A 139,664-nucleotide genomic window follows, 5' to 3' on the forward strand; every position below is an offset into this window, starting at 1 on the left:
CTGATTTTATGAAATAATAGTAAAAACCACAACGGTGGGGGAAAATAATGGATAAGTAGTATACAGATTGGATGATTTCCTATTGTTCACGTACAACCACTTAGAATTTGAACTGGATTTAGATGGAAAACAATATGTAAAACAAAGTTTAAATGCAACTTTAAACAAAAAATTACTTTCACAATCACTCACTCTCAGTGTCCACTCAGTTAGCTCTAAAGATATAACAGAGTGGACACTGATTGACAGGGTGGACATTAATCTAAAATCAGCCAGTGCGCCTTGTCTGAGCAAAAACAAGCTACAATGTAAAGAATTGCATGGTCTTTTTACAGCAGTTTTAAAAATATGATTGTTCCACTAACTTTTTTCATATTTACCTTAACATCAAATTTGATAAAAATATATATATATGATATGATGCCATTTTCCAACTTTCATTTAAAGGGAAAGTAGTCAAAAATAACAGGGACATTGAGGCACAAGCTAAAAAAAAATATTATAATTGTTCATATTATGATGAGGAAAAAATGGTGATGTGTGGAAGTTCAAAATGCTGTACATTTCAATATGCTTTGAATTCAAATAATGTTATGTATGACTAAAAGAGGTTTAAAATTGATTTTGTTCAACATTTAATGCAATAAGATCATGACATTTACTAGGCAAAAGACATCAAGGTGTAGAATGACCCTTATAATACATTTTTGTGAATATTATTAACGTTTTAATTGTTTAACCGTGTTTTTGTGTTTCGTGTGTGTGTGTGTGTGTGTGTGTGTGTGTGTGTGTGTGTGTGTGTGTGTGTGTGTGTGTGTGTGTGTGTGTAAATGAAATGTTCATTTCAGGTCTGTAACCACCATAGACATTGAGAGGGGAAAAACCTGTTGTTGTTTTTTGTTTTGTTTTTTTGCGAGAGGTGTTATTTCTGTTGCACAATGTGCATATTTTAAAATAAAATAATTTGCAAATAACAGAAATAACACCTCTCGCAAAAAACAAAACAAAAAACAACAACAACAACAACAACAACATGGATGTCTTAACTATAATAAATGCAAATGTAATAAATTAAATGTAATAAATCCTATTCTATTAAAGCTGCACTGTGTAATTTTTCCATCCATTAGAGGGTGCCTATTCAAAACAAAGGTGTAGTTTGATGACGGCAAGTTTGAGAAGAATCGGGATAGGACTGATGTTCATGGATGCGATTATTGACGTTACTGTAGTATGTTGCAGAGCAGGACAGCGTGTTGTGGAGCTGAGCAAGGTAGCTGGAGCGATTGTGACAAAAAAAACACCGCCCGCAAGCACCGGGACTTTTATTATGATGGGACGGGACACTGTCGCGAACACTATTTCCACTTTTCTGGTCATGAGTATGAGGTAACGCAGCTCTGTTTATCATATTAGATACATTTAAGTATGTTTAAAATTATGTTATGACGTTACTCTGTGCGTTTGCTCAGCGGCAGCTGTGACACTTGTTCATACTGCTAAGAGAAAAGCGTTTCTTCGGAAACCAGGGTAACACAGATATGATGCAATTGACAGGCGACTCCCTCAGGCTATGCTCAGACATCCCGGCTCCTTCATTAAAATAGCAATTGTCTCACAATTTACAAATAGTTGGAAACATTTGGGATAATGTAAGAACTTGAACAAAATATATAACACTGGCCTAGTAGTTTTTTGATATTTTACTACAAAAATACTGCATAGTGGACCTTTAAATGTAAATATGTAGGCCTATATATCCCTGCTTTCTTCATAATGGGAAATCTACTAACTAGATGATGGTTTAGTAATATTGGTTGCTTGACACATTTTAGTTCTTACAGCAGCCATTAGTATCCACATGCACCTGCTGACATCACCTTATACACAGGACACATTGTGCTTCTCCAACACCGTATTAATATTTCTGTGCCAGCGTGGAGGAGACATGGAGCTGAGGTCCCATACTTCCACCCCCAGAGGTGTAGCAGCTGTTAACCTGGCCTTGAGAAATGTCTCATGAAAAGACAGCTGTCTGGGGGAAAGTGAGCTTTCCGCTTTCAACATACTTTGATGCGACACAAATGAATAAGAGCCTTTGTATACATAAGATGCAATGGTTTGCTTAAAATGGCTGCAAAGTAAGAATAATATTTGGAACAATTAGCTTAATTTAATATCTCATTTCCAAGGTGATAAAATATAGTAGGCCTAGCTAAACAAAATTACAGCTGCACTATAGGACACAAGCTACACTATACAAATAAAAAATCCATTCAAATTTCAAAATGACCTCTTTTATTTGTACAATTTCTGTATATATGTCTGTATTGGTAGTATATAGGCTAAATGCTGATAATAATAATAATAATAATAATAATAATAATAATAATAATAATAATAATAATAATAATAATAATAGATATGGTCATTTTGAAATGGAAAAGAATATGGGAAATAATGGAATTACTCAATAACCAATGAAAAATACTACCTTTTTGCGTGGGTGTGTGTAATGTTGGACCTAAAGCGGCCAACTGTAAAAAAAAAAAAAAAAAAAAAAAAGAAAGAAAAGAAATTGCACACGTGTAGTACTAAACCTGACCTACAGCGTTGTCTGCGATTTATCACCTTCTCGACGGAAGTGATGCAAGACGCACTGACGTGGCCGGAAACCCGCCATCTTGAGGGAGGAAACGCCTCGAAGTTGAGGAAACTTGAACTGTGAGTTTTTAAATTAAAATAATGCATTTAACTATTTAATGAAAACTTGAATTAGTGTATTATCATTTTTACCACCTTGAAAACAAATGCTAAATAATCTAATGCGATCCTTTACTCTTGAAAAAAATGGATTAGTGGGAGATTTTCGGAGTTACACTGAATTTAAGCCGGTCAGATGCGAGTGTCTGTGACAAAGGAAACAACAATCTGTTGACTCAAGCCGAGTTGTCTTCTTTAAAAGCTAATATTGTATCGATGATTTAATACACCAACTCGCTCTAACTTAACATTATTATTAAAATTATATATGAGTATTGCAGGGTCTTTTTTTAGTCAACCACAAAAACTAGTTTAATCGACTTATATTATTAGAGAGACGTGAGGTCATATTACTAAAACGTCAGTTAAACTGAAATCGGTATGCTTATTAAATTTACAATACTCAGTTGGGATGATTCTGTAAAACAACAAAATGTGTCCAAGCTTTTGTGTTACATTAGCCTCATTATAGAAATTATTTGATTTTATATTCAGTCGTGATAGCTTCTTACAGGATTTCCTGGTTTATTTAAAGAGTCAGTTGTCGTGGATATGTTGGAAAATCAGTCTGTAATTATGTGGACATTGAGTTACAAAGATTAAAGTTTAGCCTCTTTGTTCATACCTGTAAAGTGTATAGGTGCATAAATTACTATTTTAAATATTTTAATGCACTTTTTGTCCTGTTTAGTTTCAGTGGAGTGAAAAAGGCATCTCTCAAACATGGGCAACATATTTGCAAACCTCTTTAAAGTCTTCGGCAAGAAAGAGATGAGGATTCTTATGGTGGGTCTCGATGCTGCAGGAAAGACAACGATTCTGTACAAGCTGAAGCTGGGAGAAATTGTTACCACCATTCCAACAATCGGTAGATGACCAAGATCTAGTTTCCCATTAACAGTGTCTGATAAAGAGAATATATAAATATATCCATGTATGTGTATAAATGGTATAATTGATTTGATTACTCTGTGTTCAAGGCTTTAATGTTGAGACTGTGGAGTACAAGAATATAAGTTTCACAGTTTGGGACGTCGGTGGTCAAGATAAGATTCGACCATTATGGCGTCATTATTTCCAAAACACACAAGGTAAGACCATAACACTATAGTATTGTGTTAGAGTTGGTCCAGTTTAAGGAATAATATTCTTTGTTCTGCTGAGCACAAAAGAAGATATTCTAAAGAATGTAACCAAATGGGGGATGCGCGATACAATTTTTTCTGAACCGTTCCGATCCCAAAAATTCTGTGTATAGGCAGATACTGATAACAATCCGATACCAGCGCAGTTTTGTTTAAAAATTCATTATTGAATTTCTATACCTCAGTGTGTTGAACTGATATAGTAGTATTTGTCGTAGTTAGTGTAAAGAGTGATTTTGTGTGTTCAGCACAATCTACTAAATACAGACAACTCAAATAAAAAAAATATATAAATCCCTATCTATGACAAAAATACTAATATAAAAGATGGTGGATAATTCGACAAAAATCCTGAGTGCACATTAATTGTGTGTATGATAAGATGTTTTTAAAGTCTTTTCCTCTCAACAAGACTGCATTTGTTAAAAAAAAACTATAATATTGTTCAATATTATTAAAATGTAAAATAACTGTTTTCTATTAGAATATATTTAAAAATATTATCATTGTAAAATATCATAATAATTGTATATTATTTATAATTATATAAAGTAATTATCATTAAAGCCAGACTATATATATAATTTTATCATATAGTGACCTTTAACCACTTCAGCTCTGCAGCACATTTTGCATTTTTTTGAGAATTAGGAATATCTGAATTTAAAAGAGCGCCCTACCCACATGCATTAGAGTAAATTGATAAAAATGGTCTCATTTTACAGAAAAAACTCTATATTTTAACACAGTGGTGGAATATTGCATATATTATATTGTATCTATTCACAATCTTATGATAAACATAGATTAAAAAAATTGATTTATTTTTAATAACTTTGTTATTTAAAAATCTATAATTTTGTATTATTTTGGGATCCAAGCTGGTCGTTTCGGTGGGGTCGAATTCAGACCGTATTATTTTCTTCTATGTAATATAAATGCAGAAGTTATTGGGTTATTAAGAAAGCTGAGGTTCTAATCTTTCAAATGATACCATATATGTCTAGTTTTGTGGTGCGCGAGTTATAGATTTTTTAAAAAGATTATGATGATGCAATTTTGGACCCACCGGTGGGTCCAACAAGGTGGGCAGAGCTGAAGTGGTTAATTTGGAGCAAGGGAAACTGGGGGAGTGACTTTATTGCATCAGAGATGTGTCACTTTACTCACAGCTGATTGATTCAAATTCATTTTGAGATATCTTATCCTGAGCATAACTTGCTCTGGTGCAGGTTAGCTGTGTAGCTTCATTTACTATGATGATGAACCAGTAGCGGGCTGTGCATTTCACACTTTGGCCTTCAGTGGTATCCTATTTCAATGAATTCACCTCTTAATAAAATCATCATGACGCCCCGGCAGTAGAAACCATCAATATTTTACAGAAACGCAGCATAACAGGGCGTTGTGTCTCTCATGAAGCGAGAAAGAATTCCATTATTAAATCATAAAACCCAATTAACACAATTCAACAAGTCTCCTTTCACTCCGACCATGGAAACCCCAGCAATTACAATTTTCCCAGGGGTTTGAAATGAAGGCAAATGTGCATTTTTTTTAATGCAAATTCTACAGGAAAGAAAAACAACAACAAATTTATTGCAGGTGAGGTTCAATGATAATACAAAGTGTTTTTCATTAAAAATTAACCACAAAAATCTTGATTTTAACATTTTAATCTTGAAAATGTTGAAAATAATATAATAAAAACGAAAATAATAATACAATTTGATCATAAATTTACAAGAAAAAAAATCAATCACATCCATCACAGAACTGTACGCTATAAAAAATGTAAATGAAATGCATTATAGCCTATTCATTAAATAGACTACTGATTATTTGTACAAAAAACAGGCCAATGTGCAGCTGTCAGTTTTGGTTTGTATTGTCTTATATTTTGTGGTAATGACTGACTTCTTTTGCAGCAACTTGCCAATGATTAAATGTAATCGATATTCAATATAATGTAAATAATTAAAAAGTAGTTTGTTTATATAAAATTAGCATATTATGCGAGAATAACGCAAATGATTCGAGATAAATGAGCGTCTTTAGCAAATGATCATGGCTATCAGTATAATCATGCTATTGGTAAAATGTGCTGGAAATGTGCAGAAAGTACTGAAATAATTTCACCAATTTGTCAAAAACCAACAAATACAATTAGCAGCACTTTGTTTGCATAAACATTAAAATAATAAGATAAAATTGAAGCTGCGAGCAGCGATGACGGGCCCAAGAACACCGTGTCAAAAACACCCAAAAAGATAATTAAACTTTGACACTTTGCCATAGCAACAGTATATAAAATATCAGGAATCCATTCTTATGTCTATATCTGTCATGTTTTCACATTATACTGATGAAGTTTGAAGTAAATCGGGTGAAAGTAAGACAGTGATTCAAAACATTTTCAAAAAGTGACACACATCCTGCTGCCAGTTGGTGGCGCTATAAGTTGGAATATCGGCATGTGGATGTCTTCAAGCCAGGACTCTTGTCAAACGTGAAGTTTGAGGCAGATCGGATATTTGTATGCCTGAGTTACAATAACTTCCTGTGTCATGGCGAAACATGGATCAACATTTGTGAGGCCGCCAAGGACACACCCTTCGGGGAAAACTCAAGATCTTCCCAATTTAACGCCACAAAGGCCTTTCGATTAGACTGTGCAAATATGATCTTTAGGAAGAGTTTGTTAAAGTACAACATCTGGCAATGGCAAAAACTGCACCAATTTACCAAAGAAAATTCAAAATATCTCACTTCCTGTTGGTTTTTCAGATTTGGCGGCAAAAGTCTTTTTTGTAGGTGTTGGGCTGTTGAATGCGTCTACCGAATTTTTCCTACTCATACATGAAAAATAGTGCGAATGACGCTTAATTTAAATTTTGTAGGTGGCGCTATCGAACCATTTTGCCACACCCAATTCTGAAACCCATATCAGAAGTATATTTTCACCACTTCTGATGCATGTGCAAAGTTTCATGAGTTTTCATGCGTGTTTAGGCCCTCAAAAATGTAATTCATTTGGGAGAAGAAGAATGATTCTTGACTTCATGCTGACTGACTTTGGCACTGACCGGGTCAATCGCCTAGGAGGAGTATTTCAAATTCCAGAGCATGCGTTTTCTGAACAACCCATAATAGCTCACTTCCTGTTGGGCTGACGCATAACTTAGAGCATGAAAGTTGTTTGGCCCGATGAGATCTATATGTGTACCGAGATTCATACATCTACGTGCAAGTGTGTTTCATATATGGACCAAGTTTTCAGACCTCAATTAAGGGGGCGCTGTCGAGCCCCCCTGCCACGTCCGGGTGCCAGCTTTGGTCCGGCCCTGATGGCCGCAGATTCTGATGTGTGTGCAAAGTTTAAAGAGTTTTCGAGCATAAGGGCCCAGAAAGTGCCCTAATAGTCGAAAAAACAAAATTGTCCTTAGAAGAAAAATAGGGCTCTGCGCTATCTTCAGGGCTTGGGCCCTAAAAATTACTGATTTTAAACACACAAAAATATTGGTTGGGTGACTTACAACATAACTACAAGCATGTATTACATGTATAAAGTTTTGTCAGAAAAAAGTTTTACAAAATGCTAAACCTCACATTCCAGTCTTCGTTATTATGAAAACCATGAATCAAATTATAATAAGAGGTATTTTATCTGCTCTAGGGGTGACCCCGAATAGTCAAAGATTCAATGCATCAATATGCAGAGCCAGATTAGAGCACCATCTCGCGGTCGAATCTTCACGGGTGTAATGAACCAAGGATCATACCATTTTGCCTATATGTGACGCTGAGCGTCGGGTGTTCGGCCCCTTTAAGGTGGTCGCACACCAGACACGAAGCTCAGCGCCACGTCTTTAAAATTCAAACAAATTGTTTTCAATGAGTGTAAGCCGCGAAGCGGCTGCATTCAGCGCCTGTCAGCGGTGACTCAGGAAGTTGTTCAAAATCCTGCTGTGCCACAGAGTCCCATTTCAAGGTTTTATATTAAATTTATATTATATTTCCCTCAAATCGTCAATGTTTATACTGATTTCACTCTGTGCTAAGATTAGGGCTGAAACGATTCATCGAGTAACTCGAGTTAATCGAATCAAAAAAATCATCTAGGCAAAATCATCTGCCTCGATGCTTCGCTTAGTCCATTTAACTACACACAGATATTGCAGAAAGACATTTTTTGTGTAAGGACTCGGAGTATAAGCGGATTGCGGTTATATCCGCGGTTCAGGTGCGTAAACATCCCAAAAATTGCAGGTGGATGAGAGAAATCGTTAATATGTTGATTTTAATAAAGACGTGGAACTCTCATATCACGCTAAAACGCAATGAATGCGTGTCGTTCTTTAACTTTCATTTTCAGCTCATGTCGAGATCAAAGACCGCAATGTGAGAGAGAGAGAGCGAGAGGGCATCAGCACTGGTAATATTATTTAGTAAAACTGTTTTTAAATGAAGACAACTGTGTGTTGAGCTTCAGGATGCGGCACTGAACATTTAAGTTTCATTTGCGGCAGTACTCGCGTCAGTGAGGAGATACGAGCAACTCCAAACACATGAACGCGATGGAGTTTGCAGCTTTGCACATGGATCACCGTCATTGGGATGTGTGTGAAATCTTTATTGAGACTTTATATATCCTACTTGATAATATCTTCGAAATGCACCATTAGATGTTCTCAATACTAGGCGCAACAAACATCAGAACAAGCTGTAATGTGCGCGTGTTTGTGATGAGCAGCGCTTGTGCTTTCAGAGCTCAGAGCTGCGTGCTTTCATTGATTTGTGTAATTTAATCACACTTTAATCATATTTATAGCTACTAACTTAAAACAAGCTCTGTTACAATGATGAATGATTAGCTCAAAAGATCAGCATGTGTGATGTATTTTAACTGAATTAAACATATCTTGCGTTTGATCACGTTCTAGCGGTTATTCCTCCGTGTGATGTATAGGTTGTCGACCCTGGTTTATGCAAATGTAATTTTGCCAAATACGTTTTTTTGTTTTGTTTAGCAACCTACTTCAGTGTAGCTAATATGTGATGATAGCATCCCGCTTAACACAGAGGATTTGAAGTTGTGACTACCGGGTGCAGGTGGATGGTTTGCTTCTAACAGCTGATTCGGTGATGATAGAGCTGATCCGCACATCTCTTGTTCCAAGTTAACCTGTCCAATATGTTTTGCTTCAGTAAAGGAGTAAATAAGACAGTTAATGCTTATGTCATGCCTGAGCTGAAGCTGAAACATGAAAGTTAAGTTGCACAACATAAATACAATGTTTAGTTATTTATAGAATATTTATAGAATATTAACATATTTATATTATATAGAATTTATAGAATATTTATATTGACATTATTGTTATTTATATTACTACTATTTAGATTTATTGGTTGTAGGTTTAGTTTTAGATTGAACTATGTTTACCTTTTAAAGTAATTTGAAATAGATTTTTATTTAATATAATATGGCAATTGTATGCATTAAAATTTAGTTTCACAGTTATTAATGTATGCAATTTCAGCAATAAAACTTAATTTTTCTAAAAAGAAAACAAATTAGATGTTAATTTTAAGATACCCGTCTTATTGTCTCTTATTGCTCTTTAATAAAGAAAAAGTAATTATCCGATTAATCTATCGATTAAGTGTTAGATTAATCGATTACAAAAAGAATCGATAGCTGCAGCCCTAGCTAAGATACACCCATCGTGCAGCTCTTCTGTCAGAAATCAATTTAAAATTGAGCTCACACATGATGTGCACATTCAGTGTGAGATACCCAAGACGCTGAGCTTCGCGTCCAGTGTGTGACCCTCTTTAGGCATAATTGGCTTAAGAACGGGTATGTAAACGCTCTAAGTATTCTTTTCTCTCTAGGCAGTTTTTTTTTAGGTTTATTTATCAAAATGTTCTTTTATATATTTGTGTGATGTTCTGTATTTCGGTCGCGGCTTTAAAATGTTATGAGAAAACGTTTTACGAATGTTTATCCACCACATTACCTTTTAATAAAGCTAAATAAGAAAGCCATTGTCAGTTTGTCTGTCAGTTGGCAGGCAGTTTTGGACTGTTTATTAAAAGTTGTTGCTTGTGCAGTGTGTAAAGGAAAATAAAAAATAGTTTTACCCTCCTGCTGACTAGTGTATTGCCCCTCCCAACCCATTCACACACATATAGACGATTCGATTATCCGTCGATCATAGAGAGATTAGAAAATTCTGATTCGAATGTGTAAATCCTTAGTCGGGACATCCCTAATCTGCTAAATTAACAGTTCTACACAGACTACCTTATTATCGAAAGGTTGAAATTAATAACGCAAAATATGGTCCGCTTTTTGCATTGTTCTGAACATAAGTGGCAGATGGGATGAAAAATGTAAATCCACTGTCTAAGTGGCACTTATGCTACAGTAGAAATTGATCTTTACTACTTTTTATTTAAAAAAAAAAAAACTACTTTATTAGGCATCACTATGGAATGATATTTCAGCCAATATTTAAATGGGATTGCATGAATATTCCTTTTTTTAATACAAAAATGGCCAAATTCCCCATTGTCCATCATTTGAGGGCGTGGCCTTCTTTCTAACTATATCAATAAACCCCGCCCTCAATACATGATTGACAGTTGACTGTGTTAGGCATCAGAAATGGAAGTGCAAAAAGAGGATTGGGATTCCATTTGAATTTTGCAAGGGTTGTGGCAGGACGTGGAGGAAGTGAAATAGCAAATGGGTGAATTTTTATTGTATTTTTTCATTTGAAATTTGGTTGAAATGTTACATGCACTGAAAGGAAATCCCAATGCAATTGCAAATCACGCATTTGTGTTTCCATAACATCTCAACCTGTGCGTGCACAGATCGAAAATGCAAATACTTTTGAATATTGTCCGGATTATCATTCCATTCATTAATATGGATGCTGTTTTAATGATAATTAAAAAATGAACTGTAATACTAACCGTCTCTTTCTGTCCCTCACCATTGATCCATTGATTCTGATCTTCTTCTTTTTTTCAGGTCTGATCTTTGTTGTTGACAGCAATGACAGGGAGCGTGTGAATGAAGCACGAGAAGAGCTGATGAGAATGCTGGCGGAAGATGAGCTCAGGGAAGCAGTCCTGCTAGTATTTGCCAACAAACAGGTGCTAACAACTCTCAAGTGATTGCATGCAGTTCTTTCCAATTGCATGTTTTTACATAACTGACAATGTATTTGACCGACAGGATCTACCGAATGCCATGAACGCTGCGGAAATCACGGACAAGCTGGGGCTGCATTCGCTCCGGCACAGGAACTGGTACATTCAGGCCACGTGCGCCACAAGCGGCGATGGCCTCTATGAAGGACTCGATTGGTTGTCCAACCAACTGAAAAACCACAAATAACGACCTCACTGTACTGCTCTTTCTTAGTTTGATATTCTCAACACTCGCTTTACTCTTGTTTTTAAACCAACGGTGCTGGAAGCTGCGCTCATTTCAAAGCTAACGCGGAAGAATACGGCGGGAAAAAGTGTTGCTCACTTTAATGTAAATAGTTTTTTGTTGTGAGGCAGCTTTTTGAGCACCATTATGCAAAATATATTTGGCCCTTCATTATTATTTTTTTCCATTCTTTTTTATTTGAGTCATTGAAAAGAGTTTTAAGAACTTTAGTCCTGTGAACTCTTGTCAGGTCTCATTTGAATCTTATGTATTATTTTATTGTGCTTATAAAACTCTCTTTTAGATGTACTGTAAACAAAGCTGTTTTGTTTGTCTTGAACTGAGTACAGGGAATCAAACATTACGGACACTACCTGCACATAATACGGTTCAATTTTGAGAAGGAGAAACCAAAAACGATTACACTGTCTTCTCAGCCAAGGCTGACGTGGCCTCTAGCTTTACTGTCATCATGAGGAGTGATGCCTTTAAATATCAAGTCAGCTACACAAAGATTCTCATATGAACATTTTTCTTTTTTAATCAGGTTCCCAATACACAACATATGTTTTTTGAGTACGTGGGAGAAAATGTGTTACGGCTCAGGTTAACAAAGGTTTGAAAATGTTCAGGCTCGTAACAGTTATGATCATTTTTAAGGGGTTTGGAGGTTGTTCCATGAAAGTAATACGACAATATATATTTTAAAAAGAATGTCCTTCAAAAATAGGCTTAATTTTCTTTATGCAAAATATTACATTTATTTATTTTTTAGAGGTGAAATGTGACTTGGTCTTCTTTTCTTTCTTTTTTTTTTTGATTCACCTGGTAACAAACTGAAACAATTTAATTAAACTTCATAATTTTTGGACTCTGTTTAAGTGTTACTTTCAACTTCGTTGGGTGTTATGAACTCAATATCTAACCAGCACAAGGAATAAACACCACCGACCTCATCTAAGCACATGATAACTTAATATCTAACACAGTAGTGCATTTTTTATAGATTTAAGACATAAAACGGCTATAAGAATGTTAATATCAATGATATAATTTTGAGCTTTCGGTTTTGCATGTAGAAGTCATTTTCTCCCAGATTTGCCCTGGTGCCTTTACAGCCCTTGGAGACACTTGTTTGAGATGAACAATTCATGTCCACTCAAATGGTCACTGTTAATGCGATGTTATAAATGATGGGTTAAAAGCCAGTTTATCTTTTATTCTCTCTCTATCTCTCTCCCAATTAACCTCTGATTTGGTAGACACTGATTACTTGGGGTGGAAACTATGTGAAGCTCTTAGCAAAATGTTGTATAGTGTGACTTAACCTATGTCTTTTTTTATTGTTTTTCATTTTGACAAAAATGCACTGTAATTAAAGATATTAGTATAACTGGACTTTTACTGGTGTGCTCTTGTTATTCTGCTCTGAAATAATTCTTGACTGCCATGGCATCAGTAATTTATTGAACATGGTAGCTCATAACAAAAAAAAATGTATGTACACAAATTTTGCTGATTCACGTGGTGGTGGTTGAACATCAGAATTTTCATCAGGGACAATATGTAATTTTTTTGGAATGAAAATATCCCAAAACCACTAGAATAGTGTTATATATTTACTTACATTATCCAAAATAAGAAAATAGGCAGTTTCAGAAATAAGCAGTTTTTAATCAGATTTGGTTTGAATGGTTTGAATCAATGGCATCATACCTGCACTACCTTCAATTTGCACTTTAATATATGTTTTATTATGTTTTATAACTTTATATCTCTGTTTTATAACTGAGATATTTATTAAAGACAGAAAACTAATTATTGTACAATTATACAGCATTTTCTGTCATACAATATGCTTTAAAATGGGGACAAAGAACTACTGTCAAATAAAAATAAAGAAAATAAGAACAAAACTTATATACAATCTTATGTATAACTTAAATACAAGCAGCACACAAATAAATACTATTGAGCAAAGATAGGTTACTAATAAAATAAACAAAGCTTTTCAGGTAGGTCTAACATTAGTTCTTAGGTAGAGAAATTGAATAAAGTAATCAAATGTAAAATAACTACAACTGTTTAAATTAAAGATGAATCCTTATTAAACTTACAAAAGCTATTCAATCAAGAGCAGTGAGTGATGCCATTATCTTTTGTTTGACATTAAACTGACAGCAGTAAAAGCTACTGCCCCTTTAAGAGCTAATGTAAGAATATGCATCGTTGTTCTCGACTGTATAAAGTTAACTTAAGGCATATACAGACTGTCTGCTTGGATAATCATCAAGATGGACATGTTGACATACTTTTTGTGTGAGTTTGTCCATTCAAGCACAAGACTTGAAAGAGAACTATATATTTGCGCGCTGTGAGTTCTCATTTGCTTCTTCTGGCTCTACACACGAGTGATGACGGAGAAAATGACTGGTCATATTCGGACATACGGTAGCACTCGCATGCATTGAACAAAGTTTACAAAGAGAGACCGTTTTGCCCGTTTTTCTTTTATTATCGCTGTTGTTGTAGTATCACTGAGAAGCCACATGTGTATCCATAGACAGAAATATACATAAAGCATTATTTTCAAGTTACAACCTATATTAAAGATGCGTCAGATGCGAGATGAATGGCATGACATGGCATCCCTGCTCAGGTCAGATGGCACCCAGTTGGGAAACACAATTTTCAACACACTCAAATGTGTCTAAAATGATAAAATAGTGCAGTGTTATGCCCCATACATGCAGACTGCATTACAAAGATTTGTTGAGTCTTTGGGTCGCTTTTAGGAGCTCAGTAAATTCAAGCGTGGTACCATGATAGATTGCCACCTATGCATTAAGTCCATTTGTAAAATTTCCTCACTACTAAATATTCTACGGCCAACTGTTAGTGGTATTTTAACAAAGTGGAAGCAATTGGGAACAACAGCAACTCTGCTGTTCAGCGCATGTTGAGGCACACAGTGCACAGAAGCCGGCAATGTCAGTGCACTCTAAAAAAAAATTGGTGCTATTTGGCACTAAAAGTGGTTCTATCTTGGCCATCTATCATAGGGGAACCACTTTTGGTGCAAAATAGCACCATATCTTTAAAGGTGCTCTATAGCACCTTTATCAAATGGTGCTATGTAGAACCCATAAGAGGTGGGTTCTGAATTTCCGAGCCCGGAGTCCTCTCCGGACAGCACGCCAAATACGCATAATCTTTACTCAATTTAATTGATGTAAGTGTGAACTTGTGAAATAGCACCGAGTGTGGCTAAAGACCTTCAAACTTTGTGTGGCCTTCAGATTAGTTCAAGAACAGTGCGTAGAGAACTTCATAGAATGGGTTTCCATGGCTGAGCGCTGCATCCAAGCCTTACATCACCAAGTTCAATGCAAGGAATAAGATGCAGTGGTGTAAAGCACACCGCCACTGGACTCTAAAGCAGTGGAGACGTGTTCTCTGCAGTGACAAATCACACTTCTCTGTCTGGCAATCCGATGGAGGAGTCTGGGTTTGGTGGTTGCAGGAGACTGCACTTGTATGACTGCATTGTGTAAAGTTGTGTAAAGTGCATTGGATTGTGTCTGCACTGTGTAACGTTTGGTGGAGGGGGGATTATGATGTGGGATTGTTTTTCAGGGGTTAGTTTCAGTGAAATGAACATTTGGGACAATTTCATGCTCCCAACTTTGTGGGAGCAGTTTGGGGATGGCCCCTTCCTGTTCCAACATGACTGCACATCAGTGCACAAAGCAAGGTCCATAAAGACATGGATGAGCGAGTTCATAACGGTGGACAATTTAATGACATCATTACTACCTTTTTGGGCATTGAAAGTGATAATTACATTGCTGTCTATGGAGGAGGCAGATAGCTCTCAGATTTCAAAAATATTTTAAATTCTGTTCCAAAGATGAAAAAAGGTCTTATGGGTTTGGAACGACATGAGGGTGAGTAATTAATGACAGAACTTTCATTTTTGGGTGAACTAACCCTTTAATAGAGAGAGAGAGGCACTCCACAGAGGCCTTGGGTGGTTCTTTGCCTCCAAGTCATGCATTCAAATTGGTTAATGCACAGCTAGCCATGGATTATCACTTATTTATTGCATGCTCCCATATTCATACAACAAAATATCCTGGGGCCCTTGAAGGTTTTGTTAAACTGCCAACTAAATATTGGTGCAGAAATAATCAACCTCAAACCTGTTTCGACTAAATGTCACAAATGTTGATGTTAAGACGAAACGACAATTAAAGGTGCACTATGTAGTATTTTTGCAGTAAAATATCCAAAAACCACTATGCCAGTGTTATATATTTTGTTCAGTTGAGTACTTACAATATCCCAAATGTTTCCAACAATTTGTAAATTGTGGGAAAATTGTTATTTTAACTAAGGACCGGGACGTTTCAGCATTATAGCGTTTTGAGGAAGTCGCCTGTCAATTGCGTCATATCTCCGCTACCCTCGGTTTCGGGTTTTATTTGGCAGGAGCGCTTTACTCTTAGCAGTGTGAACAAGTGAACGCATGGAGTAACGTCATAACATCATTTTCAACACACTTAAATGTATCTAATATGATAAACAAAGCTGCATTACCTCATAATCATAACCGGAATCTGTGCAGGCGCACGGCGACTATGTCCCGTCCCGTCATAATAAAAGTTCCGGTGTTCGCGAGGCGGGTATTTGTTTAACAATCGCTCCAGCGGCCTTGCTCAGCTCCACAACAACTCGGTCCTGCTCTGCTTTACACTACAGTAACGTTAATAACCGCATGCATGAACGTGATTTCTGCCCGAGTCTTTTTCTCCACCGGCTGTGAGGTGAAGATCACGTCCCAAGATGCTGCGCTCAAACTTTGCGTCATCAAACTACGCATTTGTTTTGAATAGGCGCCCTAAAGTGGACGGAAAGTTGCATACTAGTGCACCTTTAAGAAAAGTAAAGTCATTTATCAAATGTGTTGAAACCATCCATGAACAAGAGAAAAAATTAAGGGGGGGGAGGGTGTCATCTTACCCTATAAATTTATAATTTATATACTACAGAGGGTTAAATTAACATCAAACCTTTTTAGAGTAATTAGCAGTTATTTCAGCCTTAAAAATCTCTGGTGAACCACGAGCCGTTCAGTGGATGGGAGGGTAGAGATCTGCAGTAAGTGTGCCTGGTGTGAAGGTGTTCTCTTGTGGGCCGGTGTGTCGCTGTCATCAATTCTCCACTGAAACGCCCTCCAGTTCTCCAAACACCTCCCTCGCCTTCTCAGCAGAAGCACTTTAATAAGTGACAAATAGGATCGGCCGGGCCTACGAGGTCAGCAGCCTGGAATCAGGCGCCGGGGCGCTCAGCCCAATGAGGGGGAGGGAAAGCAATCTAGAACAACGTTCCTTTGGCCCGATTAGGCTGCCATGGATAATGCAGCCAAGCCAGTAATGCATGGCAGGGAACGCATGATGGTGGGAAAAGGAGGGGTGCTGCTCTCCTCCGCTCCCTTTCGCTGGCTCTCTTACAGGGTGGCTTTTGTTCAGCCCACTCCTGCTGCTCCAGCGGCTTGGGGTTTGTGTGTGGCGCTCTGGCCATCCCTGGGCCTGGATTTTTGCACTTGTCTTTTGTCTACGCTTTGCTCTTTTCTCGCATGGCCCCAGGTGCCAGCCAGCAGAATGCCGCCTTTCACAGCAACTCAATGCAAATGCAAACACTCCGCTCTATTATAGCGACAGGAGTACATTCCAACAGCCAGGAAGCAGCACTCAAAATAAGAACAAAATAGATTGAGAAAACAATATCTGGAGGATGTGTTGAGAGCATATGTGTTGAGGGCAGGTGCATTGACGATCCGACCAAGCTAAGTACATAACAATGTGTTGGAAAAAGTTTATTTCACCAGACATGTACAAGAATATCTACATGCCTGCTATAATCGCTGGCGATCATGTCATATTAAGTGACAGTTTTCTCTTTACGCGTCAAAGGCTAAAACGTGTCCCGATAACATTTCAGTTCAAAATTCAAAGGAAAAAAAGAAATTATATTATGCATAAAGATAATTAAACCATTTTTGCATTGTGTGATATTATTTTCATGACAAATAAGTTGATTTTACTCCAAAATTCTAAATGTAATAGAATGCAGCAATCAGAATGACAAAAAATTTTTTTTAAATAAGAATTAGTACAAATTCAAATACAGCTGGGGGGGATTTAGTTTTTTTTATAGACAAGCTTCATTTTCTTCATTTTCAGAAATCCTTATTAGTGTGCTGCATATAAATCTGCGCTCCCTGAGCTGCCATGTCTTGTGGCCTAAGTTGTCCAGAGTTTGACAAAGGGACCAATCAGATCCATTTTCAGGGTAAAGAGGTGTGGATAAAGGGGCAATAGTGGGGCTCAGGGGCATCAGTCGTCTGAGCTGCTATCGTGGCGCCGCCGGTAGCTTTGTGATTGGGTCCCTCGACCAGCACGGTGGCCATCAGAGGACGAGTCCGTGTCGTGCCGCCGGCGGCGGTGCTCACGAGGGGGGGTCAGTGTCCTGCGCTCGGCCTTTGCCCCCCCTCCTGAATGGCTGTCACGGGCTCCGGCTCCACTCTGACTGCTCCTTGATGGATTAGGACCATGGTGGTCCCGGGAATCTTTTCTCGGCCTGGGGAACACAAAACACACCTAGATAATCATTTATTCTTGGCGAGCATGGGAAGTTTGGTTCTGTTTGAGGGGAGAACCAGAATTCATGGACTATGCATGACAAAAAAAGCAGACATGGACAATGAGGAATACACTCTCCTTGTCTACTGTCAAAATGTAAACTAATATGTCAAATGTATTTATTTATTTACACTTAAAATGTATTTATTTAAAAAAAAAATGTTACTTTTTACAATACAAAAATTGCTTTACATGAGTGCACTATATACATGTCTAATAAATTGGCCAGTATATAAACAGTAGATATACAGTCTACACTCCTATGCAGTGCTATTACCAAAGTGACATTTCACAGGAAAAAGATAAAAATAAAAATATGTGCACACCCTTTTATAATTGGATATGTGGCTGTATTCAAAATTAACTAATCATCAAGTTCATGTGAAATAGTTCATGCCTGTCTTCACCTGACATTGCTCTGATTAATAAATAAATTCTCCAAATAAATCTTAGCTGTTTTAATATTTGTCTGACATCTTGATGGCATGCTGCTATAAGACATTATGAAGCATCAATATTTAAAAGTTTTGCTCTGATTAGGGCTACAAAAAAAGAAAAGAAAAAAATATATTAGGCATATAAGATATACCTGTCAAAACCACTTGGAAATTGTACTATGGTTTGATGAGACCATGATTTGACTTTGGCCAAAATTGTAATGGGTATGTTTGGCGTAAAAACAATACAGCACATCAGGAAAAGAACAGCATACCCATGGAGAAGCATGACAGTGACAGCATCATGCTTTGGGGCTGCTTTCCTTCAGCTGGATTTGGGGCTTTAGGTAATCATGAACGCCTTCAAGCAGTGGTTTAAGGCCCCGATATACTTCAAGCGAAATTGAAGAATGAACTGGTGTGACTAAATCAGGCCCAAATGAAGTTCGTTTTGTGCTCGTTTCTCTTGCAATAGTGAACTTTCTGGAAAAATGTACTCTGGCAGGTAAACGCATTCAAACTAACATTGGTCGATAGCAAATACATAATAGATAGGTGAGGCTCCGCCCTCTTTGATGTAGAAATCTTCTCTTGTTAATTAATTTTGCTTAGTCCTTTGAGGTCAGATGTTTAATACTGTTAAGCTACTTGCTTTTAAACAATCTATTAAATAAAGTGCTATATAAATGCTTTAACTGGAGTACTATATTGTAGAGCTCATGCAAACATATCTAAATCGCTATGATCTGATGCTTTCTAAACTACAGTTCTCATCACTGTCATTTTGGTTCTGTTTATTTTGTTTTTGAAATGAAAGCATGCAGCACATACAGCCAAAAGTATTGGGACACCCCTCCAAATTACTGTATTCAGGTGTCCCAATCACTTCCTCCATGGCCACAAGGGAATAAAATCAAGCACATGGGCATGCAGACTGCATTACAAACATTTGTGAAAGAACAGGTCCCTCTCAGGGGCTCAGTTAATTCAAATGTGGTGCCTTGGTCGGCCACATAAAAATCACAGAGTGCCAACACAGAGCCAACTGTCAGCGCATGCTGAGGCGCATAGTGAGCAGAAGTCGCCAACTTTTTGCAGAGTCAATAGCTATAGACCTCTAAACTTTAAGTGGCCTTAAGGTTAGCTCAAAAACGTAGAGTGCTTCATGGAATGGGTTTCCATGGCCGAACAGCTGCATCCAAGCCTTACATCACCACGTGCAATGCAAAACATCGGATTCAGTGGTGTAAAGAAAGCCACTTGACTCTAGAGCAGTGGAGACGTGTTCTCTGCAGTGACGAATCACGCTTCTCTGTCTGGCAATCCGATGGACAAGTCTGGGTTTGGTGGTTGCCAGGAGAACAATACCTGCCAGACTGCATTGTGTCAAATGTCAAGTTTGGTGGAGGAGGGATTATGGTGTGGGCTTGTTTTTCAGGGGTAGGGCTTGGCCACTTAGTTTCAGTGAAAGGAACACAATGCTTCAGCATAAGACATTTTGGACAATTACATGTTCCCAACTTTGTGGGAACAGTTTGGGGATAACCCCTTGTTTCTGGGAGCCTGGCTAGTGCTCCCCAGGCTGTCCTATACCCTACAGATTAAAAATACCCTACTGTCATTAAAGTTCATGTGCATGTAAAGGCAGACATCCCATAACTTTTGGCAATATAGTGTATTTTCATATTCATCTAAACTTCGCTCTCAGCAGTATGGGTGGTGTCAGGATGTTCGCTAACAATATTCTGCTGGTCACATATTTCAAACTTCTGTTTTTGTGAAGAGCAAAAAAGAACTTTGCCTTGAGTATATTGGGGCTTTTAAAGTATTTGAGTAAATTTGATTAGTTACTTTAGTGTACTTTTGTATTTTGACTTAGTATCAAATAAATGAGCAACTTTTACTCTCTACAGGACTACATTTTTGAGACAGTATATGTATTCTTTACTCCAATAGATTTCTAATGAGTATTACATTTTGAATTATACCTAACTCTTTTTGCAGCAGATTACTTTACACAAATGCGAGTTCATTAGCAGGTAGTTGCTGAATCATAGGTAAGATGAGGACATGACTGCAGCCGGTGATGAGGCTGAAACCAGCACATCCAGTGCAAGCCATCTTTGATGATTTAATTTTACTTAACATTATATTGAAGATAACTTAAAGGATATTGGTAAACTATGCCCTTTTTGAGCACTTAAACTAAAAATCTGAGACGTGAGTGCTTGTAGACGTTTAAGAGGCTGTTGTGTCAGCCTTGATTTATTGCAGTCTGGAATGATTTAATGCGATCTGGAATGTTTTTGAGTGGGAAAATATTCCCAAGTAAAGATGTGCCAAGCTGATGACTCCTAATCAAACAGACTTGGTGATGTGATAAAAGGGTGCTTCAACTAGGTATTAATAATCAGAGGTGTGAACACAGTTAGTTATTACAAGTTTTTATATTATTTGGTTTATCTAAAATGTATCATTTTGGTTTTTAGTGGCATTGCAATAGGTTATATTGTTTACATTAAAAGTGCAAAAGTACTGATGGGATTATGTCAATGCTGTTTACAGAGGGGTTTGTAGACTTTTTATATCCACTGTATCCATAGAGCTGTGCGATAATACAGTTTACATTTTGTGATGATATTAGGCATACATAAGTGATAATCCACTGGATTAAAATATTTTAATTCATGATATGGAGGCAAAGAACGCCTCTGCGGAGTGCATTCAAAGTGTTTAATGCACAGCTACCCGTGGATTACTCAGCTTATGGTCATTTGCCAGCTTGGACAACTTAAAGCTGTTTTTGATGTTTGTAGTGCAATATTGGACTGGAAGGGTAAAAATGGCAGTTATTTTCATCAGTTTTGACTCACTAGATGTAGCATTCTGCCCGCTTTAAATCAGACACAGAGATATACTAGTAAGATTACCTTTATTTGAATAATTAATTGCAGCATTTATTTTAATTATTATCAAGTGAGAGATAGAGAAAACGAAAGAGAGAGATGCGTGTGTCTGTGTAGCATCTCTCTCTACTAACATTGAAGCTGTGAGTTTAATTAATTCAAAACCAGTGATGTTATCCTCTCATTGCTGAGAAATATCCTGTAGCGATTCAGTAGCAAAGATATTTTATCAATAAAATCCATGGGTCAACATTGATAAGTTTCTGTGCTCGTGAATGTTTCTGCAATTTGTGCAATTTTTTCACATTTTTTTTGTGTGCGAGTGATGTAGGCCTATGTGTGTGTGCGAGCTTCAATAAAAACTGACTGACTTGGAACTACCTGTGCATTAAACTATTTTAATACACACCTTCCAGCCAGTCAGAATAGAGTATTTAGACAGATCATGGTATAAATCGCTTTACATGACTATAGTGTATTCATGCATGAATGTAAAGTAGGATGTTATATATATACACAACTTTTGCTGGGGGATGTTATAGTTTAAATTTTAACACTAACAATCAAGCAGTTGAGACTTGCTATAAGTAGAAAATACCTGTAGCCTCTATAAAAGAAATCCTGTAGCTGTTTGTCTTTTTTGGCGAATAATTTTATAAGATAAATTCCTTAAAGTTTAGCATTTTGTCCAATTTTCAAAATACTAAAAAATACATTCCTCATACTTTGAGGGTTTATCAAACTTGTTGGGTCATTAAAAACAAATATCCCTTCCAGACATCACTTTTGGCCTCTAATGTATGAGCTGAACAATTATGCATGTTACTAAACACTGCTTATAGTTGTCTTCATCATATCCAGTGATCGATTCTGGAAGTCTGGGCAACATATTTCGAACCTGGGAGACTTTGTAATGTCATTGCCAATTTCATGTTTATTAATGTTTCTTCATGTAATGAGGGATTCCCAAACTGATTGAACTTTTGAATTTTAAGTTAATATTTAAATAATTAAATAAAATGTGCGTGTTCACGGTTCTCTGATTAATCTTATTCTTGGACACATTGCCATGCAGGTAAATAAATCAAATATTCTATATTTGATAAATAATTCTTTGCCAACAAAGAATGGAATATATTCTCTCTCTCTCTCTTTAATATCAATATGGTACACAATAATCCCATTCAAATTTGTGATCAACCTGTTAGGTCAAAAGTAATCTAATCAAAAGGTTTTTGATTAGAGCCATGTTTGATAATTTTCTTCAACCCAAACAAATATGTACCACTGTCTTCAAAAAGACTATAATTTTACAAGAATAAGAGGACACTAGTTAAAATATGTGATGAACTAAACCAATTAAATTGTGTTACAACGCCCTCTTGTGAACAAACTCCGCTATATCTCACAAATAAACATTATCTAGGTTCACAAACGATAAAATCATATATAACAAAAAGCAGTAATGGTATTTATTGTTCATTGACACAATGGAAAAACTATAGACAATTTACCTTTTACTGTATATTTCAGAGTCAGAATCGGAAGAATCCCTTCTGCTTTTGTGTTTCATCTTTTCTTTTTTCTTCTTTTTCTCCTTCTTACTCTTCTTTTCCTTTTTACTCTTCTTTTTGCTGTCAGATCTGTAATTAATAATATTGTCAACGTAGACATTGTAACCTTTGTCAGTAGTATCTGTTTTTGCACTCATAATTTCTCATGTTTTTTCGACTCATTTTTAAAATTCATTCAAACGTAATTTTTGGCCATAAAATATGTTAAATGTATTCTAGATTTTATACCACACAAACACGAAACACAAGAGACTTGGCAAAACGAAGAGATTCCAATCATATTTGAAGCAATTCAAACCCATCATGGCAAACATCGTGTCTGAAATGTCTCAGCTGCAGGAAATACATGATCTATCGTCTTGAATATATCAATAAAATGTTCTTATCGGATTAATAACAATAACATCAAAAATTATAAACAAATAAAAAAAATTACAAACACAGAACTAGCCTATTGATCCACGAATGTTGCAATTACTATAACTGGCAACATTACGAATCTGATGCGGCAGACAAACTGTGCGCACGTCACAAAATGATTCCGATTGAAAGTCAACACATGCGATCGGATGTTAAATAACGTATCATGTAAACTGTCCACCAAATCTCTCAATTGGAATGATTTTGATCGTAAATACATAAAAAGTGTGCATGTAAACGGGGCTAATGTAGCAGTATTGTTCAGAACTTATGGGCTGCAGACTTGTCTTCAGGCTTGTAATCGCCTAAAACATAGCCTAACCTTATAGCCTACATGTCCTGAATAGCTAAGGGAGGATTTCATGCACTTAACTTAGTCAAGTCTTTTAGAAAATAATTTCAAGATGACATTGGCTGCTGTGCATTTACAGTATGCAAGTGAATGTCTTGCTATTAATGATCATGTGAAGATTTTGCAGCGGTGCTGTGAATACATTGTAGAGGGAAAAACTGATATGTGATAGTATTGCATTGTTACAGATCGCTTGATATCTATTGATTGTGTGTATGTGTCTAACTAAGCTTACCATGCTGTTGCTGGCTGGAGTATCCTTTGTAATTGGGCCGTGTGTGTGTTTAAGATGCGGATTGTGGTTATATCCACTGATCAGGTGGGCCAAGTAATAAAAATAACATTCCAATTAATGCAGGTGGATGAGAGATCAATCATCATGTTTGTTTAAAATACATTTTGCGAGCCCTGTGAGCGAATCATTCTGGTTGCCATTTTTCCACATTGGAAGTTTTCAAAACAATTTCCCACGTATACTGGGGAGTCGAAGTTCATTATAATATGCAAAACTGGTATCCAAACATAGCAGTTGGCGTTTACTTCCAAGTCTTCAATGTGGCACGGCACACCCATAAAAAAAAAGACCGTTCCAAGAGCTAGACTCAAAACTAGGGTAGAAAATGGATATGTTTTTGAATGTAAAAACCACGCAAATGTCATATGTGTCCCCTCAGACAACAATATAATTTTTTTAAATCCAATTCATGACCCCTTTAAGTCTTTAAACCATAAAATGGATCACACTTTTCCCCATGTAAATCATATATACCTTTTATCTCCTTTGTCATGTCTGTTGGCCTCCTCTGGCGTCTTATCGGTTTCTTGTGGTCTGTCAGCTTTGTGATGCTGGCAAAAAAAAAAATATTCAAGATCAGTAATGATTACAGTGTTTGTAATATGATTATTGAGAGAGAGTAGGGCTGTCCCGATTCCTCAATTATTGAGCGCTTAATTCTAAAAATCCTTGATTGATTCCAATTTACCAGTGTCAAGAACAGACAGAATACTGGAAGTGGTGCATTTGTTTACTTTAATTGAATCAATTATTATTGCCTTATTGTTATTATACAGTAAATATATTTTAAGTTATTTTCAAGGCTATTGTTAACTTAGGACCATTTTTAGAACCACAAAAAAATCTGATTTAATCGATTTATCAAAATAATCAAACGACTGATTACTAAAATAATCATTAGAGACAGCACTACTTTAAGCCATGCACATTCTTAAAATCAAAATTGGCATTAAAAGGAATGAACTATGTCTACATACCGTGAAAACCGGCAAACCCATTTTTACAGCTTCTTTTTCTTGCTTGGAAAGCAACATTCCTCTTGGCCCAGCCCTGATGATGAATAACAGCAGCATTTCAGTATCTTTTATACTCTATTTATGAAAAAAATTATATGAAAATAGAGCTAGGTTTTTTTTTTAGATTACAGCGGTTTCATAGACTGAAACAGAAAAGTTGTGTTTTGTCTAACATTTCAATACACACTTCAAAAACGTATGCATTTCTATCCAGGGGAGTGTTCAAGAAAGAAAGGTAAGCTTCCAATCACATATACCCTGCACTCTCAGTTCATTAATGCAAACCTTGCTTACTCGAGGTATGCAGGTTCCAAAACCATGGGTCTGAAGTTTAGTTAACCCATTGTGACCACACAAAGACATTCTCAACAGAGCAGAAAACGGATGCTAAGAAGTGTTCCATACTTCTTTTGTTTCATGGCAATTCCCTTTCGAGGGAATGAGATGCTGCGTCAGCTGATGATGTTATAGGAATACGCTTTCATGAAACCCAGTGTCTAAGGTACTTATACAAACACACCATACAATGGCTGACGCAGTGCGATGACATCACACGGTTCGGCCCAGAGTTTAAGAAGGGCGTCTGAGAACACATCATCAGCTTCTTTGTCTTCAGGAAGCCACTTGTTTGAGTGCTATGCAAGATAGCCTTGTGTGAAGAAAAGACAGAAGACAAGCAGAATAATGGTGAGCAGACAATTCAAGTGCTGTCCCTCCGTTCCTCCATATCTTAACTCCTGGTGATGGTCACAAGTTGTTTGTTGAGCCCCACAGATCCAGCTCTGTGTTTGCTGAGGCAGTGCACAGGCTACAATCGTGAGAATCTCAGACGGGGCTAGTAGAGGAGCGTGAGGGCGTTCCCCTCACCTTTCCTGCTGTCTACAATGTCTTTGCAGAAGCAGAAGCCCACTCAGTGGTTTATTCTGCAGAAAGTGAGGACTCATTGCTCATCCATGATTCTAATATAACACGTGGAATCAGTAGAAAAGGATATGTCTACATGTTCAAAATTTTAAACGTAACTTTTCTTGACAAAATAAACAACAAACGAAAGTAAAGCATCAGCCCCTCATGGATGGCTGCTGCATAAATTTAAACAAAACAGTAACGTGCACAAACGTTCACGGGAGCAAGGGCAGTGCCGTTCGCGTTCCGGGAAGGGGGAGGCCCCCTCGGTTGAAATCGTGTTCGCGGGGGCACTGAGGTGTGATCGAAAAGGGCACTTTTTTACTTTCAAACGGACAGGGGCTCAAGTCAAAAACTGACATCAAAAACAGTATATAGAATTACACTTCAAATTTGAATTAAAGTAGAAGTAGAATTTAAATTCAAGAAAAATACAAAGAAATTCATATACATGTCCATCTTGCCATAGCAGCTTCCTCTGCACCTGTTGAGAGAATCTTTAGTGTTGCAGGAAAGATCTTCAGAGCAGAACGGTGCAGACTCAATGATAAAACATTTTAGGAGCTATTGAGAATTAGATGCATCAGTGTTGCTCAGTGAGTTTTGCTCACATTTATAACAACTATGTGTTATTTTATTACTTTGAATGATTATGTGCACGCACAATCTGCACGCTTGAAATGCAAGCTTCTGTCTGTGTGTGCATTACAATGCAGTATGCATTAGTTTATAATGCCGATTAACTTACATTTACAATAAGCTGTTTAAAACATGAATTCACCCGATCAATATTGAGCATCCAGATGGTATAATCAAAGTCCTCTCAGAGTAAGCATTTATTTGTCTGTCATTTATCTGTTTGGAAACGGAGAGTAAAAATGGACTTAGCCTGTTGCTCCCTGACCAGCGATTAGTCGACATCAAGCTTAAAGCATCATGGCAGAGCATTGTTTGTTCAACCCCTTCTTGAGACCGGTGTGGCGTTCCCACGGCTCTCAGCCCCACACTGCTTGCCACAATCTAATAGATCTGTTTCCTGCCTGATGCAGCAAACCACTGGTGAAACTTATGACTTGAGCCACAGCCAGACTGAATTTAAGCTAGTTAAGAGTGCGGGACATCATTTAGATTAACCATATCTGCGGCGTCAAAGATGTGCAGCTCTGGAAATCCTTGCTTTTCTCCCAGACCTGCACACTGAGGTCCAATCGGCTTCGAGTTATTCGAATGTAGAGGGGTTGTGCGAGCAGGGTTATGGATGGATGCCTCAGGTGGAAAGAAATTAAGCGAATTACCTTTCCTCGGAGACATCTTCATCACTCAAGGCTCCCATTTTGCCCTCTAAACAATGTCAGATGTTTTATAGGGAAAACAGGGAGCGACTGGGCAGATGGTGGAGCTCTACACACTATGTCAGTACAGCAAGCTTAACAGGCAAATCTGCTCAAAGACTCTGAACTATGTATGGACACATATCTAGCTCTCAGCCCGCTCTCTTGGCTGGTCCATGGCTGCTATAGTGGCATAAGTTACTTAGAACACAGAATGTCCTTAGAATGTATTTTTAACAGGAAAAGAGAAGTTTAGATCAAGCAAACTTGTCACAAAAGCCTGTAAACATACAGAACTAGTTTTACCTGGAGCTTCCGAGCCCAGAGACCCTGTCCACGTCCCGTTCTTCCCCTTCGCCTTCCCTCCTGCACACATCTGCAAGATCCTGCCAGCGATAACAGCAGGAGAAATATGCATCAGACAATGCAACATGAAATGCTCCAAATTAACTGAAATTTCCATGTTTGGATGTTTACAAATGCAAACCTCTTTGGTAAGACCAGTTGGTTGTCTCTTGATTGTTTTATGACCCCTAAAACAGACAAAGACCTTAAGACTTATTCTCATTTTATTTTACACACCACTGATCAATCAAGTACACTTACAGTGCTGCCAACATGGCCTCGTGCTCAGCCTCCCGTACAGCTGCCATCTCCTCCTCTTTAGACAGAGCTGTGCCACCCTTCTTATCTTTGGCATACCATGTCAAATCCTTCCCTTTCTGCCACCGTCCAACCGGTGCCATGAGGGAATTCCCTAGAGGAAAAAAAAAAACATAAGACCTGATCATGCTTTTGTTTGGAGAATACATATTTATTATGAATTACAAATTTTGCCCAAATGAACTGGAATTTACTGCTTGATAAGTACTAATGAACAATCAAAATCCAAGTAATATTCAAGCTAATAAGCAACTAGTTAACAGTGACAATTAGTCCCCAAACTAAAGTGTTACCCAAGACCTTAATCTCACACAACATGTGCAAATGTGCAAGTCATATTTAACCCCCAAAACAAGAGAAAAAGAAATAGAACCCCCAAGAAATTATATTTAGCTTAAAGAAAGTGATTATCTAATCATTAAGATTATCATGACAATTTAGCATATTTCCCCTGAGAATTATCATTATCATATAAAGCACAAAATAACATTCTTAGCACTGTAATTTTGAGAATATTATATCAAATAAATAAAGATTGTTAAATTATTGTTAGAAATATTAAATGTACTTTCACTTGATTCAATTGGTTGTACCGCATTTAACTTATGGCCATTGTAATAAAAGAAAATAATGAGAATTACATTTATTTACATATTATAATAAGCATTTATTGGAAAATGTGCCTAATTATCATGAAAATAATAGCACAATACTAAAATTCTGTATGGTCCTATAAATAGCTTAATTTTCTTTATGCAATATAGGCTACATAAACTATTTTGTTTGGTGTGGAGCTTCCAGATAATACACCAATGTTCTTATCAGTTATTGACAGTATTTAATTTAATGAGTTGAATACAGAAGGCGTTCTGCCTGAAGCTATTTTGCTTTATAAAGTTTTACATATGGATATTTTTCTTCCAAAACCCCATCGATTTGCTTCAGAAGGCCTTTATTAACTTACTGCGTGGGGTTAACTTCTTTTATCAACTTTTGAGCTGTGTTGAGTACGTTTATTATGGATGGCTATACTTTTTGGGGCTTTGGGCTCCCAAGCTTGGATTAGCCAGGTCATTTCTATTTTAAATATAATTCAGATTGTGTTCATCAGAAAGAAGAAAGTCATATACACATAGGATGGCTTGAGGGCAAGTAAATATGGGGTAATTTAGATATTTGGGTGAACTATCCCTTTAAGTGCTTATTACATTTGTGAAAGGGTATAGCTCCTTTAAATGACATGATGGAACTCCAGGATCTATGCCAAAATTATATTGCCCTTCTGACTGATAGAGAAAAAATAAGCAAGCAACTGTATACGTTAAATTAAAGTTCCTTTGCTAAAACTGCTTGGTACGTCAAATGCGTACATAATACATCAAATTATGAATCCTACTATGATGAAGATAGCTTTCTTTAAAAGGTCTGTGTAGGCCTCACTGACGTCTACGCGTGCGCTTTAGTATGATTCCTGAAGGATGCCGGATGCAAGTTTCCAAGCAACGGCCGCATGACCATATTAATATTAAGAAGCCACGCCTTTGCCATAGTAGGATTTATAAACCGACGCGCTGCGTGCACGGTTATAGTGACTCTTGAGACTCTGGGTCCTTTAACTAGAAAGTTTAACACGTCTACTACTACACCAACAAAAGCCACAACTGTGCCCGATACATAAAAAATTAATTAACAGGCGGTGTAATGAGAGATCATACCAAGGAAAAAGGTAGGAATCTATTTACATTACAAATACTAAGGACTTTAATCAAAAAAAGAAGAAAACATATTGCAACGTGTACCCAGAGGGCAATCTGTCATGGGCAAACCAAGCTGACATTGTGGATGAGCAATATATTTACAGAAAAGCTACCCAAATAATTTAACTGTTACTCATAACAAGTTTGCTTAAATGTCCTCGCAAGTTTTTAGCTATCTGAACAGGATAGCATGCCTGTAAACTACAAAATGTCCTCACAACCCAGCTCTGGTAATTAACACATTACCGTATTAGTTAATTCAAGCGTGTATTGTACAAAATAAATAATGCTTCTCTGAATATAATGCTATATTACGGGAAATTCACATATAGAGCACTCAATAATAGTGCTGACTGAGTTAGCCACGGCTAGAGCTGCTAGCTCGACACTCACCCAGATAGTTCTCTCTGTGTTTATCCACTTTCACTTCATCCCAGTTGAACTGATCCTGACCCCCTCTCACCCCTCCAGATCTCGATGAGCCAAACATGACTTCTGCTCATCCAGGCACACTTTCAGTCTCCTAAAGGGACTGAGATGCTTTACACATGTGTAGTAGAAGAATCAGGCCTTGGGTTTCCTCAACATCCGGGAAACCGCTTGTCTTTACACAGTAACAAGTTCAGCACGAAGAGCTCTTTTAACAACCGCAATCATTATCTTGTCGACCAAGTCCTATTCGAAACGACTCGAGAAAAACGATTCCTTACAGAAAAAGCGCTTTCGGTGTTGCTGTGTAAGATTATGTGATGTCAACATCATCTGCAGTTTGGCGCGGTTCACGGGAACGCGCATGTTCTAAAGATCTGCGAGAACTCTGACGTCATCAGGTCTCAGTAATGGCTCTCATGCGAAAACCAGTCACTTGAGCGAGAAAGGGAGAGATTAAGCGGAGGGAGACAGACATTCTCCCTATTTTTGATCACTTGTTTCCCAATGTATGTGAGGTTTATCTCCAGACTTTTTTCAGGTGAGTTGAAACGAGCTACAGCTTTAAATCACATATGATGGTTGCCAATTCCATCATCCTTCTTCTCTTAAGTGTTGCACTAGTTTAGTTGTGAAGTGCCATTATGCTGTTTACTTTTCATAAGGCTTAATTTTATTGTATGCTTTCTAACGCTAGTTATCACGTTCGGAATGTTTTAAAGTGAACCTGCTGCTTTATGCTTTAGTCATATGTATGTAATACATGTGTAATGCATTATGCAAGCATGCAAATAATAATACAGTGTTGTGCATATGCCTGGATAGATTTATTTATAGTCAAATATGTATTGTATCTCTGTGAAGATGTGGAAGCTATAGTGTGGTACAAATACCATTTTTGGAACGTAATTTAAAAAAGACTAATAAAGCCATATTATCAGCCTTTGAGGAAAAGCTACATTGAAAAACTCGAATTAGATGTTAATTAATGTTAATTAGAGAATGAAATCTTGTTTCCTTCAATTGAGGCAAGAGTTTGATCTCTATTAAGGAAGTATCTGATTTTTCAGTCAGCATTTCTAACAGCCAAGAGGAAAAAGCAGGAAAAAAGGAGGAAGAAGACAGAAGTGTTTGAGGAATCTTGATCTTTTTAGTGCTCAGTCTGAAATCATTCCGCAATTGTCAACAAACAAAGGCAATGAAAAAAGACTAAACTCATTGCTTCTCATTTCTTAAATTATGCATCCTTGTTTACTTTCCTCGCTTCCTGGATCCTCTCAATGTTAGGAAACGACGGGGGGTAGTTTTTCTATTTAAAGAAATTAAATACCTAAAGGATTAAAAGGGATATAATGGAATAATGAAGAAATAAGAACTGTAAGAAAATGATAGGTCTAATTATAGCCTGTATAGTTGTGAAGTAATCTAGCTCTTTGCAAATATTTAATTTACTAGTTTGCACATTCCCTCTTGTTAGTATGTCGAATATGTCAAAAGTGTAAAAACGTTTCTTGTCTCGTCACATTTGATTATGAATGACAATTTAAATGTCTGCATATTTTCAATTCAAAATGGTGAAATTACATTTAAAAAGTTAAGTAGTTTGCATCACTATGTGTGGGTCATTAAAGGTTACTTCAGAGAAATGGCTTTGTATCAGTAGAAACCCGGGAGTGTATCCCAACCTCCCCCCCAAAAATACATTTTCTGACTTTTCTCAGGCTTGAAGGCACCAAATTCAAAAATAATTTCACATTTTTACTACATAAATGACCCAGTTTAAAAACAAATTCATCTTCCCAGCGCTGAAGTACCCCTTTAAACATATCCATCATAAAACAGTTGTCAAATATTAAATGTTTAGCTACTTATATCTTACCATGAATGCAATCTTTCAATGTAAAAAAACTAAAAAAAACTAAAAGCATTGTGTTTGAATTTACACTCATCTTCAGTGAACATTAAGCCTTGCCCCCTTTGATCTGATTGGTCATTCTTTTAACAGTAGCACTGTTAGACCGCTGAGGCAGATTAGCCTAAAAATCTATGCTTTTAAACTGTTCTGCCATCCTAACAATAAACAGAACGGTGCAATATGGTCATTTCCAATTGTTGGGGGGACTTGTCCCCCTCAATACCTATGGTGGTTACAGCCATGAAGTATTCTTGATCACTTCAAAATGTCATCAGCTACACCCAAAGGATCTGTTTGGTGATTTAAGAAATTCATACTGAATATTAGTAAAGCAAGAAATATGTGAATTGCACTGTTGAAATATTTAAACGACATGGGTAAAAACATAATTTAAAATTATTGTGAACCGAAGAGGGAAGAAAATGTATACGTGCATCAGGTTTTTCGACATCAAGCGACAAGCGATCTTTGTGTGTCTTGAATAATCCTCACCCCTCGTTTTTGTCAGTGCAGTTAGAGAATCGTTTAAAGTGGCTGTTTCCATCATTGATTTCTGGGTCACTGGATGGAGAAGCAAGAAAACAAGGAAGCATCAATTTGAGTATTGACTGAGAAGAACCCGGTCGTCTTGTGACCTTGAATACTTAGACAAGAGGAGAGAATCTCTTATCTCTGACTGACTAGTAAAGATGATACAGCATAATTTTTAAAGTACTATAAAAGGTCATAAGAAAACACACTGTCTTTAAAGGAATAGTTCATCCTTAAATTAAAACTGTCATCATTTACATAATTTAAAACTGTATGTGTTTCTTTCTTTTGCTGAACACAAAAGAAGATTTAAAGGTATACACCACTGTTTTTATAAATAGTGCTTATTCAACATCTTACCTACATTTAGATATGTGGGCAAATACATGTTTGTCTCAGTGCATGCATAGTTTTAGTTTGGCAGGGTCGCTGCTAGTTTAGCTTAGCATAATGAATGGAATCCTATGTTGCCAGCTAGCATGTCCTGAGTAAAAGTGATCCAAAAAAAAAAAGAAATTATAATATCGATGCACATTAAGACTGGGCGATTTCCTAGGCATATATTACCTTGGTACTATATTATGGGAAAGCACATGTGAAGCACTGCTACTTATGCGCAGAGATATCACGTAACACATGAAATCCCACAACGTCCGTCAACATACCGGCTTGCCTCCTCTAGTTTAACCACATGTTGAATTCAACCCGTTTAGTGTGAACACCCGAAACTAAAATAAATAACGATGTTATTGTTATCTATGAAAGCAGCTGTTGAGCGATCACAACCTCCTCCTCCTGTCGTTCTATTTCCAAAGAACACAGGCATCGCTCCTCTTCTGAAAACTCATAGAGGTATGGTTCTGGATCGTGATTGTCTAAGAAGTAACCCTCTTTGTCTCTCACAAAATAATCCATGTTCTTCGCCATTCATGTACTGTGAAAAAATAGCCAGCTACTATTCACACTGGTATGTTGAAAGACGTTGTGGGATTTCAATGCATGCACTGAGACAAAATTGCATTTTTCCACATATCTAAATGTAGGAAAAATGTGGAATAAGCTCTATTTCTATAAACGGTGGAGTATCCCTTTTAAAAAATAGTCAATGGGGACCATCAACTGTTTGGTTTCCGACATTCTTTAAATTATCTTCTTTTGTGTTCGGCAGAAGAAAGAAACTCATACATGTTTTGAATTTGAACAAGTTTAGGGAGAGTAAATGACTTAAATGATTAACTGTTTCTTAAGCACCACCCAAAACTAGTCTCATGGCAAGGGGTTGCACCTTATGACTTTCATTTAGAATGTGGATGTCACACGTGGAGCTCATTTATTTGAAGTCTGTCTGTGTTCAATTAGACATCAGTTTATAATGGAGAGGTTAAAACCAATGGTGTGCAAGACACTGAATTTAAGGGGACAGTTGCACATATGCTGGAGCAAAGAGTTTTTTCCCCCAGTTTGTCAGTAGATGTGTCCTGTTTTATGATTGTCAAGTGTTTTTAGTGATTACAGTGGTTTTGCAGCTTAATCTAGTCTAAGGTTGTAGTCAATTATGCAGCGATGTTGGTAGTTGCACATTCATTGTTCACGGATTTATTGGTTCCTATTTAATTAATTACTTGTGAAAATGTGATATTTTGTTTTATTATAGGAGATTTTATTCCAGTAGTGCAAGAGAGACATTTTTGTACTGATTGCACACTTTTTAGGAAATCTGAAGGCTTGCATCTTTTTTTAGAGAGACACAAAAAGGTGAATGAGTTAGTGTAAGAACTCGATTGAATTCACTGTACATGTATTATAAACGTCTTGGCTCTGATTTTGACACTGAAGAGAAGCCGTTAGGACTTTCAAGCCCATTACCTTCAAGTGCCATCTGTCACTCACAGCTGTGTTTGCTCTGAGACGTCACTTCAGCCTGAATAAGACTTAAAGGTCCTGTTCTTCGCAATCCCATCTTTCAAACCTTAGTTCGTGTGTAATGTTGCTGTTTGAGCATAAATATTACCTGTAAAATTATAAAGCTCAAAGTTCAATGCCAAGCGAGATATTTTATTTAACAGAAGTTCCCTTTCAAAGCCTACAGCGAACGGCCGGTTTGGACTACACCTCTGCACTTCCTGCAGGAATGACATCACTAGAACAGTTAGTTGACTAACCCTCCGCCCACAAGAATACACAAAAAGGGGGCGTGGTCTTGTTGCTCTCCCACATGGAGAAGAGCGCAAATTGAGCGCATGCATCTCCCCGTTATGGTAAGAGGCGTGACCTTTCCGGGCATCATGCGCTAAGCTGCTGTCGAATCACAACACGGGAAGTGCTGGCCCAATCAGAACTCGTTACATATTTCTGAAGGAGGGACTTCATAGAACAAGGAAATAATCAGGCCGTTTTTAGGACAGAGAAAACAGCGGTTGTGTCAATTGTGTGAAAAATAATGTTTTTTTACACGCGAAACATGAACTCATGTTATATTGCACACTGTAAACACAATCAAAGCTTCAACAACACATGAAAAACGGGACCTTTAAGGCTATTTTAAAATCAAATGTGCCACTGTAGGATTTTGCATATTACTTTGGCTGCCCTGCATTGTGATGCTGTTTATAGGGATATGCAGTGTTGGACAAAGTACACATATCATGTTTTAAAGGGTTAGTTCACCCAAAAAATGAAAATACAGTCATTAATTCCTCACCCTCATGTCATTCCAAACCTGTAAGACCTTCGTCCATCTTCGGCACAGAAATTAAGATATTTTTGATGAACTCCGAGAGCTCTCTGAGGTGGAAGCTCTCTGAAGGGAAACTCCGAGACCCCTTCATATACAGCTATTTAGTTAACACTTTCAAGGCGCAGAAAGGTAGTAAAGACATTGTTAAAATAGTCCGTGTGACTCCAGTGGTTCAACCTTAATGTTATGAACGACGAGTAATTTTTTTGCGCAAAAAAAACAAACAAAAATAACAACTTTATTAAAAAATAGCTTCTTGTCAGTGCCAGTCTACGTTGTTTACCTTGTAAATACAGTGCGAGGCTTCTGAGTTCTTTAGCAGAACAGCGGCTTACCATTGGCCAAAGCTGTTCACGTGAGCACCACGACGCATGTGTGTGATGCTGACACAGGAGCCCGCCAATGGTGAGCTGCCGTTCTGCCTTTGAACTCGAAAGTGCTGCATTGTATTTACAATGTAAACTGCGTAGGAGACTGGCACAGACAAAGAAATTGTTGAATAAAGTCATTATTTTTATTTGTTCTTTGCGCACAAAAAGTATTCTCTTCGTTCATAACATTAAGGTTGAACCACTGGAGTCAGATTGACTATTGAAAATGGTAATTATATTGCTGTCTAGTCTCATTAAGATTTTAATGAGAACAACCATTGAGAAAAAATGGGCCTTATTCACTAATAATTGATGGAATCCGCCTAATTCACAACACGTGCATGCACACATGAATTGTTTCTTAACCTCGTTCTGATGTAATTAATTTAGCTTATTGTAAATGAGCAACTGCATGCCCAAGGTTAGTCATTTCACATAAAACATGCCTGTACCATCTCTAGGGACAACAGCCATTCATCATCACTCAGTAAACATGACACTCAAATGTAGGGGTGTGCACGAATATTCGAATAGTCGAATATTCGATCTGTAATTAACATTCGAAAACTAAAAATACTATTCGAATTTTATTTTGTTAATTGGCTGGCAGTAAATGCAGTTGTAGCAGATATCAAGTGGTACCCTCAGAACAGAAGGACAGCCAAACATGGATGAGATGAAGGATGTACATTTATTTCCTTTAAATAAAAACTAGGTTGGAGCAAAATTAGAAAACACACACACACTAGAAGGCCTACTGTCTCACTCCGCACTTCCCCGTCTGCATTCACAGTCAGACTGAGCGCGAACGCATAAAGAGGAAGCGATAACGCATCCTAAGGTGCGCCACTAATTAAGGCCCCACCTACAACAATTGGTAGGAACTCCCGACTGGAACCATTGAAAATTAAACATAAATAACAATGAAAGGGTAACATTAAGTTGTGATGAAGTTAAAACATTTACAAAAATATTTCTTTCAACACAAATAAGGTAAGGTAAAATAAAATAATAAAAGTAGGATGACATAAAATAAAAAGTCACAAGCAACTGGCTACACAGTGCATCCATGAGAAATCCCTCTAAATCTCGCAGTTATATCTCAAGCCACTGGGTGGCGTTGTGGAGCAGGTTAATAAGTTAAGTTCATTTGATCACGATGTCGTCATCTGCCTCGCAATGTTTGGAATTACTTCGATGAAAATTGAAAATGCTGTTACAAATGGAGTTACTTTTGATGAAATCAATTACTGAAACTGAGTTATAATAATATCACCACCACAAACGAGAATCACATGACATCCAAACACCAGTGGAATCAGCGATCACTGCTCAGGAGTGCAGGTAAGCTCATCTGTAGCTACCCCGAGTGAGAGTGAGATAACTTAGGATAGCAAAATGATCTCGAGACAAATGCTTCCTTTAAAGTTGTTTGAGGGTTTATGAACAGAAAACACAGTTCTTCACTCAAACTTCACTTAACCGTTATCTTTGTCTCCGCAACGCCTGTCAGTGGCGCATTTTCTCACCCGAGAATAATATCATAATCCAATAATATTATAGTTTATCTCTACATGAAAATGTGAAACAATACAAAGTAAACACATCAGCCATATCAAACACACACACACAGGTCGGTAGGCTATAGCCTATTGACGTGTGTGTGTGTGTGTGTGTGTATACGTCACGCTAACTGACGCGCTCTGCGCTCGTGCTCCTTGAGCTTATAATGCGTTTGTTCTTTAGGCATTTTTTTACACACTGTTTAATGTTTTAAAAACCTTAAGATATAACGTAAGCGTGTTGTGTACATTGCCTAATCATAAGCTTGTTCAGAAATGGTGACGACATGTTTAGAGAAAAAAAGAAAGAAACATCTCACTCATTTTCTCAAAATACCTAATTTAAATAAACGAATATTCGAATATTCGATTTTTATGAGCCCAAATATTCGAATACAATATTTTGGGAAAATGCCCATCCCTACTCAAATGATGTTCTTGTCTGAAAGATTCTCAAAAGTGTGCCATCTTCAAAATTAGTTCAAACACAGTACAGTATTACACAATACCCTTTTCTACAGACACACAATAAATATAGCCTGTTTATAATATTTCCTCTTAACATGATTATTAGGCCACCCAGAGTATAAACTTTTGCATGCATGTGGTTTCTGTTGTTCCTACATTTTTTTTTGTAAATGTATAATAAATTATGTACAAAATTTATTGGTGAATCATAATTTGTTTGTGAAAATGTATTTCACACACAAATACAGGTACATGTCTACCCAATGATAATGAACAAATAATAGTCAATAGGATAAATAGGAAATATGTTGATGCTGTTGTTTTGTTTTGTCAGCTCAGTGCGAGCAAGCAGATGTGTTTTTTAGTGCTGAGTCAGTCTGGCGTAATGTTTATGATACCATTGCAACTTGTGAAAAGAAGGCTGGGTTGTTTGGCTGGAAGTTTGGCTTCCAGTGAGCTGATTGGAGAGGGATCTTATCAGAAAGTACACACACCCACATTCAGATCATATTGAGTATTGTGTATGTTTCTTTTACACATTTGAGCAAGGTAAGCAATACAAACACAGAGCTTGAATTGTGATGTAAATTGACTTATTGGTACTTATTAATGCATTAAATATTGTTTTAATGCCCTGTACCTTAGCCTTAAGAGAACAGTTTAATGGAAATTACATAATTGGCATTGTCATTAACATGTCAGTTGCTTTAATGCTTTTCTGTAGAAAAAAATAAGTTGGATTGAAATTTTTTGTGGTTGGGTCCTATTTGCTGATTTGGTTTCTGGCATAGTTTTGGTTTGAATATTGGGGGAAGCGTTTTTGTGGGGTCAGGGCATATGCTCCCTCATGAGATTTTTATTGTTTGTTAATTTTTGCTAAATGGTCTTTTGTGGTATCATCCACACATTCAAATTTGGAGGCATAACTGCAATAAAGTAATAAGTTAGTTAACAATTACTTGTGTAAGCCCACCCAAATTGTCCAATGGAGAAATGTATCTTTATCTGACTCTATTTTATTATGACCTCAAATTTAGGTTAGAATGCCAATTGGTTATTTGGTTGTTTATATTTAATAGTTTAACTACACATTTAATTATTCTGTTCAACCCTTTGTTGAAATTATACCCGTTCATAATCTACAAGAGATTTCAGAGTAATACTAATTCCAAAGTAAGTCAGAATAAATCAAAAGTAACAATTTATTAACAGTCAGTTTAATATATATTGGCAATTACATAATCAATTCAAAGATAATCCATACATAACATCAAATAATCTGAAGTACAAAATAAAGTATGGATACCTGACTAATGAAAATGACATAACGCTGAGTGTCTGGAGACACTGAATGTTACGGGCTGACCCATATAAAGATTCGGCCCCCACCTCTTTGTAGCATTTCTTTAAATACCCAGACCAAGATGCAAAACTCTTTCAAATGTAAACATGAGTTCACAATGGGAATTTGCATTAATCAAGTCCTATAGAATAGACTTGTATTGACGACAGTAGGTAGAGAACATTTGGCCAGAGGCATGGCCATCACACATTGAGCAAAATATCTCTAAACTCTTAAAACATTTATTATCTTTTGGTTAACTTCTGTGGGGATGAGATCTTTGTACCAATCACACTGAGACATTTCAAACGATATCAAATGCATATAATACTGTATTGTGAGGATTGGCATTGAATCAAATAGATTTTGGGTGTATTTCCAGTGATCTCAGCATGAGAGGAAGTAGGAAATTGGGGAAGAGGGGGTCAATAGAGAACGATGTAGATTAGGATGATACTGAGGTGAGACTTGCGTCTCGAATGGTGCGTGAGAGACAGTTCAGATGTTAATTTCCTTTGATTTCTCAGAGAGTCCTCGTTCTTCAATTAGACATTCTGGCATTTGCTAGTTTTTTCCAGTCTTACACTTGTTTGCATATTATATATTTTATATTATTTAAGCACATAAAATCTTTTCAGTTTGACAGAATTTTTGGTAACACTTTACAATAAATCTTCATTAGTTAAAATGAACTAATACTTACAGTAATAATTAATCTTAGTTAATGTTAATTTCAACATTTACTAATACATTAAAATCAAAAGTTATATTTGTTAACATTAATGAATACACTACTGTGAACTAACATTCAAATCCAGCTGTTCATTGTTTGTTCAACATTAACAAAGAATATTGAAACAAATGTATTACTCATTGTAAGTTCATGTTGGTCATTATCTACTGTTAACAAATGAGACCTTATTGTAAAGTGTTAAATCAGTCTAACTTCACTTAACAGTTTAAATATTAAAATGAATTTCCTACTCCTTAACAGTTTTTTTAGGTTCTTAAAGGTGTAGTTCACCAAAAAATAACAATTCTGTCATAATTTACTGACATTCAAGTTGTTCCAAACCTGTAGTTTCTTTCTTTCTGTTGAACACAAAAGAAGATCATTTGAAGAATATGGAGAACCAGACAGTTGACAGTAGACATTAACTTTCATAGTACTTTTATTCAATGCTATCATCAACTGTCTGGATAGTTAACTTTTGTGTTCAACAGAACAAAGAAACTCATACAGGTTTTTGGGTGTTCAAACTATCCCTTTAAATTACTTGAAATGATCTCTTAGAATATATGTAGGCCAGGTTTTTCCTGTCAGGCATCAATAGAGCAGAACAGATTTTACACTTTAAAAAATAGCCACCTGGCTGCAATTTAGAAACTATAGCCACACCATGCCATTCTAATATAAATTTGTAAATATTCCTTAATAGATTATCTATTATAATGTCTAGTTAGTCAAAAGTTACCACAAGAAATACAATAAAACATGGTAAATTCTACTAAGGATGTTCATGAAAAGTTGAAAAAACAGTGAATCTCAAATAGTGAAAAATTCCTTTCTTGAATTTTGATCTGGGCGCGCACCCGTTTGTGTTTGTGTGTGCGCGTACATGTGCGTGTGTGCGCAGTTCATGCTTATATCCACCGATCGGGCGGGCCAAGTAATATAAAAATAATATTCCAATCAATCGCAGGTGGATGAGAGATAAATCATTGTGTTTGTTTGATAAAGACGTTTACGAGCCCTGTGATAATCATTTTAATTGCCGCTTTCAAAATAATCCCTCCCTCATGTGAACTGAACTGACAGGGGAGCAGAAGCTCATTAAACATGCAAATCGTATCCAGTCCTAGCCGTCTGCGTTTACTTCTAAAGGTTTTAACATACTCCGCAAGAACAGAGAAAAAAGTTATCGCTCCCAGGGCTTCGAGAACAAAATGACGTCATTTTGTTCTCGCAGCCCTGGTTTGGGAGTTCTCGTAGCTTGTTCAAGACACATCGCCTGAGCAGAACTTTTTTCTTGCGGGTGTCCGAGAACTATTGTGTGATTGGTCATACATTTAAAGTGGGCAGGGTTAATGCGGAGAAATGCGAATGAATGTAAACACCACATGAACATGACACCGAGCATGCTGGTGCCACCTATGCAAAATGAAATAAACTGGGCTTCAGTCATATTGTGCTGATAATTGGTCAGTTCAGCTCAGACGGGAGCTTGGGCTACATTCACACTGTCAGTCCAAACCTGATTTTTGTGCATATCTGATTGAAATCCAATCAGATTTAGCACGTGTGAACGGCAAAAAAAAATTACATGAAATGAAATGTCATGTTAATAAGACTCCATGTTGTTGCTGTTGTTGTTTTTGCAAGCAAACATTTCTGAAAATGAAAGCACCACGGGACACAAATCAGTTTGAACAGTGGCTGTTCTCAGTGTGAACAGTCAATTTAAAATCGGATACAAAAATAATCAAATTTGAAATTACAGCGTGAATGTATACATGTATACCTATAGGCTAAAATAATTGACTATCGCAACTGTTCAGATCCATGTGATCAGATCCAGATTTGTGTTTGACATGTGAAGTCACATAAACCATGTGAAATCCAATCAGAGTAGTCAGACCTAAACAGATTTCCAGAAATGCAATTTGAATAGGATTTCAAACCACATATGAATGTAGCTCAAAAAAAGCTATTTTAAAAAATTGCATTTCATGTGAATTTTTTGCTGTTCACACTTTTTAAAATCGAATAGGATTTCAATCAGATATGCACAAAAAATGGATTTGCAGTGGCAGTCTTAACAAGGCTTTAGGTGCTTATAAAAGCTAAGAATGTGCACCTCTTTCTACATGTTTCCATTAATCATGGCATAAATATTGTTGGGGGTTGTATTTGCTAGTTTTGATTAATGGGGAGGGGTCCCTCTGGAAACTACGCCCCTGGGTACCAATACAGGTTCTGTAATTTTCCACAGTCGTTGTAATTAAAAAGTCCTTGGTGGATTGGCTCATCTGAACACTCAGAGCAAACAAGGTGTTGTGCTCCAGTCCTGTTGGAACATGTTGAGACAGGAACAGGATTTTAACATGAAGTCACTACTGGTCAAAAGTGTTTTTATTTTTTATTATTTTTAAAGAAGTTTTTTAAAGAAGTTTCTAATCCTAATCAAGGCTGCATTTGTTTGATAATATTATGAAATATTATTACAATTTAATATATATAATACATTTTGTTTAATAATATTTAATAATATTATCAAACAAATGCAGCCTTGATGAGGATTAGAAACTTCTTTCAAAAACTTCTTTCAAAAAAAAAAAAAACACACAAAAAAAACTTTTGACCAGTAGTGACTTCATGTTAAAATCCTGTTTCCTGTCTCAACAGGTTCAACGACAGTGGAACTGTGTGTGTATGTATATATATATATATATATATATATATATATATATATATATATATATATATATATATATATATATATATATATATATATATATATATATATATATATATATATATATATATATATATATATAAAAGCTGGGAGAAAAAAAATTATATATATATATATATATATAATTTTTTTTTTTTTTTTTTTTTTTTTTTGCATGATCCTTCATAAATCATTCTAATAAGATAATTTTATGCTCAAAAACATTTATGATCATTGTTGAAAGCAGTTTTTGCTGCTTAATATTGTCTGATTTGATTTCACGGTCTTAATTTAAAGGTAAAAATGTAATATTATCTATAAATAGCTGGATTTGGCAAGAAATCTTTGTAAATGTGAGTCTTAAATGGAAAAGTAAATGGAAAGTTTCTCCCTTTTGTAGACCTTTGTATTTGTACAGGACATTACCAAGAGCTAGTTTTGTAAAGATTTACACTGCTTCATCCTTGTACGAAAGGGACCTTGTATTTGAATAATTTGAATTTAATTTGAAAGTTATGTTTTCTGAAAGCCTCTTTCTTTCTCTCCCTGTCTGGTGTGTTTGCAGCGATGGCTGGACCAAGGCCTGTGGTGATGAGTGGACCCTCCGGGGCCGGAAAAAGCACTCTGCTAAAGAAACTGCTCAAGGAGTTTGAAGGTGTATTTGGCTTCAGCGTTTCCCGTAAGTCACGTACAGTATGTGACATCTAAAAAAAATGCTGAACCAGTAATTCTTTTGTGGAAACTTTTAACTGGGGAAAAAAAGTTTTAAAATTAAGGTTTGTCTTTTGCCAGATACGACACGAAGTCCCCGTCCAGGAGAGGAGAACGGCAAAGGTTAGGCTTTTGATCTTAAGTAGTACAGGGAACAATGTTTTTCTGAAAATGTCTTTTGCATTATCCTTATTGGACAACCCAGCAAGCATAAAAATTTTTCACAACAAGTCTTGTTATTATAAAACATAACTATTCATTACCGTATTTTCCGCACTATAAGGCGCACTTAAAAGCCTTTAATTTTTTTCAAAAACCGACAGTGCGCCTTATAATCCGGAGCGCCTTATATATGGATCAAGGCGCTCTGTCAAAATGTTTCAGTATGAAAAACCAATAAAAACGCGCGTCCGCGTCTCTACAGTCACTATTTTGAATGAAGCCAACAGCACTACTACGGGGCATGAACATCAATGAATTTCGAGGCGGTCCTTCTTGGTGCTTTCGTTTTATGAAAAGACGTAATCTCTCCATATGCAAACGTACTACCGTCTCGCAGCAACTGCCAAAAGATTACCAAGGCTGGGAGATATTGTTAATATGCACATCAACGTTTGAACAACGTTACCATGGGAGTGAATGGAGTTGTCAGAACGCTAAATAAAATTTGACTTAAGCAATATTCGCATGGGATTAGTATCTGGGATTTCTGTGATTTAGAAATTTCTCCCCCACATCTGAGTTTTGCGTGGCAGTGGCACATTCGCACGTGATAAGCAAACCCTGTAATTTTACTCGATTTTACTGACTTCTCCCGGATATGATGTCAGGACTTGTAAATGTTTTTTCGTTATAGCTGTATGAAATCATAAACAGTCGTATCGATATCGTTTTGATAGTTTTATAGTAATACAAATTATTTCTTTCAGTTAGAGAACACGCTACAATTAAAAACTGAACTGAGCACAGACCAGCAGCAGGAGTCAGATTTCATTCATATACGGCGGAAGATTGAGTTTCAAAGCTAAATGTAAAAGCGCCCATTTAAGCGAGCTTGTCATTGTACTGTTCTATTGTTATGTTTTTCATTAAGAATAGTATTGATGTTAATCTTAAACACACCATTCAAGCAATTTGCTCCCAAATTGGTACTCATTCAAAAGTGAAAGTATAATCCGTGCGGGAATTCATAACGGTGCACATAATGAATGCAGCCTCCATTCTTCGTGAAAGATAATTGATAGAAATGCGCACAGGAAAAAAACCTTGCAAAAATGATATACGATCCGCCCAATCCTGGCCAAATCACAGAGATGCCAATTCGCACGGGACTAATATTATCACAGGACTCGTGTTCGGCGAAATATGGTAGGTAATTTGCGGGGGAATTTTATTTTTACAAATTACAGACATGGCCGATTTGCACGGGATTAAGATCACAGACAACCTCTGCAATTATTACAAATCACCAGAGGTCTCTAGATAATACTAATTCCGTGCGAATAGTTAGTTTGTCTGACTGTTTTGTTGACATTCCCTTTAGCACATCTAGTGGATGCATAACGCAAACCCAGTCCAACGTTTGACTGCAGTAGTTTCTAGGCTATTCTATGCGCCTTATAATCCGGTGCGCCCTATATATGAAAACAGTTTTAAAATGGGCCATTCATTGAAGGTGCGCCTTATAATCGGGTGCGCCTTATAGTGCCGAAAATACGGTACATAGTTATTTCAAATCAAATCTTAAAGTCGGATTGAACGGAAGTCTTTTCTTATCTATTGTGCCATATGTCCGAGTGAAGCAGCTTCTAGAACAAGAACAAATTTAGGGCTGGACTTGATTTTTTCCGTGGAGAATTGATTGGATGGTTGGGGTTTGCTGTTGGTAGATCTCGTGTGAGTGGCAGGTTGTCCTGTCCTCATGCCAGTAAACACATCATCAGACAAGAGAAGCGATGTCACTGCAACTGATTTTGAGGGCAAGTTATTTTGATTATGATTTGAGATAATATATACAGTGTGGAAAATAAGTATTTAAACACCCTGCAATTTTGCAAGTTCTCCCACTTCGAAATCATGGAGGGGTCTGAAATTGCTGTAGGTGCATGTCCACTGTGAGAGACATAATATTAAAAAAAATCCAAAAATCACAATGTATGATTTTTTAACTATTTATTTGTATGATACAGCTGCAAATAAGTATTTGAACACCTGAGAAAATCAATGTTAATATTTGGTTCAGTAGCCTTTGTTAAAGAGGTCAAACGTTTTCTGTAGTTTTTCACCAGGTTTGCACATGCTGCAGGAGGGATTTTGGCTCCTCCACACAGATCTTCTCTAAATCAGTCGAGTTTCTGGCCTGTTGCTGAGAATCACGGCGTTTGAGCTCCCTCCAAAGATTCTCTATTGGGTTTAGGTCTATAGACTGGCAAGGCCACACCAACCTTGATATGCTTCTTACAGAGCCACTCCTTGGTTATCCTGGCTGTGTGCTTTGGGTCATTGTCATGTTGGAAGACCCAGCCTCAACCCATCTTCAATGCTCTAACTGAGGGAAGGAGGTTGTTCCCCAAAATCTTGCAATACATGGCCCCGGTCATCCTCTCCTTAATACAGTGCAGTCGCCCTGTCCCATGTGCAGAAAAACACCCCCAAAGCTTGATGCTACCACCCCAATGCTTCACAGTAGGGATAGTGTTCTTGGGATGGTACTCATCATTCTTCTTCCTCCAAACACGTTTAGTGGAATTATGACCAAAAAGTTATATTTTGGTCTCATCTGACCACATGACTTTCTCCCATGTCTTCTCTGGATCATCCAAATAGTCATTGGCAAACTTAAGATGGGCCTGGACATGTGCTGGTTTAAGCAGGGGAAACTTCCGTGCAATGCATGATTTTAAACAATGACGTCTTGGTGTATTACCAACAGTAACCCTGGAATTTTCTAATGATTGCTCCAACAGTGGACCTTTTTTCACCAAGCTGCTTGGCAATTTCCCCGTAGCCCTTTCCAGCCTTGTGGAGGTGTACAATTTTGTCTCTAGTGTCTTTGGACTAGGGGTGTGCACGAATATTCGAATAGTCAAATATTCGATCTGTAATTAACATTCGTAAACTAAAAATACTATTCAATTTTTTATTGCGTTGATTTGCTGGCTGTAAATACATTGAATCCATGAGAAATCCCTCTAAATCTTGCAGTTATAACTAAATCCACTGGGTGGCGCTGTGGAGCAGGTTAATAAGTTGAGTGTATTTGATCACAATGTCGTCGTCTGCCTCGCAATATTTGGAATTACTTGAAAATGATTTTACAAAATTAGTTACTTTTGATTAAATCAATTACTGATTGGGGGGGGGGGGGGGGAGATGCTGTTTCATGCATACTGAGCTTTTTACACTGTTAAAGACTTGGATTCCCATCCTAAACATAGACAAAGTTTCAAAAACTAATGTTGGACGTTTGATGGAGTATTTCTGTGTTAAAAATACTCCTTCCGGTTTCTCACAAGTTTCGGAGAGTTTTTTTCGAGTATGGGTTGGCTTGACGTTGATAGAGCGGAAGGTCCTTGTATGGGCCGTACGGGCTCTTCTCCCTGTAGGGTGCGCGCGCGCGTGACTAGAGCGAGAGAGGAAATGCACGCCCATAAACACTTGCTCAGGTGCAGATCCACTCGTCCGTGAACACTTATGTCGTTATAGTCCGCGCCGCGCTCCACTTTATTCCTATGGGTGACATCAAGCGACTTCAGCACAGCATTCCGGGAAGGCAGCGCTGCATTTGAACCGATTTGAACGCAGAAATGACGGGAAGCTTCACAACATCGCTTCAGTCGCGTCGCAAAGTGGATTTCCACGGTCACTTTATAAGTGTTTCTTTCCGCTCGCACTCCTTGAGCTTATAATGCTTTTGTTCTTTAGGCATTTTTTACACACTGTTTTTTAAAAACCTTAAGATATAACACAAGCGTGTTGTGTACATTGCCTCATCATAAGCTTGTTCAGAAATGGTGACAACATGTTGAAAAAAAAAAAAGAAACCTCTCATTTTCTCAAAATACCTAATTTTAATAAACGAATATTCGAATATTCGATTGTTATGAGTCCAATTATTTGAATACAATATTTTGGGAAAATACCCATCCCTACTTTGGACAGCTCTTTGGTCTTGGCCATGTTAATAGTTGTATTCTTACTGATTATATAGGGTGGACAGGTGTCTTTATGCAGCTAACAACCTCAAACAAGTGCATCTAATTTAGGATAATAAATGGAGTGGAGGTGGACATTTTAAAGGCAGACTAACAGGTCTTTGAGGGTCAGAATCCTAGCTGATAGACAGGTGTTCAAATACCTTTTTGTATCATACAAATAAATAGTTAAAAAAATCATATATTGTGATTTCTAGATATATATATATTTTTTTTAAGATTATGTATCTCAAACAGTGGACATGCACCTACGATGACAATTTCAGACCCCTCCACTATTTCCAAGTGGGAGAACTTAGAATAGAATAGATCTATATTTATATATCTAAGGAGAACACTTATTTTCTTCCCTGTAAATGTTTGGTGTGAAAATTTGATGCAATTAACATTTTAATTTGAATAAATGCCAGTTAATATATCTGTTCAGTCTGGCACAAACAGTCACATGGTGTTAATGCATCAGTATTCAGTTTATTTTGTGTGTGTGTCTGTCTGTGTCTGTGATGGGTAGGTTTAGGTTATAGGGATAATTTTAGGGATAGAATATACAGTTTGTACTGTAAGGCAGATGCCAGGAAGTCTGGCCTGAGAAACAAAGGACTTTCCTAAGAATTAACATTCGAATACTATCCCATAAGACCATACCGATACCCTCACACTCTGCATTTCACCCTCTGTACTTGTCTTTTCTACCCCTCCATGGAAACCCATACAAAAACCTATATAACATTAAGTGTATGTGAAACTATATGTGTTTAGTATTATTTGAAATGTATCAGTGTGTCTAGTAAAATGGTCTCATTCTCCGATCCATAATACAAACTTCCAAGAAATTCTATAAGTTGAGAAAATATTGTATGACATTACCTCCCATAGATCTATAATTCAGGATGCCTCCTGTATGTAAATACGTGCCCTCTTTCACAGATGTTGAGAACACATTCAAGCACAAATTCTGATTGACCATTTGTGACCCCCTGTATAAGGGGCCAAAATCTAATTATAATTACAGTAACCACCATTTGGTGAGCTTATTGAATTATCTGGGTATTTAAGGAAAGAGGACATAGAGCTCCAGGAATTCTGTAGACAGATTTCCAGCACGATTGCTGTGTGTATTTGTATCCTTGTTACCGCAAATCTGCGTCCAGGATTTAAGTAGATACTAGATCTCTGATTGTATGGTGCTTAGAGCTCATCTGACGAGATTCTAGATTTCTGAATAAATTGCTCGACTCTAAGTTGTTATACAGTCGCGTTTACTATAGGGGACTAGATATGATACTGGTTATAACTTCTGGTTATTGTTACTGTAACTGTAACTTCTTTCTTTTTCTTTCGGCTGTTCCCTTCAGGGGTTGCCATAGCGAATCATCTGCCTCCATCTAGTTCTATCCTCTGTGTCCTCTAAAGTCAACTGTAACTAAGTTGTTATATAATTGATTGTAGGAGCAAGGCTCCAGAGTGCCACCAAATGGTTGCTACCAAAATTTAAAAGTGTGCAACAGTAAATTTGGGCGTGTTCATTCAATCGATCACTCCAATTACATGCATGAAATATAGAATGCTATATTTGCTGACGTGATAAATAAGATATGTTTAACCAATACTGTCACATTTTTTATTTGTTAAATATAGCAAACTACACAAGCCAAGCTGTACCCGTTCGCTATCAGTATCATTCAATAACTGGTTCATTATATTAACTTCACAAACAACATGTACCAGTTCATTTAATTCATTCATGAACTAGATCTCCTGTTCAGACTCAAAAGTATCTTGGTCAGTAAAGGGCATATTTGTTTACTGAATTGAACAAATCACATGCTCCGTCACTCTCATACTCAAAACGCTATTGGCTGGAGATTTTGTCATTCTTTGAGTATTTATTAGTAATACAGTGGAAATTAGCATGTTGATTTACAGTGTGCACCCCTAAATGTTCTGGTTGTGCCCCTAAAATTTTCAGTTGGGGGCCACTGTGCACCCACCTAGTGAAAACGTTGGGAACTTTTGGGTAAAAGTTGGGTAAAAACATGGGTACTTTTTAACTATAGTCAGCATGAGGCAACATTCTTAAATTTAGCTGGAATCGTTTCAGGAGCCTCCATGTGGCCATGATGAGCTTTAATCTAGGAAGTGTGTTATTATAAGTATGATTGATTGATACAGTGATGAGCCAAACAAACGGGGCAGCAGCTGTACATAATCTACATATATGAAACCCTCAAATATAAGCTTTGCAGATTTGTGTTGTCGGTTGCATGTTGTTTTCAGTTGGTATTCTGGTTGATTAAAGAATAATTGCAATATATATTGGAATATCAGTTTTCAAAGTCAGTCGAAACTGTCAATGAGTGATACATCTTCTGAAAAATTCTTCTTTTTCCTCCCAGATTATCATTACGTTACCAGGGAAGTTATGCAGGCGAGCATAGCAAATGGTGAATTTATTGAAAATGCTGAATTTTCAGGGAACCTATATGGAACAAGGTACACCCCTCTTTGGAAGGTCTTGTTTGTATGTAAAGGGACATCTTTGTTTTGAAACCACTGATAAGTGTTTGTTCTTATTAAATGGTCTATAACTTGATAATGGTCTATTAGCTTGCCCTAATATTTAAACTTTAGAAAAATGGTTTACAGTTTAGAATAATAGTCATTAGTTAACTACATTAGATAATATGACCTAATAGTGAACTGCTCTTATAAAGCATTTATTCAACTTTGTTAATGTTAATTTCAACATTTAACACATTATTAAAATCTTGTTAACATTAGTTAATGCACTGTGAACTAACATGAACAAATCATGAACAGCTGTGTTTTTATTAACTAACATTAACATAGATGAACAAATACGGTAACAAATCATGGTTAGTTCATGTTAGTTAATACATTAACTAATGTTAACTAATGACCATTATTCTAAAGTGTTACCAAAAAATGTATTCAGGAATATTTTGGAATTATAACTAATCTCACCTTTCCCTCTTCACAGTAAAGCAGCTGTTCAGGCTGTTCAGGCCAAAAATTTGATTTGCATTTTGGACATTGACATGCAGGGAGTGAAGAACATCAAGAGGACCGATCTCAAGCCCATCTACGTGTCCATTCAGGCTCCGTCAATTGATGTCCTGGTAAGAAATACCAGTTTAATTGGGACATCTAAGTAGCTTTTACAAGCATGCCTTGGAAAAAAACATTAGTGTTGTGCATCTTCTTGAGACAAAACAATTGCAGTGACATACACTATACTGATAAAAGTTTCCGAACACCTGTCTGTTGGAGCACTCATGTTGGAACAGGAAAGGACCATTCCCAAACTGTTCCTACGTAGTTGGGAGCATGAAATTGCCACAAATGTCTTAGTATGCTGAAGCATTAAGAGTTAATTTCGCTGAAACTAAGGGGCCTAGCCCAACCCCTGAAAAACAATCCCAGACCATAATCCCTCCTCCACCAAAGTTACATTGGATTGCCAGACAGAGAAGCGTGATTTGTCACTCCAGAGAACACATCTCCACTGCTCTTGAATTCAGTAGCGCCGTGATTTAAACTACTGCATCTGATGCTTTGCATTGCATTTGGTGATGTAAGGCTTGGATGCAGCTTCTCGACCATGGTAACCCATTCCATGATGCTCTCTACGCACTGTTCTTGAGCTAATCTAAAAAGGCAACACGAAGTTTGGAGGTCTGTAGCTATTGACAGAAAGTTGGCGACTTCTGCACACTGTGCGCCTCAGCATGTGCTGACCCTGCGCTGTGATCTACCACTTCATGTCGGAGTTCCTGTTGTTCCCAAATGCTTCCACTTTGTTATAATACCAGTAACAGTTGACAGTAGAATATTTATTAGAGAAAATTTCATGAATGGACTTATTGCACAGGTGGCAACCTATCAGTGCACCACGCATGAATTCACTGAGCTCCTGAGAGCGACCCATTCTTTCACAAATGTTTGTAAAAGCAGCCTGCATGCCTAGGTGCTTGATTTTATACACATGTGACAATGGAAGTGATTGGAACACCTGAATTCAATTATTTGGAGGGTGTCTTAATACTTTTAGCAATATAGTGTATTTTAAGATATGTCGGTGCAATTTGCTCTAAGTTAAAACAGCTCAAACATGCATTTTAGGCCCTGTCCACACAGAGATGCGTTTAGCTGTATACGTATACATTTTGTACCGTATCAGCGTTTTGTCCACATGGATCCGGCGTTTTAGAAGCATGAATCCAATATTTTCTGAAACCGGGTCCCAGAGTGGATATATCTGAAAACAACAATCTTGCGTTTTCATGTGTACAGCCAATCCGTATATTTTATGGGTATATGTAGGTTTAGGGTTGGTGTAGCAAATGTATTTATTGTTATTTTATCGTGAGATTAAACACTACCACTACTATAGAGGGTATGCACCGACATCACTTTCCTGCCGGAACACGCCCCTCTCAGCCGGGGCTGGGTGGCAGAAGAGCTGCTGCGAGACTGGAGATAATAGTGGAAAACGCGAGTAAAAACAAACTGTTGTCAGATTGAACTAAAGGTTGGACTTGATATAGTGTTCCTTACAACTTACCAAAGATCCAGTGATCCATGGATATTGACATGAAGCAAGAAGTGTTTTTTTCCTGACATTTATGAGTCTGATTTCGATAACGTTACATAAATTTGTATCCCTGTCAGTCATCACAATTTATAGATTGAATCCTGAATGTATATGGATCAGTGTATTAAAGAATGTATGTGACCGCTTGTAGATGGAAAACAAATTTTTATTAAAATTCTGAACCTATTATAGACCTGAACATAAAAAATAACACGCAAACAGATCTCCCTTTATAATCACTAAAAGCTGTCACCCATTCAATAAACGCAATCTCACAAAGTTCTGCAGTGAAGCTGGTATACAGCTGGTATACTCTTATTTCACAATGTCTGCACCTACAGAGTGTTAACTGAACTCAGCGTCTTGACAAACACTCGAGCGGTGAGTAGATTCCAAATTCAACACCTGTGATTGGCCAACTGCATTGTAGAAATCTACAAACACGTCTGTGATTGGCTACATTACTCATCGAAGCGAAGACACGTTGGAAATATAATCATTTGACGAGTGCAAATACAGATACACACTGGATTCTTGCTAGCTCCTTTGCGCTAATAATGTGCTATTATTACGAATTCTTACAGAGGATTACGAGTTATGGCAGTTATGGGCAGCTTTTCACTCTTAAAGCAGAAGCAGCATCAGGTGGCTGTGGTTTGAGTGAGAAAATTACACGCTATTATCAAGTCTGTCTCAAGTCCGGAACAGCAATGTCCATGGGGTCCGTGGACAAGCCTCCCCCTACCCCTCCTCTGGCGCCGGGCCGGGTTTTGTGTGTTTTCGCTGCATTTCCACTGTAAACCAATGCTGCCTCTCAGTCTTTTTGCCTCTCAGCGGGGTGTAATCGCAGTCGCTCCACCTGACGGTGACGTCATGTGCATTCCCTCTATACCCCTTCTAGCCACAACTCTTCTTCTCCGTTATTAGTGTATTACTGTGGCAGAATTACAGTGCCACACACTGGCCTGGCATGTATACTACATCGTTTTTAGTCAGTTTCAGTGATCTCGTGTGTACGCAGATATTTCTTGAAACGAGGAAGGAAAAAAAAGATCGGATTGGGAAAGCTCTGGCTTCGTGTGGACGGAGCCTTAGTCTGGGACTAGCTTTTGCCTTGTCTGTGAAACAGGGGTAAATGATCGCTCTCTCTTTACATGTCTTCACCTTTTAATCTTAAATGTATAACTGTATTTATTTATTTATTTATTTATTTATTTATAGGAAAAACGATTAAGGGATAGAAGAACTGAATCTGAGGAAAGTTTACAAAAGCGTTTAGATGCAGCCAAAGTAGATGTGGAAATAAGTAAGTATCCATTTCTATACTACATTTTTTTATACAATGCGGCAATTTTTTCTCATCTAGAAATAGCATGCTAACCGTTATATATCCATATTTTAGGCAAAGAGCCTGGATTATTTGATGTCGTCATAATCAATGATGATCTTGACACAGCATATGGGAAATTAAAAGATGCTCTTCTCGAGGTAAATGTTTCAGTCTAAATGTAGTGGTATGACATTTCCACAAATATTTCACAGTATTAATGCTCATTGCTAATAACAATGTGAATAATATAATTTTTAGTAGACACTTGGCTGATCGACACACAGAGACATTATATAGACACAGTTATATACAATTCTTTAACTTTTATTTTGGATTTCTTTAAAACTCTCAGATGAACAAAATCCAATTAAGCAATAATATAGTTTAGAAAAAATATTTATTATCATCGAAAGCACATTTGAAAGTTTTTTTATAGATTTTCTTTTTTAAATCCCCATAGTACTTTCTAGGATTGCCCAACATACCAGCTCCAGTCGGTACTAAAAAAGAAATTGACGTTACCAGCATTTCTGTACTGGGTATATTCGATGCACGCTGACAGACACTGCTTTCAAACGCTCTTCAGCGTGTCTGTTTGAGCATTCCCTGAGCCTCAAAGGTTTCTATTTACAGCATGTATACAATCCCAATCATATGTTGAGTGCATGAGCTCAATAGCCAATCAGAGGCTCTAGTCAGTAAGTTTGTCAGAATCCACTCAATACCGTAGAAGAACCTGTCGAATTAAGTTTTCGCAAAAGTACAAAATTCTAGCGCTTTAAAGATTGAGAGCCTTAATTCTGCTTTCTGTTCATTACACATTATCTGCAATGTTTCTGGATTGACAGCCGTATTGAAATGCATGATTTAATTGGAAACAGCAAAGATTAACAGTGATAACCAATGGATGAGACAAAATTGAACAACATTTTTCTAGCACTTGATTTAACAGTTTTTGCTCTGGTGCTGAAATTTGTACCGAGAAACAGGTAACCATGACAGAAACCATGACATCCCCAGTACTTTTTAAAAATTATTATTATTTTACAAATAGTTTTTTTTTCTGCCTGTGCATTGTATAAATACAAAATATGAAATGTATGTATATAATACCTTAACTTTAGCAGCTGTGCACTCTGATGTGCTGTGCACTTTGTTGTGTTGAGGTTCTGGTTACACTTTATTTTAAAGGGATAGTTCACTCAAATTAAAATTACCCCATCATTTACTCACCCTCAAGCCATCCTAGGTGTATAATGACATTCTTCTTTCAGATGAATATAATCATAGTTTTATTTATTTTTTAAATGTCCTGGCTAATCCAAGCTTTATAATGGCAGTGAATGGCAGCCCAAAACCTGAAGCCTAAAAAAGTGCATCCATTATAAAAGTAATTCACACAGCCCTGGGGGGTTAATAAAGGCCTTCTGAAGCGAAACAATGGGTTTTTGTATGAAGAAATTGCCATTATAACCCCCCAAAGCTGTATGGATTCCTTTTATAATAGATAGATGCACTTTTTTTGGATTAAAATTATTTTGGGCTGCCATTTACTGCCATTATAAAGCCTGGAAGAGCCAGGTCATTTTTTAATATTACTCTGATTGTATTCGTCTGAAAGAATGTCATGTACACCTAGGCTTGAGGGTGAGTAAAATGATGGGGTAATTTTCATTTTTGGTGGACTATCCCTTTAAGGTTATGTGATTTACGCAGAGAAGTACTTACTATAGAGTTATGGTTTGGTTTGGTTTAGGGTTAGTTACTTGTAATTATGCTCAGTTTACTGTTATTACTGTACATGTAGTAAAGTGTAACTATGTCACTTTAAATTAAAGTGTTACAGAGGTTTTTGCTGCCCTCCCACAAAAAAACCCTAACCATAATGAGACTGGGGAATTCTGGCTTAAGTGACAGTTAAATGAGTGGGGAATTTAGATATTTTTGAGCATAATTAAATGTATAATAATGATGAAAATCTGATTCCTTTACTTAGAATTCACCTGTATTTAAAATCATAGTGTACCTCAAAATCATCATACCATTACATCCTTATTCATTTTAAAATCCCTCTAGTCTCTTGCTTCATCTCTGTAATGCCTAGTTTTATCTTTGGCGTCTCATGTGAAAATATTTCGCATGATACTTGCACATGATTTTTATTTTATTTTTCATCATAACAGGAAATCCAAAAGGTCAGAGACACCAACAACTCCTAGATGAGAACACACTTGCCAACAACAGCGACCTCTCTATTCACTTCCAGCTTCCATGTATTCAAGTCTGAACATTCCACCCAGGGAAGAATTTATGAAGTTTGGTCAATACTCCAACAAAGCTGAATGTAAAATATATTAAGGTACAAAGTCTACAGACTAATATATTCCATGATCAGTTTATTTTCTTTTGACCATGTATGTTACTTCATTCCCAGGCTAAAGCTAAAATCATGTAAGATTCAACCAAGAAACACTCTAAACTCTCAAGGCCTTGTCTTTAAAACTGTCTGTTTTTATTTTTTATAAAGATGGAAGACTGCTATATCTTGGCAATGTTGATTGCTTTATCTATTTGGTATCCGTGTGTCTAACTGGCATGTTCACTAATTTAGTTTTTCAATGCTGATTTTTTTATATCTTGCAGATTTTGTCTTAGTTGCTGCTGTATACACATTAGATAAGCAGCTTTCCATTTGTGATATTTAAACATTCTTGCTATTACCTGTACATATAGGCAGTGCGCTACACGATAGCATCTGAACGTCTGACATGGTAAAAGTCGAGCAAAGCTTTTTTTCCTTAACTAATTAATAAATAATGGTAATGGATGTTTCCCATATGCTGGTGTCTTGAATTGCGTGACCATGTTTCACGTGCATATTTCTTATATTAAAGTTAAATATTGTCCTGTTTTTAACAATATGTGATATTTGTTTTCTGAAGTGTTTAAAGGCAATACAGGTGTTGTTTCAGACTTGGTGTAAGTCAGCTCAAACACAGCCACAAATCCTGTAGCAGTGAGTTTATTTGGAAGCCAAAGTAAAGCATCATTTTAAAGTCGATTTGTTTACACCCTTATGTTTATTAGGAATTGAAACATTTATTTATAAAGTGAGTTCACATGATTACCTTGATAAATATTTCCTTCCCATATGTCAAATATGAGCTATGTGGTTCCAGTTTACCTGATATTTGATCAAATAATAGATTGAAATATAAAATGCAGCCTTTTTTGTTATTGTACACAAGTAGAAAAGAGTTTGGCATTGTCTAAAAGTTTATATTTGTTTCTCCCACTGTGCAACTTACTGTCCATCGAGTGTAAAAACAATGCAATATAATTTAAATTATGATGCATACACACATTAAGTTTATCAAAATGGAACAAAGGTTTTCTTAAAACGGCACAATTTGAAAGAATCTGTGGAAACCAAATTACCAGAAACCAGCTGTTTTTATAATGTAGAACAATCCTGTGAAATTTTGTTTGGTTGTGAAATGTCTCTAGGGTTAAGGAGAACATATTTTTGCCTAGTAATTTCAAAAGGTGCTATTTGGTTGGGTTTCAATTGTATTTATAGACAATAAGATCCAAGGCACTTCTTCTCTAGGGTATCTTACAAAACTGCAGAACCTATTGCAGACTTATTTTATTCCCTGGTGCATCTTAAACATTTAGTTGAAAGAGACATGTCAAACATTTGTGTTGTATATGAAATCTGAGAAATGCATTTAATGTCACAAATGTATAAAACCAAATGTCACTTTGTTTCTTTTTTATTCTAAAACTGTACATGTACCATGCAGGTGTAATAAAACCACACTATTACAGTGAAGTATATGACTGATTAGTTGTCAATAGAAATTTAAATTGTGATTATCATTCACATTACATGAACAGTTTCACCTTGAATGCCATATATTTCACTTTAAATTACAGTTCACATTGTACTTGATAGTTAAGAAAGTGAATGGACATCTTTATTTTGGTCTGTGTCTTTAGAATTATAATTCATTGTGTTCATTTCTTTGAGTCAGATATCGCAGTCTTAGAGAGTGGCAAACCATTTGTTTTTATTCCAGGAAATTCTTTCTTTTAATGAAATATTAAAGGTCTCAGTTGAACAAATACAAATTCTAGTGCTTAAATGTATTCAAATATTTTTGACAGCACATAAGCAGGATTCCACAAGCTTAAGATTGTGAAAAACAAGGGTATAATACAAAAGTGCAAAATGTAACATAAAACATTTTGAAATGATGCAAATGTGAAGCTGAACTCAAAAAAAGCAAGTTAGCAGGCTAGAATGACCATCAGCAACACTGAGATGACAACACCACAAACAACTTACACAATAAACCGTGAACTGAGGGACCTTTTGAAGCAGGCTGTTATACATTGTGACTAATTGCTCATGATCTCAAAACACAAGCAGTTTAAAAAAAGTTTCACTCCCAAACAATGCTATGTGCCTTCTCAAGTTCACAGGCTAACATGAGATTTATAACAGGTGTCCTCCTTAATTTAAAAATGATAATAAATTAGACTGTAAAATCAGTTACAAGAGTGGAGTTGAGTGATATGTTGCTGGTTGTGAATATCAGAGCACTGCTACACCACCATCACAGCGGCTTGTGATCATGTTACCAATCTCCGTCCATGTGTCCAGGTGGGGGTCATAGATTTCGACCGAGTCAACAGTAACTGGTGCTGAAAAGTCCCGGCTAGTGGTCCGACCACCCACCGCGTATAACAAACCATTAACGGCCGCAACCGTGACCCCAGCGCGGGGGACGGCCATCGGCGCCACCTCCACCCACTTCTCCTATAAGAACAAAACCATATACAGCATTAAAAAGAGGAGACAAAACATTTGCATTAAGGGTCAACTTGATATCATGTGGACAAGAATTTATGGAATCCTAACCTCCTCTAGGCAATACTTTTCCACAGTGTCCAGTGATCCCAGGGCCTCATTCCAGCCTCCTACAGCATAGATGCAGTTATTGAGACTAGCTACACCCACGTACGCCCGTCGGGTCACCATGACAGGCAGGGCGCTCCAGCGGCGAGAGATTGGGTCGTAAGCCTCAGCCGAGCGCAGCTCAGTTCCCTCATCACTGATGCCACCAATCACATAGATGAAGCCTGGAACATTCACACACAATACTGAAGACAAGGGCCTAAATACTCTTTCCATTCTTCCACAGTGCGTTTTACCACTTCCGATTGCATCGTCCTGAAGTCACTGGGGTTTTGGTTTAATGCCTGAAATAAGGTCTGTGGTGAACACAAGCGCAAGATATGTTCAGTTTTTATTCTACAATATAAAATACGGTACATCAGTGGTCCTAGACCTGTCCTAGAGGACCACCAGCCCTGCACATTGTGTATGTCTCCCTATATCTGACACACCCATTTTAGGTCTTGCAGTCTCAATTAATGAGCTCATGAGTTGAATCAGTTGTGATGGATGAGGGAGACATACAAAATGTGCAGGGGTGGTGGTACTCCAGGACAGGTTTGAGAACCACTGAAATACATCATACCTGCTTGTGACTTTTTTAAAGATTATACTTGTCTCTTACTCTTGCAGACTATTCTAATTCAAACTTTCAAGGAAACAATTTTTTAAATAAAGACTGAGAGAGTTGTTGGATACTTGGATACACGTGATGGTGACGCTGAAGTCATGTGACTGGTATCTTTTATAGCTTACATTAAGCTTATGCTGATTGTATATAGGCTACGAAATTAATAAAAGTTGTGTTACTTTGTGAAGATTATCATGAATAAAATGTTTAAGAATCATAAACTTTTGTTGGTCGCAGAGCTTATTTTATTGTCTGGTTATCACCAGACCAAGCTCAATTTAAGATTGAATATTGGTCAGAGGAGTCTGTTCTGTATTCTCTACTGCACAAGAGGCATGATCAATGACCATTATTCAAATTACTCTGTATGCAATCGGATAATCCTTCAACCAATCCGACCATAAAAGGCATGATGAACAAGCATAATTCACATGACTCTGTACGCAATAGGATAGTCATTCAACCAATCAGACCACAAGATGCGTGATCAACGGGCAACCCATCGCTTCTTTATCCGTCATCATCTTAAACCCGCCAATAGCACACCAGGTGGATAAGCCAGGCGGTGATTGGTTCCCGCAAAAGTGTAACAGAAGCAGTAGAAATGAATGTACAGGTTTCCAGACTGAGTTGCAGGGCGAAATCAAATCGCCGGCAGATAAGGCTGGGTTTACCCAGTCTACTTATTTTCTGCAATAATTCAGAAGTATAGACAAAATCCTATTGGGTCTTGTCGAGGAAACCAGGCTGATACAAACTTCCTACAAATATATGTAATCACTGCAGCGCTTATTAGTCATGTCCAGTGGGTGAATGAATCTTTCTTTTCCAGCCATTCTTTTTAGTGGATTGAATGAACATTCGTGGCTCGAGTAAAAATGTATGTCACAATTCAAAACAAAATTCTGTCATCATTTGATTTCTCACCTCAAACTCTGAAACTACTGGTTATCCAATGTGCAGTGTTTCTGTAACTGTCCATGTGAAATGTGAAATGTAGGCACGCGTTTGGGTGTCTGTTGTTAAAGGGATAGTTCATATACATTTATAAACTGTAATCTCTAGCTTTCAGTAACGTCCTTTCGCGTGTTCACGAGAGAGTCGAGTTCCGGCGTATGACGTAACGCTGGGCAACACACACAAGCTCTTCCCACTTTTCTCTTTAAACTTCTTGTTTTAAACTTCTAATTTGTGACCAGTGTTTGCGCTTCTGCGTTCATCAATATGTCGGGTCGGGTCAGAGGTCACTCTTCTGCCAGAACTAAACTCGTGTACGGCCATTACCAGAAGCCAGTTATTATAGTTTATAGATATAAATATGGATTTTTTATTTATTTTTTACAAAAATGCTTCGCTTCAGAAGGCCTTTACCTTGAAGCCTTATGGATTACTTTTATAATGGATGGATGCACTTTCTTGGGCTTCAAAAAACAAGGTACCATTCACTCCCATTGTAGACTTAGAAGAGCCAGGATATTTTTAAATATAACTGATTGTGTTCATCAGAAAGAAAAAAGTTATATACACCCAGGATAGCTTGCGGGTGAGTAAATATGGGACAATTTTCATTTTTAAGTGAACTAACCCTTTAAGTGTCTAGCCATAACATTCTAACAGCATCTTTTCACAAGTTTGGCGCCACAATCCGCAAAAGTTGTGCTAACCCTGGTGTGGAGAGCAGTGATTCAAAAGTATTTCTGATGAAAGAAGAGGTATAATGTTAGCCTAGAAATCTAGACGGACCCTAGCGGCAGCAAATCTAATCTGCCCGCAAGTGTCGTCTAGCAACTCTCAATACCCTTCTGAGCTGTATTCCTCTTGTCGGGCCAATCACATCATGTATAGAGTCGGCGGGCGGGGCCATAATGACGACGGCCGAGTTGCGTTTGCGTGCTTCTAGTAAACACAGAAGCTGGCGAACGGCGGTCTTTCGAATCAGCTTTGACGCCGACTATGGAAGACTTGGAGTTAAGCTTTTCTCTGAGAAAAGAACGGCACTGAAGTCATTCTTAAAAAGGAAAGATGTGTTCGGAGTTTTGGCGACCGGATACTGCAAATGTTTAATCTATCAACAAGCTCTGCTTCACCTTCATTGCTCTGGTTGGTTGTGTACCGTATCCTATTGCGTGAAGAGGCACAAAGACAACCGTTTGAAAAACAACCGTTTATCCCGCCTCTCGGATTGAGCCCTGTCAATGGTGAGTTTCCAGACCAAACATCTTGATGTGGGTCTGGCTTGTTCAGGCTAGTATAAGGTTGTATAAAGTAAAGAATCATGCACAATTAGTCCAGGTTAATGTATTATAAAAGTTAATAGGGTCTAGTTTCATTTTATGTTGAATTTAATGCTACACTATTTAAAATAAATTATGAAAAAAAGTGGATGGTCAAGCATACCAATATATTAGACCTTTAAAAGTCATTTATTGCTCATCCATGAGGACATACCTTGCAGCTCACAGCAGCCAAAATAATATCGAGGAACAGCCAAGCTCCCAATAACCTCCCATTTATTTTCTGCTGGGTCATATCGTTCCATGGTCTTCCCAATTTCCGAGCCAATCCAGCCCCCTGAAACAATAAACAACATTTACATGTATGCATTTGGCAGACACTTTTATCCAAAGTGACTTATATTGCCCCCAAAGTGTTCATTTTATCAGTTCATGCATTGCCAGGAAACCCATGACCTTGGCGTTGCAAGAGCTATGCTGAACTACAGGAATGTTGCTAGACCCGTTCTTGCAATCAATCACATGGCGTTATAGTGCAACTGAACAAAACCCTGAAAAGAGCAGCAGACTCACAGTGGGAGTGAAGTCGCCCTGCCAGAAAGCCTCTAAATTTGCATACCAAGTGCATAAAGAGCTCCATGACAGGAACAAACTCCAACCCCACAGCGTGGATAGGTCAAAGACGCCACTGCCGCCCACTGCTTCGTCACTGGGTCATACCGCTCCGTACAGTCGAAGATCATGGAATCTTTTTCTCCTGTGAAATACAAGATGGATGTATGTTTATCTAAAATGTATATCCTAAATGCTATTTTAGTACATTTTTCTAAGTGGTTGCGAGAGTGTTCTGGATGGATGCTAGAGTGCTGGCTTAATAGCCAAGTAGCATAAGCCCATATTCTCATATTCTCATTTCTAAAATTAGATCTCATTTTCAGTGTAAAGGCAAATAATGATAACTATTATGAGAATAGTGAAATCCACACCACATTTATAATGATAACAGAAAAAAGGAATTATATAATTGGAATCATTTTCTAAAAGATTTTCTTCCAGATGATGAATGATAAAATCACTGACAGTCAATCAGAATCCACCTCACATAAAAACGTTTTAAGTGGTAGACTACATAATTGCAGCACATGCTTATAATAAATACACAGAATGTTATTATTGGTGGATGCTAATATAGTTTTTGTTATAGTTATTGTTTTTGGTGTGAACAGACCTTAAGTTTACAGTATTTTTTCTATATCTGTTTTCTCAAGTATAAGTTATAAAAAATATAATAATATTGATGTTTGAAATTTTAGTAGAGATACTGACGCTTTTTGTTTTAAATTATACACACTATATAGACAAAAGTATTGGGGCACACCTCTTAATTATTGAAGTACCATTTACAAACATTTGTGGGTGAAAATGGGTCATTCTGAACAGCTCAGTGAATTCAAGTGTGGGACTGTGATAGGATGCCACCTTTGCAATAAGTCTGTTTGTGAAATTTCATCCCTGCTAGATATTCCATGATCAGATGAAAGTGGTATTATTGGAAAGTGGAAGCGTTTAGAAACAGCAGCGATTCAGCCACGAAGGGGTGTACTCTTATAAAGTAACAGAGCGGGGTCACCAAGTGCGGAGGTGCAAAAAGTGACCAACTTTAGGTCCAATTTCATTTTATGTTAAATTCAACATAAAATGTACTACTGATTCCATAGCTGAAGAGTTCCAAACTTCTACTGGCATTAATATCAGAAAATATAAAAACTGTGTAGCAGGAGCTTCATGGAAGGGGTTTCCATGACCGAGCAGCTGCATGCAAGCCTCACATCTCCAAGTACAATGCCAAGTATGCCGCTACTGGACCCTGGATCATTGCAAACCTGTTCTGTGGGGTGACGAATTGCTTCTCTGTTTGGCAGTCTGATGGGCGAGTCTGGGTTTGGCTGATGCCAGGAGAACGTTACCTGCCTGACTGCCTGCCTCCAGCTGTTAAATTGGTAGAGGAGGGATAATTGTATGGGGCTGTTTTTCAGGAGTTGGGTTTAGGACCCTTAATTCCAGTGAAGAAAAATCTTAAAGGGTTAGTTCACCAAAAAAAATGTATTCTGTCATTAATTACTCACACTCTTGTTTAAGCCCCCAAAGGACTTGTATTCATTTTCAGAACACAAATGAAGATATTTCTGAGGAAATCTGAGAGCTCTCTGACCCCTCAATAGACCGCAATGTAATTACCATTTTCAAGGCCCAGAAAGGAAGTAAAACATCATTAAAATAGTCTATGTGACTCCAGTGGTTCAACCTTAATGTTATAAAGCAATGAGAAGCACTATTTACAACATAAACTGTGTCGGAGACTGGCACAGATGAAGAAATTATTGAATGAAGTCGTTATTTTTCTTTGTTTTTTGCACACAAAAAGTATTATCATCATTTCATAACAGTAAGGGTGAAGAACTTCAGTCAGATGGAATTTTTTAACAATGTTTTTATAACCTCTCTTGGGCTTGAAAGTGGTAATTACATTGCTGTCTATGGAGGGGTCAGAGAGCTCTCGGATTTCATGAAAAATATCTTTGTTTGTGTTCTGAAGATGAACAAAAGTCTCACAGGCTTAGAATAAGATAAGAGTGTGTAATTAATGACAGAATTTTCATTTTGGGGTGAACTTACCCTTTAATGCTTCAGCAAAACAAGACATGTTGGACAATGCTATGCTTCCAACTTTGTGGGAAGAGGGAACAGTTTGGGGAAGGTTGTTTTCTATTCCAGCATGACTGCGCTCCAGTGTACAAAGCAAGGTCCATAAAGACATGGCTGGATGAGTTTGGGTTGAAAGAACTTGACTGGCCCACAAAGAGCCCAGACTTCAACCCCATCCAACAACTTTGGCATGAACTGGAACAGAGATTGCGAGCCAGGCCTTCTCGTCCAACATTCGTGCCTGGCCTCACAAATGCTCTACAAGATGAATGTGCAAAAAAAAAAAAAAAAATCCCACAGGAACAATCCAAAAACTTATGGAAAACCTTTCCAGAAGAGTGGAAGCTGTTATAGCTGCAATGGAGGGATGCTATTTTAATGATGTATTTGTAGTGCGATGTCATTACAGTCCCTGGGTGTCTTAACACTTTTGTCAACAGTGTATTTCATAGTGGGTGCAGTCAAGAAGCAATTATTGCATAGACCTTAATATTGATATTTAGCAACACAATAAAAAATTCACACAAAATAAACCCACACACTTACCCCCAACTACATATATCATGCCTTCCAGTACAGCCACCCCGAGTCCACTGCGGGCCTGATGCAGGGAAGATACGGTGGTCCAGTACTGACTGAATGAATCAAAGCGTTCAACACAGCTCAAAGCACGACTGTCACTCCATCGGCCGCCCTGCAGACGAGTGTAGCCACCTTAAAGACAAAATTAGAAAGAAGCTGAATTAGATGAACTTGACTAAAGGCTGTGATACGTTACATGACTTTAGCCCAGATTTACTGTCTGGAACAGTTGCTGCAGAAAGCCAAAGCCAGTCTGCAGATTTTGATGGATTTCACAGAAAATTGCATAGTGTATATTGGGAATAGACAGATTTTTTAGCTTCAGATTACGATTACATCCATTTAACTGGATATCAAATGTATGATATTTTAAGGCAATTTTAGAACACCATAGCTGTCTCTCATTTGAAGGCTATTCATGCTCAGGAGGTTGCATTTGTCTGCCGTATACGTCATTGAGGCTGCTTCATTTAAGTAAACTGACCACTACATTCCAAAGTGAAACAAATGACATCAATTTATAATGGTTACTGTTCTGACCTAAGACATCCTTTATGATGTATGCGGCTGACAAACACAGCCTAACAAATGAGACACGTATGTGTTTTTTGTGTGTGTCATGCATCTCTTAGCAACGAGGCGTGGGTTTGAATTTGTTGTGTTTGGTACAACTTGAAAGTCTGGAATGGTGTGATCCTCAGTCTGACGCCCAGTTTCATTATGTAATTATTAAAAAAAACAGCATATGTATGATGCATAGTGTAAAAGTTTAAGCCTGTTAGCTGTCAGTGTCCCGGTAGTGGGTCATTTGGCACACTTTTTTAAATTGCCTTTTATCCCATCACTTATTTTAGTAAGCATCATAAATTTGGTATAATTTGTACCCTTAAAAACTCAAAATTCCTCCTGTGAAAACCAGGTTAAATTTGTACATTGTGTTGTCATGAAAATAGTACTTTAAAATCTTAATATTTTTTTTTTTTAAATTAATAACTTTGGAACTTGGTAAGATGACTTTGATTTTCTAGCAATTAGTCAAAATTATTTTATTAAATATATATATGTATATATTGGTTTGAAACGGTTTGAAACGGATTGAAACTTTGTTTTGAAATCCGCCCATCACTGTATGTCGTTTTTTTGTCGCTTCATAAAATTATTGTAGAGCCACTGTAGTGAGGTGGGCTTTGTAACGATGTCTTTAGTGCCTTTTTTGGGTCTTGAGAGAGGAAATGATATTGGTGATTAGGCCAATGAAGGCCTTTTGAACCATAGAATTTCAACAAAAATATCTTCATCTGTGTTCCGAAGATGAACAAAGGTCTTACGGGTAGCTCTTGAGTAGCTAATGACAGAATTTTCCTTTTTGTGTAACTAACCCTTTAAGACAAATATTACAGCTGCAAACTGGCAGAAGAGTTTACGTACCAATAGCATAGAGGTACTTGCGGGCTTTTCTTCTGGGCCGGGTCTTGGCCGTTTGCAGAGGGTTGAAAGGTTTGCTCTCTTTAGGGGACTTGTTGACTTCAGTGTACTCTCTCAGAAGGGTTTGCAATGCAACTCGCAAACTGAAGTCAGAAATGCCTGTAAGGGAAAACATCATCACCAATGTGTACACAAAAACAAACTAATATTTCCAGCTCTAAAGTATGAATGGATGAGCCACATTTGTTGTAAAATAAGATACGCACACCTGCACATTCATTTAATTCTATAGCAATAATAACATTCACTTTATGTATTGCACTGCATTATTTTATTTCAGTTTACATAGGTCTAACCTCAAAATCAAACCTTTTCTTTCTTTATTGTTTTCAATCAGTTTGGCCACACTTTAGATTAGGGTCCAACTCTAATTATTAACTAACTATTAACTTTGACTTTTGCCTCAATAAACTCCTAATTTCTGCTTATTAATAGTTAGTAAGGTAGTGGTTAAGTTTAGGTATTGGGTATTCAGAATGTAGAATATGGTCATGCAGAATAAAGCATTAATATGTGCTTTAAAAAATACTGATAAACAGCCAATATCCTATAATAATATGCATGCTAATAAGCAACTCAATAGTGAGAATTGGACCTTAAAGTTCGATTGGATAAACCCAGCCTGATCTGCCAGCGATTTGATTTGGCCCTGGAACTCAGTCTGGAAACCTGTATATTAATTTCTACTGCTTCTGTTACACTTTTGCAGGAACCAATCACCGCCTGGCTTATCCACCTGGTGCGCTACTGGCGGGTTTAACACAATGACAGAGAAGTGATGGGTAGTTGCCCGTTGATCACGCCTCTTATGGTTTGATTGGCTGAAGGACTATCCAATTGCGTACAGAGTCATTTGAATAATGATCGTTTATTACGTTTCTTATTCAGTAGAGAATACAGAACAGACTCCCTAGACTAATGTCTGGTGATAGCCAGACAACCCTAAAGTGTCACCACACCAAAGATTTTTTTTCTATCATTTGTATGCTCTTAAGTCCTCTTAAAATGTATATGCAACACATTTTGTGAATATTGTATTCAGATTATTAATAATAAATGTAATTATTTATTATATATTTATTCTTTGTGAGTACATGTATTACTGCAGCCATTGTTAAAAAAAACACCCCTCAAATCTGTAACAGTGACTGAAGGATATAAATGCCTTTCTTTAAAGGGGGGGTGAAATGCTGTTTCATGCATACTGAGCTTTTTACACTGTTAAAGACTTGGATTCCCATCCTAAACATAGTCAAAGTTTCAAAAACTAATGTTGGACGTTTGACACATTTCTGTGTCAAAAATACTCCTTCCGGTTTCTCACAAGTTTCTGAGAGTTTTTTTCGAGTATGGGTCTACTTGACGTTAATAGATCGGAAGGTCCTTGTATGGGCCGTACGGCTCTTCTCCCGGTAGGGTGCGCGCGCGCCTCACTAGCGCGAGAGAGGAAATGCACGGCCGTAAACAGTAAACTGCTCTCAGCTACAGATCCAGTCGTCCATGAACACTAATGTCGGTTATAGTCCGCGCCGCGCTCCACTTCATTCCTCCACTTTGACATTAAGCGACTTCAACGCTTCAGCACAGCATTCCGGGAAGGCAGCGCCGCATTTGAACCGATTTGAATGCAGAAATGCTTCAGTCGCATCGCAAAGTGGATCTCCACACTCCAAGAAGTGTGTTTTTGACGGAGCGGCCCCAGCGATAAAGGTTCGGTCCTGCTTTGGAAGCAGCTGGTAAGTAAAACTGCTTCAAATGTCTGTGCTGTTGCTTATCGTCGCGTATGTAAACATCAGTAAACGACACGATCGCGTGCTTCGTCATTCAAATGCACTAACGGACTTCATTGCTGTTCTATGTAACTTATAACGTACTCGACGTGCAAAACCGTTTTGCTTGCTACTAAGGTTTGGTCGCATACAATAGTCCATAAACCGAATCATGTCATGTTGACAGGCCTGTAAATACAGTACTTACCACAGAGACGGACGTCCTGCTGTTGCTGTTTCTATTTCAACCGCCGAATTAGATTCTGGATCATATCTATTAGCTGAGATAGCGATGGGTTTCTCCACGCTTGAGGACGTCACCGCTTTGCGCATATGTCATTCTTTAGCTCCGCCCACACGATACGCCTCCAGGCGCTCGGTTTTTTCCGGAAAGACTCGGTACAGCCCATATTTCTTTTACAAATATAATAAAACGAAAGACTTTTCGGAGATATGAAGGATGCAATACTACTCTATAGGTACTAAAGATTGACATGAGATTGACTGAAACTGAGTGTTTCACCCCCCCATTAAGTTATAACCTAATCAGACACCAGAGAATATAAACACATATACAAAAAATCGTCAGTGAGTCGCACTACATTGACATACAGTATTTTTAGCTCACCCTCAATGTACTTGTAGAGTCTCTGTGGAGACAGCAGAGGAAAGCGCACAGGTTCCAGAACTTCCACCACATGCTTCTTCCTGTGGGGCACGTTGTGGTGCAGCCAGTCCATAGCAGCCGTGAACACTTGATACTCATCTTCGATCCTGAGCTCCTCGCTGCGAAGCAACTTCACCAGCTGATCTTTAGACAAGCTTGAGAACTCTTCTGAGGAGCGAACCTGACACCAGACACATGACATATGATTTGGTTATGAATGGTTCTCAAAACATAAAATACTGACAGTCAAGGAGGTTGAGTATTTGGAGCTATAGAAAAATCAACAATGGGCAGTACTCATAATATTAAGTCATTTAACTGGGTTACTATCTATATGCTAAAAACCCCCTATGCTGTTTGGGACAGCCTGACCTGCATTCAATTTTCCAGCTGCTTGAAAATCTTTATTGTAGAATGTCAAACGCTAAAAGATACATTTGTCAAAATACTCTAGTCTAAACCCTTATTTTACAGACAAGAACTTCCATGCTGTGAGGCGACAGTGCTACCCACTAAGCCACTGTGCCGCCCCCTGCTTACAATACTCATCCAGAATCAACTCTATCATGACAGAAACTTCTCTCTTTTCACAGAATGCCTGTTTTAAACCTGTGACTCAGGTTAAACAGAAACAAAGAAGAAAGAACACAATGTTGAGAATATTTGAAACAGAAAACTTGAGTCAATAAACCCACCTCTAGAAAATGTACGTGGATGTAGTCTTCAGTGAACTTTAACAGCTCCATACAGGCTATCTGCTCCAAAAAGCGATAGATCCCCACACAGTTGGATGGGTCCATATGAGCCCGGAGGAATTCTCCACATATATTCACCACCTCACTCAACTGCAGCATGTCTGCAGCCACCATCAGCTCTTGCACAGTGTCCACTGTCACGTCAATAGAGCCTATCAGGAGCAAAAGGAGTGCTTCTTTTAATAGTTTTAACATTCATATACCTGGAAAACTGGGTGAAAATAGCTATACAACAAATTAAACAAATTGGATTTTTTTTTTTTTTTTTTATTGAGTTTTACTATTGCACACTATTTAACAGAAATGTTTTTATCAAAAGAAACTTACAGTGTACTTTTTACAGGTCCAGTCCCCCTGCACACAATGGTTTAAATGTGTTTTTAATAAAAACTAAAACCAATTAAATTGTCAATAATAAACTGTTCTTCAGAGACAGTGGACATAATAAAGCATACAATGGTGAATCTTTCAATGGTGAATAATTGCTGATATTAAAAACATGTCACCTCAGTTGGTACTGAGAATCGAACCCGTGACTTTCGCCCGACTCTCTAACTATTAGGCCTTAGATTAAAGGGGTGGTTGCATGCGAGTTCCCTTTTTTAACTTTAGTTACTGTGTAATGTTGCTGCTTTGGCATAAACAGTATCTGCAAAGTTACAGCGCTGAAAGTTCAATGCAAATGGAGATATTGTCTTTTAAAGTTATGGCAGTTTATTGCCTACAAAAACGTCCGGTTTAGACTACAACAAGCTTCTTCCTGGGTTAGTGACATCATAAACCCTTGCTAGTCACCACAGATGTGACTTCTGCCCGTAATGGTAAGGGGCGTGGCGTTTCCGGGCAACCTGTGCTTGGCACTTCAGCCAATAAAAATACATGAAACTACATTTAGCCATCTAACCAATCTAAGACCATTGCGTTTTTTGGAGGGATGGGCTTCATAGAAGCAGGAAGCAAACGAGCCATTCAAAGGACAGTGGAGACAGCGGTGTGGAATAAAGGTAAAATATAAGAAAAATATGGCGTTTAAAAAAAAAAATTATTAAGACAGGTTATACCGCGCCCCATAAACAACCAAGCCTAGAAAAAAATCTACGGACCCACCCCTTTAAATGCAGATGTGTGGCCTTCACGCCACTTCATGTCTGTAGTGATGGACAAACATACAACATACATGACTCCAGCATACCAGTGTAAATAAATTCAAGGAGAATTTCAAAAACATCAGCCTCCACTCCAGCAATGCGAACCTCCTCCTCACGGGCTTCGCTCATGCCTCCAGAGAACAAAGCAGCAAAATACGGGCCGCTGGCAGCCAGCACCAGCTTATGGACCCCAAACACCCGTCCGCCTACCAGCAGTCGCACATCGCAGAAGTCAGAATGCAGACGCATCTTGTTCATCTGAGCTAGAAGGAGACCAGCGTGTCTGTCAGAGGAGTAAATCCCGCGATCACTCGCTGCCCCGGTTTCATCTCCTGCCACAGAACGCCGAGGGCATGGCAGAGATGGACCAGCGAAGGACATGATGATTCCGGCTGGGTACCACAACAATGGTTTTACCTAGAGCAAACAGAGACACATTTAATAATGCTGTAGCAGACTTTCTCATCCAAAGCCCCTCACAGTACACTTATTATATAGTAATTTAGAGTCACAACTCACATTTGAACTGAGAATGCCTATTAAATTAAAAATGTTAGAATTTTAGGAAGTTGATCTACTTTATATTTTATATTTGATCATATATTTTTGTTCATAAGCCATGCTGAAAGAAAATTAAAAAACTTAAAATGGAACGCACACATAACCATATAATCAACCAAATCTGATGTCAATATTTACAGTTCTGCTTAAAAATGTACATACCCCCTGTAAAATATGCAAGATATTAAAGGGATAGTTCACCAAAAAATGAAAAATGACTCACCTTAGTTAACTGCTTGATTCATGTGGATAAGTTTTATGATTTCTTTATAAACTTTTTGAAGTGTCGAAGTGGTAGTTGCATAGACTGTCAATGGAGGGACAGAAAGCTCTCAGATTTAAATTCAAATATCTTCATTTGTGTTCTGAAGACGAAGGGAAGTCTTACAGGTTTGGGACGACATGAGGGTAATTAGTAACAGCATTTTCATTTTTGGGTGAACTATCCTTTAATAATGCAAGCAAAATAAGTGGGACCATTAAATTGTTGCATATTTTTTGATACCAAGCTCTTTTTTTGCTACTCCTCCTACACATTTTTTCCAAAATATGATCAGATGATCTTTTGAACGGCAGAGATGATCTGCCGTTCATGAGAAATATCTCTCAGAAGTTGACCGTGCCTGTTTGTTTTTTCTTATGCTAGTTAGTTTAGCATGATAATTGGTTAATAAACAAATAACATGCTAATTAGAATCCATTATTTCTAATGTGGCAGGTTAAACAAAACTTATGTTTACGGCCAAGTTACCTCAGCATGCTAACTGGTTATTATGCTAATGCTTTTGTGTGCTCATTCTCAAACTGAAAGCTCTCCTCAGCAGCTTGGTGCATGTATGTCGTAAATATAATCGTTATTATAAGCAACAAGCTCCAAAACTTTCAGGTTGTGGGTTTGAGTCCTGTGTGAAGCATGCTCAAGACTGCTAGAGGTACTGTGGCCAGAAATAATGCTAAAAAATAAAAATAAAAGATGTTTTGTTTCTCTGAGAATTACATAATCTGAACAAATTAATGCACATGCACATGTGGTGCATTTTGATACAAAATCTTAATTTAGAATGTATTCTCACCTGAACTACTAAAACTTTGGCAGCGACATGAAAGTATGTCTTTTGAGTGGCATGTGATGTAAATGACAAGCACCTGAAATAAAGAATCTGGGTTTGATTCCTGTGTGGTGACACTTAATAAAAGTGTGTGTACTGTTGTGTCACTTTTTTTGGAATTTTGTTTTCAATTATTTTGCTATCTGGGTACGCATTGTACTAATCTTTCTTTCTCTTGGATTAACAATGTGTTTTTGTTTATTCTGTGATCATTCTCATCTAAATCTCTGTTCATTATGAGTTTATTTTTTAACCTGTACTTCTGAAACTTGGTAGTGAATCTTCCGAGTGGCGAGTGATGATAAGTGATTTGCACCTGACCTGAAAATTGTAAGTTCAAATCTTGCACAGTACATTATAAAAGAGTGTGTATTGTTGTCATTTTGATTCCTTTGTTTACTGGATAAGCATTGTCCTAATTTTTTATATATATATTAGAAATGCGTTTTTATTCATTAATTTTAATGTTTTGCGATAGTTCTTTCTAAAAGTGACTGTATGATTCTGAGAGCCATCAAGGGTGACAAATTGAAGTACTTTTAGAAAAGGTTCGCTGGATTGCATTCACTGGAGCTCAATAAGGCAACACTTATTGGGGCATATTCCGCAACTGTATTGTCATAAAATGAAATTAAAAAATGAGGTGGCAATTCTGTGTTGTTTAAATTTTAAATTAGACTTTGCTGGGCTGTGTTTTGGCTATCATGCTGCTGTAAACAGATCACAAGAACAACCTGTCGAACCTGCAACCGTTCAGTTGCCAGTTCAGATCTTTAACAAATAAGCCACACCTCCTCCATCAAAATAATGAAAGGTGTGAACTATAACGTCTCCGTGTTCCTATGATACATCCACATTTGCAGCTTGACTTTTAAAGTTACAGCCCAGCCCAAACCACAACAACAACTATAATAAATTAGATGCTCAAACTGCAACACTAAAATCAAAAACTCAGTTTAACAGGCAAAACAGTTAAAAGTGCAGCGCGATTTTCTCAGCTCAATGTACGTATAAGCCTACTTACATTTTAATTTCGTTATTTTCTCCACTTCATTTATCCATAAGATCATAGACAGACCGACTTCCGCATGGGCATCGAGTTTTCCTGCATCGGCACTTCAGACTGTCAAACCGATCTGAAACATCAAAATATGTTCCGGAATTTTTTACGAATTCGTGATTTTGTGACATGGTTAGACGATTATTTTTTGCTATTTGCATATTTATATTGCATTTTTAGTACCCTTTTTCTCCAGTTTTAAAAATCCTGTTGGAGGCGCCGAATATCGTTCAATTTGAAGTATCTGCCAGACCACAATAGTCAATACATGATCACGAAATACTGTAACGTACACTCATATTGCTTAGCCTTATTCGATTGTTATGTAACATTTAAAAAGAAACATTCATGTGACATGGAAAGGAACTCCATCAAATTATATGTTCCCACCTCAGGTATTAAAGACCCATTTATTTATTTATTTATTTGGACATCTTTTATTCTCAACCCCGTATATGGGACAAAATGGAACTGGTTTACAATGGATTTTACACAAATAAATACTTACTTGTGCTCATGTGCTCGATTTTTGACTACTCATCTAATATGATAATTTTCTTTTTTTATGGAACTGAAGTTAAAAAAAGACAACCTCTGTGTCTGTGGACTGTGGTCTCTTTATTTTTGTAAAAAATAAATTCAATTTAGATGTTTAACTAAAACCACTATTTAATTGTGTTAATTCTAATATGTCAGCTTGTAATCAGTGAGAAATGCTTTAATTTTGAATTGTCTTCCCCCAGGATTGAAGAATGTAACAGGGTTGAAGGGACACATTGCCTTCCATTTGAATTTGTGTTGACTATTATGAAATTCCCTCCAAGAGTCAACCAAATCACTGTATTATATTTTAGACAACCATAATAAATAAATGCATACTATAGGCTATAGGAAGTAAATACTATGAAGATTAGTTTGGGCTTTACTAACTAAACTGCAATGAGTAGGCTATTTAAACTAACAAAACTACTGATATGAGTAACTTTCTGGTAACTTTATAAGTGATTGAGAGGAAGGAATGAGACATTGGGTTGCTATACTATGGGGTTGTCCCCCTCCTTCTCTCACAAGTTAAGCCGGCAGAGACACTATGATATCCGTAACAGAGAGCTACTCGCCATCAATTTGGCCTTGGAAAAATGGAGACACTGACTTGAAGGAGCCCGTCACCCCTTCACAGTTCCTACGGACCACAAGAACCTCCAGTGTCTGCGAGAGGCGAAACTGCTTAATCCTCGACAGCCCTTTTATTCGTTTTGTCTTCTTCATTTTCTATCGCCCTGAAAAGGCCTGTGCTGTAGCACTCGCCTGACTCCATGCTCCTGATGATTCCTCAGAGTCTCCTTAAACCATTTTGGATCCCAAACTGAATGTTATTCTGATCGAATGGACCTCTGAAAATACCCAAGCCAGTGCCTCAGAAAATCCTCTGCCGGGCTGTCCTCCAAACCAGCAGTATGTACCCAAGCTGTCCAAGTCTTCCTGTCATCTCCCTACTGACAAACTTCTTTCATTGCCCATTCCCAAAAGACCATAGTCACATCTAGGGGTTGATTTCTTCACAGACCTCCCTCTATCAGATGGTAATACCTCACTACTTTATGACTGTTGATCGGTTTTCCAAATCCTGTCGATTAATTCAACTACAAGGTCTGCCTACCACTTTGGAGTCTGCAGAATTGTTATTCAACCATGTGTTTAGATATTTCAGTATCCCTGAAGATGTTGTCCCGTGGTCCGGGAACCATCCGAATGTACCATTAGTGGATCACTGGTTCCGGGAGAGCAATGGGTTTGGGACTCTGCACATTACCACCTGCAGAGAGCAATTCAGTGAAAGAAGAGTCGCGCAGAAGAGACCTCAGCTCCATCCTACCAGCCCGGACATAAAATGTGGGTTTCAACGAGGAAAATCCACACTCCCAGATACATTGGTCCCTTTTGAGATTGTCCATCATCAAACCATTTCATTCACCTGTTTCTCCTGTTCTGCCAGTCGTGGAGGACAGAGTGTTCTCATTTAAGGAAATTCTAGACTCTTGACATTGAGGTGGTAGAATAGAATATTAGACTGGGGCGGATTCAGTCCAGAAGAGTGCTCTTGTATCCCCAGAGAAGATATTCTCTATCCCACTCTACGCACTAGCTTACATGGACAGATGAGAACCACCTCGACGCCAGGGTCGTCGGAGGGTGTACTATCATGGAATTGCCAGGCTTCACCTTCTCCAGATTATTTATCCTCACCATCTGGTCATCTATCAATCATTTCATCACCACTCCTGCATATAAGCCTGCACCACACACATCAGCTTTGTCTGGTCTTTGACTAGGACTGCCTAAATGTAAAGACAGCTGCTGATGACAGTGTACTTTATTATAATAGGCCTATAATAAAGTTAGTCTAAAAACATATAAATACACCAAGAATAATAATAATACCACCCTTGTGGATAATTCCACCTGTGGTAAAGCTAACACTATCGAAAGGGGGGAAATGATCTAGAAACAACTAGAGAACTTTTTTGTTCAAAAAAATAAAAATAAAAATAAAGCCAGAATAACTGACCAGATATCGGTATATTCAGGATAATTTATGTAATTAAAAAGAGGAAGAAACATGCTACATGCACAATTCAAGGTATTAGTGAAACTGCTGGCTCCCCGAATAGCAGCTTTAGAGCCTTTTGGACAGAGCAATTGGGAATGGGAATAACCTTTTAATTTAAAGTTGTTATTTGAATTGGATATCATACAAATTATCCCATGGTGCTATGGATAGTTTGGTGTATGTGGTGTGTGAGACACCTGAGTGAGCTTGAAGGAACTCTTCTTTAGAAATAAGACTAAAAGTAATTTGAAAATGTTTGTTGAAAATGCTACATAAATGTAACAAATTATTACTAATATAAAGTAATATTAAGACTTGCTAAAATGTGCTATTTTGTTGAAGAACTCCTCCTCATTCAATAGACCATTTAGAACAAATGGAACTTTGCGAGCTTTTGCCACATTTCAGGCTTCAAACATAATGATATGAAACTGTAATTTTTTGTGAAGAATCAACAACAAGTGGGACACAATCTTGAAGTGGAACGAAATTTATTGGATATTTCAAACTTTTTTAACAAATCAAAAACTGCAAAATTGGGCGTGCAAAATTATTCGGCCCCCTTAGTAGTCTGTAAACTAGAAAAACGGTATATTTCTGTATTTTTATAATTTACAGTAAAGAGCTGGCAGCAGAGACGCCAGCAGTATACCGTTATTTTTACGGTATTCATATGTAAAATGACTTCACAGTAGTAGTCTGTAAACCAGAAATGCTGTATATGTCTGTAGTCACACTGTTAAATGATTTCACAGTCTAATACAGTAAACTGTGAGAATTAAAGTAACAACCTAAACAATATATTTTCAATATATAAATATATATTATAATTTTCAAATAATCACAGCAATATGTTGCATTTTTTAAATAAGTTTTTTATTTTTTACTGTATTAGAAACACAATAAATTTAGCAGTTTCCTAAAATATCAGTCTTCATTGCAATCAATATTAATTGCAATTAACTTCAGTATTCTCAGGGCTATAGGCAATTGCTTAAGATATGCATTATTGTGAATATTATGGAAAATAAGCAATAACTTCAAAATCAAATACCTTTATTCCAAAGAGCAATGTCAATTTTAGCATGAATACAAAAAATTGAAAAAAAAAAAAAATAAAACAAAATCCTGTAGGGCATTTCTACGAGATTTCTAGTAGCAAAAAGAGCCTAGTAGTATCTGTTTTAGACTATGGCAATAAACTTGAAGAGTTAGTTCACCCAGCCCATGATTTACTAACCTTCAAGTCAGTATATATGACATTCTTCTTTTAGATTCTTCTTTTTATTTCAAAATGCTTACACTACGTCTGACGTGCGTAACTGGTGTGCAATGTCAGACGTAGCGCAAGCGTTTTGAACTGCGAGAGGCGCTACACTTTTTTCATAAGCTGAATAAGAACGGTGATTAGCCTGAAGCTAGATAATTTACTTTATAAAATTTTAAATATGGATATTTTTCTGACACAAACGCAATAATTCACTTCAGAAGGCCCTTTTTAATCCGCCGGAGCCGTGTGGAGCAGTTATATGATGTATATGTGCACTTTTATGGACTTAAAAAAACAGAACAACAATCACTGCCGTTATAAAGCTTGGAAGAGCTAGGACATTTATTAATATAACTCTGACTGTATTCGTCTGAAAGAATAATGTCATATACACATAGGATGACTTGAGGGTAGGAAATCATGGGCTAATTTTCATTTTTGTGTGAACTTACCCTTTAAATTCTTAAATTGCTCAGAGACTGCCCCTAACCCTTACCAAACATGAAGGGAAAAACCTAGTTAAATAAAACCTAGTTTAATTTAACACATAAGTTTGAAGACCTACAAAGTACAGTACAACATTTTGAAAGTAGGCATCAATAATATGCATCAATTAAAACATTTTAGGGTTTATTTCATTTCAGGTTACTCTTTAAATTGTCCTGTGAGGTAGGCTTGTATTTTTACCGCTTAAAATAGTCATTTGAGGTAGCTTGTGTATTTACATCTTAGTTTATATGGATCCAGGAGAGATGTCCATCACTTTGGTAGCCGCTGTTCCTCTCTGCAGTATTATTCCAGTGTTGTCACTGTCAAACAACAACAAACAATCATAATAATAAATAAACTGTAAAATCACGAACGTACAGTATACACTCCAAGCTAATGCTTACAAAAGTTAATAATACCAGTTCTCTTGTGGTTTAATGTGGTAATGCCAGACTGTCAAAACAAAGAGAGATTAAAGAGCTCACCGATTTATATCAAAGTTCCATTGAAAGTCACGGAGATTCTTCAGTAGCATGGCGACGTGTCTCAAAAGACTTCTTCTGGACGATCATACCGTTCTTCTTGGAGACAACCTTGCCCCTTTTGGCCTTCGTCCCTTTCTCTGGATTTATACCAATGAAGCACCTGAAATCAAAATAGTCTAAGATCAGAGTGTTGCAACAACATGCTTTCAGTTAAATGCAATGAATTGTTTTGTTTTTTGTCTTTCTTCATTGCACAAATAGAGTGGACTTGAATGACATATAAAAGTGACATCAAATTAAATTATATTAAAGTCAAGTCAACTTTATTTCTATAGCGCTTTTTACAATGCAGATTATTTCAAAGCAGTTACACAGTGTTAAACATGAAAATAATGCAACAGAATTTGATTCGGCTGTAAAGCCACTCTGGAGAAAAAAAGTGATGTCATCAGCTCATTTCAAATATCATATAGCGACAATGTGGGCAGATCAGTAATTTAGTTTATAATAGTTAATTTAGTTTAGTAATTACATTTATTTGCATATTTAGTTAAAAAAATTATATACATACATATATATTTTTAATTATTACAATTTAGTATATAAAGCCTGTATAGTCAAGCAAAATACCATGTGTGTGGCTTGAAATGTACAATACTAATACCATTTTATGCGGAAAAAAATACAAACAAATTAATTTAATTGTATATATCCATATAATGATGACAAGTAATGAAGAGTTTTTACCTCTAAATGAATTCCAGAGTGCAGGGTCCCTCATCTTGAAACTGAAGGTTGAATGTAGTTGCAAATACAGCAGCAAGCCCCATTGCAAATGTTGGTGTGATGCCCTAAGAGATTACACGGTCCTCAAAGATGATTATCCAACCTTTAACTGGGACTTGCCCAGTTGCACCTGAAACTTCAAGTCAAAGCATACATATTACCTTGTGTAAATGATATACAATGTGTCTATCAATGAATCTAAATGAAATATACTAGGCAGTATCAGACTAGGACTTGCAAGACTAAATTGTCTCAATGTCAGCTGAAGTAGCAGACGCCTGTAGGGAACAAATACATTATTCTTACCATGGTAAGATTTTTAAGAAGAAAAATTATAAAAGGTCAATAATTAGTAAACACTAGGTGAGAGCAACCTACAGGCAAATGAGGTAGGCTAAGTACCTACAGTCAAACTGCTAAATAGATTTGGCAATCAAAAAAATTATGGGTAGCAATTTTATTTTTTACAGGTATTGGGGGAGTTCTACTGCAAATGTTACCAAATTTAAACAAAAAAACACCCAAAACTAATATTGTTTTGGCTATTCAAATCTGAGCCTCACTGTTAAATGAAATGTTCAAATACCAAGCAAGATAAGCTCCTGAGCATCAGTTTGATATCAAAAATTATTTGCGAAATGAAAAAAATTTCAATTACCGTTTATTTTGTAGATGCAAGACCCGATAGAGGTTGATGAAGAACACTCGATGATATGCAGCACGTCCTCTAAACTGTGTCCTCTTCTGGAAAATCTCCTATCCAAATAATGTTTCCTGAAGTCTCCCCAGGAGTTAATGGCAAATTATTTCTAGGTTTTATTAAAGAAAATTGTCCAAAAGCAGTAGCCTCGATTTGTTGTATCAAACTTCTGAACGTACTCCAAACTCCACAGTCAACACTCAGTTTCCAAAAAATACTGTCGTTTACTGTAATTTAAAACATTAGCATACTGTTTAGGGCCTCTTTCCTGTTCCTCCAAATTAAGCAGCCCACAATGCATTGCTAACTACAGTATTAAACTGTTTAACAAGAAAACGGGATTTTAGTGTTGAAAATTGGCTGTAAATTTACAGCAATTGCTTACAGTTGCTGCGATTACAGCTGTAAGTCACTTGGAGTATGTCTCTATCAGTTTTGCACATCGAGAGACTGAAATTTTTGCCCATTCCTCCTTGCAGAACAGCTCAAGTTCAGTGAGGTTGGATGTTGAGCGTTTGTGAACAGCAGTTTTCAGTTCTTTCCACAGATTCTCGATTGGATTCAGGTCTGGACTTTGACTTGGCCATTCTAACTCCTGGATATGTTTATTTTTGAACCATTCCATTGTAGATTTTGCTTTATGTTTTGGATCATTGTCTTGTTGGAAGACAAATCTCCGTCCCAGTCTCAGGTCTTTTGCAGACTCCATCAGGTTTTCTTCCAGAATTGTCCTGTATTTTGCTCCATCCATCTTCCCATCAATTTAACCATCTTCCCTGTCCCTGCTGAAGAAAAGCTGGCCCAAACCATGATGCTGCCACCACCATGTTTGACAGTGTTCAGGGTGGATGAGATGTGTTGCTTTTATGCCAAACATAACGTTTTGCATTGTTGCCAAAAAGTTCAATTTTGGTTTCATCTGACCAGATCACCTTCTTCCACGTTTGGTGTCTCCCAGGTGGCTTGTGGCAAACTTTAAACAACCCTATTTTCTTCTTGCCCCTCTTCCATAAATGCCAGATTTGTGCAGTATATGACTGATTGTTGTCCTATGGACAGAGTCTCCCACCTCAGCTGTAGATCTCTGCAGTTCATCCAGAGTGATCATGGGCCTCTTGGCTGCATCTCTGATCAGTCTTCTCCTTGTATGAGCTGAAAGTTTAGAGGTACGGCCAGGTCTTGGTAGATTTGCAGTGGTCTGATACTCCTTCCATTTCAATATTATCACTTGTACAGTGCTCCTTGGGATGTTTAAAGCTTGGGCAATCTTTTTGTATCCAAATCCGGCTTTAAACTTCTCCACAACAGTATCTTGGACCTGCCTGGTGTGTTCCTTGTTCTTCGTGATGCTCTCTGCGCTTTAAATGGACCTCTGAGACTATCACAGTGCAGGTGCATTTATACGGAGACTTGATTACACACAGGTGGATTCTATTTATCATCATTAGTCATTTAGGTCAACATTGGATCATTCAGAGATCCTCACTGAACTTCTGGAGAGAGTTTGCTACACTGAAAGTAATTTGAAATATCCAATAAATTTCGTTCCACTTCATGATTGTGTCCCACTTGTTGTTGATTCTTCACAAAAAAATTACAGTTTCATATCATTATGTTTGAAGCCTGAAATGTAGCAAAAGGTCGCAAAGTTCAAGGGGCCAGATATTTTCGCAAGGCACTGTATGTTTTATAACTTATTTTTATTTGAAATTGTATTTTTTTTTTAACTGAAGAAAGAATCATGGGAGCCCAATTGAAGCATCTTGTATTGTTTTAATTTTCCCACATGTATCTGTTAAAAAAATTATCTACAAATTATCCCTACACTGTCACTATTATTACTTTTTACGTGCTGTAGCCCCTATTGTAATTGTTTGTTTTCTTTATTATTCCTTCCGAACAGTCAATGGCAGCCCTATGAACAGTACACAGGAAAATTCTGAAAATCGACACACTTGTAGAAATGGTAATGAATAGTAACCATGACCAAATTTGGATCCACCTATGGGTCACTTTTGAATAGTTTGTCAGAAAATCATGATGTTGGTGTCTATGTCCTTGGGTCATGATGAATCTGTGGATACCAATTTTTTCCAGGATTGTGTGAACCATCGGCATTTTGAAATGTCTTATATCTATATAAAAAAAATTACATATTGGCACAAAAATTGGTAGGGTTGATCGACAGCATGTCCTGAATAATTACTTTATTTAATTAATCACTTTAATTACTTTATATGGTAAGTAATACTTACTATAATTAGTACTTCCTGAGAAGTTTGACCTAGCGCCACATAGTGTTCAAGAAATATAAGGATTTTTGCACAAGCACGTATAACTTTTGAACTTTTGTCCAAAATGATGTTGCAGATTCTGACAATATATCATTTTACATCAATTTGCATGTGTGCCCTATTGAGGTAAAAAATTTGTCCGAAATCTCTTCATCTTTGGACTAAACCACACAAAATTATTTTTGATATTTACAACTGCTATCGAGAAATACCTCTCCAAACTGACTGTGTTTGTTGTCTTATGCTACTAGCTTATAATGGCCATACACTGCATTAGTGGCTACGTTAGCATAGCATGCTAACCAGCTGACATGCTAAGTAATGCTTTTGTATGCTTATCCTTGCATTGAAAGCTCAGCAGCCTAATGTATGTGTGAGTGGTGCACTGTGATGAGCAATAAACACTTGGCCAGAAAGTTGGAGGTTCGAATCGATCCCATATGGGGCAATGTCCAAATTGTTATAGATATACCAAGTACATTCAAGGGTTTATTAGGCTCTGTATTAAAAGGTTTGTGTGTGTGTGTGTGTGTGTGTGTGTGTGTGTGTGTGTGTGTGTGTGTGTGTGTGTGTGTGTGTGTGTGTGTGTGTGTGTGTGTGTGTGTGTGTGTGTGTGTGTGTGTGTGTGTGTGTGTGTGTGTGTGTGTGTGAGTGTGTGTTACTTAGTCCAAAATCTAAATCCAAAGTCTAATAATGTTCTGTCCTCTATGATACATAATGTTTAGCAACACAATTTACAGAATTTCAGTTTGTTTGACAAACTCGGAACCATTTTATCTATGTTCTGTTAAACATATATATATATATATATATATATATATATATATATATATATATATATATATATATATATATATATATATATATATATATATATATATATATATATCCACACCCAGAACACTTACAGAACCTAGAACACTTATTACAATCTTCAAAAGTAACTTTAAAAACTTAAGTGGTAATATTTCTTCCCATTTTTTTATTTCGTTTTTAGCTGCTTTTTTAACTCATGGAACCCTTGGGAGGGCTTGACTCCATTATTTCGAAATAGTTTTTTATATGTTCATTAGAAAGTATGCACTGGTCAAAAATATTAGGAATATTGTCTACAAATTACAGTATGTGTGTGGTTATTTCCGGGTGATGTAATAGTGATTATTTTATAAACATAAGAGACAGCATAGGGACTGCACACAGAGATGCAGTAATCAGGGTTTACTTATAGTACCTGCTCACTTGTTACAAGCTGTCCTTGTGTGATGTAACCAGGAACCCATTCTTCACACACTGACACACACTCACAAAGCTTTTAAGCCCATCCACACTGCTGACACAGAGAGCGAGGACTAATCCCGAACACGCTTCTCATATGCAACCTGTTACAAGAATGTCCTTGTTTTCATGTCACCACATAATACCATATTATAGTCTTCCAGTGCAGATTTTTCTTCTGAACAAACTGTTCCTCTGAATGATTATCAGCAGTGCAACAATAAGTCTTTTTTAGTGTCACAGTCATTCTCGGGACAAAAAATACCATTAGTGAATGGAAATGTGTATTCAAGGACTTTATATTTAACCTCAATTTTGAAAAAAGGTAATAATTGAACTTTCAACAATTTTATCTCACCCAAGGCCCAAAAGTAACCGATACAGACATTGGGGACACAAAACATGTTTCTATTATCTAAAAACATATTACGATCAAAAAAATTTGTTTGAAAGTAACAGGGTTTAATGTTCATAAAATTGTGATGTTGTTTACTTTATATAATAGGAAACTCAGGCCTGTTTCACACTGCACATGGTAGCAACACATTTATAAGAAATTAATTGAATGAATAAAGACATAAGACATGACCCTGAATTTATTCACAATCCATTTTTTTATTTTTTTTAAGACGCATGCAAGCGAAACCATTGTAGCAAAAAATAAGCTCTGCAAATAAGGGTAAATGTTCCCTGTCTGCTGCTGGCAAATGACACAATGACATTTGACAGAGAGTTGATCATCTCAAGGATGAGCAGTTTGGCATTGTATCAGACACACTCATTTATTCATCTCAACTACACTGTCCTGGCTTTCCTAATAAAAAAAGGTAAACATTAGAACTTAAATTCAACAAATACATTTACTGTAACTTTTTAACAGGTGCAAAAATGTATACTTTTACTGTGTACAAAATATTCAAGCTGTCCTCAAATTGTTACTCAACTTTTATAAACTAAAAACAGTTTCTGAAATATTTTTGGGATTTCTAATAAACCATGCCTCATAAACATCCTAACTTGGGTGCGCAAAAAAAGGCATCTTGTTTTAGACATAAAGCAAGATTTCAAAGTGTGTCATTCAATAATAAATGCACCCCCACTCTGTTACATTCACAATACACTTTTTAAAATGTTTTAATAACATTTAAATAAAAAGGTTATATGCATTCATCCCAACTTTAAAAAATGTGATTGTATAACAAAAACCCTTAAAAAACGAATTTAGATGTTTTGTGAATATCTGTAAACATGTCTACAAAGGGCTCATCAAATACTTATTCAAGTACTGGAGTCTCATCATGACCATGAGGAATGCTTTGGAAAGTGCAATATAGCAATATAGCCTACATACACAACAGCCCTGACAGTTGGTTCCACCCTTCACACAATGTAAAATGAAGGGACATGTCAACAAGTGCCAAATCTTCTTCAGTCTTAGTGCACTTAATCTTCATTGTGAAGCCAGCTGTCAGCGTGGCGAGCAGACTTAGCTGTGAACGGTGGGAGCGCTGGGCATGTGGACTGGGTATGCCAGCCGTACGTCCAGAGCCTGGTTGTGCTGTGCCAAGGAGGTGTGATGGTAGTGCATAACTAGATCCTTCAAAGACTTGTGGAGATCAAACGGTTCGACGAATCCGTAGCCGCGCTCTGTATGGCGTATCACACAGTGCCTCACCTGGCTGCCGACCCTGTGGTTAAAGACATCAAGAGCGGGGTTAGTTTCTGAGAATCGGGTGCCATCGGGAAACAATGTTTCATCTAGTATCTAGATTTATAAAAATTTCAAGCGATTGAACCTATAAAAGATGGTTAAATACCCCTACTTTCCTGTCTGTACTCTATTGTGCTATAACTAAAAGCAAAGAAGCATGAATATTGCATTTTTATTTGGTTTTTATGTTTACTAGAGTCATTAGACTAGTTCTCCTTAAATGTCTTATGACTTAAGTGTATTAAAGTGTTGATAGGTCACCCACAAATAAAATTTCTGTCATTATGTCCTTCTGCCCCTTGTATGGCTGTAGCCGCTAACTTGCCAATTCTGGGCCGAGAAAGGTTTGTAATCGTGCCGTACTGAACCCAGCTTAAGTGGAAATCAATAGAATCAATAGAAAGAGAATTACAATAACGCGAGTGTTCCAAGTGCCCACCAAAAAAACACTAATCACCATAATGGTGAGTTATTATTTTTTGCTTGACAAAATGGCACTTCAACCAATCAAATAATCTTAATTTGGGTTTTCTGAGCAAACAAGTTTTGGTTTGTGAATAATACAGATTACTACTAGATATTTACAATTAAGTTAACACATTAAGTAAAGTTAACTAAAAAGTCTCAGTTAGACCTGTTGGATTTTACAGTGCAAATTGTCTCCCTAAATGAGACTATAGTCTCTGAAGATGATAGATTTGTATGAAATTATTGAACATTTCTATTTTGTGCTAGTTAACAAACAAACAAGACAATGCACCGATTGATAACTTACACTACAGAGCAGGCGTAACAATCCTTCGTGCTGCTGTTGCGGATGAGGAAAGCTCCAGATGGTTTCCCATGGAGAAGCTCCTCTGCCTGACTTCGCCCGAGATCTCCAACAAACCAGCTCGCTTCCTCCAGGAGCTCCACACTCTTCTCTTGCCCCTCTTTTACCTCATATTGAGACCTGAGAAAATAATCACTCGTTGATAAGCAAAAAGCTCTGAAAATGACTGCTTGGCTGTAGTTCTAAGAGCACCTCTGTTTAATTCCTGTACCTTACTGACCTATTAAATCAGACAAAGCACCCAGAAGTGTCCCCACTTGTTGCCTTTGACTTTGTTATTAAAAATAGGAAATTAAACTGCTTCAAAGGGGCTTTTTTTATCAAATCAGTGGCGACAGGTACGATTATTTAGAAATACAAAAATCTAAATTACTAATTAATTTTAATACTAAAATCATAATTATTGGTGTTTACTAAGTCAAGTATCACATATCAAAAGGTATCGTTTTAAGGATATCCAAAAATGAAACAAAACACAAACAAAGATATTATAATGAAAACAGAGAGAATTCTGTCCCTCCATTCACCCCAAACTTTGATGCTTCAGTGAGTTCTGTGAGAGGTTTAATACAATTTTAATAATCAAAAAGCATGCCTAATCAATTGAATTCATAAAACTTAACAACTTAATTATTTATACATAAAAAAAAAATACAATTATAGTGCCCTGTGAAATGTTTTACTTTTTCAGAAATTCTGTTGTTGGTTTTTGTTTTTCTGGATTTATGATTTAATACACGTAGTGGACATGGAAGTCAATGAGGCCAATCAACTATTTTGTTAACATTCTTCCAAATATGTTTTTTCATGTTCAACAAAAGAAAGAAACTCTTACGGGTTTGAAACAACTTAAGTGTAAAATGTGTAAATGATGACTACGTTTTTTATTTATTAGCGAACTATCCCTTTAATTCCTATGGTGCTCTTTCAGTACTGCTGTTATCGCAAGTAAAACATATAGATCATATGAGAACTCACTCTGTCAGATGACTGTGCATTGTGTCAGGGAACTTTTGTGTTGTGTCCTTGTTCTCTTGAGAATAACACTGCTCTTTTGAGATCTCTGTCATACTGACGGGCTCCAAAGATTTCCTCCTTTGGATTTCCTGTAAAGCCACAGGGAAGTTCTTAGAAAAGCAATGTATTTGATATACATTATTTCTTTTTTTTTTCCAAAGCTTACCTGTAATAACGTAGTGCAAGCATCATATAGCTGGTCATACTCTGCCGTCTTCTGAAACAGTCTTAAACATTCTTGGAGTTTCTCTCTGGTTGTGCTCAAAAACTCTTCCTTCACAGGTTGATCCTGAACATGCAATAAGCTTAATGACTAAGGGTAAAACACATTAACTATAGCTTCCTTTCAATTAAGATCATCTTCACAATGAAATTCACTGAGGGTACCAACCGTGTTACAGTGAGACACGGGATAAGCCAATGTAACATCCAGGGAAGAGTTGTACTGGACTAAGCTCCTATGCCTGTAGTAAGATATCAGATCCGGCACTGAGCTGAAGGTCAGAGGCTCAGAAAATCCAAATTTTTCATCTCGATGATGGATCCTGATGAGTTTGTTGGTGCCATTGTTCCTGTGGGGAATTCAAGAAGTGATTTTACACATACAGCCTTTTCTGTAAATTCAATGGTACAATGTATTTGTAATACATGTACAAATTGTTATATTTCTGGAAAAAAATAGCTATATGTCAACAGAGCCATTAGATTTACTTTAAAGCTGCAGTTCATACGTTTTGCCTCTTTGTCATAATGCATCAGTACGGTTCCTTCGCGCGGATGACTAATGTTTTGTATGTGTGGCTGTCATATGTGTGGCTGTCATTCATCACCGCGCCAGAGCGGAAACTGTACTTCAGAATTACAGATACTAAGTCTCGGTTGTACGACCAAAATTTGGTCCAAGTTTAACTGGAAAATGTAATCTGAACAAGTAACATGTCTATTACACTTATTCTGAACAACTGAGAAAAAAGAATTACAACAAATTACCAATGGTGATCAAATCTAATGATCGCTTAGCTCATATCACATCAAACTGCGCAAATTATAATTATTGTTATACTTTGTTCTCTTGTTAATGTTAACAACATTAGCATTGCATGACTATGTGTATTTAGTATCTATTAGCGTTACCTGTAGATTTAAATTTCTGTTCATTCTACAATCTTTTGCTTTTGACTATGGATGAATCTCCAGTTGTCACTGATGGTTGTCGTTTGGACCATTCTGGATTACAATCCGCCATCAAAATGATACATTTAATTATTCCAGCTGCTGTGAGAAAAGACTATAAATGATACGCCAACTGCAGCATCCTCACATGCGATAATCAGACTCCTTTATGTACACAGACGTGACATAATGACGCTAAGACGAAAGGCAGCTTGCTCGTATTTTCCGCGGAAACCCACCAATTTGAATCGGGCTACGGTAAGGAGATCGTTTTGAACACTGGCTGGTTATGTACTTGCTCAAAAAAAAATTAACAAAAAGAAGTTATGGGCTGCAGCTTTCATTTTAGATCATTCAATGATGCTCTGTTGTAAAACAGTTTGAGTCAGACTTCTTATTCACAAAATTACTGCAGGCTGTTTTATCTACATTGTGGAAAAGATGTCGTCAAATTAGGTTACATTTTAATGAAACTAATGTGTGAACTAATGCACTAGTGTGTGATTGGTAGCAATACAGACAAGTTTCATGTGTAAAAGTGGTTATCGATTATTTGGCCACCGTCGATACCCTGTTTTCATTCAAAGAGGAATCCTAAAATGTGCAATCCTTACCTAACAGTTAAGGTATATTCTCCCTTCACCCTGCAGGAGGCATTTCGGACCAGGAAAGCACCGTCAGGCATGCCATGGAGTATTTCGTTCACCTCCTCCCTATTGTAAGTGGTATAAATTAAATAATAAGCAAACAAATTGATAACAACAAAAATACTAAGACGTAATAGTTTACAGAGTAAAACTATAAATACTCTCACCTTGATATGTCAGCCCAGTACCACCTGGCCTCCTGTAATGAGTCGCTGGGCTCCATTTCTCTTACTAGATGATCGTCGCTACTGATGACTGATTAAAGAAACATAATGAAACATAATGTAAGACAACCTAATATTAAATAGTTCAGTAACTGTCACATTTCTACTGGAAACCCTCCAGCCCTTTCACAATGAATTGTCAGTTTGTCAGGTTTATATAAACTGGACATTAAAATTAAAATGTGATAATCCACAATTTTACTTATTTGACCTTTTTAAATTATTATTCAAAAGAATGGTTACACTTTATTTTAAGGTGTCTTCGTTACACTGTGTAATTATACATTTAAGAACCGAATAATATTAAGTAACTACTTACTGTAGGGTTTTGTTAAGCTATGTGCAATTATGCATAATTTATAGTTATTACTATAGTAACTACATGTAATATGGTTAACTACTGTAAAATAAAGTGTTACCAAAAGGATAAACAGATATTTAAATAGATTTTAACAAATTACAATAGAAATGAATATACTTTATATAATATAAAATGTATTTAATGATATTTAATAAATAGATATTATACATTGAATATGTAATATCTTTTAACAGAAATCATAACATTTTCGTATGTATTTTATTTTTGTCAATGTCAGTTCACATATACATAATTTTAATTCAAACACGAGTGACACATTGGACAGAAACTAGAGTACAATACAAGCAATATAAAAGAGCAAATGTTTAATAGTGTGATGAGGTTTTGGGGCGCAACGGCAGTCACGATTCCCTTAATAAAAAGCAGATGGCCAGCAGACAGAGAAACTTTAATTCTCGCCTATTCTCTTATTAACCTATAAGTTAAATTCTTAACAAGACGGTAAAGAACTGTCCAGAACTATGTGCGGCAGAAGTGACAGCTGTGGATAGAACAGCGCTCGGGATTTCCCTGGTATTCCCGTTTGCGAATTCACGAATCCTACTATGGAAAAGGTCGAGCGCTGTGAATATTCACTAACGTGACGTTAAATCAACGGGTCTCTACGATTGGCTTAAAGAAACACTCATGCAGAGCCGTTGAAAAGGCAATGAACTCATGAATACTAATCAAGTTAAGTGATTGGACGCTCAAGGACTGTTACCAAGCAACGTCACCATTTTCTATTTAATATTCATGAGATAAGGCGTTGCCATAGTAGGATTGGTACTTTCGTGGCCCGGTATTCCTGCACTGCTGACCTCAATGAACTCAGCGATGACATGTTGAGACATGCAAAACTCAACGAATGAAAAGCCCAATACTGGGTTAACTCACTTTTACATAATATTAACTAACTTTCACGAATGTTACCTTCTTGAATACTACTATATTATTGTTCCCAAGATTAACGCTTTGACACTTAGGATTGTGTTTGAACGAGAACAAAGACAGGGTGACTTAAACAGAATAAACACCAAAAATAAAGAGATAAGACAGAAAAAATAAAGAAATAAAGTTACGTACCAGTGCCCGCTGCGCTGACACGATTCATTTCGATGTAGGAAAACGGTTCTGCTGACGACGACATCGTTTCTTCAACAATGGATCGTGTTGCAGAAGTAAATTAAGCCCTTTAAATACTGTAAATCGTACCGTAAAATAACTGTAAACAATTGTCCGGTTTTTATATCTAAGATAACGAAGATAACAACGGCAAAACAATGTTTAAAATCCGAAAAGGCTCGTTTTTCTCTTCTTAATCCAAGTCTCCAGTTGTAATAATTTGGCAGCCAGTCATTCAAAATAATACTTAGCAATGAAGCTTATGATCATGTACCAGAATAACATACATGAGGATGACATTCATAACGCTATGTATTCATCTAAATACCCAAATGAACAGTGTCTTGAGTGAATCAAACTCTTATAAGGTTTGGGACGATGTAAGTGTCTGAGGACGATACCATCGATCTGCATAGGGAAAACTTTATACAGGCTGTCGTTGTGTTGTTATTTCTTATTATTACGTTATTATCGTACATTGTCATGGCTTTTATCAAAATATTAAAAACACATTTTAAAAACTGTATATTAATTGTATGCACCATTTTAAAGCCACTGTTGTCTTAATTTTTGGAATTATCACCCCCTTTCTCTGCAACTATGATACGGTCCGTTTTTGTCCTTCTTATATATCGCATTGTGCCATTGATACTTTTCTTTAACAACTTGTTTTTTTGTCAAAAAATAGTTTTCTGCAAAGAGACTTTGTAATTTGTACGAGAAATGAAATCGTCTAAAAGAATAAAGAACAATGTCACGAGGTTTTTGTAACTTAAATGTTATGAAGGCCTGCACATAGGGGGAGTTCCTTCAGTGAAGGGAACATTGTGTACTGTTGGCATTGCATTGTCTGCCTACAGACACAGTGAAAGTTTCAAACGGTGGTTCGGTTGAGCTTGCAAAGCAGCACTTTTCAGATAGCCTGCATGAAGACGTGAATTATATTCTGCATGATAACATTTAAAAGAAAACCAGAAAGACATTTTTAAAAGATTAGTTCACTTTAAAATGAAAATCAACCCATGATTTATGGTGATTAATAGGTGGCCTTCTGAAGTTAATATAGGGGGTTTTGAAAGAAAAATATCTATATTTAAACTTTATAAAGTAAAATATCAAGCTACCGGCAGACAGCCTTCCGTATTCAGCTTGTTTTGTGTTTTGCAATACAATATGAACACAATCAGTAGGCCTACATTGTACTTATTTTTTAATTCAAATACATAGTAGGCTAGTTAAGGCCATCTAATATAAAATAGGACTGGGGGGGACCAAGGTGGTTGCAGTGCTGACGTCTATCTATCTCTGCATATAAAATGCTCTGATGACTGATGTCTGTGCAAGCAGGTTTTGCGGAGGTGTGAAAATACATACGCTGACAGGCAGGTAGGACATCGGACATTTGATGGTCTTGTGTCTTCCACAGATGACACCGATCAGGCATAGCATTATGACCACTGACAGGTGAAGTGAATAACACTGATTATCTCTTCATCACGGCACCTGTTTGTGGGGTACCAAATTCTGATGGCTAGACGGGGTCAGAGCATCTCAAAAACTCCAGCTCTTGTGAGGTGTTCCCAGTCAGCAGTGATGATTATCTATCAAAAGTGGCTCAAGGAAAGAAAATTGGTGAACCGGCGACAGGGTCATGGGTGACCATGGCTCATTGATGCACGTGGGGAGCGGTCTGATCAAATAGATGAGCTACTGTAGCTCAATTCCTCAAAAGTTAATGCTGGTTCTGATAGAAAGGTGTAAGAATACACAGTGCATCACAATTTGTTGTGTATGGGGCTGTATAGCCACAGACCAGTTGTTGAAGACCATGTACACCCTTTCATGAAAACATAATTCCTGGTGTCTGGGGCCTCTTTCAGCATGCGCCCTACCACAAGGGAAAAATGGTTCATGGATCATTTAAGGACCAGTGTTTAAATTTGAGGTGTTGACTTGGTCCTCAAATTACCCAGATCTCAATCCAATCGAGCATCTGTGGGATGTGCTGTAATACAGAATTGCAAGTCCTATAGGCCTACATATGAGGCACTGCTTCAGATATAGATATTATATATCAGATTTGACTGGAAAGGCCTTACAACTTGCCTATTTTCTCTTCTTAGTCCTTTACAGGTATTGCGACAATGAAAATAATAATACAAATAATAGATCAAATTTGTTATCTTCAAGATCTTTGTCTATTCTGCATACATGCAAAAATCTCTGGGCAGAAATACATATTTGGCAACTCTATCATTCAGACCAAACAAATATTGCTTCAACCACTTGTTTTAATTTACAGTTAATTCATCACAAACTAAAGTTGACCCACTCAACATTGTGTTATGTTTGCAATGTTATTGACCATAATATCCCACTTTCAATAATGCTTTAATTCATGGCAATAAACATTTTTACATATTGAGATGTCAAAATATAATAGTTGTTCATATAATATGTGCTGTCTACTGATTCTCTGTACTGACAACACTATTTTCAAACTCGTCACTGAGTCAATAAACATTTCCTTTCCATTTCATATCATTTTCAAAGTCTGATCTCTTGGTGTCTAATACAAACAATCCACTTACAATAGAACAAAATATAATTTGCTTATGGTTAGATCACATTGCACTTTTCCATAAGCACAAGTGATACAGTGTCTATTTCTGGTGGTTTATGTTAGGAAAACTATGCCAAGATCAGGATGTGCGTATACAAAGCCATGGCCACTGTGTTTCCGGCATCACAACTTCATTCTGTCTCTGTTAGCAAACAAAGATTAGAGAATATGAATCATTATATGTGCCACTGCGCATTTGGTTAGTTTTAAAAGCAAACCTCAGTAAAACTGGGCTGCAAGTAGTTTTTTCTTATGTTGTTTTCTAATGATTTATGTTTTCTGTGCTGAAATAGTTGATTAATAATATCAATATTTTTTATTAGTTTGACATGTTTCAACTGTTTCATTAAAGTGTCCCTATGCTTTTGTGAAGGCTCCTAACTTTGCAATAGGTTTACATGAATCCATAATTATGCATCATTGCCTCTTTTCCCACAGTGTCTGAAACAGTTCAATGAAAGATTCAGTTTCTTCAGTTTCTCCTTTCCACCAACTTTTCATTTGGTCAGATGGCCTAGTCTGTTTTGATTGGTCATCCATTCAGAATGCGTGTCAGAAACAAAACCACTATTACCATATCTGAATTTCAGCTCTTCCTCAGCGGTTGATACACAGTGATACGAACAGTAATGATGACACCATTTTTTAGAGTGCGGGTCATTTGTTATCAATTAGAGTGCGGGTCCTCATCCTTTGAAAGTGCATCAAAGTGGATTTGCAGTGCTTAAAACAGTGCCGTCTCACAACTCAAACCAAACTCTTCCAGTCTCAGTTTCAACTATAGTGTTTGTCTGAAGTAGACATTGTTTGTGTACAGCCAATGAAGACAATGCTAATTTGTTACATTGTTACATAGGTTTGTATCAGGAAGTGAGACAGCTGAATTGTTTCGGCAGTTCAGAATCTGTTATTTCTTTTAAATAGCTTTATATGTCATGCACTTTGATCTTTAAAACTTTGCAAACATTTACATTCACAAGCAATATTACACACTGCAGGAAAGGTAATATTTGAAAAAGCATAATAGGAGCACTTTCATTAATTATTTTGTTTTTCATAATTGTGTTACTGTGTGAATTTTACTGCATAATCACTAAAAAGCCAGCACGTAACCTATGTTCTCTGAATAGGGAAAGAGACACTGCGTAGTGACGCAATAGGGGAATGCCCTCTGGGTGTGCAGATTGTCTGAAGCCCTTATAGAATCACACCAATGCATTGGCTGATGGCACAGCGCTGTCCCTCTGCTCAACACCTTGAGCCTATACCAGCGCGCGCCATCTTATCTCCAGATTTATCTGCCGAAAAAGAAGCTTGTCGGCAGTGCTAGAAGCTTGGCAGCATACGCAGCATCTTGTTCCCTATTAAGAGAACATAGGTTATGTGAGTAACCTGAGACGTTCTCTTTCATAGGTTCACTCGACGCTGCATAGTGACACAATAGGGGAACGGTATACCACACACGCCTAGCTACGTGCTGCCGCATCTGGCACAAAACACCATTACATGACTGGATTTAAGCAGACAGAACATGCAAACCCGGAGCCATGTCAAGATCCAGACTATAAAACTTAACAAATGTGTGCGGGGAGGACCTTCTTGCCGCTACACAAATGTCTTCCAAACAAACTCCCTTGAAAAGAGCCCGAGAGGCGGCCACACCTCTTGTAGAGTGAGCCCAAATGCCTAGAGGTAAAGGAAGCCCACGCACCTCATAAGCCAAAGAAATAGCCTGTGTAAGCCAATGTGAATATCTCTGTTTCGAAGCAGCAAGCCCCCAACGGCCAGTTCTGAAACATACCAGTAATTGGTTAGACTTCCTCCAGCCACCCAAACGGTCCACATATATTTTCAATGCCTGGACCGGGCAAAGCAAATGCAACCTTTTGTCCTCAGACGAATCAAAAGGTGGAGGGTGGAAAGAATGGAGGACGGTGACCTGCGAGTGAAAAGAGGTGGACAAAACCTTGGGTACATAACCCGGCTTGGATCTTAAAGAGACCTTAAATAACCCAGGAGCAAAATTCAAACAAGTTTCGCTAACAGAGAGAACTTGTAAGTCCCCTACTCACTTAAGACAGGTCAAGGCCAACAAAAAAGCCACCTTAATAGTCAGACTCCGAACTGGTGCTGACTCCAATGGCTCGAAGGGAGCCTCCGACAATCCCTCTAGGACAACTGACAGGACTGGTCTCAGGTGCCTTATCCCTCTCATAAAAGAGGAAATCAATCTATGTTTCCCTAACTGAACTTCATCCAGTTCTCTATGAGCAGCCATGGCAGCTATTTACACCCTAAGGGTAGTTGCCGCCGCACCGGCCGCAAACTTTTCTTGCAGGAACTCCAGTACCGAAGCCGACAGTGCAGTTAACTGGGTTCACTGTCCGAGCTGAAAACCATGTCCCAAAAACTCCCCACTTTAAGGAATAGAGCTTTATAGTAAAGGGAGTTCTATCACTATCAATGGTCTCCTGAATGTCAGCAGGAAGACCATCGCTCATAATGGGTGGCCCTTGATTGGCTAGACCCACAGCTTCAAAATTGCCTTCGGACGAGGATGCCAGATCTTGCCCTGAAGTTGGGACAACAGGTCCTCCCTGATCGGAATCTCCCATGGAGAGGAGTTCAGAAGAGGAATCAGCACTGAAAACCATATCTGGGATGGCCAGAATTGTGCCATCAACAGGAGACAGACCCAGCCTGGCTGGAGGGCTCAGGGAGAACCAAAGTGGGCATTGGGACAAATCCTCTGTCACAAAGAGGACCACCTCCGCCCTGCCAAACCTCTCCAAAATCTGGGCTACTGTTAGAGGGTTCAGCATTCATTCCCTGACCTGAGTTTCTGCCTCGATAGAAAGTCTGCTGTGAGGTTCAGAATCCCAGGAACATGAACTGCCCTAAAGCCTAGTTCACACTGCCCGATTTTTGCCCCGATTTTGAGTCGCCGACAGGTTTTGTGAAATCGCAGACAAATGCCCGAGATCACAGGCAAATCGGTGCTCGTGCACGCGAGTGACAATCACGCAGTATGAATGATCAAAGACGCGATCAGAGAGAATCGCCGACGAGTCGCCGACGCCGGTGAGATATTTGGCATGCTAAATATCTGGAGCTGTCGGCGATTGAAACTCCTGCTGTGTGAACTGCGTTCTGACTGAAAATTACACCGACAGCCAATGAGAGAGTGAGATACAGGGCAGCAGGAGGTTCAGGGAGGAGTTATAAAGCAGAATTTCAGTATTTTAATAGATATATTTACAATTCTATCAAACAGAAACAAAGGCCAAACATTTGCACATCCAGCCACAGCAGCAGCATGTTAAATAATTCTTTATTTACCTCAAACTGTCTTTGCAGAACACAATCCTGGCTCCCTCTGTCTCTCCAACAATTTCTTCCGCCATAATCTTTTTTCTTTTTCTCCACAAATCAGCGCACATACAATTTGAAGCACACTGTGTGCAGTTTATCATTTTTAATAACAATTCCAAGTCTCGCGCGTTGTTTACTTGTCACATCGCACGTGTGTTTGGGAAACGTAGTTAGCGCACGGGAGAGAGAGAGAGTTGTCGGCGATTCTTCCTCTTGTTCAGTCATGCAGTGTGAACTCCTCTGTCGTCAAACCATCGGTCAGTGTGAACACAGCAGTGACTGAATGATACCCCAGATAGTCATGCAGTTGAATAGAGCAGTGACCCGACGAGTTTGAAAATCGTGCAGTCTGAACTAGGCTTAAGGGAAAGGAACTTGCCCTGAGCCCATAGGAGAAGGCGATGCACATGTCTGTCCAGGGTGCGGATCACGATCCCCCCTGGCGATTTACATAAGACACCACCGCCATGTTGTCTGTCCTGACAATGACATGGTGCCCCCTGAGGAATGGGAGAAAGTGCCGAAGGCCCAGGATGACCGCTCTCGGCTTTAGACAGTTTATGTGCCAGGCTAGAGTCTCTCCCGTCCAGACTCCGCATGCTGGTCGCCCTTCGAACACCACACCCCAACCGGTAAGACAGCCGTCTGTCTTAATCATCTGACAACGGAAAACAACCCCCAGGGTGATCCTGTTGATCGAGCCCCCGCAAACTTCCTCCACCAGTGGAACGGTTTCATGTGAAGCAGTCCCAGAGGAAGCACTTGGGAAGCTGCGGCCATGAGACCCAGAAGCCTATATGAAGCCTACAGGTCCCAACAGATACATGATGCCCAAGCGAGAAGCGGGCCAGACTGGAAATCCGGGCAGGAGCCAAACGGGCATGCATAGACATGGAATCCAGACAGACCCCTAAAAAGATGGTCTGCTGGGATGGTATAAGAACACACTTGTCAGTGTTCACTCTCAGGCCAAGAGATTGAACATGGCGAAGCACAATGTCCCTGTGACAGCTCGCCAGCTCCCTGGACTGAGCTAAATGGAGCCAATCGTCCAGATAATTGAGTATACGGACGCCCTGGAGCCTCAGCGGGGCTGGGCGTGTCCATACAAAGTGTCCATACACTTTGTAAACGCTCTTGGCACTAGATCAAGACCAAAGGGAAGTACTTTGTATCAATCAATCAATCCATCAATCAATCAACTTTATTTATATAGCGCTTTTACAATGACGATTGTTTCAAAGCAGCTTCACAGTGTTAAACAGGACAATATTGCAACAAAATTTGATTTGGCTAGTTTGATTTGGATAGTTTTATAGAATTAAATAAGACCTAATTAATAAATTTAATTTGTATATTTAGTTGAATAACTTGGATCATAATTTTAGTTTCCCCAACTGAGCAAGCCAAGCCAAAGGCGACAGTGGCAAGGAACCAAAACTCCATCAGGGCATGATGGAGAAAAATAAACCTTGGGAGAAACCAGACTCAGTCGGGGTGCCAGTTCTCCTCTGGCCTATTATTAAACAGTGTATAATTGTTATTCTGCCAACCCTGCAAGTCATAAATCATATTAGATAGGAATATTCCAAATTTTGGACGGGTTCATTTAGGATGGTGTGTCGCTTACAATGAATAATTAACATGAATACTTGAAAGAACAGAGTTATTGCGCCGGAAATGGGTTTATTGAGTAATGTACTGAAAGACCTTCCCCTCGAAGGTGAACCTGAGGAACTTCCTGCGTCGACGAATGACCTGAATATGAAAATAAGCATCCTTCAGGACTATCGAAACGAACCAGTCCCCTGCACGAACCTGGGCAATGATAGACTTCAGTGTAAGCATTTGGAACCTCCCTTTGATGAGGGATAAGTTTAAATGATGCAGGTCTAGAATAGGCCGCAAACCGCCGTCCTTCTGGCAGACGTTTCCACTCGTGGAAGAAATGAGACAGAGGAAGCGGAGTGGGTAGATGATTGGAGGTTTGCTAACCCCTGGAGGAAACAGACACAGACACAGAAAACAGAAAAAAGACACAGACTGTGTCTCCTATTATATGGGTAGCCGCGGTTCGGCTCAATGGACATAAGGGGAGAAAGTCTAAACATCGCCTTTCTCTGACGCCGGAGGTTTAAAGGGTTGATTAACCCCGAACATCGAAACACTCTTAACAGCGAATTTGATGGGACTGGACTTGGAGAGCAACCAGGGGACGGGCAGAAACCCTTGCGCGGCCTGACCCAGCCCCGTACGTGGGGCGCAGCTCTCCTTTTCCTGACCAGAGGGTCAGGAATGACTCTGGGGAGCTAGAGCGGGGGCCCTGCTTACAGACCGCTTCTGCTCGAGAGTCAGTGGGGTCTTCGGCACAGAAATGGACGGCAACGAGCTCCCCAAACCGTGGCAGGTGGGGAATGACCCTGGTCATTCATTTCCTGGAGGGAAATCCCTTTTGCGCAAAGGGCGCTCTCTAGGCTGAGAGGTGGAAATACTTGAAGACTTCCTATTCCTCCTAGGCATAAACTGCCTAAAAGCAGCCGACTGGGATTTGGCAGCTCTAAATTTGTCAACTAACGTGTTTACCTCACTGAATAATCCGGACTGAGAAATAGGAAAGGAAAGACCTTTTCCTTGTTGCGGATTTTGGTCAAATTTAACCAAAGGTGGCGCACAGCAGCCACCAACCCAACCACAGAGCTTCCAACGGCGCATGCAGTATGTTTAGTAGCACTCAGGGCCAAATCCGTGGCCCTGCGGAGCTCCTTAACAGCCTTGGGTGTGACACCGCCACCATCATCCATATCCTTCAAGATGTTCGCTTGATAAGCTTGAAGAATGGCCATCATGTAGAGGGCCAAACCAGCCTGACCAGCCGCAATGTAGGACTTTCCAATCAAAGCAGAAGTAGTCCTTCGGCAGTGCGGCGGGGGGAGTGAATGACTCCTTTTCAAAAAGCGCAAGCCTCATACAGAGGGTTTTGATTCTCACAAAATCTACATTTCAAAGTGCCCTAAACCGCCTAGTGTGCATGAACAAAACCGCCAGTCGAAATAAACCAAGTGTGCGGCGGGGGACAGCAACAAAACTCCATCGTACTTCACAAGAAGAAGAAAAAAGTTACACTTATCCGTAGTTGCTGAAGTGACGAAGGTTGAGAGTGCTTATAATATCCAGGTTAGTTTTGGTTCGGAAAAATCGCACAAAGGGAGCGATGCAACCGCTTCGTGAAATCAGCGAAATCTGGAGATAAGATGGCGCGTGTGCTGGTATAGGCTTATGGTGTTAAGCAGAGGGGCGACGCTGCACCATCAGCCAATAAATTAGCGTGATTCTATAAGGGCTTCAGACAATCAGCACACCCAGACGGCGTTCCCCTATTGTGTCACTACGCAGCGTCGAGTGAACCTATGAAAGAGAACTTATTGTATTTACTAGTTGCCATATCAACATTATTTAGAGGAAAAAAATAAATAAAATATTAGTAGGATATCCCTGAACAAAGTAAATTTCTATGTTTTGTATATTTAAAATAAGACAAATCTGATATTATTGTAATCTTATCTTATATATGTTATTCGACAGTTGAGCTAATGCTTTAAGGCTGCTTTAAACCAGCAAAAGACACAAGCTGCGGTTTATTCCCAGTTGCGCAGGTGGGGAAAAAATAAATACTCTCAACCCCAAGTGGATTTACACTAACTGAGAAAGTCAAAAAGCGTTTGGTTGTGCTTTCTCCAAGTTTTTTTTAATAATAAAGTAATTATTGCAATACATTTGTCACTAACTGTTATGTTTGATCTGGGATTGAGTTTTTAGTTGAGTCCTGGTTTGGTTTTTGCACTATTAGATCAGCTTCCTGTGTTAGGGCATGTTTAGCAACAGCGATGCACTAAAAATGGAAAAGTTTTCATTTTTGCGCACACACGACAATGTTGTCAAAACAATCCCCGTTTACACAGATTTGCGAAGATGAAAAAAAGAAAAAGAAAAACCTGTATTCTGCTGCCAGGAATGTAGTTGGCAATGTCCCTCTTTAAAGACCGATAGGCACCAATAGATTGAACACGTTCAACAGATGTGCATGACATCGCCGTCTGTTACAAATTCATGTTTTTGTAGTTTACACGGTTTTCAAAAACTTGCACGTTGTAACCCGTTTTTAACAAAACACTGTTGTCATGTAAATGAACAGCCAAAACACATACAAAGTTTTCTTTTTTTGTTGAAAATGGTGTCACGTAAACCATAGACATAATATACGTAGACGCCTCATGACGTGCTGGAGCGTGATCCAGCATCGCCGTCATATTGGTTGGGTCTCTCCACTCAACGCTAGCATTCAGAGTCAGTCGGAGTCAACGGAGAGCGAGCAATTATGCCCATATTTTGTGCAGCTTATGGTTGCAATAACGCAATATTGATACCAGATCGCATGGGATTACATTTCACAAGTAAGATTGAACAATAATTTAGGTTATTTTACAATTTATACATCATCATGCCATGCTTGTGTCATTTGTGGTGTCTGTATTTCACAAAGTAAGGCTGCACCACATCGCAAAATTAACTACCAGAGTTTTAGAGAATTACAGAGTGCAAGCATACGCAAGAAGCTGTGCAAAACAGTTCTTTTTAAAGGATTTTAGCTCCCCAATCCCAGTTGCAAGCCCGACAGGGTAATGTAAGATGCTGGAATGAAAATAATTCTGAGCTGGTACAGTATATATGGGAGCTTGTATGTATATGTGTTACAGAAGGTTAGTGTGTGTGTGTGTGTGTGTGTGTGTGTGTGTGTGTGTGTGTGTGTGTGTGTGTGTGTGTGTGTGTGTGTGTGTGTGTGTGTGAGAGTGAGTGAGTGAGTGAGTGAGTGTGTGAGTGAGTGAGTGTGTGTGAGAGAGAGAGAAATAAATTCAAGTGAAAAATCAAACTGGTTTCTTTATTAAAATATAAATTCATTTATTTATACATTCAATATGTCATAGTCTATCGTATGTCTTAGTTAAAGCTCATAATACAGTCCTTCTACATGAAAGCAGAATTTTTCAATGTGTGACAGCGTCCTGTATCATAACTAAGTCTCTGCAGTTTGTAACCAACCAAACCGTGTGAAAATCCGGTAAAAACTTGGGGAGTTATGATCATTGTAGTTGAGAATACATCTTCCTCAGTAGAAATAAATGCGGGGGGCGGCACATTGGGGACCCATCCAAGATGGCACCGCGCTGATACGTCCGCTCCAATAGGCAGCATCAATCTATGAGGCGTCTACGTATATTATGTCTATGACGTAAACAGCCCCTTTCATGTTTCCTTTTTCATGCCCCTGTCCATGTTCATTAGTTGCCATGGTTTTTGATTTGCCCTCATTTGTTACACCTGTGTCTTGATAATTGTCTCATTTATGCTGCCTTCATGTGCTATCGGAAATTTCATAGTCCCCTTTTCAGAAGCTGTGATTATAAATTTGTTTGTTTCATTCAAGAGCTTTGTTGTTGAATTGAACATGGAGGACACCAGGTTTATTTTTGCCTATTTATTGGAAAAAATATAATTAAAACCAACATTAAATGTTGTGTCACATGCACTGAAAACTGTAACAACTGGAAACATTTACCATGATATCCAGATTCTGTAATTACGGTCAAATGCAGGCTATTGGTATTTTACAGGTGTATAAAACAAACAATATATGCTTCAAATGATTGCTCATATATGTAAATATGCAGTACATCAATGACAAGAAGATCTAATTGTTTTGGGAGAAAGACTAATAAATCATATACCTGACACAGCAGTAGGCCCCTAGTTAAAGATTATGGCACGCCAATCTTGGGAATTTGGGTATCAAAATTATTTCAGAACTTTCCAAAGGTAAACACGACATTAGTTCATGTGCATTTTTAGGAAACTCATATTTACGCTAATCTGATAAAGGCAGCATTATAGCATTAGCAGCATTTGTGTTTCCCTGTGTATTTATAGCCCTCAGATTCAGATTTTGTTGTTAATAAAGACTGCTATGTATAGAATGTGTTTTTTCATCATTAGCCTTAACCAGTGCTCTGGCAATAACTGTATTAAAAATTGTGATGCTTCATGTTTACAGGGAAACATTACAATACCATGAGTTTTTATACTTGCTAACGGCTCCAGTTGCTAGAGAGCTTGACACAAGGCTCTATTTCAAACTCACAGTTAGCACATGATTTATTTTACAGGATCAGTGGAAAGTTGCCAGTACTTACTTTATTTATTAAATAGTTCCACAATGATGTTTGGACTTTTGGTTTATTTAATATTTGATAGGGAATGACACGCTGATAGTCAAACATCTGCTGCTTGGTTTAGTGGGTGCAAATGGAGATTAGCTGCAGTAATTATGCTTAACAAATTAGCAAATGAGCACTGATATATTTCCATATAAAATACATATAATTATGTCCTTATTCTGCCAATAATCCAAGCTCTATGCAACAAATACACCAAACTGAGACATGATTTTTATGATCTGCTGTATTCTGAGATGGGATGTGTGTTTGTACTGTTTAGTCAAGTAATGTCTCTAGCACAGGTCATAGTCTGCAAATGAGAACATGCTATTCCAATACAAACTATTCAGAAAAAAATAACTGTAGCAGGGCTTTGTTTGTAGTTCATTCTGACGTAAGTTGAGGTCCTTTGTTAGGAAAGCATGCGACTTGTTCTCTACTGATAATTGCTCAAGGATCCTAAACCTAAATACACCTCTGGGATTATTATGCTTTAGATACACTTTGTTTTGGCAGCATTTATTACTGTTTTTAAAACACTTTTGGAATCACTGATGATTAGTATGTTTGTGGTTTGTGATGTAAGTGGAATAAATGGTCCATTGTCAACACTTATTCAAAAGTGAGGAGAATTTATGTTTGAAAATAATTTTTACTATTTATTTAATTCCTCAAATCATAGTTTTAGGGAATAATGCTGAGCCAGCAAAGAATTATTCTAATAATTTAAAACTCGCCATACGCATGAGAGAAAGCATAAGGTGCAAACAAAGCTCCAGAATTTTATAAACATCCCATTTCAAGTCTGTACAGAAACACTGGGACAGAATGTGATGACCTGGAAACAAACACCAGCTTAATATATATATATATATATATATATATATATATATATATATATATATATATATATATATATATATATATATATATATATATATATATATATATATATATATATATATATATATATATATATAATGTGTGTGCGTGCGTGCGTGCGTGCGTGTGTGCGTGTGTGTGTGTGTGTGTGTGTGTGTGTGTGTGTGTGTGTGTGTAAAAGTTTGTTGAACATTACTTATTTATGTTTTTGAAAGAAGTCTGTTATGCTCATCAAACATTTATTTATTTACATGATCCTTTGGAAATCCTTCTAATATGCAAATGTATTATCAATGTTGGAAACAGTTCTATGATAAAAGTCTATGATACTTTTTTCAGGATGAAAAAAGAACAACATTTATTTAAAATATTAATATTTTGTAATATTGGGAAATCCCTCCAAATCACTGAATTCAGGTGTTTCAATCACTTCTATTGCCACAGTTGTATGTCTAGGCATGCAGATCGCTTCTACAAACATTTGTGAAAGAATGCGTTGCTCTCAGCAGGTCAGTGAATTCAAGCGTGGTATTGTGATGTGAAATTTTCTCACTGCTAAATATTTCACGGTCAACCACTGTTAGTGGTATTATAAAAAAGTGAAAGCAATTGAGAACAACAGCAACTCTACCATGAAGTGGTAGGCCACATAAACTCATAGAGTGGGATCAGCACATGCTGAGGCACAGTGAGCAGAAGTCGCCAAGACCTCCAAATTTTTTGTGGCCTTCAGATTGGCTCAAGAACAGTCGGTAGAGAGCTTTTAGTCTTGGCCCCTTCCAGTGAAAGGAACTCTTAATGCTTAAACACCAAGACATTTTGGACAATTTCATGCATGCTCCCAACTTTGTGGGAACAGTTTGGGGATGGCACCTTCCTGTTCCAACATGACTGTGCACAAGTGCACAAAGCAAGTCCTGACCTCAACCCAATAGAACACCTTTGAGATAAATTAGAACAGAGACTTCACAAATGCGCTTCTAGAAGAATTGACAAAAAATCCCATAAACACACTCCTAAACCTTATTTAAAGCCTTCCCAAAAGAGTTGAAGCTGTTATAGCTGCAAAGGGTGGGCCAACTCCATATTAAAGCAGAATAAAAAAAGGGATGTCATTAAAGTTCATGGCCATGTAAAGGCAGATGTGGCAAAAAAAATTGATATGTTTGTGTGTGCGCACACGTATGTATTTTTACTTGCCATTAGCCTATTATAATTTATAATTTTTTCTTCTGTAAATTCATAATGAATAAATGTAGAACATCCAATAAGTTTTAAAATATTAATTTAATATGATTTATTAAATGTGTGTGTATATATATATATATATATATATATATATATATATATATATATATATATATATATATATATATATATATATATATATATATATATATATATATATATAAAGGAAGAAAAGGCCTTTTCTTTATATACACTCTAAAAAATGCTGGGTTAAAAACAACCCAAGTTGGGTTGAAAATGCACCGACCCAACAATTGAGTTGTTTTAACCCAATGGTTGAATTGTTTTAACACAGTGGTTGAGTTGTTTTAACCCAGTGGTTGGGTTAAATGTTGCTTAAGACAACCCAATTGCTGGGTAAGAGCAACTCAACCATTGGGTTAAAACAACCCAATTGTTGGGTCGGTGCATTTTCAACCCAACTTGGGTTGTTTTTAACCCAGCATTTTTTAGAGTGTAGAAAAGGCCGTGTCTTCACAATTATGTTCCTTTTTAGAAAGAAATGGTATATGTGAGGATTTCCAGTCAGGATTTAGACCGTAGTAGTACATAGTACTGAGACTGCTCTAATTAGAGTTACAAATGATTTACTCTTATCATCTGATCGTGGTTGTATCTCTCTATTAGTGTTACTCGATCTTAGCGCTGCATTTGATACTATCGATCACAATATTCTTCTGAATAGAATCGAAAATTATGTTGGCATTAGTGGAACTGCTTTGGCATGGTTTAAATCGTACTTATCTGACCGTTATCAGTTTGTAGCAGTAAATGAAGAGATGTCACACCGATCACAAGTTCAGTATGGGGTACCGCAAGGCTCAGTGTTAGGACCATTGCTTTTCACCCTGTATATGCTACCACTGGGAGATATCATTAGGAAGCATGGCGTTAGTTTTCATTGTTATGCTGACGATACTCAGTTCTATATTTCCTCACGCCCTGACGAAACCTACCAATTCACAAGATTAACGGAATGCATAGCTGATATAAAAAATTGGATGAATAGTAATTTCTTGCAACTTAATTCAGATAAAACTGAATTTTTAATTATTGGACAGAAAAGCTCCACAAGTAGTAACCGAGAATACTGTCTAACACTTGATGACTGCCCTGTCAAGCCCTCGTCGTCAGTGAGGAACCTGGGTGTGCTCTTTGATACCAATCTTTCATTTGAAAGCCACGTTTCTAGCATCTGTAAAACCGCATTCTATCATCTTAAAAATATATCTAAATTACGGCACATGCTTTCAATGCAAAATGCTGAACAGTTAGTACATGCGTTCATGAGCTCAAGGCTAGATTATTGTAATGCTCTACTGGGTGGTTGCCCTGCTCGCTTAATAAACAAACTCCAGCTGGTCCAAAATGCAGCAGCTAGAGTTCTTACTAGAACCAGGAAGTATGATCATATTAGTCCAGTTCTGTCAACACTGCACTGGCTCCCTATTAAACATCGCATACATTTTAAAATCTTGCTTATTACTTACAAAGCACTAAATAGTTTAGCTCCCCGGTACTTAAGCGAGCTCTTAACGCATTATACTCCATCACGTCGATTGCGGTCTCAAAACTCTGGCCAGTTGATAATACCTAGAATATCTAAATCAACTGCAGGCGGTCGATCATTTTCCTATTTAGCTCCTAAACTGTGGAATAGTCTTCCTAGCATTGTTCGGGAAGCAGACACACTCTGTGAGTTTAAATCTAGACTAAAAACACATCTCTTTACTATGGCATACACATAGAACATTTATAACTTTCATTATTCAAATCAATTGACTGATTGTTAGGCTGCATTAACTAGGTCAGCCGGAACCGGGAACACTTCCCGTAACACCTGATGTACTCGTTACATCACAAAAAGAGTGGCATCTTTATGAGTGGTTTATCCCGGATCTGGGCCCTGTCCGGATCGGATGGTGGACCTGCCTGAACATGACCAACGCATCCTGGAGTGTCTGCTGAGCCGTGTCAAATGGTGTCTCCTCCGAATTTGCCTCACTGGCACGACATGCTCAAAACCCGTCTTCGGCGCAATAATTCCGATCTTTCATGTATTCATACTCTTGTGTAATCGATGCCCCATCCTAAATAAATCCGTCTCTTCCGTGATACCCGGAAATTTTGAATATTCCAATCTAATATGATTTCTGACCTGTAAGGTTGCCAGAATAATAATCTTACACGGTGTGTTAATAGGCCAGAGGAGAACTGGCACCCCGACTGAGTCTGGTTTCTCCCAAGGTTTATTTTTCTCCATCATGCCCAGATGGAGTTTTGGTTCCTTGCCACTGTCGCCTTTGGCTTGGCTTGCTCAGTTGGGTACACTAAAAATATGATTAAAGTTATTCAACTTATTATACAAATAAAATGTATGAATTAGGTCTTATTTAATTCTATAAACTATAATACTGATCTGCCAACATTGTCGCTATTTGATAAATTAAAATAAGCTGATAACATCGCTGTTTTCTCCAGTACGACTGTACAGCCAAATCTAATTTTGTCGCAATATTATCCTGTTTGACACTGTGAAGCTGCTTTGACACAATCGTGATTGTAAAAGTGCTATATAAATAAAGTTGATTGATTGATTGATTGATATATATATATAAGTTCCCTTTTAAATTGTAAACTGTTGTAAACTTAGTATTTTGTAGTAATTATGATATTGTACATTTTTGCACGGTATAGCCTAAACTAGAAAAAAAAGCCGTTGGTTTTTAAAACCACATTATTGTTTTTTTAAGATAAATATAAAAAAAATTGAGTTATAAAAAAATAATATACAAACAAAATATATATATATATACAAAAAAAGTAAAACAAACCACACAAGGTCTCTATGTGAAGCGTTAATGCTATTTATATAATAATAATAATAATAATAATAATAATAATAATAATAATAATAATAATAATAATAATAATAGATTTAATTTATAACACACTTTTTGACACGCCCTCACAGCCATCAGACACTGCCACACCCACTCGTTCCCCATCACTGGAATTCTGAACACCTGGGCACCATCACCAGCCACACTATATAAACACTCCTCACCTTTCCATTCACTGTCTGGTCTTGCACCGATCCCGTCGTCGATTACCTGTCCTTCGCAGAAGCCCTCACCTGTACCATCTTTGTCTTCATCGTCATCTTCCTCTTTGTCTTCCCCATCCTCCTATTCACCATCATCATCATCCATCGTCTGAGTGTCACCATCCACCAAAGTATCACCTGTGTTCGAAACTTCTGATAATAAACGTTGCACTTGCACTAATCCCTCTGTGTCCTCGTCTGTGTCTGACAGAAGACCAGACCATATGCAGAGCTCTTCGGACACAGACGGGGACTACACCGCAGACCACTTCACCACGCTGGTTCACTCTGTACGGTTCTCACTGGTTCACGACACTCCCTCCACCGCTACCCAAGCTAGCGTATCATCACCCGCACCACCGGCACCTGCTACTTCATCAGCTGCCTGCATAAGTCCCATGGCCCGACCAGCGACCTACAGTGGCGCACGGGAGTATTGCAGCGAGTTTCTCTTGCAATGTTCCCTGTATATGGAAGCGAATTCCCATCTGTTCCACAGAGAGAGAGGCCGAGTGGCGTTTATCATCTCATTACTCTCAGGCCGAGCCCTTCAGTGGGCACAGACGCTATGGAAAGCGAATGGCCCCGTCATTGGCTCAACCACTGCCTTCTGCACTCATCTAAAAGAGGTATTTGGTCAACAAACTGGAAAATTATCTGTCCATGATCAACTGTTCCCTTTCGAAAGGGAACTCGAGCTGCGTCAGCTGACGCTATGGGGAACGCCTCCAGCGTGACCGGTGTCTGAGCTACTATCAAATCACAGCAATCCTATTGACCGGCGACAGCCTATGATGTCATCAAGGTGCGACCAGGAAGTATATAAGGGCGCCTTGCAAACATGACACCAGCATCTTCGTCTTCAGGGACTGTTTTTGTCTGAATGCTTCAAGTCAAAGGTAATCCAGATTCATTTATTTTCTGCCTGGGATTAAGAGCATGCACAGTCAAGCTCTTGTGGAGTCATTTGTTCGATTGTGTGTAATGTGAGCGAAGTTTTCAATCCGAGATCGCTCCGTTCTCGTCTAGCGCTCTTCCTGAGGGAAGAGCGTTTTTGCATCTGAGATTAGTGATGTGATCCCCGCTCACGCTGAGGCTGAGCCCGGATGCACGTCACAGTCCCTCGGATGGGGTCGCCGATCGCCGCGAGGGGATGTTTCCCTCCGGCGATCTAGCGACTGACGAGACTAATCACGAATGCTCGTAGGGATGGCTGGTGAGAAGGGAAATTAATTTCTCAGCCATCCTGACTGTGTATGCTGAGCCGATGGCTGTTATGAGCGCGCTGCATGCAGGCTGCGGCCGTCATGTGGGCGCATTAAAGGAGAGATCGCTCGTTTAAACGGAACGATCGATTTCTCCCCGGCCATAAAACCGTCGGCTCAGTTGAGCTTTTCCATTCCTTCCTGATCTCCTGACTGAGATCGTGAGGGTATGGAAAAACCCATATTCAGTGTATTCACGGACATCAGCGGGTGTTAAATGCTGATGTTTGGAGGATGGGTGGATATGGGTATGTGTTCTAGCCCCGGATTGCTGTTAAGAATAATCTAAAAAGATCCGGGTAGGCGGGGGCACTAAGAGCTCCAACCCTGCCATCTGAGCTTCTTTCAACTATGTTTCAAGAGGTTTAGATGGCGGGGCATACACGGCAGCGGGTCAGCCTGGTGCTACTTTGACGCCGTGTCGGTGTTGCAAGTATACTGGGAAGACCTGCTGAGGGATCTCAATCAGGGAAAATACCCTGACCCGCGGCGCAGCTGTGCGCCATATCAGCGATAGCAGGGCCTGAGGGCCAGTGTCACAGAAGCGCGGGTGGTGGTGTCCGAGGACCCGCACACCGCTGAGATCCGGGTCCCAGGCAGGCGGGAGGCGTCACGGTATACGGACCAGTGACGGGGCCTGAGTGCCAACATCGCCTCTCATGCTCCCCGCGGTTAAGGGCGGGGCGCAAAGAGGCGGACTCCCACATAAGAGGAATAGTATCACAACGCTGTTGGCGTGAATGAAATATCCCTCCCTTAGGTGGGTGAGTTAAGAATTACATCTCATTTACTGCTCTTCTTCATTTTCTCCCCAGGCGCTTCTTACATCCGGCCCTGAGGGGGGCCATGACGATGATACTCTAGACCCCGCCTGGCTGGGCTGTGAGAAGCGCACCCTCAGGCGGTTGCGCTCCTAAACATGCATACTGTGAGTAAAACTTATGTGTGGATATCGTCGCGCAGGAGGCGAGCTGGTAAGTCCCCCTTGCGAGGGAAACATTTATTATTTATGTTGTGTGAGACTTCATGCTCCCCGCCAAGGGTTTGGGGATCATGGTATTGATGGAGGACACCATAGGGCCCTGTAGTTCCCCTGTCCGGTGGCTAGAACGATTTTTTAGGTGCCGTTATGTGGTATGTCTAGAGCTAGCTTTGCTAGGAGAGAATAGCCGCCATTGTGTGTACAGCTGTGCGAACAGTTTTTTTGCCTTCTCTCTGTGTGATGAAGCAGTATTGAGGCAACCGCTCATTCTTGTAGGAATGTGCTGTTGTTTTAGGCGAGTGTGCTCTCCTAGTCAAACAGGAAGCTCTTAGCCACCCCAGGGTAAAGCGGTCAACGTTGCCCCTCGTGGAATTTCATAGACGGGAGGGTGAGTTTAGGCTTACGCACGAACTACAGATTTATGTCTAGCCTCGCAGGGCTTGGACGGAGTATTATTGAGGTTTTTTCGCTCCCCCGAGCCGCGTATAATACTCTTATGTAGGCTGGCCCTCTGGCCACTGCATCGGTTGGCCTAGGCTTTTGCGGGATGGGGGGCATTTCTTTCCAAAGAAGGGAAGTAATTATCGCCCGAGGCCCTCGGTTTGAATATTGCAGGGCATTTTCTTTCGCATCCCTAGTCAGCCTCCTCTTACATTAGAGTCGTCCGGCCAAGGCCCGCCCCCTTCTCTGCGTTTTGGGGTTTTTAGTAATGCAGGTTGGTGTGAAGCAGAATGAACAGCGACTTAGCCAGTGGTCGTGGGGCGGGGTTTGGCGTCCCACGCTTGTACGCGGGTGGGCTAGTTTTGCGAAAACCCCGCTTTCCAGAGCTTGTTGTGGCTGCCACCTTCTGGCGGCCCCTGGCCCTATCCTGGAGGATGTTGGGCCGGTGGGTAGCATATTTGTGAATATTTTTTTTGCCCTCTGCTCTGTGTCTTCTGCTCCACCTTTTAGGGCTCGGGTTGAGCTGCACTCGCAACCTGCGTGCTTCGTAATGGTTCGGTCGGATGCTCCCCTGGAAGCCGAAGCATTGCCATGGCTGACGCCCTAGCGTGAACGGTAGGCCGCTGCATTAAGGAAGAGCGGCCGCCCTGACGCAGGTGATGTAAGTTGTACTCCCCTCGCTTTGAGGGTCTAGGTACTTTCTGCTGAGTACACTGCTTTTGGCAATGTGTTTAGGCTATGTCTGTAGGCACTGCCGGATGGGACTGCGTCATCGCATGGAGGACCCCGTGAGCCTCCGGGATGAAGCCAGCCCCGGGAGGGGCATGGGCTACCAGCTGGCTGTGAGCAGCCAGCTTGGGCAGTCCTGGCAGTGGACTCTGAGCAGGAGGCCTCAGCAAGCCTCCTTGCGGGTGAGTCGCGACATCGGGCCAATGTGCGCCTGGGAGGAATATCCCCGACGATGTCGGCTTCAGCAGTACCTCGTCGACAAGCAGGACCATCATGGCCTCCCTGGGGTGATTCCCCAGGTGGTATTTGGATGTCTAGGTCTTCGTCAGCCAAGCAGACAGCCACTGTCAGCCCGACTTGGAGCGGCCAGCATTCATCCGACCTGTCAGCGAGCATTCGTCGCTGGCATGGCTACAAGCCCAGTTACTAGGCCTCCCTAGGCCTCCCTGAGGGCCTGCTGGGGTGCAGCAGGCCTTGCCGGGCTTCCCTTGAGAGGGTATTCCCGTGCTTCAGGTGTTAGACGGCAGGTAGTAGGCCTCACCAGGCCTCCCTGAGGGCCTGCTGTGGTAGCAGTAAGCCTCGTCTGGCTTCCCCCAAGGGGTCGTTCCTGGGCTTCAGTCACTGGATGATAGGTAGTAGGCCTCGCGGGGCCTCCCTGAGGGCCTGCTGGGATGCAGCAGGCCTCATCTGGCTTCCCCTGAGGGGGTACTCCAGGGAACTAGCGCTGGATAAACAGTTCCTGGGCTCCAGTCACCAGATGGCAGGTAGCAGGCCTCACCAGGCCTCCCGGAGGGCCTGCTGGGTTGCAGCAGGCCTCATCTGGCTTCCCCTGAGGGGGTGGTCCAGGGCCTCGGCCACTGGGTGACAGGGATTAGGCCTCGCTAGGCCTCCCGGAGGGTGAGCCCCGGTTCCCGGTTCCTATGACAGTGAGCATGGTTGCTAGCCAGGGCGGCTAGCATGATCTGCTATCAGGTAGCAGGCCTCACCAGGCCTCCCTGAGGTCGTTCCCTGGTCTCAGTGCCGGCTCCGAGTAGCCTGGCAAGTAGTAGGCCCTGCGGGGCCTCCCAGGGGGAATGAGTTCCTTGGACGGAGACACATAACTGGCTCAAGCTGACAGCTAGTGGTTCCTGCCATCAGGCTTCGGTCTTAGCCGGCAGCACCTGATGGCGGGCGCATACTCTAGCACAACGAGTTTACACTGCTGCTATGCGGTCCTTACAGGACAGGGACTTGCATAGGTTGCCTACAGCATGGTACCTACCAGACAGGCTTAAGAGCTCCCCTCTTAGGAGGGTTGTCTGTGAGCTTACGGCCGCCTGGGCCTGGTCAGTTGGTCGTAGGCCCCTCGGGGCCTCCCTGTGAGATCAGCCTGTAGGCCTTCTCAGGCCTCCTGAGCACCCCTGTAATGTATGTGCTCGGTAGATCCTAGGATCGAGCAGCTGACTCCCCTCGCTAGCAAGGGTGGGAAAGCACTACGCTGAGCGCTGTTCTCCAGGATAGCCCGTCTCTGAGTTCCGGCCTGAGGCGGACACTGCCAGTTCGCAGTCCCTCAGCTTGATGCCTCTCCAGAGGCGAGTTTCCAGAGGCTCTGTTGTTAACAGACTGGGCTGGCAGACGGAAGCGTCCCGCATAGTGACGCCAGGTCAAGCCTCCCTGGTGGCATTCGGTGAAGTTCTTCCCGAATAGTGACTGGCTGGGGCGCCCTCGGGTCCCCTAGCCACATTCCCTTAAAGGAACCCCTTCTGTCGAACAGGTTGGTTCCAGGCCTTTGAGCGGCCGGGGTAGGGTACATGAAGGTGCCCCAAGGCCACAGCTCGGGCTATGACCGTAGGGAATGCTGTCACTGACAGCCTAATGTGACCAGAGGGGGAGTGGTTCAGGCATTTCAGTTGAATTTGCTTGTCCTGACAGTTGTCACTGCCAGTAGGCATGCACTCCCCTCGGCATGGCGGCGTGGGTATATCGTTCCCCATAGCGTCAGCTGACGCAGCTCGAGTTCCCTTTCGAAAGGGAACGTCCCCGGTTACGAATGTAACCTTAGTTCCCTGAGAACAGGGAACGAGACGCTGCGTCACTTTTGCCATGCCTCGGGGCCTGCCTGCGAACAGTCCCTTCAGACGAAGAAGCTGGTGTCATGTTTGCAAGGCGCCCTTATATACTTCCTGGTTGCACCTTGATGACATCATAGGCCGTCGCCGGTCAATAGGATTGCTGTGATTTGATAGTAGCTCAGACACCGGTCACGCTGGAGGCGTTCCCCATAGCGTCAGCTGACGCAGCGTCTCGTTCCCTGTTCTCAGGGAACTAAGGTTACATTCGTAACCGGGGACGTTTTCTATTCGCCAAGGCAAACGAGAGACAACGAGTTCCTATGCACTGCGTTTCCGCATGCTGGCCTGTATGAGCAGATGGAATGAATCAGCTCTCGTCACCACCTTTCACCATGGCCTCCTCGCTGATGTCAAGCAACTTATTGTGGTCTACGAGGATGCCATGGGCTTGGAAGCCCTCATCCAGAAAACCATCCGCGTCTCTCAATGGTTATCTGCCTCTCCTCACCCGCTGCCGATCCTCCACCCGCTCAAACACCTGTCGCACCTCCAGCACCTGAACCCATGCAGATCGACTCATACCATCTCACCACCACCGAACACTAACGCAGGATATCTCAACATCTGTGCCTGTATTGTGGGGGAGATGGACATGGCATCACAACCTGCCCCGTGCGACCCACTTGGCCAGCGGTGAGTACCATCCAATTACCTCTTTTAACGGCAAACCTTACCCAAGGTAGGCACAAGCCCTCATTGACTCCGGGTCGGTGGGAAACTTCATCAGTCACAAACCCTCAAAAAATTTACCCGTGCAACGTCAACGTTGTCCCGTCCACCTAAGCATCACCACCATTCAGTGAAAGCCGCTGGGCCGAGGTCGTGTCCACCATTTCTCCCCCACACTTACACTACATGTTGGTCATCTGCATGAGGAAACCATCACGTTCATGGTGCTGGAGGAGTCAACTGCGGACATCATCCTGGGACACCCCTGGCTTATATTACACCAGCTGCATATCCACTGGTCCACCGGAGAGATCCTGCAATGGGGTGAGAACTGCTTTGATCGTTGTATTCATCGTCCTCGCCGAAAAGGTCCATCATCATCGTCAGTTTCTTCATCATTACCTGTCCAGTCCACCTCAGTAGAGAGTCCCGAAACTCAAGTCAAACATGGCCATTCCCCTAGCTTACAGGGCATTCCAGGATGTCTTCAGTAAGCAGTTGGCTACCAAACTACCACCCCATCGGCCATGGGACTGCGCCATCGACCTCCTGCCTGGGGCTACTCTACCGAAGGGCCGCATCTATCTTCTGTCCATCCCCGAACAGAAGGCCACGGAGGAGTACGTGCACAAAGCGCTACAACAAGGGTTCATCCGTCCATCAACCTCCCCTGCCACTTCAAGCTTTTTCTTTGTGGCCAAGAAGGATGGAGGCTTGCGGCCGTGTATCGACTACCGTCACCTTAATTCTCAGACTGTCAAGTTTAGTTATCCTCTTCCTCTGGTCCCAACCGCCCTAGAACAGCTCCGTGGGGCCACCATCTTCTCCAAACTCGATCTCAGAAGTGCCTACAACCTTATTCGCATTCGCAAGGGAGACGAATGGAAGACAGCCTTCATCACTCCCTCAGGTCACTATGAATATCGGGTGATGCCATATGGGCTGTCCAACTCACCCTCCATCTTCCAAAATTACATGAATGAGGTATTTTGTGAATTCTTAAACAAGTTCGTCATCGTCTATATCGACGATATCCTCATCTATTCTAGTGACCTGAGGGATCATGAAGAGCATGTCTGTCAAGTCCTGCAGAAGCTCAGAGACCATCACCTTTATCTCAAGCTCGAAAACTGCGAGTTCCACGTCTCTACTGTCCAGTTTCTTGGGTACATCATAGAGAACCATGGAGTCAAGATGGACCAGAAGAAGGTGGACACCATCACCTATTGGCCTCAGCCCACCACTATCAAAGAGCTGCAGCGCTTCCTGGGATATTGCCAACTTCTACCGTCGCTTCATAAAGAATTACAGCCTGCTCAGCTTATCACTCACCTCCTTGCTCCAAAATCGGCCCAAGTCTCTGTTCTGGACTCCATCGGCCACGGAGGCCTTCCACCAGTTGAAGAACGCTCTGTCAGCACAGGATTGCTCCTGGCTGATTGATTGTTCCTGATCGATTGCTCCTGTCTGTCTGCCTGCTGCTCCTGCCACCACAGTGTTTGTAGCTCTGTATAGCTGTGTTTGAATCTCTATTTGATATATTTTCTTTGTAATTTACACTGCTAAATATAACTTACTCATCACCATATAGTGTTTAATATAGCCTATCAATTTAAATTTGACATTACTAGCTTTTAATCTAAATCACTACCACACGTTAGCTTTTCGCTAGCCTGGTAGCTTTCCATCCCAGCATCCAGGTCTCCTGTTTTCTGAGTTCTATAGACAACTGTGGTGAGTTGGATTATTAAAAAGACTCCATCAGACAACTGTGGTAAGTTTTGGATTCATCAACAAATACGGTAAGCCATGTCTTCTTCTCCTGTCATTGTCACTTGCACTGCATGCTACATGTTTAGCATATCTATCTCCGTTGGCGAACAGGGCTTCACATGTGATAAATGTAAGGAATTAATCAGGCTGACGGAGAAGATTTCAGATTTAGAGACACGCATCCAAGCTTTATGTGAGAGTAGTGAGAATGTAACAGCTTTAGATACTGCTTTGGATGCGACTAGCTTAGTGAACACTCATTGTTTGGTTCCGGCTGAGCCCGCGCAGCAGGGCTGGGTGACGATGAGAAAGCATAGTCGCGGATCAAAAAACCACTCTTCCGTTCCGATTAGAACATCAAACAGGTTCTCCCCACTCAGTGACGCACCCACTGAGGATCCTGTTGAAAGTGCCCTAGTTATTGGCGATTCTATTACACGGAATGTGAAAATAGAGACACCAGCCACCATAGTCACATGTTTACCGGGAGCCAGAGCGCCTGACATCAAAGCAAATTTAAAAGTGCTGGCTAAAGCTAATCGTAAATTCTCTAAGATTATTATTCACGTTGGCACTAATGATGTTCGACTTCGCCAGTCGGAGATCACCAAAATTAACATTAAAGAGGTGTGTAAACTCGCAAGTACGATGTCAAAAGCCGTATATTTCTCTGGTCCTCTCCCCGCGAAAAGGAGTGATGAAATAGTTAGCAGATTATCATCACTCAATGGCTGGTTGTCTAAGTGGTGTCTGCAAAATAACATAGGGTTCATAGACAATTGGAAAAGTTTTTGGGGCAGACCTGACCTGTTGAAGATGGACGGCATTCATCCCTCCTGGGCTGGTGCTGCTCTTCTCTCTAGTAATTTGGCACATAGTCTTAGAGCTAAACCTTGACTCACTGGGGCCCAGGTCAGGAAGCAGACAAACTGGCTAAACCAACCGTCTGCTAGCTGTCTCACGTCACCAAAGTCAGCTAAATCCCAGCACATAGAGACTCTTTCACCTAGATATTATCACATAGAGACTGTGTCTGTTACCCGAATTAGTAAATATAAAAAACCATCAAAACCATTCAACAGTAAAAATTTAATTGATGTCCAACAAATAAACAACAGATATAATACGGATGAACAATTGATAAAGCTTGGGTTGCTGAATATTCGATCCCTTTCGCCAAAAACGCTTGTTGTCAATGATATGATTATAGATCATAACTTAGATGTGCTGTGTTTGACAGAAACCTGGCTAAAACCTGATGATTACATTACTTTAAATGAGTGCACCCCCCGAGATTATTGTTACAAACATGAGCCACGTCTGAAAGGTAAAGGGGGAGGTGTGGCTGTAATTTATAATAATATTTTCAGTATTACTCAGAAGTCTAGTTTCAAATATAATTCCTTTGAAGTTTTGGTGCTTTATGTAACACTGTGTAGTGTAAATGATAAATCCCTTCTGACATTTGTGTTGGCTACTGTATACAGGCCACCAGGGCACAATACAGACTTTATCAAAGAATTTGCTGGTTTTGTATCGGAGTTAGTATTAGCTGTAGATAAAGTACTAATTGTTGGGGATTTTAATATCCACGTAGACAATGAAAAAGACGCATTGGGATTGGCATTTAGAGACATTCTAAACTCTATTGGAGTTAGACAACACGTATCAGGACCCACTCATCGCCTTAATCATACTTTAGATCTAATAATGTCACATGGAATAAATGTTGATACTGTTAAAATTCTGCAGCAGAGCGATGACATCTCAGATCATTACCTAATATCATGTATACTTAATTTACCTAAGGCTGCAAAGCCATCCCCTCGCTTCAAATATGGCAGGACGATAACCGCTGCGACTAAAGATTGCTTTGTACATAATCTTCCTCATCAGTTCCATCTCCTCAGCATTACAGATAGCCAAGATGAACTTGATGCTGCAACCGAAACTATTGACTCCCTCCTTACTAGCACTTTAGACATAGTTGCTCCCCGGCGCTTAAAGAAGATTAAAGCAAATAATCCAACGCCGTGGTACAACGAGCACACTCGGGCCCTTAAAACAGCAGCCAGAAAAATGGAGCGCAGCTGGAAGAAAACAAAACTAGAGGTTTTTCGCAATTTGTGGAAAGAGAGCATGATTGCATACAGAAAGGCCATAAAAACTGCTAGATCTGCTTATTTCTCATCTCTTTTAGAAGAAAACAAACACAACCCTAAGTATTTATTCGATACAGTGGCTAAATTATCAAAAAATAAAGCTTCAGCTTCTGATGTTTGTAAACAACACAGCAGTAATGACTTTATGAACTTCTTTACTAGTAAGATTGATAATATTAGGAATAAAATTATAACCATGCAGCCGTCTATTACAGTATCACTTCAGACAGAGCACTGCAGGGTCACTGAGGAAAAATTACACTCATTCACTGCTATAGGAGGAGAAGAACTGGCTAAACTTGTAAAATCATTGTAGTAAAGTTCGATATAAGGAGGAAGGAAGAGGACACGGGGTCGGCTGGACGGTTGATGCTTGTCTCTTTATTTTCTCAATAACTTGTCAACACACACAGTAATGTGTGAAATCTCATAAACACGATCTCTCGATCACTTCCGGGTCGGCACTTCCGGCTTCCGGTTACTCAGTCTCTGAACAGGGGGTTTCGCATCAACCGTCCGGGTTCTCTCTCCCCTCGATCTCCGGTTCCACTGCTGTTTTATCCCCTCTCCGCGCTCATTACTAGAACAAGAGACAGGTGTTATTAATCTGCTTCCAACCCACTCACGTACCGCTTGTCCCGCGGCTCTCTCTCCCGCTGCAGACCTCGCTGAACCACGCCCCCCTTGCCACATACCCCCACCGCCCGACTCAGGCCGGGGAGCCGTCCGGCCTGCAGCCCCCCCCCCCCATTTCTGGAGAGGAAGTCGGCCACAGCCATCTGAGCACCCGGCCTGTGGACCACCTGGAACTTAAAAGGCTGAAGAGCTAGATACCAACGGGTGATCCGCGCGTTGGTATCCTTCATGCGGTGGAGCCACTGGAGAGGAGCGTGGTCCGAACAGAGGGTGAACTCCCGCCCCAGAAGGTAATAGCGGAGGGTGAGAACGGCCCACCTGATGGCAAGGCACTCTTTTTCGATGGTGCTGTACTTAGCCTCTCTCTTCGAGAGCTTACGGCTAATGTACAGCACCGGCCGCTCTCCCCCCTCCACCTCCTGGGCCAGGACTGCGCCCAGCCCCCTGTCCGACGCGTCAGTCTGCAACAGAAAAGGGAGAGAAAAGTCAGGGGAGTGTAAAAGCGGCCCGCCACATAGAGCCGCCTTAACTCGGGTGAAGGCCTGCTGGCACGGCTCCGTCCATTGGACCGTATCTGGTAGCCCCTTTTTAGTAAGGTCAGTCAGAGGGCTGGTGAGGTCCGAATAATTTGGTATAAACCGTCTATAATATCCCGCCAGCCCCAGGAACTGCCTTACCTCCTTTTTGGTCTTGGGCCTCGGGCAGGTCGCAATTGCGGCGGTCTTATCAATTTGGGGACGCACCTGCCCATGACCCAAGTGGAAGCCCAGATACCTTACCTCCACCCGCCCAATTGCACACTTCTTCGGGTTGGCCGTGAGCCCCGCTCCCCTCAACGACCTCAAGACCGCCCGGACATGCTGCATATGCCGCTGCCAATCGTGACTGTAAATCACGATGTCGTCCAGGTAGGCAGCAGCATATGCGGCATGGGGACGCAAAATCCTGTCCATGAGGCGCTGAAAGGTAGCGGGTGCCCCGAACAAGCCGAAGGGAAGCGTGACGAATTGGTGCAATCCGAACGGCGTGGTGAAGGCTGTTTTTTCTTTGGACAATGGAGACAAGGGGATCTGCCAATAGCCCTTCGTTAAGTCCAATGTCGAATAAAATCGAGCCGTGCCCAGCCGATCAAGCAACTCGTCAACCCGCGGCATTGGATACGCGTCGAATTTCGACACTGCGTTCACCTTGCGGTAGTCCACACAGAACCTGACCGAGCCGTCGGTTTTAGGGACCAAAACGATCGGGCTCGCCCAGTCACTGTTGGACTCCTCTATTACTCCCATATCGAGCATTGCCCCTAATTCTTCCTGAACTACTTTTTTTTTGTGTTCAGGTAAACGATACGGCCGGCTGCGAACTACCACGCCCGGCTCGGTCTCGATATGGTGCTGAATTAAGTCGGTACTTCCCGGTAGGGGCGAGAACACGTCGGCGAATTCCGCCTGTAGTTTTGAAAGATCAGTGAGTTGGGACGGTGAGAGGTGATCTCCCCCAGGGGCCAGTGCGACCGATTGTGCTTTGATGCTCGCCTCTGGCCCGAGATCATCCTCTCCCCCGATCACCGTCGCCAACAACACTGATTCGACCTCATTCCATTTCTTCAGGAGATTGAGGTGATATATTTGCCGTGCCCCGTTCCTATCGGACCGTATCACTTCATAATCGAGGTCTCCAACCTGTCGTGCGACCTCAAACGGCCCCTGCCACTTCGACATTAATTTAGAGCTCGATGTAGGGAGTAATACGAGCACTTTCTCTCCCGGTGTGAATTTGCGTAGTCTCGTACCCCTGTTATACGACCGGCTTTGGCGGTCCTGGGCTTGCAACAAATTCTCCCTAGATAGCCGCCCCAAGGTGTGGAGTTTTGTTCGCAAGTCCAGCACATATTGAATTTCGTTTTTGGCCAAAGAAGGCCCCTCCTCCCAAGTTTCTCGTAGGACGTCCAGCACCCCCCGGGGCTGTCGTCCGTAGAGAAGCTCGAAGGGGGAAAACCCCGTGGAGGCTTGCGGGACCTCCCGCACAGCGAATAAGAGGGGTTCTAACCACCGATCCCAATTTTTGGCGTCTTCCTGTACGAATTTACGGATCATGGATTTAAGAGTGCGATTAAATCGTTCGACCAAGCCGTCTGTTTGTGGGTGATAGACGCTTGTCCGAATCGATTTGATGCCCAATAACCCGTATAATTCGCTTAACGTGCGTGACATAAACGCCGTGCCTTGATCAGTGAGGATTTCCTTCGGAATCCCCACTCGGGAGATTAAACGAAACAGTGCGTCCGCAACACTCTTCGCCGAGATGTTGCGGAGAGCCACTGCTTCCGGATATCGTGTTGCGTAGTCCACGATAACTAGCGCAAAACGATGTCCGCGTGCGGATCGCTCTAATGGCCCGATGAGGTCCATCGCAATTCTCTCGAAGGGGACCTGCATTAATGGAAGGGGGCGCAATGGCGCTTTTGGGGAGGCCAGGGGATTCACCAACTGACATTCAGGACAAGACGCGCACCACCTGCGCACATTGTCGTGAATGCCTGGCCAAAAAAATCGGGTCATTAAACGATTCAGCGTGGCCGCCTGTCCCAGGTGGCCCGCCATTGGGTTAGAGTGAGCCGCCTGGAAAAGCATTTCCCGGCGGCTCTTTGGTACTAACAACTGGGTTGTATCCACTTTTGTCTGAGCGTCTTGGGTCACTCGATACAACCTATCCTTAATTATGGCAAAATAAGGATACGTGACGGGCAAGGCGGGTTGAAGGGACTGACCGTCGATCGTGCGGACCTGTTGGAAAGCATGTTTTAGGGTATCGTCTTGAGACTGCTCCAGAGGGAAGTCATCGCGGTCCGAGAGAATCAGTCTCTCGACCCCGCTCGGTTCCTCTGAAGCAGTTCCCGAGGGTCCCGTATCAGTCTCGCCAACCTGCACTCGCACCGCCCCGTTCCTAGCCTTGTTCCCCCAAGCGGCATCCGCGCATATCGACCCCAATAACGCCGGAAAGGCGGGCCAATTCGTCCCCAGAATTAGCGGATGCCGGAGGTGGGGACTAACCGCCACCTCAACACTATGATTTTCTCCCCTAAACTGTATCGTGACTGGGACAACCGGATATTCCACCACATCCCCGTGCACACACCGCACCTTAACCATGCGGCTTGTATCCAATGCCCCAGGCTGCATCAGGCTTTGATGGATCGAGGTTTGGTTACAGCCTGAATCCACCAAGGCCTGATATGTACCCCCCTTGATACTCACAGGAACTTGGTACTCTCCTGCTTGATCAGGGGTGGTCCGCTGAACGTCCGGGACCCGGATCATTGTCCCGATGTCCATCATTGGACATCGGTCCACAAAATGGTCCGGGTCGCCGCACCGCCAGCAGGCCAGCCCAGGCCTGCCCGCCGCCCCTGCGGCGGGGAGTGGGTTGGAATATGAGCGTGGAGGGGGGGTGGAACCGGAACCGTTATCCCCGCCCGACCCCAGCAGCCCCGCCCCCCTGGGCGGGGCCCTCGAACTCCCGTACTGCCCTGGGCCCATTCCACCCCGACCTCTGGGGGGAATGCGAGGGGGCCCTGGAGGGCGGGACCTAGGGAGAGGGACAGGGTGAGAAGGAGAGACAGAGGGGGGAGAGAGAGAGGGAGAGGTTAGTCGGGGTTCGCCGACCCCCGGGCACGCCACCAGATGGTCCTCCGCCAGGTTGATGGCCGTCGTCAGCGACGTGGGCCGGTGGCACTGGACCCACTCGGCGGTCTTCTTAGGTAGCCGAGTGATGAACTGCTCCAGTACCACCAGATCGACGATGTGGTCCACGTCGCTTCCACCGGCCAATAGCCATTTGCGGCAGGCGTCCCGGAGCTGGTGGGCCATCGCGAAGGGCCGGCCGGTCTCCCCCCACTCCAGCGAGCAGAACCGCTGATGGTGCTGTTCGAAAGGTCCGACCGACCCGCTGGATGATGGCCCTCTTCAGATCTTCGTAATCCAGGAGGTTCGCCACCGGCAGTTGTTGGGCGGCCGCCTGGGCTTCTCCGGTGAGCAGTGGAATAAGGCGCACCGGCCACTGTGCCCGGGGCCACCCGCAGGCCTCCGCTGCTTTTTGAAACAGATCAATGAAGGCCTCGGGATCGTCTTGTGGCCCCATCTTGTGTAGGGGCACGTGGACCGGTGCGCTGGCGAGCCCGGCGGCTTCGGTGCGAACCTCCCGGTCTATCCAGCTCCGGAACCTCTCGCGGTCCTCTTGCTGGCCGCGGACGATGGCCTCGAATCGGCGCTCCTGGTCCGCCCGCAGCTCCAGCATGGACTGATGTTGTTCCTGGTGGAGGGCCGCGAGAGAGGTGATAATGTCCGCAAACGGCGTGGCGGAGGGCGTTGGTGTAGTCATGGCGGCGGCGCGGTCCTACTTCCTCCCGGGTTTCGGCACCACTGTAGTAAAGTTCGATATAAGGAGGAAGGAAGAGGACACGGGGTCGGCTGGACGGTTGATGCTTGTCTCTTTATTTTCTCAATAACTTGTCAACACACACAGTAATGTGTGAAATCTCATAAACACGATCTCTCGATCACTTCCGGGTCGGCACTTCCGGCTTCCGGTTACTCAGTCTCTGAACAGGGGGTTTCGCATCAACCGTCCGGGTTCTCTCTCCCCTCGATCTCCGGTTCCACTGCTGTTTTATCCCCTCTCCGCGCTCATTACTAGAACAAGAGACAGGTGTTATTAATCTGCTTCCAACCCACTCACGTACCGCTTGTCCCGCGGCTCTCTCTCCCGCTGCAGACCTCGCTGAACCACGCCCCCCTTGCCACAATCATCAAAATCAACAACATGTATGCTTGACCCTATACCGACTAGGCTATTAAAAGAGATACTTCCAGAGGTCATAGATCCTCTGCTTAATATCATTAATTCATCTTTGACATTAGGATATGTACCGAAAACTTTTAAGTTGGCTATAATTAAACCACTTATTAAAAAAACGCAACTTGATCCTAAAGAATTAGTCAATTACAGGCCAATCTCGAATCTACCGTTTCTATCAAAAATACTAGAAAAGGCCGTGTCTTCACAATTATGTTCTTTTTTAGAAAGAAATGGTATATGTGAGGATTTCCAGTCAGGATTTAGACCGTATCATAGCACTGAGACTGCTCTAATTAGAGTTACAAATGATTTACTCTTATCATCTGATCGTGGTTGTATCTCTCTATTAGTGTTACTCGATCTTAGCACTGCATTTGATACTATCGATCACAATATTCTTCTGAATAGAATCGAAAATTATGTTGGCGTTAGTGGAACTGCTTTGGCATGGTTTAAATCGTACTTATCTGACCGTTATCAGTTTGTAGCAGTAAATGAAGAGATGTCACACCGATCACAAGTTCAGTATGGGGTACCGCAAGGCTCAGTGTTAGGACCGTTGCTTTACACCCTGTATATGCTACCACTGGGAGATATCATTAGGAAACATGGCGTTAGTTTTCATTGTTATGCTGACGATACTCAGCTCTATATTTCCTCACGCCCGGATGAAACCTACCAATTCACAAGATTAACAGAATGCATAGCTGATATAAAAAATTGGATGAATAGTAATTTTCTGCAACTTAATTCAGATAAAACTGAATTTTTAATTATTGGACAGAAAAGCTCCACAAGTAGTAACCGAGAATACTGTCTAACACTTGATGACTGCTCTGTCAAGCCCTCGTCGTCAGTGAGGAACCTGGGTGTGCTCTTTGATACCAATCTTTCATTTGAAAGCCACGTTTCTAGCATCTGTAAAACCGCATTCTATCATCTTAAAAATATATCTAAATTACGGCACATGCTTTCAATGCAAAATGCTGAACAGTTAGTACATGCGCTCATGAGCTCAAGGCTAGATTATTGTAATGCTCTACTGGGTGGTTGCCCTGCTCGCTTAATAAACAAACTCCAGCTAGTCCAAAATGCAGCAGCTAGAGTTCTTACTAGAACCAGGAAGTATGATCATATTAGTCCAGTTCTGTCAACACTGCACTGGCTCCCTATTAAACATCGCATACATTTTAAAATCTTGCTTATTACTTACAAAGCACTAAATAGTTTAGCTCCCCGGTACTTAAGCGAGCTCTTAACGCATTATACCCCATCACGTCGATTGCGGTCTCAAAACTCTGGCCAGTTGATAATACCTAGAATATCTAAATCAACTGCAGGCGGTCGATCATTTTCCTATTTAGCTCCTAAATTGTGGAATAGTCTTCCTAGCATTGTTCGGGAAGCAGACACACTCTGTCAGTTTAAATCTAGACTAAAAACACATCTCTTTACTATGGCATACACATAGAACATTTTTAACTTTCATTATTCAATTCAATTGACTGATTGTTAGGCTGCATTAACTAGGTCAGCCGGAACCGGGAACACTTCCCATAACACCTGATGTACTCGTTACATCATAAAAAGAGTGACATCTACGCTAATGTTAGTCTCTCTGTTTATCCCGAGGTTTATCCCGGATCTGGGCCCTGTCCGGATCGGATGGTGGACCTGCCTGGACATGACCAACGCATCCTGGAGTGTCTGCTGAGCCGTGTCAAATGGTGTCTCCTCCGAATTTGCCTCACTGGCACGACATGCTCAAAACCCGTCTTCCGCGCAATAATTCCGATCTTTCATGTATTCATACTCTTGTGTAATTGACGCCCCATCCTAAATAAATCTGTCTCTTCCGTGATACCCTGAAAATTTTGAATAATCCGATCTAATATGATTTCCGACCTGTAAGGTTGCCAGAATAATAATCTTACACGGTGTGTTAATAGGCCAGAGGAGAACTGGCACCCCGACTGAGTCTGGTTTCTCCCAAGGTTTATTTTTCTCCATCATGCCCCGATGGAGTTTTGGTTCCTTGCCACTGTCGCCTTTGGCTTGGCTTGCTCAGTTGGGGACACTAAAAATATGATTAAAGTTATTCAACTTATTATACAAATAAAATATATGAATTAGGTCTTATTTAATTCTATAAACTATAATACTGATCTGCCAACATTGTCGCTATGATAAATTAAAATAAGCTGATAACATCACTGTTTTCTCCAGTACGGCTGTACAGCCAAATCTAATTTTGTCGCAATATTACCCTGTTTGACACTGTGAAGCTGCTTTGACACAATCGTGATTGTAAAAGCGCTATATAAATAAAGTTGATTGATTGATTGATTGAACGCCTTCCAGTCCAGTCCGATCCTGGTCCAGCCTAGTCCTCATCTTCCATTTTCCGTCGACCTGGACGCCTCATCGACCGGGGTCGGAGTGGTGCTGTCTCAGCAGCAGGGGACACCCTCATGACTCCATCCATGTGCCTTCTTCTCCAAGAAGCTATCCCCGGCGGAGCAGAATTATGACATCGGCAACTTGGAGCTCCTGGCGATCAAACTCGCCCTGGAAGAATGGAGACACTGGCTGGAGGGAGCAGAACATCCATTTGAAGTCATCACCGACCATCGTAACCTTGAGTACCTTCGAGACGCCAAACGGCTTAATCATTGTCAGGTCCGCTGGGCGCTCTCCATCACCAGATTCAATTTCAAAGTGACGTACCGTCCAGGGAACCAGAACAACCGGGCGGATGCCCTTTCTTGTCTCTACCAAGCGGACCCAGAGCACCTTGAAACCATCCTTCCTCCAGCCATGGTTGTCAGCCCGATCCAGTGGGCGCTCCACGAGCAGATCCAACAGGAGAACGCCCAATAGCCTGCTCCGAGGTCCAGAAGGGCGCATCTATGTCCCGCCTCGTCAACGCCTGCCCCTTCTGGACTTGGCTCATTCTTCACCGGGCTCTGGACACCCAGGCAGGAGAAGGACCCTCTCGCTCCTTCGCCACTGTTACTGGTGGCCCGCCATGCCTCGGGACGTCTCCCGATTCATCAAGGGATGTTCAGTCTGCACCATTTCCAACACCCCTAGGAGACTCCCATAGGACAAGCTGGTCCCTCGTCGAACGTCCCTGGTCGAACGTCCCTGGAGCCATCTGGGGATCGACTAAATGACCGACCTGCCATCATCCCAAGGTTTCACCTATAACCTAGTTGTTGTCATCCGATTTTCAAAATCCTGCAAACTCATCCCCCAATGAGGAGGCACTCTTCACCCAAGTCTTCCAACATTTTGCGCTTCCGAAACACATTGTTTCCGACCGAGGACCCCAATTCATCTCTAGAGTGTGGACCGCCTTCTTCCATTCTCCTATGGGTATCCGTCAGCCTTTCATCAGGTTACCATCCTCAGACCAATGGCCAGACTGAACTGAAGATCCAGGAGATCAGGAGATTCCTGAGAGTATACTGCCACCACAATCAGGAGAGCTGGAGCCAGTATCTGCCCTGGGCCGAATATGCCCAGAATTCACTCCAGGAGTCCACCACAGGGCTCACACCATTCCAATGTGTCCTCGGCTACCAACCACCGTTCTTCCCCTGGATGGGTGAGCCCTCGGAGGTCCCAGCGATGGATTACTGGTTCCGCCAGAGCGAGAGGGTCTGGGACACAGCGCACGTGCAACTCCAGCAGGCAGTCCGAAGACACAAGCACCATGCTGACGCCAAACGCGGACCCACGCTGTGGTACCAGCCAGACCAGAAGGTCTGGATCTCCGCGAGGGATGTCCGTCTCTGGCTGCCTTGCCGTAAGCTGAGTCCCTGATACATCGGACCGTTCATTGTAGACAGGCAGCTGAACAAAGTCACCTACCGCCTTCACCTTCCACCCACCTACAAGATATCACCCTCATTTCATGTATCTTTCCTCAAGCCCTTCACTGAACCTGTCCCTTCTTCACCCACAGATTTTGGTGATGGTGCCGTACCTCCTCCTCCTACCATCGACAAGGACCCATCAGTATACCAGGTGAGAGCCATCTTCGACTCGCGGCGACGGGGTTCCCGGATGGAATAACTGGTAGATTGGGAGGACTACGGTCCTGAGGAGCAGAGCTGGATTTCCAGGAACAATGTGCTGGACCCTAATCTTCTCACTTTTGGTTTCACCAAGACCACCCTGACTGACCCGCTCCTCGGGGTCGTGGTAGACCCCGTCGCCACCCCTCCCAGCCGTTACGAGCCGCCCATGTAGGAGGGGGTACTTTTAACGCCCTCACAGCCATCAGACACTGCCACACCCACTCGTTCCCCATCACCGGAATTCTGAACACCTGTGCCCGGTTGCATAAAACACCTAAACTTTCTTAAACTGAAACGTCATAAACCCTTAGAATTATCCTCAAGTGTCTATTTTTCACTTAAGTAATCCCTTAAAAAACGTTGTGTTGCATAAAGCCCCTTAACTGTCATTTTCCTAAGTATAGTTTAAGGTTATGAAAACTTTTCCTTAAGAGTTGACGAACATTAATGAGAAAAAAATGGCTGAGTTTCTTGATCCTGTTGAAGATGTAAATGTGCCAACGCGATAGGGAGAATCCTCTGGACCATCTTAGCGATTAAAAACTGCTTCGCGAATATAGATTTGATCACCGCGGGATATATGAGATCGCTAACAAACTGGAAGGCGATCTTGATCATGTTACCCAGTGCAACCACTCACTACCCTCTGTGTTACAGTTGCTTATAGCACTTCGGTTCTTTGCAACTGGGAGTTTCCAGTCTGTAGTGGGAGATGTTTTCCATGTTCATAAATCGTCAGTTAGTAGAGTTATTCACCGGGTTGCAGGGGCTCTTTGCTGTCATTTAAGCCAAACTGTGACATTTCCATCATGTGTTGAACTGGATGCCATTCAAACCTCTTTTTTTCGGAAAGCGGGGTTTCCTCGAATAAGTGGTGTAATTTGTGGCACACATGTCAGAATTCAGGCTCCCCGCACGCATGATGATCAGCAGTATGTTAACAGAAAAAATTACCATTCTGTTAATGTGCAGCTAGTGTGTGACCATCTGTGCAGAATTAGAAATTTTGTTGCATCACGGCCAGGGAGTACACATGACTCTAGGATTTTGACAGAGAGCAAGATCGGAAGAGATTTTGAGGCTGGGATGCACGGTGGTCTTCTGCTATAGGGGACAGTGGTTACCCCTGCCGACCATGGCTCATGACACCCTTCATGAATCCCCTTAACGCTGCACAGGCATGTATTTAATAATGTTACAAACAACTTAGATTTACAAATCATTTCAACTTAAATTAAATTTAACCCTCTGGGGTTCTTCATTTATGGGTCACACTCAGGACCTTCGGGTCTAAAAGGACCCGGAGGTCGGGAATCAAAAAAAAAAAAAATTGAGTAAAATCAATGAAATATATTTTTGTTCAATAATATTTTTTCTTTTCTTTTTTGGTGTTTTGAGATAATTTTATGATTTATAAATAATATTTATGCAATAATTATGACCCATTTTTTCCCATTGAATATAATAGAATTTTATTTTATTTATTTTTTCCTTTTTTTATTAAAGCTGTATTTCATTTTAGAGTCAAGCCTAGGCCTCATGAAAGCATTTTTTTTATTTGATTGGTCCCATCTGGTGGACACAGTGAGCATTTTTATCACGCAATAGCACATTTTTACCACTAGAGTGCATTACAGAACCTGTGTGTGTGTCTGTGTGTGAGTTTTTGTTTGTCTGTTTTGCACTCTTGATGTTTTAGAGATTCACCCCTTCACTGTTGAGTCCTTTTTTTCTGCATCCTGGCTGATTTGTAGATTATATGCACAAAAAACTCTGTATTTTCATATTTTTGCCAATTTCCCATTCATTTCCTATGGGGGTCTTTTTTGACCCGAAGGCCCCGAGTGTGACTATTTTTTTTTACGACCACTTAGACTTTTCCAATCCTTTCCCCAATTTTTTTTTCTGTCCATATACCAAGTACCAATACCCTCACCAAGTTTCGTACCATTCAGATGAAGCTACGATTTTTAACATTTCTTTCAAAAAAAAATTCGGGTCAGAAATGACCGAAGAACCCCAGAGGGTTAACTGACTTGAGATTTTTTTTAGGCTATAGCCTACTAACTTTAAAAAGTTGAAAATTAAGTAAAAACATGTAGGCTATTGTCAACCTATTGATCATATTTTTTCAATGTATTAAAATGTATTTTGACTTGTTGATAATTATGGTCATCGTTTGATCCTAGGAAAGATACAACAATGTGTTAACACACACGGTCTATAATTGAGAGGACGATCGGACAGCTTAAACGCAGATTGCACTGTCTCCACAGCGAGCTGCGCGTTGAGCCTCCAAGGGTCTGCAAAATTATTGTCGCCAGCGTTGTTCTTTTTAACATGTCAAAGATGTATTGTGAAGAGGGAGATGATGTCGAAGAAGAGGCTCAAGAAGCAGAAGCAGAAGAGGCTCATGAAGAAAATCAACAAGTTTTTTCAACGGGCTGGATTTGTTGTCAGAGATGCCATTGTAAATGCATTCTTTAATTAGTATAGCTAGTAGCCTATGGACAATAGTTGTAGTAGTAATATTAATAATACTGATAATTGTAATAATAATGTATTATTAGCCTCTTAGCAGTAGCTATGTTAATGATAACATGTAGCCTACAGCAGTTTATAGTAGTAGCCTAATTTAATTTAAATTGTTATTTTTCCTTCACTTTGTAGCTGCATTAGTTTGTTATTAAGAATGAAGTCTTGATTTTCCTTCTCCTTTTTAAGTTTTTCGATCTCTAATTGCAGTTTTGTCTTTTGAAGCTGTAGGACGTCTCTCTGCAGTTCTAGCACTTCTTCTCTTGTAGCGGCTGGAGAGGATATTTGCATCTTTCTACAATTCAAAAGTGTTTTGAAGGAATAGTGAAAAAAATCGAAAAAATAATATTGAGGCTGTTCTAAGTAAAATTAACAATAGACTAAAATAATTGTTAACAAAGAAGCAATAAAACCTTACTTTGCTAACGTGTGAAACAAATAACGTTACCAAGCATATTATTTTATTTTGTTGTGATCTTCAAATTGTTTATCCTCAGCAGTAATAATTTTTATTTGATTTAAGACAATAATGTTCTCTCACTCCTTGTAATATTCCTCTTGTTGAATCTCAGCTTCACTCTCTAACCCGCCAGGGATGCCAGCTAGGACAGGTGAGTCCGCCCCAATGATGTCTTGGACTAGTTTCGTTGAGTCTGACAGTTCAGAAGGCGGCGGTCCTCCACCTGCAGTTTTGTTATCGTTAACTCTTTGACTCTTGGATATGGTATCAAAACGCACTTGGTGCGAAGAAAAAAGAACTTGTTTTTTGTTTTCTTTATCCAAATCTATTTTAGGCCTATCCATTGTTTTACAGTTCCTATAGGTTCATTTGTACAGTCTATGACAACAATAGCATTTTATAACGGTAAAACCTGGGTCACAGTCGGGAAACACTTAACGGTTTCCCTTATCTAAGAGAACCGTTTAAGGGATTATATGCAACACCCTTAAATCATTCCCTTAGATAAGGGGAAATCACGCCTTAAGTATCATACTTAAGGGAAAAACTTAAGGTGTTTTGTGCAACCGGGCACTGGGCTCAATCACCAGCCAAACTATATAAACACTCCTCACCTTCCCATCTGGTCTTGCACCGATCCGTCGACTATCTGTCTTTCGCAGAAGCCCTCATCTGTACCATCTTTGTCTTCATCGTCCTCTTCGTCTTCCCCATCATCGTCTTCACCATCATCGTCCATCGTCTGAGTGTCACCATCCACCTAAGTATCACCTGTGTTCAAAACCTCTGATAATAAATGTTGCACTTGCACTAATCCCTCTGTGTCTGACACTTTTCATTCCAAAGAATCTCAAGGTGCAACAATGAAAGAAAAAAAAGAAAGAAAAAAAAGCCTTTCTAAACAGAAAAGTCTTCAGTTCAGCTTTAAACTGGTCCAGGCTCTGTACTGCTCTCAGCTCACTGGGAAGGTGGTTCGCAGTGCAGCCAAGCAGAAAGCTCGATCTCCCATGGAACTTGAAGAAGCAGGTGGCTGGAAGATCTGAGGAATTTTGTAGTTGATCCGGGATGAAACAGGGAGCCAGTGCAATGAGTGTAGGATAGGAGTTATGTGATCATATTTATGGACTCTCATAAGGACTCAGTGTTCTCGATGTATTGAAGAATCTGTATATTTCTGCCAGAAATCCCACTGAAGAGTCCGTTGCAGTAGTCCAGCCTGGTGGAGATAAAGGCATGGACAAGTTTCTCTGCATCTAAAAAGGTTAAAAGGGGATGGAGTTTGGGGATGTTTCGAAGGTGGTGGAAGGAAGTTTTACAAATGTGCTTAATGTGGGGTTTTGGTTTTTTTGCAAATGTGCATTGGGTAGGTTTACATGCACACCAGTAAGCTGATAACTCCAAAATATCAGCTTATTAAAATAATCAGTTTTCCCCGTTTACATGCAAACCAGTAAACGGACAACGCAAGTAAACCGCGTTTACATGACTATTTATAAACCGGGTTATTTCCCTGTAGTGCCGTCCAAAATGATAATTTCCGTATATCTGACTATGAGTTTTTCAAATGTTACGTCAGTTGTGGTGTTAAATAAAGCGTGCTCCATGTCAGCGGGAGATTTACGGCTCATATTATCCCTTATGCAGTTATGCAGCGTTTTGATTGAACCTCTTCTAGGCTACTTCTGCTGCATGAGAAAAGAGAACACCTCTTTACAATTTTCTGGGTCTTAAACGAGTCTGCGTTTGTGATATATGTCCTTATTTCATGCAAAACGCTAGCTTGCTCTGTCTGGATGCGTTTAAATCTGCTGTAAGTTTACGTTTTTTTCACCCATCACACATGCGCACTTCAATAAGCCAACAGAAAGCAGGTTAATGCATTTACATGCAGCGCGAAATCGAGGTATGAGGCAAAAAACTACCTGTTCCGACCGGTTTATTCTTATGCCGTTTATGACATTACTCCGATAAAAGAAAACGGGTTACCGCATATACATGACCATGTTCGTTGTCAGCTTATTGGGCATAATCGGCTTAAGAACGTGCATGTAAACGCACTCATTGAAGGTCAGCTGTGGGTCCCTAGATTTGTGACTAAAGAGGAGAAAGTGACGACCTGGCCGTCAAAGATGAGCTGGGGGGGGGCGCTGCTGAGGTGCGCATGGAGTAGACGTGTTTCTTTGAGCTCCTCCAGGCCAAGTTTTTAAATTTGTTAAATCAGGCGCCGTCTTTATTTTAAGTTCGTATAGACGTGTTGTAAACTTCAACTCAGCTAGTATTCCTCACTTGACTACACCTTGACACGCAAAAATGCCTTCAAAAACAGCAAAAGCCTCAAAAGGTCAGTCGTCAGCTAGCTGTGACAAAGCTAATCCTGATAGTCACGCCGATGATGATGTGCCATTGATGTGGGAAAAGATATCTAACAAGATTCTTGCAACCATAAATGAAAGGTTCGACAAGTTCGAGGAAGACTTTCGATCCCTACAGACATCGGTACATGAATTCGCGGAGAGAGTGGAGACTGTCGAGGGTCAGACACGAGACCACGAGGGCCGTTTATGCTCTCTCGAAGCGGCTTTTACTGATTTGCAGAAGATGAACAAAGTTCTTAGAGCGAAGGTTAACGACTTAGAAGGGCGATCGCGACGTAACAATATAAAAATAATCGGTATCCCTGAGGGAGAGGAGAAAGGCAGACCGACTGAGTTTGTTGCAGCGTTGATCCCTAAACTGCTGGGCGAGACTCACTTTCCAGGACCGCTGGTCATTGACCACGCTCATCGTGCTCTCAAGCCAATGCCGCGGGAGGGCGAGAGGCCACGTATCATCATGGCACGAGTGCATTTCTTTCAAGAAAAAGAATCCTTCGACTACGCCGGGATCGCAACTTGGACTACAACGGACACAAGGTGTATATCTTTCCAGATTACACTGCAGAAGTGATGGAGCAGTGAAGGGCGTTCAGTGATGTGATGTGTGAGCTGAGAGAGTTAAAGGTGACACACAGTCTTCGCTTTCCTGCGCGTCTCTGTGTTCAGCACAATGGACAGTTCAAGACCTTCACTGACCCCGCAGAGGCTGCGAAATTTTTGGAGACCAGATTGAGGCAGGAGTAGAGAACTTTGCGCAACACTGGTATCACTCTTAAAATATTTTTTTTTCTCTGCCTATTGATACTAAATCATTACTTCTGATTTAGTAAGAGTGTTTACGGGAAGCATCTATATGGGCGGCGTCGTTAATAATTCTAAAACATGAAAAGTTCGTAACTTGGAACGGAGGTGAGCAAGATCGCCGCGATCGAAGTGACTGGCGATGGATCCTACTACTTTAATGCGAGTAGTGTTCTCGGTTCGAAAAGGGGAGAAAGTGCTTCATTTCGGGGAAGCCAGACGTGGGAGGGGGTGGGATGCCTTAGTTCCATGTTATAAAGCATTCTACATGTTGGTGTTTTTTGTAATTATTAATAATTTTCTTTTCCTTCCTTTTTTTCCCCTTTTTTCTTTTCTTCTTTTCTTTTCTTTTCTTTTCTTTTCTTTTCTTTTCTTTTCTTTTCTTTTCTTTTCTGGACAGCCTCATTTCAATATTCCAATCTCTAATTGTAGCAGAGATTAATGACTAATATTAATGGGGAAGCTATTACATTAGCTTCTTGGAATGTTAGAGGACTTGGCCATGTAATTAAAAGGAGTAGAGTGTTTGCACATTTGAAATCCCTCAAGGCTGATATAATATTTCTCCAGGAAACTCATCTTAGTGTAACTCATCAACGCAGACTCAGAACTAACTGGATATCTCAAGTTTACCAGGCCCCATTCAATGCCAAAGCTAGAGGTGTAGCTATTCTTTTCCGTAAAAATGTCCTTTTCCGTCTTTCATCCATGGTGGCTGATCCTCAAGGGAGATATATAATGGTATCTGGACATATAAATTCTCTCCCCATAACTTTGCTTAATATATATGGCCCCAATTTTGATGACTCAGAATTTTTTCGCAAAATCTTTAGTATAATTCCAGATGTAAACTCCTCAAACGTAATAATAGGTGGTGATTTCAACTGTTACTTAGATCCATATATGGATAGACTTTCCTCAAAACCACCACCTACAATTACCTCCATACAAACACTTCATAACTTAATCAAATCTAGAAATATGATTGATATTTGGAGGCTTCAGCATCCGACAGACAGGGATTATTCATTTTATTCTCATGTTCATAAATCATACACTAGAATTGATTATTTTTTGGTAACATCTGAATTGATTTCTAATATTAACAGTACTAAATATGATAATATATTAATATCTGATCATAGCCCAGTTACACTTCAACTTGAAAGTATCTTGCCAAAGCGGAATTTTTGTTGGCGTTTTAACCCAATGTTATTAAAAGATTCAACTTTTGTATCATATTTAACTGGAAAAATAGAGGAGTTTTTTGCGACTAACGACAATGGAGAGGTTTCAGATTCAATTTTGTGGGATACGTTTAAAGCTGTAATGCGAGGCCATATCATATCATTTGAATCATCCAAAAAACGGGCTACCAATAGTCGACTTCGGAAAATAGAGGAAACACTCCCAGTACTCGAACAAGCATATAGAGTGTCACTCTCAAAGTCTGACTATAATAAAATTTTAAAATTAAAACACGAGTATAATTCTATCTTGAATGGGCAAATAAGTACCCTTCTCCTCAAACTTAAACAGAAGTATTTTGAGTTGGGGGATAAACCCGGAAGGTTGCTCGCAAGGCAATTGAAGGGAGAACAAGCTAAAAAGGCGATTCATATGATAAAATCAAAAACGGGCAGTTTAATAACTAATCCCAAGGAGATAAACGAATGTTTCAGGGAGTTTTATTCAGAATTATACACTTCTAAAATTAACGTTACAGACCCTAATTTTGATAGCTTTTTTTCAAAATTAAGTCTTCCAAAACTTAGTGAAGCCTCTAGGTCTGATCTAGACTCTGAACTTTCAATAGAAGATTTACTAGGGGCAATTCATCCTTTTCCAACTGGAAAAACTGCAGGCCCGGATGGTTTTGGCTGTGAATTCTTTAAAGCTTTTAGTAAGAAGTTGGCCCCTTATATGCTAAGAATGCTACAAGATTCAATCCTAAAACAGAAACTTCCTGATTCTTTATATGAAGCAAATATTTGTGTAATTCTGAAAAAAGGGAAATCTGAGACCGAGCCAGCAAATTATAGACCAATCGCCCTCTTAAATTTTGATCAAAAAGTGTTAACCAAAATATTGGCCTCCAGATTAGCACAACACATTTCAACAATTATCCATCCTGACCAAACTGGGTTTATTCCAGGAAGGTTTTCATTTTGCAATGTCCGCCTACTATTAAATATTTTATATGCAGACCGTCAGTTAACCAACAATTCCGCAGCTGTTATTTCTCTAGATGCCCAAAAAGCCTTCGATCAGATTGAATGGCCATATATGTTTGAGGCACTAAAACGGTTTGGATTTGGGGACAGATTTATCAACTGGATAAAAATAGTCTATCACCATCCTTCCTCATCTATTTTGACCAATGGTATTAGATCCAGCTCTTTTGAACTACACCGGGGTGTGCGACAAGGTGATCCTTTATCCCCTCTTCTTTTCAATGTTGCACTTGAGCCACTAGCTGTAGGAATCAGAACTCATCCACATATTCATGGCATTTCATTGGGCAATGCTGAAAGTCTGGTTAATTTATACGCAGATGATCTGTTACTATGTGTTATGGATCCTGTGGTTTCTGTCCCTATAATCTTAGAGTATATTGACACTTTTAGTAAACTTTCAGGATATTCAATAAATTGGAATAAAAGTGAATTTATGCCCTTAACGAATAACTTAAATAAAGTCTTTCTGAACAGTATACCATTTAAAATAGTGGAGGATCACTTTACATATCTTGGCCTAAAAATTTCGAAGAACCCCAAATACTTGTTTAAATTATTTTTTTTTTTAGATATGATTAACAAACTAAAATTAAGCATGGAAAGCTGGAAATTACTTCCTTTGTCACTAATTGGCCGTGTGAATGTGATAAAGATGGTTATTCTCCCTAAGTTTCTATATCTCTTTCAAAATCTCCCTATTTATTTGCCTGCAACCTTTTTTAAACAACTTGATTCAGTTATTCTTTCATTTGTATGGAATTATAAAACACCTCGCATAGCTAAAGCCCACTTACAAAAACCCACTAGATTGTGGAAGCCTTGGCCTTCCCATCTTTAAGCATTATTATTGGGCAGCAAATTCCAGAGCTCTCACTTTCTGGCAAAGGGGTACTCTGGATGATATGCTACCTGAGACTTCTCCATTGTGGGCTGCGTCAGTGGTGCCACAGTTCTCTCTCCCAACTTTACTTTTTACAGAGTGTAAATCTATCTGTAAATTAGATAGCAATAATTTGGTGTTGAAAAACTCTTTGAGGATTCTGAATCAGATAAAGAAATTCTACAAATTACCCAAAATCTCAATCAATACACCAATATCATGCAATCCTTCGTTTGAGCCATCTCAGATTGATGGTGCTTTTTCAGGATGGAGGAGAAAAGGTTTATGCTGTATAGGAGATCTCTATATAGAGGATCAATTTGCGTCTTTTTCGCAACTCAGAAGTAAGTTTGCACTCCCGCAGTCTCATTTCTTCCGTTACTTGCAAATTAGAAATTATGTAAAGAAAAATATTCCACAGTTCATAAATAAACCTGAAAACCATATCATTCATGAACTCTTGTCCTCTAATCCTGAAACCAGACATTTGATTTCTTGTTTCGTTCATGCTTTTGCAACATCTTTATGCACCAATCATCTTAAAGTAGCCTGGTCTACTGAGCTGAATGATGAAGTGTCTGATGAGATCTGGGAAGAAGGCCTGTCGAGAATAAAGAGCTGTTCTGTAAATTCGAGATATAAATTAATCCAATTCAAAGTTATACATCGAATTCATTACTCCAAAACTAGATTAAACAAAATATTTCCCTCCATATCTTCTCAATGTGATAGGTGCAAGATGGCGGAGGGGACATTGGCACATTTATTTTGGTTTTGCCCTGTTCTGTATGATTTCTGATCTAACATTTTTGAATTGTTTTCAAGTGCATGCAGAATTAACATTCAACCTGACCACAACCTGGCTATTTTTGGCTATTCTGATATAATGGAGACTATCCCTCGGACTCATCAACATGCTCTAACGGTAGGCTTGATTGCAGCCAAGAAAGTAATACTCCTCAATTGGAAAACTCCAAATCCCCCTTGTTTCCTGAGATGGTTAAATGAGATGCTTTATATTATCCAGATGGAACAGTTACATGTTGGTGAACTTTGCTCACAAAAAAGATTCGAAGACACTTGGGGACCTATCTTGAGACTTTTGGAAGTGTAACGATGATATATTCAGTAACCCCTCCATTTTATTGTATTTTATTTTATTGTATTTATTTTTTCTTCTCCTGTGGTGAATTATCTGGTTTATAAAACAACGATGTATATTGTAATTTATGTTAATATTTTCAATAATATTTATATGTATATATATACTGAGGCAATCCAGACCTTAGTTCCCATCCATGTCTTAATCTCCTTAAGACATGTGGTGAGTCGTGACAGAGCTGTGGAGGGGCTCAGGGCAGTTTTAATAAAAAGTTGCATGTCATCAGCAAAACAATGAAAATATAGTCAATGTCTGCTGATTACAGGACCGAGGGGAAGTATGTAGAGGATGAATAAGATTGGACCGAGAACCGACACCTGCGGAACACCACATGTAACAGGGAGCAGCCTGGACTCACATTCTCCCAAAATAACACGCTCAGTCCTGTCAGAAAGGTAGGACTGAAACCACTGCAGAACTACTCCTGATTGTCCAATTGTATTGTGGAGGCGGTCCAGGAGGATGGTATGGTCCACGATGTCGAATGCCGCTGATAGGTCGAGAAGAATAAGCAGTGATGGTGATCCTGAATCAGCTGTCATAAGAAGGTATTTTGTCACCCCTAGCAGAGCTGTTTCGGTGCTATGCGCCAAGCGAAAACCTGATTGAAATATCTCAAATAAGTTGTTCTTTTTTAGATGACTGTTGAGCTGAGAGGCAATTTCCTTCTCTAGAACCTTTGACAGGAAGGTGAGGTTGGAGATCGGCCTATAATTAGCAAGGACCTCCGGGTCTAGGGTTGGTTTCTTAAGAATAGGACGGATGACAGCAGCTTTAAGGGCAAGAGGGACGTGACCAGTTTTGAGAGAGAGAGATTAACAAACTGGGTGATGATTGGGCTGACAATGGGAATTAATAACTTGAGCACAACAGTCGGTATGGGATCCAAGATACAGGTGGACAACTTAATTTTTTTTGATGGTTTCCTTAACGTGGCTCTGCTGAACCTCAGTAAAGTGTGGAAGAGATGGCAATCTCCTGGGCGAGTGGTTGGAGGACGGTGGAGAACGGGAGGAAGAGCCAGATATTGAAGAGCGAATGTTATTGACTTTAGATCTAAAAAAGTCAATAAAACTGTTGCATCGCTCCACTGTAGTTTCAATGGATGAAGATGACTTCGGCTTCAGGAGATTGTTAACCGTGGAAAAAAGCTGCTTAGAGTTTCCAGTATTTTTATTGATGAGGTTGGAATAGAATTGAGAGCGCACACCCTTCAAGGACATAAGATAAGATTTTTGATGATCGCGGAAGGCAAGCTTGTGAACAGTTAGACCAGATCTGTTTACAGCGGCATTCCAGGATACGGCCCTCAGTTTTCATTTGCCGCAGTTCCTGAGTGAACCAGGGAGAAGAGCATTCAAAGTTGACTACCCGTGTCCTGATAGGAGCATGGAGGTCAAAAACACTGCTCAGAGATGTATTATAGTGATCCACCAGTCTGTCCACTGTTGCAGATACTGGGCAGTTGATGTTTTTTTTGAAGGTCTACAGTGATGGAGGATGGGTCAATTTGTTTCCAGTTCCGGAAAGATATTTGGCATTTCGGTCTCATAATAGGTGCCGAAAATGTAATGGCCATAGAGACCAACTTGTGGTCAGACACACCCAGATCGTTTACCTCCAGGCTGTTTATGGGTGCCGCGTCTGTGATGACCAAATCTAGGGTGTGGCCCTTGATGTGTGTGGGAGCCTTCACATGTTGCTGGAGACCAAGACAGTCAATCAAACTCAGGAACTCAGTTGCAAGATGACAGGAGGGTTTGTCAATCTGAATATTAAAATCACCAATAATAACAAGTCTGGTTGACATAGAACAAATTGATGTGAGAAGATCATAAATTTCAGGGAGAAATGAGGAGTTTGGTTTGGGGGGACGATATATGAGAATATAATGGTCTCATATGGTACCTTTTCCTTTTTCTGTTGATTTGATTT

The 139,664-nt window shown here is 39.7% G+C and overlaps 6 protein-coding genes across 8 annotated transcripts; 2 read left to right on the top strand and 4 right to left on the bottom strand.

The window, feature by feature from the left end:
* Nucleotides 1-2,638: 2,638 nt before the first annotated feature.
* arf1 (ADP-ribosylation factor 1) lies at nt 2,639-12,759 on the top strand. The gene is made up of 5 exons (XM_067452142.1): nt 2,639-2,724; nt 3,455-3,631; nt 3,744-3,854; nt 10,954-11,078; nt 11,161-12,759. The coding sequence occupies exons 2-5, from the start codon at nt 3,487-3,489 to the stop codon at nt 11,320-11,322; spliced, it is 543 nt and encodes a 180-aa protein (XP_067308243.1). The 5' UTR covers nt 2,639-2,724; nt 3,455-3,486; the 3' UTR covers nt 11,323-12,759.
* A 4,465-nt stretch (nt 12,760-17,224) lies between these two features.
* c9h1orf35 (chromosome 9 C1orf35 homolog) lies at nt 17,225-30,488 on the bottom strand. The gene is made up of 8 exons (XM_067452145.1): nt 30,116-30,488; nt 27,909-28,059; nt 27,790-27,835; nt 27,609-27,688; nt 25,027-25,099; nt 24,524-24,600; nt 22,923-23,051; nt 17,225-18,003 (listed from the first exon to the last, which is right to left on the bottom strand). Exons 1-8 carry the CDS (start codon nt 30,210-30,212, stop codon nt 17,760-17,762), a joined length of 897 nt encoding a protein of 298 aa, XP_067308246.1. The 5' UTR covers nt 30,213-30,488; the 3' UTR covers nt 17,225-17,759.
* Nucleotides 29,523-57,237, top strand: guk1a (guanylate kinase 1a). 2 transcript variants are annotated; one of them, XM_067452147.1, is made up of 8 exons: nt 29,523-29,691; nt 43,098-43,211; nt 43,325-43,366; nt 49,854-49,950; nt 50,459-50,597; nt 53,294-53,378; nt 53,475-53,560; nt 55,586-57,237. In XM_067452147.1, exons 1-8 carry the CDS (start codon nt 29,667-29,669, stop codon nt 55,619-55,621), a joined length of 624 nt encoding a protein of 207 aa, XP_067308248.1. In that variant the 5' UTR covers nt 29,523-29,666; the 3' UTR covers nt 55,622-57,237. The 2 variants fall into 2 exon arrangements, with proteins under 2 accessions (XP_067308248.1, XP_067308247.1); XM_067452146.1 differs by lacking the exon at nt 29,523-29,691 and adding an exon at nt 30,527-30,692.
* A 147-nt stretch (nt 57,238-57,384) lies between these two features.
* On the bottom strand, nt 57,385-73,251 carry ipp (intracisternal A particle-promoted polypeptide). 2 transcript variants are annotated; one of them, XM_067452143.1, is made up of 10 exons: nt 73,037-73,251; nt 70,387-70,759; nt 69,135-69,346; nt 68,401-68,620; nt 65,947-66,102; nt 64,483-64,650; nt 61,850-61,987; nt 61,445-61,567; nt 58,330-58,550; nt 57,385-58,227 (listed from the first exon to the last, which is right to left on the bottom strand). In XM_067452143.1, the coding sequence occupies exons 2-10, from the start codon at nt 70,721-70,723 to the stop codon at nt 58,003-58,005; spliced, it is 1,800 nt and encodes a 599-aa protein (XP_067308244.1). In that variant the 5' UTR covers nt 70,724-70,759; nt 73,037-73,251; the 3' UTR covers nt 57,385-58,002. The 2 variants fall into 2 exon arrangements, with proteins under 2 accessions (XP_067308244.1, XP_067308245.1); XM_067452144.1 differs by lacking the exon at nt 73,037-73,251 and adding an exon at nt 71,127-71,221.
* A 10,335-nt stretch (nt 73,252-83,586) lies between these two features.
* pik3r3a (phosphoinositide-3-kinase, regulatory subunit 3a (gamma)) lies at nt 83,587-90,441 on the bottom strand. Its single transcript, XM_067453204.1, has 8 exons — nt 90,034-90,441; nt 88,530-88,617; nt 88,330-88,428; nt 86,934-87,114; nt 86,709-86,831; nt 86,504-86,631; nt 85,469-85,645; nt 83,587-84,670 (listed from the first exon to the last, which is right to left on the bottom strand). The coding sequence occupies exons 1-8, from the start codon at nt 90,095-90,097 to the stop codon at nt 84,469-84,471; spliced, it is 1,062 nt and encodes a 353-aa protein (XP_067309305.1). The 5' UTR covers nt 90,098-90,441; the 3' UTR covers nt 83,587-84,468.
* Nucleotides 90,442-118,119: 27,678 nt separating this feature from the next.
* LOC137089634 (uncharacterized) lies at nt 118,120-122,236 on the bottom strand. The gene is made up of 2 exons (XM_067453205.1): nt 121,595-122,236; nt 118,120-118,801 (listed from the first exon to the last, which is right to left on the bottom strand). Exons 1-2 carry the CDS (start codon nt 122,204-122,206, stop codon nt 118,307-118,309), a joined length of 1,107 nt encoding a protein of 368 aa, XP_067309306.1. The 5' UTR covers nt 122,207-122,236; the 3' UTR covers nt 118,120-118,306.
* Between the last annotated feature and the right edge of the window lie 17,428 nt (nt 122,237-139,664).

This window comes from Pseudorasbora parva, chromosome 9 (assembly GCF_024679245.1).
Source record: "Pseudorasbora parva isolate DD20220531a chromosome 9, ASM2467924v1, whole genome shotgun sequence".
Lineage (NCBI taxonomy): Eukaryota > Metazoa > Chordata > Actinopteri > Cypriniformes > Gobionidae > Pseudorasbora > Pseudorasbora parva.

Excerpts from the sequence above, each read along its gene's own strand:
- c9h1orf35 (XM_067452145.1), bottom strand. The coding sequence starts at position 30,212 with ATGTTTGGCTCATCGAGATCTGGAGGGGTGAGAGGGGGTCAGGATCAG. Across the intron at positions 27,689-27,789 it reads CAACTGGTCTTACCAAAGAG|GATCTTGCAGATGTGTGCAG; the intron begins GTTTGCATTTGT and ends TATCGCTGGCAG. Across the intron at positions 18,004-22,922 it reads TCTGAAATATACAGTAAAAG|GCCGAGAAAAGATTCCCGGG; the intron begins GTAAATTGTCTA and ends TGTGTTCCCCAG.
- pik3r3a (XM_067453204.1), bottom strand. The coding sequence starts at position 90,097 with ATGTCGTCGTCAGCAGAACCGTTTTCCTACATCGAAATGAATCGTGTC. Across the intron at positions 88,618-90,033 it reads TGTCAGCGCAGCGGGCACTG|TCATCAGTAGCGACGATCAT; the intron begins GTACGTAACTTT and ends TTCTTTAATCAG. Across the intron at positions 84,671-85,468 it reads TGTTACGCCTGCTCTGTAGT|GGTCGGCAGCCAGGTGAGGC; the intron begins GTAAGTTATCAA and ends CTTTAACCACAG.
- LOC137089634 (XM_067453205.1), bottom strand. The coding sequence starts at position 122,206 with ATGGCCCACCAGCTCCGGGACGCCTGCCGCAAATGGCTATTGGCCGGT. Across the intron at positions 118,802-121,594 it reads CAGGAGAGTACCAAGTTCCT|ACTGACGCGTCGGACAGGGG; the intron begins GTGAGTATCAAG and ends TTTCTGTTGCAG.
- arf1 (XM_067452142.1), top strand. The coding sequence starts at position 3,487 with ATGGGCAACATATTTGCAAACCTCTTTAAAGTCTTCGGCAAGAAAGAG. Across the intron at positions 3,855-10,953 it reads TTATTTCCAAAACACACAAG|GTCTGATCTTTGTTGTTGAC; the intron begins GTAAGACCATAA and ends TCTTTTTTTCAG. Across the intron at positions 11,079-11,160 it reads TAGTATTTGCCAACAAACAG|GATCTACCGAATGCCATGAA; the intron begins GTGCTAACAACT and ends TTTGACCGACAG.
- ipp (XM_067452143.1), bottom strand. The coding sequence starts at position 70,723 with ATGTCCTTCGCTGGTCCATCTCTGCCATGCCCTCGGCGTTCTGTGGCA. Across the intron at positions 69,347-70,386 it reads CCTTGAATTTATTTACACTG|GCTCTATTGACGTGACAGTG; the intron begins GTATGCTGGAGT and ends TGCTCCTGATAG. Across the intron at positions 61,568-61,849 it reads TGGAGCTCTTTATGCACTTG|GGGGCTGGATTGGCTCGGAA; the intron begins GTATGCAAATTT and ends TTATTGTTTCAG.
- guk1a (XM_067452146.1), top strand. The coding sequence starts at position 30,659 with ATGTATGTGAGGTTTATCTCCAGACTTTTTTCAG. Across the intron at positions 43,367-49,853 it reads AGGAGAGGAGAACGGCAAAG|ATTATCATTACGTTACCAGG; the intron begins GTTAGGCTTTTG and ends TTTTCCTCCCAG. Across the intron at positions 53,379-53,474 it reads CAAAGTAGATGTGGAAATAA|GCAAAGAGCCTGGATTATTT; the intron begins GTAAGTATCCAT and ends TCCATATTTTAG.